We start from the raw sequence: 121,896 nt of genomic DNA on the forward strand, positions 1-121,896 counted from the left end.
GGGTATAGTTATCGACTCCCTTTTAGGGATAGGGAAACTGAGGCCCAGAAAGGAGAAGTCACTTGTCCTGGGACACACAGCTTGTGATGGCAGAGCCTGGATATGAACTCAGATTTGTCTGACTCAGAGCCTGAGCCGTCAGCCCCGCTCACTGCTGTCTGCCACACTGAGAGGGGTGACTTAGGGGACTAAGGGAAAGTGCTTGCTCCTCCCCTAGCTTGCTGAGGCCTGAATTCCACACATAATGCCTTATAGCAAGGGGCAGTCTCCCCATGATCATTAATTTTCTCTTCAACCCTATGAGGTCAGCAGGGTAGTTTTTCATGCCCATTTGACAGATGGAGAAAATGACTGGCAGAGGCAGAACTTGAACCCAGGTCTGTCTGACTTCCAGAGCCTGGCTTCTTTTTCCTACCCCATGACATTCAAATGACAAGGACCAAGGCTTGTACAGAGCCAAGCGCACGGCTGGGCCCAGCCGGCAAAGAACATCTCTGTGGCTAGGCCTACACCTGACCTTCCCCTCTTGCCATTTTCCAGGTGCCACTGCAGGAGTGAAGGATGCTGCTCTGGGTGTTCTTCCTCGTGATCCTCACCTTCAGCAGTGGCTCTCACTGCTCTCCACCCTCCCCGCCCCTCAGGTAAGCAGTCCTGCCCACAGGGCCTGGATTCCTGCTGCCCCAAAGCCGTCCCTGCCACCCAGGGGGGTAGTTTAGGAGTGCAGAATAGAGCCACAAGCTGGCCCGCAGCTATATCCTCAGGCAGCCCCCACTGACCACGTCTGGGATGGGGCAGCCCCTGAGCTCCAGAGAGGTCTCCCAGCCTGGGGTCCCTCTCTCTCTTGGGATGAGCAAGGCAAAGGGCAACAGAAGGACCTTACAGAGATATGGTAAGCGCAGCCCGCCCCAACCCTGGCTGTCCTCTCGCCTGGCCGCACCACCCCGCCCTCTGACCTCTGACTCCTTCCATATAGAATGCCTCGGTATGCAGATGCCATCTTCACCAACAGCTACCGGAAGGTGCTGAGCCAGCTGTCTGCCCGCAAGCTACTCCAGGACATCATGAGCAGACAGCAGGGGTAAGCAGAAGTTCTCGTGATTTCCTCCTGTCCTTCTATGCATCAGAGTTTGGAGGGACCAAACTTTGTCACTTCCCTCGCACAGCCTCTGTCATTTCTGGACTTGCCATAGCAGAAGGGCCCCCTTGTCAAACCTCAGCTTACCTCTAACCATGAAATGATCCTTGAAGACATGCTATGTGCTTCTCCCCATGTGAGGCTCCAACACTAACAATACCGACTGCAGTTACCATTCTATTGATTGTGACTGTGGTAGAAACAAAGGCTCTGCCCTGGGACATTTACACACACTCTGCCCAGTGCTGGGCACACGGTCAGCCCTTGGTAGTGTTAGCCGTTACCCTTAGTTTGTTATCTGCTCCTTGTAACAACCCTACAAAGTAGGGATTCTTACCCGCATCGCACAGAGCTGTTAATAGCTTCTAGACGACATACATCAAAGAGTGGCAGAGCCGGGATCCAAATAGCCTGACTCCACAGCCTGTACATTTGGTAGTTTTCATTTTGAAAAATTCCAAACTTATAGAAAAGTTGCAGCAGTAGTACAATGGACTTCCACACACCCTTCCCTATATTCAACAATTCCTAATATTTTATCATATTTGCTTACTCTATATCTATACCTAGATATGGATCTATACATGCACACACAAACATATGTAGGCATTTATTATTATTATTATTATTTTGCTGAATCATTTGAGAGTTAATCGCAGTCATCATGACCTTTACCCTTAGGTGTGACCTTTACCCTGTGTGTCTCCTAACATGCCACAGAAGGACATGCTCTTACATAATCACAGTATAATCGCTTAGAGTCCATATTCATATTTCACCAGTTGTCTCAAAATGTCCTTTAGAACAATTATTTATTTTCCTGATTCAGGATCCAGTCCAGGCTCACAGCGTGCATTGAGTTGTCGTGTCTCTTCAGTTTCCTGTAATATGCGACTATTCCTCAGTCTTTCATGACGCTGGCATTTTTGATTAGTAAAGGCCAACTATTTATAGAATGTCCCTCATATCAGGTTTACTTGGTGTTTCTTCAGGATTAGATTCAAATTCACATTCGCAGAAGTGACATTGTGTCCTTCTCAGTGCATTGTATCAGGAGGCACATGATGTCACTTTGTCCCAGTATTGGTGATGGTAACTTGGATACTTGGTTAACATGGTGTCTGCCAGGGTTCTCGTCTGTAAAGTTAATATTTTTCCCTTTGTAATGAATAAGTAATCTGTGGGGAGATATTTTGCAAATATGTATTTCACAGCCTATACTCTTCACTACTGTATAGACTGCCTTGCTAAAAGCAGCTCAATCTAATTTGGTTGGGTGGAAGTGTCCGCACCAGACATGGGAATAGGCACAGAGACACACCCTGCTCTGCTCACTTTGTCCTGGCCTTTCCCAGGCCTCCCCAAATCCTACCCAAATAGCAACCACAGCTGTTTCTCTTTCTCTAACCTAACAGAGAGAGAAACCAGGAGCAAGAAGCAAAGACACGGCTTGGCCGTCAGGTGGACAACATGTGGGCGGACCAAGAGCAGATGGCATTGGAGAGCATCCTGGTGGCCCTGCAGCAGAAGCCGGGGTAGGAATACATGTGTGTGCATGTGCACGCACATGTGTACGTGTAGGGACCAAAGAGGATTCCTTCCCTGTGTGTTGCCAAGAAAAGGAAAGAATCTCCTCCTTTCCAAAGACATGGGGCTCTGCCAAGCAAACTGGGAACAAGGTCCCACCTTACACACATCAAGAACTGGAGGAAGGGAAGAAAATGCCTGATAGAGACTGGATCTTAGCCACTGCTGTATTTTCCAGCGTGTTGCAAGAGGCCAGGCTCATCTGTGACCGAAAAAGTTACTTACTTGATAGTTCTGGGATAGGACCTGGAACCTGAATTTTAACAAGTGTCCCAGGGGTTTCTGATGCAGATGATCTGAGAGGCATGCCCTGGATCCCTTGCCACATTCACAAAATTATAAACCCAAAGGAAGACCAGCCCCTCCCAACACCCTCAGGGAGAGAGTGTGGGCAGCCCTCATGAGAGGGAGAGAGGGGCATGACAGTCATTCCCATCTCCCTGACCCTCACACTCCTACTGGGACAGGGAAGATCAGGAAGGAGTTTTCCCATTTTACAGAGGAGGAAACCTGAAGCAAAGAAGGGGCAGCAGCTGGCCCCAAGTCAGGGACTGGCAGGCCTGAGTCCCTCTTTGCTTCCCTGGAGCTCCTTCACACGGAGCTCCACTTCACAGACAAAGTTTCCCAGGAATGACACAACTGTTTGGAGAAACTGTGCTGTATTTTAGAGCTGGATTTTAAGCTGTGAGCACAAACATGTCCCAGCACGACTCTGCCAGGCACTTCTGGACCAACCTATTAAGCCAATCCGGTTCCCAACAGAGCTCTGCATGTGCTCTGTCCCCTTATCCCCAAACTAATCTGACACCAAGAGCCCAGAGATCTCACCAACTACATCCTGTGGAGATACAAGCAGCGGCAGGCCAACAGACAGACTGCAGGAGGGGTGAGAACCAGGCTGGGAGGCAGGGTGGGCTCCTGGGTCCCAGGCCTGGTTCTGCAGCCAACTCGCTGTACACAGCCAGTCAACTTCCTAGTTTCCTCCTCTGTGAAGGAAGGGGTTGGCTTCCATCACCCCTAAGGTCCCTAAGGCTAGAATTCTAGAAACAATGCCTCCCCTGTACCTCCCACGCTGGGATTAGGTAACCATTCACCTGCCTTATGGCTCCCCCATGCCCCAGTGCTGTGGAGTGGCCCCAAGGAGGGTCGAGTCCTAAGAATGCAGGCTTTGTTCCTGCAGGTTAAAAGCCAGAGGCTTCACGGAGCTCTGAGTCACAGAGCCCACAAGAAGTGCTGCTACACATTGTTCCCCTCCAGCCCAACTGCTGCAAACACCAGGACCTCACCGGTGGGCCTGAGGAAACACCATAAGAACGAGCTCTTATACCCTGACAGCACAGAGCAGAATGAGTGGGCAGGCGGCACGTTTTTGCACCCACCGCACCTCATGTCCAGCTAACCCCCCTGTAAGGAGTCTGAGATTCAGATTTATCCGTCCTCCCATCCTTGTAGAAGTCATCCAGTGACTACTATGTGCCAGGCTCTGGGCTGAGGGGACAGCAGTGAATAGGACAGCAGGGGTCCCGGCTCTCATGGAATTCGTAACACACTGAGGCAGATGGAAATTAAGCAAGTACTCGTATAGTGAATTGTTTAATTTGTGATAAATGGTAAGAGACGTACGGGGTGTGGTGAATGTGTGTGACGGAAGGAATAACCTAATCTAACCCTGTCTGGGGATTAGCAGGGGCTTCCTCAAGGGGAAGTGACAGGCCCGGGACCTCAGTGGCAGTGGGCAGAGCTGGGGCTACCACTGAGGTTCGCTTCACTAGCTCAAGTGAGACCCTTCCCTCCATCCCACACTGGAACCCAGACAGCCAGTCCTGACACTGGAGTACCCGTCACCCTAGTTCCAGCCATCCTGGCCTAACTCACCCTGCTGCAGTCCCCCCATTGAGCTTTCTCGTTCTTTCTGCAACAGGAATTCCCAAGGATGAAGATTCCGCCTGTTTTATGCTACCTGCAGCTGAAACGCAACTGCATCCAGTTAATCCTATTTAATTTCTGCCCTACTTTTGTCCCCTCATAAATACAATAAAATTCCCCCAGACTTGTCTGCATCTCAATGTTCTTTTATCTTCAGCTTAATTTTTTACGTGTTTTACATAGTTACTTTTCCCAGAGGGATATTACAAGGTATAATAAAAATAGCTAACATTTACCCAGCACTCAGAGTGCCAGCCGGGCAGCTTCACATGTGGAATCTCACACGCTCCTCACACAGCCTAATGGGAGGTATTGGCATCCTTCTCATTTCACGGACAAGGAACTGAGGCCCAGAAAGGTTAACTGAACTGCCGTGGTCACAGCTGACAAGTGAGAGAGCTGGGATTCAAACCCAGGCAGGCCAGCCCAGAACCAGGCTCTCAACCATATTCATCTACTCCGGGCCAAAGTCATCCTTCATCCACTGATGACTTGTTTATGAGCAATGCCATTTATTCACTCAGCAAATATTTGTAGAGCACTCACTGTGTGCCAGGCACTGTTCTAGGCACTAGGGATATAGTCATGAGCAAACAGACAACGCCGCTGACCTCATAGAGCTCATATTCTAATGGGAGGAAGAATAATAAAAACAAGTAAATATAGAATATGTCAGATGGTGGCAACTGCAAAAGAAAGAAATTTAAGGCCGGGTAATGCTGGAGGGCATTATTTTACCTATAATGTATATATGTGCTGTGTAGGGGTCAGGGAAGGCCTCACTGATGAGGTGACATTTGAGTACAGACCTGAAGGAAGAGAGGGGATTGGCCTTGTGAATATCTGGGTAAAGAACATTCCAGGCAGAGTGAAAACCCAACACAAAGGACCTGAGGCAAGAGCATGGAAGGAGGAAGAGCCAGGAGGTCAGTGCGGCCAGCTGGAGCAGGGCGAGGGTGTGAGTGGAAAGAAAGGAGGCCGAGAGGCAGCAGGAGGGCAGCTCATGGGGACGCTTGGGGGCCATGATAAGGACTTCGGTTCTCACGCTTGGAGAAATGGGAGCCATCGCAGAGTTTAAGCAGAAGAATGACATGGTCTGACTTGTATTTAAAGTCACTCTGAGAAAGGGTCAAATTCTGGCTACATTCTTACAGTAGAACTCATTTGCTGATGGGTAGGGTGTGGGGATTGGAGAGGAGGCGAGAATGACTCCAGTTTTCGGCCCGAGCAACTGGAGGGATGGAGTTGCCATTTAGGAGCTTTGAGGGTAGAAGCAGAGTTAGGAGTTTGGGTTTGGGCATGTTGAGTCTGAGATGCCTACTAAAGGCAAGTAGGATGTTGAGTAGGCACCTGCATATTTGAGTCTGGAGTCAGGAGAGAGGTCTGGGCCTCTGGTTTGGTTTGGAGCTGTCACCATTTAGATGGTCTTTTAAAGCCAGGAGCGTAGGTCGGATCACCAAGGAAAAGAACAGAAAGAGTAGAGAAGAGATCTAAGACTGACCCTGGGGCACCCTCACGTTTAAAGTTTGGAGGAAAGATGAGGAACCAGTAAGGGAGACTGAGAAGGAGCAGGCAGTGAGACAACAGGAAAACTACAAGAAGGAAATTCCAGGAGCCAACTAAAAAAGTGTTTTAAGAGGAAGGGAGTGATCCACTGTACCAAATGCTGCCGAGGGGTCAAGTCAGTTGGGAGCTGACCACGGAAGTGGCCGTGGAAGCCACAATGACCTTGGCGAGAACAAATTGGGTGGAGTGGTGAGGCAAAAGTCTGTCTCAAGTGGGTTCAAGAGCAACGGTAGGAGAGGACTCAGAGCTGGTGAGTATAGACCTGGCTGTACGCTACGGTGGCCACTGCCCACACGTGGCTACTGAACACGTGACATGTAGCCAGTACCAACTGAAATGTGCTTTAAGTGTAAAACAGACACTGGATTTCAAAGACAGTATGAAAAAATACAAAATATCTCAATAATATTTTTATACCGATTACATATTAAAATAATATTTTGGATATACTGGGTTAAGTAAAATTAATTTCACTTTTCACATGAAGAATGTCCTTTTTGCTTTTTTATTGTGGTTACTAGAAAATTTAAAATCACCTATGTGGCTTGCATTATATTTCTGTTGGACAGAGCTCGCAGAGACAATTCTTTCGAGAAGTCATGCTATAAAGGGAAGCAGGGAACTGAAACCACTGACCAGAGGTATCCACGACAGTTATTACTCAACTTTTTCTATTCATGAATCGTTTTACCTAGGCCAGATATTCGCGCATATCATCTACCATATGCATGCCTCTTATTAGAAGCTGTGAACTTTCTGGGGGGACCAAAGTGTTCCATATTTTGATTTGGGTAATGGTTACACAAGTGTAGTTAGATGTAAAAATTCACGGAGCTGTACACTTAAGATGTGTGAATTTTACTATAAGGAAATTAAACCTAAAAAAAACCCCACCAAACTCTGAAAAGTCTGGATTGATGTGATGTCTGTTTTGATTAAAAGCACAAGAATTGCTGCATTTTAGAGCCGATGGGGACTCAAGAGATGAGCAATCCCACCCCGGTGGTCTGCAGCCGGGGGCACAGTGCTCCCCCCAGTCCCATGGGCCCATCTCCCAGCACCAGAACTGTAAAGCCAACTCGGTTGTTCACAGAGTTTAGGCCACCTGCTGCCCCTGGGACCCCCAGTTTACCCTCCAAGAAAGAATGTGAAGTGTGGGAAAGGCTCTGCAGGGGCCCCTTAGCGGCTCTGCTGAGGAGACAATGGGAACAATGGGGAACAAAAGCCCCCTCCCAAGGAGAAGGCTGGCCATTGAGGGCGGGCAGTCCACTTCAACCACGAGAGGCCGAGAGGCCGGCTGGGCCAGGGAGAACCTGCGAGGAAGGAGGACAAAGGAGGGGACTGCTGAATGGTGGGCTTGCTGGGCCGCCTCTTCCTCCAGACCCACCTGCTCATCTCTTTCCTCCGCCTGGTCCCAACAAGAGCAAAAACCGAGGACTCTCTCAACTTCCAGTTTTTCAAGTGAAATAGTGACCACTGGGACCCGCTGCTCCTTGTGGTTTTTGAGGTGAATGCAATTAGAAGGCAAAAAACCACGATGGCACAATTCCAGCACTTTATCACCACTAACCACGACACTAATGGCCTCTTAAAAGACTTAGCCCCTCCCCACAGAGGTGCTGGGAGCTCCCCATTCCCGTGGGGGTCCTACTTAAGACCGAAGGCTGTTTTCTTTCCCTAAAGAAATGGTCTAATCAATGGGGGACTTGTCGCTTTTAACGATAATCCCTTATGTTTGTATTAACTTGAAGTCCACAAAGAGGCTTCCCATCCCTTACTTCATTTGCTCCCTGCCACAGCCCCAGGAGAGAGGCAGAGCAGGGTGGCTGGCTGCCCAGAGAGGTGAGAGGTCGGGTGACTCAGCCAGGTCCTCCCACTCGGAGGGAGCAAAGCTGGCAACTGATTCCTGATTCCAGGGCAGTGCTCTTATGTTGTTTCCAGACTCCAGCCCCCTTAGGAGAAGAGAGCTGGGGAGTCCAGTGAATTAAACAAACAAACAAACAAACGTGGACCTGGTACAAACTGCGTACTGGGCTCTTGCTAACAACACACAGGTATTAACAATAGTAACAGTATCCACACTAATCAGAGCGAACACTGAGTCAATGCTAAGTGCCAGGCACTGTGTACGTGTTTGGGGTATGTCCTCATTTAATCCTTATAAAGGCCTCAGAGGTATTATCCCCATTTTTACTGATGGAAAACTAAGGCCCAGAAGGGTAAAGAAAGGTACCTAAGGACACAGAGCTAATCCAGGAATTCAAAGCAGGTCAGCTGGACCCTAAACTGCTGTGCTTAGTATTTCCTAGAGAAGGCCAGTCCAGGCACTACTATGGTGTCAAAGAAAAAGCAGAGCTGCACAGTAGTTCAAGTGCTAAAAACAGATTTTACTCACGACTATTCCAAGAGGGAAAAAGAGACCTCAGGATAGAACTGGGCTCAATTCCCAATACGGCATGGCCAAGTGGGAACTTACAGCCAAGGAGCAGGGTGGGGACCAGTGGATGGAAACTTATTAACAGGAAACATCAGGGGTAAGGGGATTCTGGCTAAACCCACCTAACAGGATTCTTGTTGAAGACAGGCCAAGGTGATCAGACAGCACCTGGGGGATGTCGGAGGATTAGGGGCCTGATCAGATATCAAAGGTGGGGGGTTCTCGTTAAATTGACTTAGCAGGCTTTTTGCTAAAACTAGATTTTACAAAGAAGTGCACAGGGGGGCCTAGGAGAAGGTTCAGGAGCCTGACTAAAATTTGGTCAAGCAAAGAATCTTTGTCAGTGGTGAATACTTTGAGCAACAAATCCAGCGGATTTCCTAAGATATAGGAGTTAGGCCTGCTGTCAACTCCAGCCTTCCCAGAACCACCGGGATACAAGCAAGCAGATTCCCCCCTGCAGCCTTGCTCCAGAGCTGAGAGGTGAGAGCCCTTCAAGAGGCTTTGCCCACAGGATAGGGCCAGAAAGACAGCATGTGAGGTGAGTTTCTGCCTCTGCTATAACCCAGCATAAAGTTCAAGTTGCCTAAAATTTGCTGTTGGTCCTAAAATAAAATCTATCCCCTTGACCACAGCCCTTAAAAGCCGTTTGTTCTGGCTTCCAGTGATCCTCTCCTTGCTAACTACACCCTAGCTACACTGGCCTGCTTTCAGTGCAGGTTTGCCAAGCTCTGGCCTCAGAGCCTTTGCATATGTTCTCTGCCTAGAGTGCTTCCCCAGCTCTGCAAAGGCTCCTTCCTGTCCTTCGGGTGTCAGCTTAGCCTGTCCAACCCTCTAGATAAAAACTGCTTTCTTGGAAGCCCTTCTGAGATTTGTGACCACTCCGCTCCCTTTCCCCCGTCCCCTCCAGGTCGTAAGTGGACGAAGGGCAGGGAACGTGTGTCCTGCTCACTGCCGTAGCTCTGGGCGCAACACAGAGCCTGGCGCACAGCAAACGTCTGCTGTGCTTTATTCTCCAGCTCCTCTCCGGGTCTGCAGGCCGGCCCTGAGCCAGCCTTGGCGTCCCTTCACCTTGCCGGCCCCTCCTCCAGGAAGCTGTCTCCTGACCCTTCCTCCAGCCACCGTACTTCTATCATTAGGCTCCACGACCCCTTCTCTACACCATGTCCATCAGGCCTCATCTGGTCTGTCTGCCAGAAGTGTACAGGTCTGGTTACAGGTGTGAAATTCCCAGCTGGGTGGGCTCCCCATGCTCTCATCCCTTCCCCACCACTCTTGAGCTGCTGGTCTCAGCCTACCCAAGTAGGGACACTAGGAGCCACCCAACAGCAACAGGAGACCACATCACTCTTTCTCCTCAGGATGGGACAAGAAGCTAAAAATTAAAAGCAAGGCTCCCAAAGTCCTGTGTCTACAGGAGCCAGTCAGGTATCAGTGGAGTGAAGTTGGCCGGTGGAGCTGACACCTGTGAGGGGCGGGGCTCTGGCAAACTGGAGCATGCAGGCGCCGCCCAAGGGGAGGAGCTGCTGTTCAGCTCCAGCTGATTGTTGCCATGCAGGAATCAGGCCCAATGTTGCCAGCTCTGATTTTTTCAAGAGAATCCAAACCCCAAAACCTAGATTTTTTTTTTTTTTTGGTGAGGGAGATTAGCCCTGAGCTAACATCTATTGCCAATCCTCCTCTTTTTGCTGAAGAAGGTTGGCCCTGGGCTAACATCTGTGCCCATCTTCTTCTACTTTATATGGGATGCTGCCACAGCATGGCTTGACAAGCCGTGCGTCGGTCCGCACCCGGGATCCAAACCCGCAAACCCCAGGCCGCAGAAGCAGAGCATGCAAACTTAACCACTACACCACTGGGCCGGGCCCCCAAAACCTAGATTTTTTTTTGGGGGGGGGAGGTGAGGAAGATTGGCCCTGAGCCAACAACTGCCAATCCTCCTCGTTTTGCTGAGCAAGACTGGCCCTGGGCTAACATCCATGCCCATCTTCCTCTACTTTATATGGGACGCCGCCACAGCATGGCTTGACGAGCGGTGCGTTGGTGCGCACACAGGATCCGAACTGGTGAACCCCGGGCCACTGCAGCAGAGCGCGCGCACTTAACCGCTTGCACCACTGGGCCGGGCCCCAATTTGTAAATGTTGGCAACTAATTCAATTTTTAAAAAAAACACTATGGATCAAATAAAACATATCTATGGGCCACCAGCTTGCAACCTCTGGAAAAGGAGAGGCCTCCTTCCTGTCTTAGAGGCACCCCTGTAATTGCCCACATCACCCTCTCACCTGTAGAATCCCATTCAGAACTGGCCCAAAGTTTCAGAATCTCCTTTCCCCTTTGGCAAATCGAAATCCCAATTTCAGCTACATTGCAAAACAATCCGATTAAAATAATTTCTACCACCCAAATTCAATAAATACTGTTAGAATTACCTGCATTTCAAAAGTTACCTAAATGTATTTATTATGTTTCAATTAATAGAATTGGAGACAATGAGCCAAGGTACATAACTAGGGGCCACTCAGGAAAGATGCCAAGCACAGCCAAGCACTTCAGATGCATGGAATTTTCAGTCAGAGGAGGTAGGTCCTGTCATGATCTCTGTTACAGAAGGAAAAAAGGAGGCTTAGAGAAGTTAAGCCACTTGCCCAAAGTCCCTCACTCTAATAAGTGGTAACAGGAGTGGTTACCACTCTAATAAGTGGTAACTTCAGTGGTAACACTGAAGTCTATATACTTAACCATACTGTTCAACATTACTCTCTAAGTGATATTATATAACCTCCATGGAGTGGCAGTCCTAGGCATTTCAAAAGGGGCATTCTTGAGATGTGTCCCTCCAAGAGCCTAAGAGAACTCATGTGGTCAGCCTCCTTTTAAGACAATCCCTTCCCTTCCCCCACTGCATGCCGAGACGGCACTTTCAAGGTAAAAGCTGAGGGGCCTTCAGATACCAACAGGGCTCTATGCAGACAGTTGGTACCCACTGCTGGAGAAGAGAGGGCGCTGGCTTTTCCAGGCAATTCTCAGTTCCGTTAAGAAAGGGGTGAGAAGGACCAATGTAAAAGGGCTTGGAGAAACACACTGGCCATTGTGTCAATAGTACTTTCCAACTAAGTCCTCAGGAATGTACTCCAGCCCCATCAGTCCAAAAGTGCTAGAACAAACTCTCAATCAGCCCTTTGTTTCTGTTATTCTCTTTATTCCCAAACAGATTAATTACAGATTTCAACTTTTCAAATGCAACATCTGGGTAAGTTAGGAATATTCACAGCATCTTGCTAGGGCACCAAGCCAAAGAAACAGAATATCTGGGCTCACAGGTATCTGCTCTGTGTTGGGGAAACAGAAAAACAAGCAAAAGTATAACCACAATTTCAATTTTTTCCTTTTTAAGTTTTTTTTTCATTCCTCTTTTCAATCTGTAACTTGTTCTTGACTCTTTTTGATATTCATTTCAGCTTTCAGAATTTCCTTCCTTTTTCTGGAACTAATGTGCTGTTCTGAAAGAAAATGGAGATAAACACAAAATTACTGAAGGTTTCAATTCACTGTTACAGTTCCCAACTGGTGACAATGGTGACCTTGCAGAGACCAAGGTACTCTCCCACTATAAGATCCCATTTATACGGGAATCATGGTTTATTTATCAATTCTATTTATTTATGCCCCATCTCATTTCACAAAAGAATCTAAGATAGCTAGTTCCAAGTAAAGCTGACGACAAATAAAAGCAATGTAACAAACCTGATGATAACTAACTCAGAAAGGGATATGTGAAAATTTAAGATGAGGTAATTCCAGGCACACCTCTCACAATTCAAGGCCAAAAAGACAGTGTAAATTTCAACCAGATGACCAGAAAGAAAGATTTAAAGAATGTTCATCTTCAGTTTCCCAAACTCCAGGTCCACCACCAAACATGTGGCCCTCATATAGCTTGGAAGATGACGTTCTGACCATTCAGTACAGAAACCTGCATCATATTCCTGCCATGTGGTCGTGTTCTTGCTAATGGTCAGACTCAGTGCCTAAACCTAAGAAAGAATGATTCTCAAAAATGGGACTCAGTTCACAGAAAAATTTTAAGAGGGGATAAAAAAAAAAATCTCTTTATTCCTTCTTTCCCCACAGCTGCCTTTCCCTAGACTCCAAGAAGTGATGGGGAAACAGAAGAAGGAAAATGAAAATCTAGACAGACACTGTGCAACCAGGAGGGTGACAGCAGCAAGTAAGTAATTCAGGTGGCTCTGACAAGCAGGGGCAGGTACTGAGAAACGGGCCGTCCTTAGCAGGAAGCTATATCCAGTGGTGAGGGCTGCTGTGATGACGACGCAGTCTTGCAGAATGGCAGGCTCCAAACCAATTATCAACAGTTCCAAGGGGCATGCACAGGCACAGAACTAATCCTGAGGGTCGAAGTGAGTGCCCCTAATTCTTTGCAACATTCAGAGGTGCCCAGGTACATTAAAATGTGTGTGTTCTGAAATGTTCACGCAGAGAGGAGAACACAAGTGTGAAATAAGAACCACTGAAAGGGTCGTGGCCCACAAACCTCTGTCTTGGCTAAGAAGTTATGCCCTCCATTAAGCCTGATCAAATCAAATCTATCCTCAGATCAAAAGCCTTAGCTACCAGAGACTTTCCTTTAAAGTACTAGGTCCCAACCTCAGCAAGTCCCAAATGTCATATAATCAAGTGACTTTCCTCTCTCTCTCAAGCATCATGATTTGGGGGTAGTTGGGCAGGGGTGAACTATCTAAAAATCAAGAAAAAAATCAATCCAGAGTTATTTCCAAGAACTACAGAGCTGAATATTTAGCAGAAAGGACTAGTTCTGAAAGCAAATCTCAGACAGAGAAACTATAATTTAGGACAAAACCAAATGGATATGGCCAGGGAATGGGGGTGGAAAGAAGGGACTGGCTGCAAAGGTACATAGGGGGAACTTTTTGGAGTGGGGAAATAGTCTGTATCTTGATTGAGGTGGTATTTACATGACTGTATAAGGTTTGTCAAGATTCACAGAATGGTACACTAAAAAGGTTGAATTTTACTGTATATAAATTAAACCCGAAAAAACAAAACCAAAACAAATATAGTTTCGTTCTGTGTTGAGGACTAGATGTTCCAGCTTATGCTCAGCCATCAGAGGAAAAGCTCTACATTCTATGCTTTGTTGATTTCTCCTATTTCCAGAGGATTAAAAATTAGAAGGCTTTGTTGCTTTGGCAGGGAAGGACATTTCCATGGTAAGGGACAAGAGGGAACATGACTTGAAAATTCAAATACCTCCCTCCTCTTTGTTGGTCTAGTACAGGGGTCAGCAAACTATGCCCCACGGGCCAAATCCAGACCGCCACCTCTTATCGTAAATAAAATTTTATTGGAACATAGCCATGTTCATTTGTTTACATAGTCCATGGCTGCTTTCACATTACAGTGGCAGAGTAGAGCACTTATAAGAGAGACCATATGGGCTGCAAAGCCTCAAATACTATCTAGCTCTTTCTAGAAAATTTTTGCCTATCCCTGGTCTAGAGGAGCTGATCAATGAAGCATCAGACACTCTCTCTCCTCCCCTCCCTTCACCTTGCCTGCACTTCCATCCTCATCCTAGGACTCATACCTGAATAGAGAATAGGTGGTATTTCACTTGATATTTTAGTCACACAGGGAGCAGCCATGAATCACACCCTGAGCTCCAGGAACCTGAGTTCTGATGCTGGCTTTGAGCTGTGGCCATCAGTCCTTCATAATTTAGAGCCTCACCAAACCACACTGTTTGGCCCAACCAGAGAAGAAGGTTATAAAAAGGCCTAGAAACAGTGACGAGGTGTGCCAGGATTTGCCATGGGACCATCACTGAATGAATTTAGATGTTCTGAATGGGGTCCCCTTTTAAGAAGTCGCAAGTTGGATCTGTCTTATCCTCAACTCTGCTCTCCTATAAACAAAGAGAGGGGCTGTTGCCTATGAAGTACCCCACAGGACATAAGGGAGGATGGAGTCATACAGTCAAAGCCAGGTCAAAGTTGCTCTGCTGCAAAGTTATTCCATCCGCTGGGCTACCTCAGCGGGCTTTGGCTTTTGCCCCAGTCCAGTCACAACCTGGTTTAGGAAGTGGGAAAAGGGCCTCCGAATTCAGCTTTGGCTTAGGGAGGGTGGGAGGAATAAGTGGGCTAAAAATTAGATAAATAACTGACATGCATGAGGTGGGCAAGATGGGAGAGTGGCCCTGCTTCTGGGATGAGTCCGCCCTTCATCTTTACCGTAGTGTCCTATATTTTGCCAATCTACTGCTCTGCTCTGCAGCGATCCTGCCAAAGGAAAGAGGGTTTGAGAATCAAGAAAGGACAGTAAGAAGAGAAATAAGCTGAGGAAAGAAATGGCAAACACCCAACCAGAGCTTCCATTAAGGGCACTGATTTTCCCAGTGGCAGAGTTTGTTCTAGGACTGAAAATGACAGCAACAGAAGAGTGGGCTTTCACTGTCCTTACAGGATGGGGGAGGGGGGGACACGAGGACAGACAATTTTAGGATTCCAGATTAGGAACTCCTGCTGAGCAGGATCTAAATCAAATGGTGTCCACCCCTATCTCCCCTTCATTTTGTTCATCTTGTGTGGGCAACTTCCAGAAAAGACAGAACTCAGCAGAGCACAGCCTTTTGGCTCCCTGGGGCCCAGACTGGCTGCTGCAAGGGAACAGGGCTCGGCTTAGAAAAAATAGCTGAGTCTCTGGTTCTTTCTCAGATGCCACGCATAGCCGCCAAGCTAAGGCTGCTGGAGGGACAGAAAAACGAACCAGCTGCCACTGCTGGTGCCAAGGGAAGCTCTGGTGGAAGCTAGATTACGACAGAAAGTCAAGGAGTATGTCGGGGCCGGGTGTCCAGTGAGCCACTCAGAAAGCTCACGATGGAGACTTGGGCAGGGATGAGACTGTGGCTCTACCGCCCACTAATGGTCTCTGAGAAAGCCTCTCTCTGATCTGACCAACGTAATTGGCAGCCACGTGGGAGAGCACACTACTGAGTTACATTCTTCCAGCAAAAGTCCTGGAGGGGAGAAAGCAGGGCACGTCTGAAAATGTTAACTTCCAAAGATGAAAGCAATTCTGACCTTTTCTTACTGACCTTTACACGGCTGAAATCACCCAAGTTCTAATAAAGTCAAATCAATGAGAAACACCTCTGTGACATTTAAATTTGCCTCTATCTCAGGTTCGAAAGTCAAGCTGCCAGCAAGCTGCCATCGCGTTGAGATCTGACCATCTGTGTGAACCTAAAGTTGTCTGGTTCTCAGGGACGTGGTATGGGCTACTAAGCAGTGCTCACTGCTGGGGCCCTCTGTAAAACCTGAGGCAGCTTCTGTGGGGAAGAGCATGGACTTCACACTTAGGAGGAAAAGCTCCGGGAGCCTGTAGGGGTTATAGAGGAGTAACTCGCTGGGGCATGGGAGGAGGGCAGAACAGGATTCTCTGTGGCAGCAGAGAAGAAAATTTTTAAACACCCAGCACATTAACAACAATCTTCTGCCACATGTTCTAATCCATTTTAATCTTCATAAAGCAATTATTTTCTTCTCTTATTCTGGTGTGTTGGGGCATAAATTGTTGTGGTTTTAATACATTTAAAGCTGATCACCAAGGCTCTTTTCTGACTTAAAAGGCTTCTGTATCAGGCTGGATAAGGTGTTACACTTGCCCCTAAGGATATGAATCATTTGCCACATACTGTTGTTCAAAGAGCTGGGTGAGCAGAGCTGACAAAAATATTTCTAATCCCACTCTGGGTCCCTGGCCCACCCCCGGCATTACCTCTTGATTGCCTGCTGGGCCAGCATCCGATTGCCAGCCAGAAACGTCACACTGCCCAAGATGGCTAGATACTTCAGGGTCTGGAACATGTTGAGCTGAGTCCAGTAGACATACATGAGCCCCAGCATAGCTACAAGACAGGTGTCATGACAGCTGATTACATGAAAACACTGACAATGCCCTGGGGCAGAGGACAGTTAGGAACAGTAACTGCTGGATCCTGAAAAGGTCTGTATTTCTAGATCAGCTTGTTTTATTCCTTTTTCCAATGCCAGAAAATAGATAATTCAATATACTTGCCTCTCAGCCTTGGCTACCAAGAAATCTAGAGGTAAAAACTAGACCTCAGCTACTGTAACGATCTTGTTCCACCTTCTGGCTCACCTGTTTTCTTCAAGTAGGTTTTTTTTTTTTTTTTTTTAAAGTTACTGTCATGTATATTTGGGATTCCACTTTACTTTTCAAATTAGTCATGCATGACTAAATAAATGAATAATTTCCTTTTTATTGAAAAAATTTTTCAATAATAATTTGCCACTGTGACTAGGAAGGAAGCAAGCAGGACTGAGGAGGAAGATTTAGTGAAAAGGGCTCAGGCCTGGGCATTGAGAGCCTGGGTTCTGGTCCAGGCTCCGCCCTTCCCAGCCACTTAATTTCTCTGAGCCTAAATTCTCTCACCTGCCAAATGGGGATCATAATTCCTGCCCTGGTCACCCTCATCAGGGTTGATGAGAATCAAATGAGGGAATGTGCACAAAAAGCACTCTGGCAAGAAAAGTCATGGCTCTAAACAAATTTATATTCAGGTTTTGTTCTCAGCCTGACCCAGGAGGGCTATCACTCAAATCCAGTAACTGGGCTGGAGAGAAAGGTCATCCTGTCAATTCTGCCCGGAAGGATGACGGATGAAGTACAGCGAGGGTTCTTAACCACTTTTGAGATCATAGACCACTGTGAGAATCTGATCAAAGTTAGGGACTCTCTTTCCCCATAAAAATACTGACACACATTTGCCTAAAATTTCAAGGGATTCATCTGTGGACCCCTATAGAATCCACACACTATGGACACACAGAGGGTGATTTCTGACAGAGTCAAAGAAATGAGAAAAGAATATTGAAGTCTCAGCGAAACACAGGGCACCCCTGATCCAATAGTGTCAAAAGTCTCTGAAACGCTTCACCGATTTGTGAATTTACTGTTTTGTTACCTTTAGGTCCTAAGAACAATGCAGGACAACATGTCCGACTGTGGAAGGGACTGTTTTCTATTACTGCCCAGACACAGCTGCCAGTAAATGTGAAGATTGATATGGTGGGGAAAGATAACCTTTGGAAACTGCATTAATGCTCTTCATCCAGGAAGATGGCTCAATGTAAAGATACGATAAGTGAGTAATCTCTGGAAATGAACAGGGCTATTAAATGAGGGTAAATGGCCTGCCAACAGCAGCCTAGTACAATGAAACCCAATATAATGACAGCTGTTCTAAGCTGATGGACCAAACAGGTTTGTCATCCTATTAAGTGTCCTAAAAGGCCAGGAGGAAGAGGGAAATGTTATGCTATTAAGTCATTAGAGTTAATAGGTTGTGGGTCTACTTAACAGGGCTTTTGTGTGGGCAGACTAAATGTCAGAGGAGGTTAAATGGAATTAGCAGCCTAGGGCGCTTACCAGCATGTCCCAGGTGAAAGATAATCGTGCTAGGAGCAAAAGTGAAGTTGGAGACATTGGCACCAATCCTGATCCACTAAACGATGGGGAGAAATAAATTAAAAAGACATTAGAACTTGAAAGGAAGGCAACACATGCTATGTCAACGCTAATCCAATAAACAGCCCTAAGGGCTTAAAAGTGCATGCATACTTGAAGGACAGGGAATTTTTCCAAGTGACAACCACCCTACTGTAAGTCCTCAGGAAAAATTGTTCCTTTTTTTCTTTAGAAAGGCATTCCAACATCTGGTCTCAACTGGCCTTGGGTAACTCAAACCTGAACATCATTTTTTTGTGTGTGAGGAAGATCAGCCCTGAGCTAATATCCATGCTAATCCTCCTCTTTTTGCTGAGGAAGACTGGTCCTGAGCTAACATCTATTGCCAATCCTCCTCCTTTTTTTTTCCCCCCCCAAAGCCCCAGGAGATAGTTATGTCATAGTTGCACATCCTTCTAGTTGCTGTATGTGGGACGCAGCCTCAGCGTGGCCGGAGAAGCGGTGCATTGGTGCGCGCCCGGGATCCAAACCCGAGCCGCCAGTAGCGGAGCGCGCGCACTTAACTGCTAAGCCACGGGGCCGGGCCCGAACATCATTTTTAATGACAGCACAGTATTCTGTTTTAAAACAGGTGGAACCATGAAGCTAAAAGTTCAGAAACAGCATTTATGATGAAGTAACTGGCATCCCTGCTAACTTCTCCAAGTATTGGTAAGATAAACCCACTGGCAGCTGGTGGGATGCATGCTCCTCCTGCGGGCTCTGTGCTTTTTGAAACTCTGATCACTAAAAAACGAGAGCAGGTGCCCATACCCTAGGTCTGGTTTCTGAAAGCTTGTGGCATGCCTTCCAGATTTAGATTGACCAATAATTCTTTTATGAAAATCAATGAATGAATTAGGAACACAGGCAACTTTCCAAAAGTAAGATCTAATGAGTTTTTCATACAGTTCTCAAAATTCTCTGGCTTTCAAGGATACGCATCTATATTTATAATTTTTAGAAAGAAAAAAAAATTCGTAAAACAAAGGTAAAACTTCCCTTCATCTATCTCCCTAAAAGATTCTCTCTTTAGAGGTGACCAACACTAACAGGTAATGCCTTTTTAAGGTTTTTACACAGTGGATCCTACTAAATATACTATCCTACCCCTTGCCACCTTCACTCAATAAGACATCTTGACAATCCTGTCATATCAGCATATAAATCTATCCATTCTTTTAATAAGGTGTATATTATTCCACTGTATGGATGTACCATAATTTATTTAACACTGGCTTTTATGAGGACTTTAGGTTGTTTCCAGTTTTATGCTCCAAACAGTGCTGAAAGGCACAGCCTCTGTACTCTGGTTTTATATAGCCATCAGCACTGGGCTTTGGTTTTATCACATTTGACCTCATCTGAACACTCCTGTGGAGCATCACAGTCCATGCACTTTTATCATTTTTAATGCCTATTAGGTACTTTCTCATGTCCCTTGTTAGTGGAGCAGTTTATTCGGCTGCTCCCCCAAAGGGGGGAGTTTTAGTTATTCTAAAATTTTTTGACCACTGGTTCAGAGCACAGCTGCTAGACCCCTTTGGAGGTGTGCTGAGGCCAGAGCACAAAGCCTCCTTTGAAACAGCTACATCTGCTGAGTCTGGCGCCAGACACAGAGGGCCCACGCTAATTACAGCCACTCACCAGAGCAAAGAGCAGGAGCAAGGGTGACAGGATCAGGGCAGTGAATGTATTGGACACCACTGTGGGAGGCCTCTTCTCAGGCTCGCGGAACAGGTGCTGCCAAAAGAAGACACAGCGAGGATATTTAAGAATGTGCCCTTCCCAGCAGGGGCTGTCACGTATACCAGAGACCAAAACACCAATGACAATCAAGAAGACGAAATGCCTCCCGGAGGCTAAAACCTCCTGGCAATGAGTAGCCACTTGGCCCACTGCCTCTTCTCAATGCTGGCTTCTGATCCCAGAGGTCTTTGGAAGGAGACCAGTCCCAGCCCACTGCTTGGCCAACTGTCTACTTCCCAAAACTCACGGCCATTTAGAGGCTGAAGAATGCAACCCATCAAGCGCCGTTTGCCTAGTATCAAAGAGGGTGCCCAGTATATGGATGGCTTGGGCGACACATCCGAGGTAGGACTCTGGATTTCATAATGCTTCTGGGTTCCCAGGGTGGCACTATCAGATGTTGCTGCCCCACTTAAGTTGGCTAACTGGTGGTAACCTCGCTCTCTTTTGAAAAAATGAACAGAGCCTCACTATGGATGGTTCCAGCCACAACTTACCCTTCCTGCCTCTAGCCCATGGCTCTAAGGAAGCCCTAAATAAACTTTCTCCCTTACTTGCACTGCCTGATTTCTAGAACTGAACCAGAAAGCTGGGCAACATTCTCTGATACTTGTTTTTTCTGCTAAGAAATTCTACATGAAGATCTTTGGGAGGCTCATCTAGATAGTGACACCTAGCAGAGGCAGTGAGGGACCGGGAGTCCAGAGACCTCTATTTGGGCCCAAACTGATATATATTGGCCGTGACCAGGGTCAAGTTGCTTCACTCTTTGCCTCAGTTTCTAGTTGGAAAATTGGGGATGGGAGGACAATGACCATCCTACTAGGCTTGTAAGGATATTGTAAGGATCAAATGAAAGAGGGCATTTGATTATGCTTTGTAAGCTGTAACACATGCAAATTTAACTTTTTTTAGAGTTTCTTCTGGTGTATAAACTTGTGGCTGTCTTTCCTGCCTCCCGATGTCCAGCCAACCCAGCTCTATGATGAGGCAGCCCCACCTGAGACTCCTGTTCCCAAATTTTCACCTCAGCTCCTCTTTGCTGCCACTGCCATCAGGGGATTTCTAACACTATCCGTGGCAGCTGCTGCCACCTACCTCACTCTACAAATCAGTCAGCACCCTTCATCACCACGGTTACACCTTCTACTATTCACCTGCATTTTACGTTCTTAAACAATGCTGTGTATCCACATTAGGAGGATTTAAACAAAGACTCCGACTGCTCCACCCCTTGGACTGCGTGTCCCTTTTTAAACAGTGAAATGAGAGTAAGGAGTCTGCTTGGAACAATTCAACATTAGCTCACTCACAGGTTTCCACATTACTACAGTATGATCATTTCTCACGACTGCAAAATAGTCCAGAGTGGACCCACCTGTTTCCTTAACCAGTGCCCAACTGTTTAACAATTATTGTGTTTACTTTGTAAAACGCTTTAGAAACTTTTCAAAGCCTTTCTTTCCTTATCCGTTACCTATTTTGATGTTCCCAACAGTCCTGTGGGCTGGGCTAGGGAGGGATTGCTAATATTTGTGTGCGAGGAAGGTGAATCCCAGAAGAGAGGAGGGACTTGCCTAGAGGAGGAAAACCCTGTTCTCCCACCCCGAGTTTTCCCCCTGTAGGCGCCATCAGCCCTGATTTACGCTGGAGCAGAGAGGAAGACAGCCAACCCGTCTGTGCTGTAGCTGTCCAGCAGTGACCTGAGGGTGGAACCTCTTGGATGTTTAGGAAAAATAGACTCAGCTTCTGACTTTTTCTCCATCTATGTGCTTTCTGGGAGGTGGTCACTGGGCTCTTTGAACCTGTTTTTTCAGATCTAGGATGGGACTGATATTATCCCTGCCTAACTCACAGGGTGGCGAGGACCAAACTACAAAACATCACATAAATAGGTTAAAGAAGGGACCAGAGCCACAGTCCGGGGGTTGGCTGCCTTCTCTCATCGTGCTCATCGCACATTTCTCCTCCGTGTTCAGTGGAGAAGCCCTTTGGGATATACCTGTATTTCCTGTTTGGCAGTAAAAAGGTTCTTGGACAGGACAGTCGACGGAGCATCTTCTTCAGGGAACTTGATGACCACATCAGCCTAAACAGATAAGGGCAGTCTTTAAAGGCACAGGAATAGAGGAGAAGGTGAAGCTCATCAGCAGGATAGTATCCGCTAATGCATGTCCAGGACCAGAGCAGAGAAAAGCTCCAAGCAGTCCAATCACTCCTGATCCATTAGTCGACAAATTGAAGCAGTAAAAATTGCAAGAACAAAATAAGTATTTGTTGAAAATGTAAGAGTTCCAATTTTCTACTGGTCTGGTGAGCCCCACAGAGCTGCTTAATACAAAAATCTCAGCTGGTACTCAGGCTGTTAGAGACGCAATCAGAAACTAGTCGGTGTCCCTGGGAAGTGTGATTTAGTCACAAAAAAAATAAAATAAAAATGCGCTCTCGTACAAGTACAAAAGCAGCCCAAAGTCCAGGAGAAGAAAAGGAGCTTTGAATACAACACAAGAAAACGCAGCTGCCCCTTTGTCTTGCAAAGGGAGCCACCCACCATCCAAGGCCTGCAATCTGGCCTCAGCCACCTTCCAACCTCACCGCCTACGCTCTTGACCAGATTCAGGTGCTCCAGCAAAATGGACCCGCTCCCAGCTCACTGAAACCACCTCGAGCTTTTCTGCAGGCCATCCCCAGCGATCATCCCACAGCCCCAAGACACTAATCTGATAAACCCTTGCAATTCCTCGACTCCAAGCTCAAAGGCCATGTCTTTCAAGAAGTTTTCTCTCATCACACCAATCAAAAGTGAGACACGTAGGTGAAAAGCACTTTGTAAACTATAACACGCTATGCAAATGCTGGATATTAGTTTATTAGCGTTTTGCATATCCTACAACTCACTGTCCCACACCATCCTGAACTGTTATCGGAATTCAAATCTTACCCCACCCCCTCCTACCCTGGGAGGCGATACCATATCTCAAAGGCCAGGACCTTTATCTCTTACATCTATGTTTCCCCCACAGTGCTTTGCTGTAATACAAAAACCTCCTTCCAGTATAACTTTTATAGAAATTCACTAGAACCCATGAGGGCAAATTTATACTTCATTCATTCACTCGATCACTATTTATTAAGCACCCATATGTGCCAGGCCATGTGCACGCCCCTAGGACTACTAATGGAGACAGCACACAGCCCCTCACCTCACAACGCACATTTATCACCCCGTGGGTGGCACAAGAAGGGCCAGGCTAAAGAGCCCGTGCCCCTGAAAAGGAGCTGTCTGTGTCTGACAGTGGCACAGCCACTCTTGCCCAGGCCAAGGTACATTTAGGCACATACCACATTCCAAAGGATTGGATTCTTCAAAGTGGCATCTCCGATGATCAAGTAGAGGGTATAGGTGCCGGAAGCAGAGTCGAATTCGATCTTTCTCTCAGAGGTATCCAGCTCAAACTTGTACACATTCTTGCTGTCTGGCTCAGCAACAAACACCACTTCCTGGCCAGTCTTCTGGTTATGGAGTCGGACAAATGTCTGGATGGAACAATAAGACAACCTTTCATCTGATAATTTCAAAACTCCCTCTGGGCCCCATGTCAAATCAGTGAGGCAACAGACTGTGAGCTCCTTCGTCACAGTGGGAGCTCTGGGATCTGCCTGATCTGCTGGAGGGAGCGCAGAGGGAGTGGCCATCCCACCCTGGTTCCTAGCTCAGAGATAAGATATAACTTTTCGCTAGTAAAAGAAATATAACTTAGGAGTCCAGCCAATTCTTGAATGCCCAGTTTGTGGATGATTTAAGCCCTTTGCTGTTGCTACAATTTCTTCTTCCTGCCAGGCTTTCGGCCACTTTGCTGCCCAATTAACTTCTTCACCAGGGGGTGAAAAGAAGGGAAATGAGGTGGAACTGTAAGAGGCCTGTTTTCCATCTCCTAGTGCCTACAGCTGACGGTTTAGTGGAGGAGGCGTGGGGATTGACAGCAAGGCAGAGTTCTAATCGAGCAGAGAAGCCTAGTGTCAGAGAGATCCCAGGCTCTGAAGACAGAGAGATTTGCTTCCACTTCTTATTAGCTGAGCAGGTTACTTAACCTCCTTGGGCCTTGATTTCTTCATCTTTAAGACAGAAACATTAACTTTTACACGTGGTGTATCTGTGTGAAGATTCACAATAACGTACGCAAAGCATTTAGCACAGGACCTGGTATATACTAGCTAGCCAACAAACAGTAGTTGATATTATCAATATGATGGTACAAGTCTAATCATCCTATCCCCCCAATGGCATAAGAAACTAAGGTTTCCGCACATTAGAACTGCAGCAAAACTTAATATCCACTCACAGCTTTTCTTTCAAGTGTCTCAAAATAAAGAATTCAACAAGGCAGGTGGATTGGTTCTATTTTACAGATCATAAGGCACGAAGATTAAATGAGTTGACATTTAATCCTTAACACAGCTAGCGCTGGCTCCACAGAAAAAACATACATCTCATTTGTTACTTTACACCTGGGCAACAAAGAACAACTATCCAAGTTATTCAGGGAAAAGAGCCCAGGGATGTGAAGCATCCTGACCACAGCAGTCTTGGCCAAGAACGGGCTTTAGGAGCCCAGATGCCCAATCTTTCTCCTGTCACAGCCAAGTGCAGGCAGCAGCCAGACTCATCTGCAAAACGCCATCTCTACCTGGGAGGTCTCTAGGCCATGGTTTCCAAAACAGAATTTTGGATGAGACAACGTTTCAGTTAAAGTTACATTTCCTCACTAACTCTCCCTGCCCTAACCCCAATCCCACCAATGCAGTCTTGTAATTTCTTCTTTTCATATTCTGTCTTCCCTTGTGCTGACTGGTTGGCAAATGTCATTCTGAGAAGGAGCTGGGAAACGTTAAGAGTGTGAAGTGCTTAAAGATCAGTTAGCCATGGCTAAGTGCCCTGACCAAGCTCCCTGGAGCTTGCGGGAGGAGGGGAGAGAGGAGCAGAGAAGTGCCAGGACAGCAGTCCTGGGGGCGGTGGTCCTAGGGGCAGCGCTCTGGGGCCCGGGCACAAGTGCAGCAGTTGCAGCTACAAGACACAGAAAGCAAAAGGCTTCCCCATAAATCCACTCACCTCAGCGGTCTGCTCTGAAGCTGCCTCTTGGCACAGACACAAGTCTGCTAGCTCTTGCTCAAGTATCGCTACAAAGGACCTAACCAATGCCACTAGAGCCCACATTCTTTCCTATCTTTCAGCATTCCAAGTATTTATCTGAATTTCCCTTTACAATACAATGATGGCTGGGGCAGGGCTGTGAGCAGTTATTCTCAACCAAGGGGGATGACAGAGGAGGGGGAGGAGGTATCTGAGAGGACAAGGGGCCATATTAGCTTCTCTGGGGAAAGAGTATGGTTTGAAAATCTTTTAAATAATAATTATCATTATTTTATATACGGAAAACAAAAATGAAGCCCATTGCTTTCACAATACAAAGTAGGCACAAGTTAAAATGGGCTATTCTTCAGATTCCCACAAATAGAAAATCTACTTTGGCAAAAACAAAAACAGGCTTTGGGCCCACTGCCTAGGTTTTCCTTTTTTCAAAATTATTTCAATATATGTTTTTTTGGTCAGAAAGAAAAAAGCCTCAATTAAGTGCTAATCTGCCTTAAATATATCGTCTCAAAACCAGCTAATCTTTTAAAAAGAGTGTATGCCATGTTCAGGGTTACAAGCAGTACAAGGAGGGTAAAGTGCCATGTGGGAGAACCTCATGGCCTGTCAGGGTTCTGAGTGAAGATACGAAAGCAGGAGTTTGGAGCCTTCCTGTAGCCAGTGTTACACAGCGCACCAAGAACTCGAGTGTACATTAATGTCTCAGGCCAAGAGAACTGTCTGGGCTTTTTCCTGACCTGGTGAGGAGTGAGTTCAGCACCAGTGTTCACATCTACCAGCTGGAAGAACAAAGCAAAGTTCTGGTGGCTGTCAGCGATGAACGTGCCCTTGGCTTTGGCTGGGTAGGTCACCCTGAAAGAGACGTTTATACAGTAAGTCTCCAGAGAGGATCTGCATAATCTCGAGAACAGAGTAAAGAATACAAACTTCACTTCATTGCCCAATCCTCCCTCTCCCATTGTAACACTTTTCTGTTGTGGAAAGACAGAAGTGGAGAATTGTCTGCGGCCTGAGGGTGAACTGGACAGATAAAGCCAGGACTGAGAAAAGCACAGAATAAACTTGCATCAGGATCTGGGGAAAATGCTATGTGCAGATGCTCCAGGCTTTCACTTCAAGGACCTAAGGATGTCAACTCAACCGAGTCAGGCACCAGTGGGGCTCACATGTCCCCATGCAGGCACACAGGTGGACTGAAGAGCTGGGGTGGCAGAAGCGCAAGCAGAAATAATCACAGGACTGATGGCAGCAGCATATGTGAGCAAGGTCGAGAGACAAGGGGGTAGGAGATGCAAAGGAAAGAAAGGTACTTATAGCTTTTTCTTTTTTTAATGCTGTATTTTTTCCTAGGCACTGTTTCAATTTGTTTTTCTGCCTGAAATTGGGTTTTAAAAAGTCATTTTCTCAAAGGCAGCATTAATGAGAAAACTGTTCTTTTCACAGCTATCTCCTGGGATTTTTGATTAAGATGGCCAGGGGATAAAACAAGCCAAATGGTGACAGAGCTCAAACCTGGCCATATTTTATCCTATGGCTTTATATTTACTTACGAGTAATACCAACTCTTCATCTATATAGAGCATTAAATTTTGCCAAGCACTCTCACCGACATTATTTCAGTGGATCCTCAACAGTGCTCCCATCTCCAATGTCACTATGAAAATACCCAAGCAAGAGGCAGAAAGCCCAGCCCTTGCACACGACTTAAAAGGAGTGAATGCTTGGCTTCTCGGCTCTGGCTAACATCCTGTCTTCAAAATGGCCTTGAGGGTTCCTCCGCTTTCTCTGGCATCTATAGCCATCCCAGCTGAGTAAAGTTGGGGTCTGAACTATACCCAGAGATCCAGATGAGCCCCTCCAAAAATAAGGCCCTGGGAGAAGGCTGACAAATGAGCTTCATACAGTGTCCTGGCCCAACTCTGATCAATTGCTAATGGTTACCTAGAAGGCTGTGTAAAAAAAGATTCTATGTTCAGCAGGAACAAATACTGTGACTGATAGTGATGCCTTCCATGGACTTGAGAAAGGGGATCGTAACTCTAGTGCTAGGTATCTGCCATCTCAGTTCTAAGGGCCTATGAGGCTTCCAACTGATTTCAGACCCACTGTGAGCCAAAGAGAGTTGCCATGAGGCCACCAAAAGCAAATTCAGAACTGTGAAGATAAAGAGATTACACCAGAATATAAATTAACACACTGCTTCCTTCATTGAGCAAGTCTTGATTTTAAAAAAATTGTCACCTGAACTAGATAATGTGCTTGGTGACATGGGTGACTGACTCGGATTTATATTCTGAGGTAAGCTCCTCATCTCACTGTGGACTAGTAATAAACAGTCTGCTCAGGGACTGGCCACTGGTATAGACAACGCCCAAATCTGCATGGATGCCAAGCAGCACACCTGGCGCGGTGCCAGCGGAACTATACCTTCTTTAATTTGGAGTGTAAGCTAGATCACTGCTGACACGGAAATGACACCGAGAGGGCACAGTGTCTAGGCTGCTCCTCTCAGCTCAAGCCGGGGCTCCCCTGTGCCCAGGAGGCGGTCCCACCTACCGGGTGGTTTTGGGTGCAATGCTCTGGTCCTTATCCACAGTGGAGAGATCGACATTTGTGATGCCAACTTCAGTGGAGATCTTGACTCTGAGCTGGAGTGAAACATAGAAGAAAATCGCCAAGTCAACTGGGTACACCAGGAATTAACATGCATACCCAAATTTTTCTCTTAAAGGTGAGTAAAGGGATAAAAAATCCGAGGATGGGAGTCTTCAATGATTTTAGTAAAACTGACCCAGTCACGTAGTATTTCCACCTCTCCCATCCTGCGGCCTAAAAGTAACTCCTTGATTCTTATCCCTTCTTCCCTTCTTTGGCTTTGGTTAGATGGTATATATTAAAAAAGAAAAGAAAAGTAGAACTTTTTACATGTCCTTTAAAACAAATAAGGGGAAAAATCCTTAAGCAGTAACCTTCAAATAATTTAAATCAACAAGTACTCGATTCTAATGACAGCTAATGTTTATTGAGTGTTTATTATGTGAAAGACACTGACTTTATAAAGACTATCTTGTTTAATCCTCACTCTGTAAGGTAGTGCTATTTCAGATGAGGAAGTTAAAGATAAGAGAGATGAAGCTACTCGCTCAAGTTTAGAGAGCTGGTAAGTGACAGAGCCAGTATTGGAGCTCAGGCATTCTGAATCGGAGCCCGTGTCCTTACACACCCTGCTATCTAGCTTCCCAGTGACAGTTACTCTGTGCCAAGCAGTACTATAATCTGTCCATGAAGACCTAAGAAGCTATAGCATCATCTATACCGTTCACCAAGTACTTCTGGTTCTCTTTCCAAGCATGTGGTACAACTGTACTTCCCCGGCCCACCCCCAGAGTCACGTGTGGCCATGTGACTTGCTCTGGCCAACAAAATGTGAGCAGAAGTGAAGTGTGTCACTTCCAAGTGAAAGCTTTAAGAGCCACCGTGTGATTCTCTCTTCCTCCGACACAGACATAGACAACGTGCAGAGAGAGGCTTGCTCCCTCAGCCTGGGGCCTGGAGTAAGGAAAATATGAAGCAGAGCCTCCAGTCGACACACTAAAGATACCCAGCGTGGGCAAAAAAGACACTTTTGTTGTTTTAAGCCACTGAGATTTGGAGTTTGTTATAAGCACAAATCAGTCCATCTTGACTCTTACAGCGTTTGAATTCTATACGTTCCTTATAAATATTTCCACAAAGAAGAGCTAGCCAAAGCCAGTAAACAAGAAATTTTTTAAAATTAGATTAAAATAGGGGCCGGCCCCATGGCTTAGCAGTTAAATGCGCATGCTCCGTTGCTGGCGGCCGGGGTTCGGATCCCGGGCGCGCACCGACGCACTGCTGGTCCGGCCATGCTGAGGCCACGTCCCACATACAGCAACTAGAAGGCTGTGCAACTATGACATACAACTATCTACTGGGGCTTTGGGGGAAAAAAATAAATAAATAAAAATTTTAAAATTAGATTAAAATAAATGTAAAATTCGAGAAGAGACAGAAAATATGCTAAAAGTCTATTCATGGGCAAGTTGTGATTTAAAATCTAAGTTTGAATGTGCAAATCAAGGCACTTTCTATGTGCAAACATATCGATGAGACTTGCAAATATTTGATAAGCTTGAATGTAATGCTTAAGGAAATCCTTGCCAAATCCACTGGTATATAGTCTAAGTCAGGATCAAAGAATATAGAGGGCTGGGCAAATAATTGAAGGATAGCTGCAGCATTTTTCTAAAATGCATTACCAAGGTGTGATAGCCTCAAATCAAAGGCAAAGAAGAAAAATTAAAAAAGGATAAAGATAGCTATCAAGTAATTCTTCTTAGCGGCCTTCTCTCCTGCCTCCATAATAACTATTTTGTGACAACAGCCTCAATTATCAGGTTGAATAGGGGTGTTCTATTTTGCTTAAAAAAAAAAAAAAAACTCAATGGAAAAGATTTATTACCAGAGGCTGTAAGAATATCATTACCTCCTACTTTTGAATACACAGCCACCTATTGGCAGAATTATATTTAGCATCATTGCTTGTCACTGAGTCTAGGCAACTGGGTGAATTACGGCAGGGGGGTAGGGGAAGAGACGGGCTTCAAGTTGAGTAAACCCCCAGGAGAGAGCTGGGAGCCTCCACTTTGGTTCTTTGGGCTCTCTGCTAAGTAAACAGCTTCACAACTCACCTGGGGCTCGGAAACAGAGCAAGCTTTGCTATATAAAGCTCAACCCAGCGAAGCCCTGACGCCACTTCTATTTGAAGAAAAACTAGCCTTGAGGAAGGCTCAAGCAAAGAAGTAGCCAAAGAGCTCTGATTAAGGCTACTGACTTTTAGCAAAACACCCTACTGAGACCCCTTTCCCTACAACCCCCTAGAGCATCTGGAACACCTAGAGAGATACAGAAATGGCAAGATGCACCTCCTCTCCTCAAGGGAAGTATATACGCAAAGCTAAACTATAAGAGACCAGGCTACTGCTTTAATGGAGGGATGTACCAAGTGCTACAAAAGCACAGAAGGAACTGTGATCCAAGCCCGCCTGGGGGTAGCCCTCGGTTGGGGAGTGGGAAACGTATAGCAGGAGGGCTTAGGCAGCCCTCCAGTTTGGGGAGAGCTAAGAGTTTAGCAATACCCCATGCTTTAAAAAAATCTGTCTTCATATTTAACTACTCTGCAATCTTCATTAACATTAACCAGATAATTCCCTCTTCACTTTTTTGTGGGTGTGAGGAAGATTAGCCCTGGGCTAACATCTGTGCCCATCTTCCTCTATTTTATACGAGACGTCGCCACAGCATGGCTTGAGAAGAGGTGTGTGGGTGCACGCTCAGGATCCGAACCCACGAACCCCAGGCCACCAAAGTGGAGCGCGCGCACTTAACCGCTACGCCACCAGGCCAGCCCCCCTCTTCACTTCTGTGAACTCATTCTCTTAAGGACTCATTCATTTAATCTGTAAATGTGATCTTGAAATCATCATCCCACCTAAATGTCCATAAATAGGAGACTAGTTAAATAAATAATGGTATAGGTACACTACAAATTACTACGGAGCAATTAAAAAAGAAACAAGGCAGGTGTCTATAGACAGATATGGAGATATTACCTCCTTCTTTTGAATACACAGCTATCTATCGACAGAATTATATTTAACATCACTGCCTGTCATCGAGTCTAGGCAACTGGGTGAATTATGGCAGGGGAGTTGGGGGAAGGCCATCAAGCGGAATAGACCCCCGAGGGGAAAGCTGGGAGCCTCTACTTTGTGATAAAAGCAAAGAATACAACTGTTTATAGAACAATCCCTTTTGTGTAAATAAGAAAGGATATCCATTCACTCGTTTGCTCTATGCATCCTTCTTTTTCTTAAAGCGTACACAGTTAACAGTTAATAATAGCTCCTTCTGAGGAGGGACTGGATTGAAGGGATGAGAAAAGGCTCTTGTATTTCATTATATACCTTTTTGTACTTTGAATTTTTTTTAACTACATGCATATTTTACTCCTCGTTTTCAAAAAACAGGAATTATCTGAGCAATGAGATTGTGTGCCATATACTTTCTTCTTTATAAACATTTTTGTATTAAAAAGTACCACCCAATAATTATGACTTTAAAAAATAATCACTCTCCTTTTCAGCAGATGGATAAACATAAACAGATGTTTAAAGACTTCTGTAAGGCTCCTCAATGTATCCTAATTACAGTGATAAGGAGGCCATCAGCTTTTGGGCTTTTCCTTAGAATCCTGACTATAAACTTTCACCAATAACATGGTCACTAAGGCCTGCTAATCAAGATTCCACTGTGTGTTTGTTATAAAGCCATCATAAGCACTCCCAGACAATACAGACACATGGAATGACAAAGGACAAACTGCAGTGAACTCAGGCATTTCGGGTTTGCTCTCAGCCCTAATTTTAAAAGGCCCCCTAAGTTACAGCTTCTTTGTTGCACAGAAACACTGTAGGGCTGTTCTTGAATAGGGAACAATTTAAAACACGTTCTTCTGCTCCTAAAATCTTACTACAAATGAGTCTCTGGAAACATTTAAAAGAAAAGCGTTTTTATGCTACTCTTTTAAAGCAAACTGAGAAATAAAAATCATGGTAACTTTTTTCAAAGCCCTGTTATAGGAGTTCACAGTAGGATCCCTGCTGGTTAGCCGCTTCTTCCTTCAAACCAACACTGCAGGGTCAGTTTTTATAATAGGAAAGGGACTGGTTTAGCCACTTGAAATGCAGCTAAGCCTGCTCTACAGTGAACATGCTAGTCCTTTCTTTGCCTGAGCTGCATGCCACAAATATCTCAAAAAATGTTTTAACACCAGGAAATGCAATCTTTCTGCTGAGAGTAATAACTCTCCTGTTTAGCTCATTACTGTCAAAAATGATGGTGCATTAGGGGCAAGACAGCTTCTAAAACCCACGCTTCCCCTGACAGCACGTCCAGTGTCAATGAGTGCTATTACAGGCCTTCCACACCAAACCACCGTTAATGCACTCTGACCAATGTTGAGCATCTCTCAGGAGAGTAAACAGGACCTGCTGACCTGCTCTGAGGCTCTAAGTGTGACTATTACTGAAATTACTAAGTAACGTTGCATACGTGACAGAGGTCAGAGCAGGCACGCGCACCTACACAGACACGCACGCATATGCACGCATACAGCTCTAACGTAATGAAGAGGAAGAGAGATTTTCCATCACCGGCAAGGAAAAGGACAGCAATGGCCTCAACAGGGGCTTATTGTCGTTGCATGAGTAACAGCTATTAGCCATTTCTGCTATTTTGTACTTAGATGTACTTAGATAATTTTTCTAACAACCACAGAAACACTTGGACAAACACCAGATTTGATGTTACAAAAAGCCAAGCTGTTACAGTAATCAAGACAGCATAGTACTAGTATAAGGAAAAAATACACATTAATGATGCTCAACATCATTAGCCATCAGGGAAATGCAAATCCAAATCATAATGAGATATCACTCCACATGCACTTAGGATGGCCAGAACGAAAAAGACAGATAATAACAAGTGTTGATAAGGATGTAGAGAAATTGGAACCCTCATACATTGCTAGTGGGAATGTAAAATGGCACAGCTTCTTTGAAAAACAGTTTGTCAGTTCCTCAAAAAGTTAAACATAGAGTTATCATATGATCCAGCAATTCCATCCCTACATAAAAGAATTGAAAACAGGTGTTCAAACAAAAACTTGTACATGAATGTTCATAGCAGCATTATTTATAATAGCTAAAAAGTAGAAATGTCCATCAACTGATGACTGGACAAACAAAATGTGGTATATCCACACAATGGAATATTATTTAGCCATAAAAAGGAATAAAGTACTGGTACATGCTACAACACGAATGAACCTTAAAAATATGCTAAGTAAAAAAGGCCAGACACAAAAGGCTACATATTTATGATTCCATTTATATGAAATGTCCCAAATAAATAAACCATAAAGACAAAAAGTTCATCACTAATTGCCGGGACTGGGAGAATGCTATATTCCTATAGAATATGGGGTATCTACTAATAGACATGGTTGCTTTTTGGAGTGATAAAAATGTTCTGGAATTAAATAGTGGTGATGGTTGCACAGCTCTGTAAATATACTAAAAATGCTGAATTGTATACTTTTAATGGCTAAATTTTATGGCATGTGAATTATACTCTCAATACACCTGTTATTTAAAAAAAAAAAAGCCAAGCTACTTTGTATAGGGTAAAAGGCTCACTCCTGGAAGATGAATTACCATAGTTCTAAGGTCCTCAAAATGTGAGATAACATCTTTAGATCACTCCATCCTTTTCTTCTTCTAAGTGGTCTGAGATGGAAACTAAGCACTGAAACACTAAGATTTGGTGTCTGCCCACAGGGGGTTCCCAGCCCAATGAAAGAGCAACACATACATATAAGCAAATGATGGTAATATAGTGCAATAAGAACAATTATAGACACGGTGTAAAATTACCGTAGCAACAAAAATAAACTTTAAGTAGACTGAAGCCCTAAATAAAAAGAGAAAAAAAATCTTTAAAACCGTTAGAAGAAAATATTGGAGAATATCTTTTTGACGTTGGAGCAGCCTGGGATTTTAAAGAAGACACAAAAAGCACAATCTAGGAAAAAAGACTTTTAAATTAGGCTTCATTGAAATTAACTTCTGTGCATCAAAAGATGCCATAAAGCAACATAGGGAGAAGATATCTGGTGCTTATAACTAAGGATTAGTATCCAGAATATAATAAGCTTCTAAAACTCAATAATAAAAACACTAACAAACCAAAAGAAAAACAGACAAAAGATATACGACAATTCACAGAAAAGGAAATCTAAAAGGCCAATAAACAGAAGAAAAGATGCTCAGTCTCACTAGTAACCAAGGAAAAACATTAAAACAAAAAGATACCATTTCATATCCATCAGATTATCAAAAACTCATAGTACCAAATATTGGTAAGAATGTGAAGAAAAGAGCAATTTGGCAATACGTAATAAAGCTGGAAGATGAGCACACCCTATGATCCCACAACTTCACTCTAGATAAACAAACAAAATGTGCATAAGGAAACATGTACTAAGCAGCATTGTTTGTAATAGTGAAAATCTAAATGTCCAGCAACAGGAAAATGAATTGATAAGATCTGATCCATTCATAAAAGAAAGACAATTAATTTTATGACACTTAGCCATATTTATGCATGTAGAACTTGAGCTATGTGCATAAATATGGATAAGTGTCATAAAATTAATATTGAGTAAAAACAAGCAAAAGGATACATACAGTACAATGTGTAAAATTTGAGAAGATGCAAATCAATGCAATATATTGTTTAAAAATACAATATGTGTAGCAGAAATATAAAAACTGGCATTGGAACAATAAACCCCAAATCTAGGGAAAGAGGGAAGAACAAGTACTTGAGAAATACACAGGCAGCTTAAATTCAATCTATATGGTTTTATTTCTTACCTCCCCCCAAAAAGGAGCAAATATAGCAAAATATTAAGGTCTGAAGGAGATGAGTGGATACATGAGGATTCATTGTATTACTCTCTCTTCTTTTCTGTATATTGAAATAGTCCATACTAAAAAATAAAATAAAGTACTACGGGAGCACAGACGAAGGAGCAACATTTGAACTAGATCTTACAGGATGAGTATTTCAGCATATGAGCAAGGGAGGGGAAGAGCATTCCCCGTGGAAGAAACAAGAGTAGAAGTCCAAAGGCGTGTGCATGTAAAGTATATTTGAGGACCAGTGTGCATCAAGAGCAGCTGGAGCTGAAGGACGAGGATGCACCCGCACTGAAGCCTGTGCATGTGCCTGTGGACCTTCTAAGCCATGCTGAGGAGTCTATACCTCACTCACAGGCAACAGGGAAACAAAGAGATGTTTAACCAGAGGAACAATGCGATTTTATCATTCTAGTGGCACTTATGAATAATTAAACGGAAGGGGCAGAGATTAAAGACGATGAAACTAGTTAGAAACGACCTTATCAGTCTAGATCAAGAACACAGGGCTCTCACAGAGTAGGAACACTGGGGCTGAAGAACCAAGGGCTCGTGCAAAAGACATTCCAAAGTGGAATGAACAGGAATTCCTGACTGAACAGAAGTCAGAAGTGGAAAGAAAGGAAGAGGTTAAGAAGGACTGGGACGTATGGATGTGGCACTTAAACTGAATACGTTGTTATCAAGATTGGAAAGGCAGAAAGAAGAGGTTTCAGGCAAAAAAAAAAAAAGTTTGCCTTTTAATGTGTTCAGTTGCAAATAAATCCCCTTAATGAAGGAAACTAAAATTGAAAGCATCTAGATTTTAAAGGTTCAAGGTACATAGTTTCTGTCCAAATTTTGTGTTAGTGAATCAACTAGGATCAGATGTCTCATGCCCAAAAAGGTCAAACATGAGGTAGAGAAAATGCAGAGAGACTAGAGTTCCAGAAAATATCTTCCTTTCTGCCAAACTTTAAATATAAGTGTTTAATCTACCTATGTTAAGTAATGTCCCACTTTTGAAAAGGTCAAACTTTCTAGCCGTCTTGTCCTTTCATTAAAAGAGAGTGAGTGTCACAGGAGCCAATGTGAGGAGCTCTCCAAAGGCCAAATCTGGGACAATATGAGCAACAAAATAAATGATCATAACCTATAGAATAAAATAAATATCCATGAGTGCAAAGTGTTATATATAATTGAATAAATAAATAAATGGGAGGGGGAAGAAGGAAGGGACAGCTTTTTCTTACAGCAGAATTCCAACTAATAAACGTACAAGAAATGAAAGAAAGAGAAAATCACCTTTTGGCAAACACCACGTTAATAACTTTTGCAAGTAAAATCATCGGGATACTTGCAGAGTATCAAAGTATCATTCCACCACTTACTTACAAGCAGAAAAACAGCAACTTTACAGTGGAGAAACCTAACAGACACCACCTCAACCAAGTGATCAAGGTTAACATCACCAGCAATGAGACATATCCACATCATACTTCCTAAGAGGATGCACTAAGAAGGGCAGAGCATCACTTCTGGAATATTCTTGCAAAAAATGCATGACTTGAATTTAATTATGAGGAAACATCACACAAACCCAAAAAGAAGGGCATTCTACAAAGCAACTGGCCAGTACTCTTCAAAAGTGTCCAAGTCACGCAGGACAAACTATCCTAAATTGAGGAGGCTAAAGGGACATGACAACTATAGGGATATGTGATCCTAGGTTGAATCTTGGATCAGAAAAGGGACATTAATAGGATAACTGGTGGAATTTGAATTAAAGTCTATAGATTAATTAATAGTATTGTATCAGTTAATTTCCTTGTATTGATAATTATATTACAGTTATATAAAATGTTAACATTTGGGGAAGCTGGGTAAAGGGTATATAAGAATTCTTCATACTATTTTTGCAACTAAGATTGAAATTATTTCAAAATGGATAATTAAAAAAAGAAAAGTGAGTGGAAAATGACATTAGAATAGTGACGAAAATAGTTGTCACAAATAGCATATATTTATTCAAGGAAAGCACAGTACCACTTCAAGTTCCCCTGACCCAACAGAATACACAACAAGGTAGTCAAGTAGAGGCAGCAAAGACACAGTGGCAGAGAAGTGACGGCTGAAAGGAGAAAGTGATATCATAAAGGGCCAGCTGCTGGAGCTGCACATAGCTCCACGGCCTCCAGGCTGGCTCTACATTCACCAGGGCGCTAACTAAACTGGTCTTGTGCAGGGCATCCACCCAAGCACAGGCTGCATGACCTTGGACAAGTCACTCTACCCCTTTGAGCCTCATCTATGAAATGAAGATGACTCCACCCATCTCTTAGGGTTGTTGTAAGAATAAAATAATGTAAGAAAAAGCACACAGGACCGTGCTCTCACGTCACAGGCATTTAATACAGAGTTCACACTGATGATCCTAATTCAGAATAAGCAAAGGTTAAACCATATTCCATAGCTTAACAAAGTAGGAAAATGTGTATTTCATCTTAAATAAACCTCTATCCAAAAAGGTTAAAATGAAAGCCACAGTGCCTGAAGGGTAAACTTCAATTAGGTGGGAAAACCACCAACGTGAAATACCTCATTTCCACAAAGCATCAGAAAAATGAGGCATAGCTTTCCATCCTTAAAACCACTTGCGGGGGCCGGCCTGTGGCCTAGTGTTTAAGTTTGGCAAGCTCTGCTTCGGGAGCCTGGATTTGGTTCCTGGGCGTGGACCTACACCGCTCACTGGCAGCCATGCTGTGGCAGCGACCCACACACAACATAGAGAAAGACTAGCACAGATGTTAGCTCAGGGTGAACCTTCCTCAGTAAAAAAACCCCACTTGGATCTTCAACACAACTAGAGTCAGCTATGCATCTGAAACACAGTTCATTATGAAAGATTACTGGTTTTCTTTCATACTTTACCCAGATAGCCTCACTACAGTGCCACATGTCACTTGATGCTTTTCGTCACCTAATTAGCATCAAGCACTTTTCTAAATCTATCAAAGCTTATCCCACAAAACATTTTAAGAATATTTATGCCTCAGTGGAATTATGAGTGATTTTTATTTTTTCTATTTCCAAATTTTATGTAAGATAGTAATGCTAAATTATAATAGAAAATAAATAATTTACAAATAAAAGAGAACTTGCTATGATCAAGTTCTTGGCTAAGTCTGTCAAACAGCATAGTTGAAACCTATCCCTCTCTTAACATATTCATATTAACTCAATGGTAAAGTGAAGTCAATATACCAGACGATTAATGCCATGTGCTTATGTGATCATTTCCTTGGATATTAACACGGCAATGGGGATGACAAGAAAAGCACTTACCTCTACAGTATTTGCAATATAACGGTTGTCACCTTCAACTTTGACAGAGAAGTCATAATAACCACTGGCAAACTTGACATTCTTGAAGTTTAGTTCAAAAACATCCCTGTTAAGAACGACAGCAGAGTTAGCAAGAACTCACATAGGAAAGTCAGGAAGATAACAAGAGGGCTACAGAGTGAGGCACTCCCGGGACAGCCCAGGGCCACACCACTTCTCCACCTTCTGACTTCCCATCCCACCTGGGCAACCTCCTGCTCAGTCACAGACTATAACGTGGGGAAAACTTCAAAACCATCTCAAATGACCTCCTTTTTCAAGTCTCCAAAGTCTTCTTTTCCTTTGTTTCCCCCCCTCAGCTCCTAAAATCCCACCTCCCTCAGGTAACCTTCCACAATTAAATGGGAAACAGGTAAGTCGACAGTATGATCCCAGTTATGTAGGGGGAAAAAAAAAAAAAGTAGAAATGTTCAAAGAGGTTGGGGAGGGTAGTAGAACTGTAGGGAATTTTTGGTATTATTTCTACTTTTCTGTGTTTTGTGAATTTCCTAAAAAGGAAATATCTTACTTCTATAAAATATTAATAATTTTTATTTTAAAAGGGGAAAAAAGGTAGAGAATTCTTAACTCTAACTACATAGCAAAATCTCCACTATCTCTTACCATTCTACTGATTCCTAAAAATGATTTTGCTTTGTAATTTCATGTATTGCCTGTGTATCTTTATGACTAAAAAATGCATTTTCTCTCTAAAACTCAGTTCCTGATCTCATTAACTTTCTAATCTAACACTTAACAAACTTTCATATAAAAATTGACCCTTAATTTTTAAAAAATTTACATAACAATACACAGCCATTAAAAATAAGACTGTAGAAGAATATTTAATCCTATGGGGGAAATGTTCATGACACATTGTTATAGATAAAGCATAATCCTAATTTAATTTTAAAAATACATTCATATGCATAGAAAAAAGACAGACAACAAAAGATAGCAAAATGTTAACAGGAGGTATATCTGGGTGGTAGAATTATGGGTAATTTATATTTTCTTTTTCCTGCTTTTCTATATTTTCCCTACAATAAACACGTTATCACTCATACATCAGAAAAAAACAATAAATACTAAATTTAAAACTGGCTACTTATACAATGGCAAGACAGAGACAACTGGAAATAGGGCAGGAAAGAATAAAACTAAAACAAAATTCTTTTAGTTTTAAAAATCCTTTTCTTACATAACTATAGGATTTTGATAGGATGGTTAGGATTTTACCTAACCAAAGTTTAGATAAATTTGGCTTTATGATTTTGGTAATATCCACCTTAATCTGAGTTATACTGGCTGTAGGTTAATTTTCCAAAACAAGTTGGCACCCTGCAAAAGTATGCTCACGACTTACCCTACAGGGGTGAAAGACGTCTTCTGGAGAACAGTGGCTCTGGAGGCAACAGATTTAGCATGTTCTAGTTTAACAGTGGCCTGAGTCAGAGGCTGGGACAGGACATTGGTGACCTGCAACTGGAAATAAATTTAAAAGTTATCTATAGGAACAAAGGCTGAGGGAGTCCAGAATTTTTTTCTGGGGTGCTTTATCCATAAGGAGCTAGCTCTGCAGGGGAAGAAACACCTCAGTTCAGGAAATCTTCACTGACCTTTGGCCTACTGTCTATCAGAGATCAAACAGAGGAAAACACAATCAGATTGGGAATGGGATAGATTACAGAATGCTAGAGGTGGGAGGATCTTAAAGATGATCTTGCCCAGTGATCTCATTTTTCAGATAAGGAAACTAGAGCCCAGGGAAAGAAAATGACTGGCCCCAGATCACACAAGCTGTTATGTTTCCTTCTTTCTGATCCTCTGTTTTATCCACTTTACTAAAGTATCTTTAAAAAAAATTATTAGCGGGCCGGCCCCGTGGCTTAGTGGTTAAGTGAGTGCGCTCCGCTGCTGGCGACCCGGGTTCGGATCCCGGGCTCGCACCGACGCGCTGCTTCTCTGGCCATGCTGAGGCCGCATCCCACATGCAGCAACTAGAAGGATGTGCAGCTGTGACACACAACTATCTACTGGGGCTTTGGGGGGAAAAAATAAATAAATAAAATCTTTAAAAAAAAAAAATTATTAGCAAGAATAATACTTTAGGAAGGTATGGGCAATGGGAAAACTGAAGAAATATGGATAACATTAATAATTATCATTTGCCAAAAGTCAACTATTTGCCAGATACTAGGCTAGGCCCTTTACATATATCTTCCCATCAACTGTCTGAGATAGACAGCATAATCTCTACTTTACAGATGAAGAAACTGAGGCCACAAGAGGTTAAGAGACTGTCAAAGACCACGTGGCCAGTTAAGTGGTTTGTCTAGGACACAAACCCCAGCTTATCTAGCTTCAAAGCCAATATTTGTTCTCCTTTGCTCTCTTAGCCTCCCCTGCCTCATGGTGAACTATGTTAATCGGGTTATTTCTGACCCCACTCTTGGCAGAGGGGATATGAGTTGTAAGTAGGGAGAAGAGAGGCAAGTCTGAAGTACAGGGCACTTCCTTAGGAGAGTATCTGCAGGGCCTCCAAAGCAAAAGAACTGGTGGGACCCCAACGTTTAGACATAAATGATTATTTTCTTATGAAGACGTTCGCTTATCACCCGTTTCCAAACAATAACAAATGCCTCATTTGAGATGAGAACTCTACATATTCGAGATTTGTGCATTTGCTCTGTTCAACGAGTTAACACAAAAGAGAAGTCTAGGCTTACCGCTGAGTGAGAGGAAGGACTATGCTATGAAGAGGCACAAAGATACACTGCCAGCACCAGGGAGGAAGAGATCTGATAGTTATTTTAACAACTATAAGCACCAGAACGACTTGGGAATTTAAAAACCTATCTTAAAAAATGTATTTGGAAAGTTTTGGTACTGGAAAATGCATTATAGAAGCAAGACTTCTCTATACATCTCGAGTTACGAACTCAGAAATGCACGTTTCTTACCCTTAATTTATTGAAAGCCTTACTATTTAAAATCCTCTAGCTTTTATTTATTTATTTATTTAATTTTTTGGTGAGGAAGATTAGCCCTGAGCCAATATCTGTTGCCAATCTTCCTCTTTTTCCTGAGGAAGACTGGCCCTGGGCTAACATCCGTGCCCATCTTCCTCTACTTTATATGAGACACCATCACAGCATGGCTTGACAAGCGGTACATCTGTCCGCACCTGGGATCTGAACCTGTAAAGCCCTGGCCGCCAAAGCAGAGCGTGCGAACTTAACCACTACACCACCAGGCCAGCCCTCCTCTAGCTTTTTTCCATAGATTTGAAGGGTTCTGTAACTAGTTTGCAGTGGTCATGTCCCCATTTCCAGGCTAAGGAAAATGAGCCTTGCTCCACATTTGATGGATATGTCCTCATGGGGATTACAATTGGCTGTGTACCAGTCTTTAGGTTTCTGAAAGCCTCACACTGGAAATGGCAGAGTGGCACATTTTGGGCATGGAAGTCATACCCGCAGGATAGCCTGTTCGTGAGTGTCAGAAAGAGTGCCCTCGGGCACAACCACAACCGGCACGTGGTAGCGGTTCTGGGAGAGTGCAGCGGCAGCAGAGGCCACACTGAAGGCTTCTGAGAGAGATTCAAAGTTCTTCTTGCTGAAGATCGCATTCATTAGCTGGATGACCTGATCCTGAAAGAAAAGGGAAATACGGCTCAAGATCTCCCTCTGGCAGGAAGGTGGGAGAGCCACTCCTCCGCCCCCAACTGGTTCAAGTCATTCCTTATCTGTTTACGAGGTGTTCACATGGAAGCTCTTTTAGCCATTAATACAAATAGGTGGGGGGGGCGGGGTGCAAATATTCTGCATTTAAGCTTAAAACATGGAATTAGTTGTTTTTTTCCGTCTTCTAGTACAAACTGAAATTCATGCATTTATTTGTCAACCATTTATTGAATGCTTACTATACAAATGCAAGGTCCTTCTAGATAACTACTGAGATATGAAAGTATGTTATAAAATACATGTAACAGCAACCATCTGTTCAATACCTCTACGTGCCAAGCCCTGTGACAGGTGCTTTACATGCATTAACTCAAATCTTGACAAAAACCCTAAAAAGTCTGATATTATCAATGTTTTCCAAAAGAGGAAACTGAAGCTAAAGAAGGTTAACTTCTCAAGTTATAACAGAAAAAAAAAAAGGCAAGATCAAAATTCACATGTAGGTCTGGTTTGTCTCCAAAGTCCCTCCACGATAAAATATGTTCTTGCCTGATTCCCCTCACCCTCCCAGCTAAGCTACCTTCCCTCCCAACCCACCTCAAAGCAGTACATTAGGGCTAAGTTTGTGTTTACAAGACCAAACTTTATAGCCAAAATGTACATTAGAAAGAAACTATAATAACTCTCCATTAAGAATTAATGGGCTGCTTAGAGGAGAAAACTGAAAGCAATTTTTTTAAAAAGTGGAACCTAAAAGGCATTATTAAAATCCTGGAGGTTGTTTGCTTAAGAGGAAACATTTTCCACTTCAATCAGTTTTGTTTTTTAAAACCGACCATCTAACAAAAGAGCTCCCTTGTTCCCGACAGTGTTATTCACAGTTGACATGAAATAATTTTCTTTAATTGTACCAATTACATTTTGCCATCACTAGGCTGTTGACATGTTAAAATGGGTGGCTGTTCACCAAAATGGTTATGTCAAAAGCAGTGACAGCAAAATTACTCTCAAAATACTCAAAAATACTCAAATACTCAAAATACAAAAGTACTCAAAATACTCAAAAATACCTGGTTAGTAGCAGCTTGGGAATAAAGCAAGAAAAAGTTTAAGTTGTGTAAGTAGAATATTGTCAATTCATCTACCGTACTGTGTATAGGAGACTTCCTAAATGATTTGTACCATAAGACCCATATCCCTGCACTTTCACCCATGAAAGAACTAAAAGAATGTGGTATCTCTAGACCACCTACACTTAGGATGAAGGGAAAGACAACGTAAGAATGCCAATAAAGGAATACACTATTAGATCGTATCCTCTGGAGAAACTATGAAATTAATTCACATTATCCAAGACAGATAATTATTTACTGTTTATTTGAAGGAACTCAGTACAGAACTCATAATGCATAAAAGAAATGAAATTTCTAACTTGGAACCCAAATCTCTCCTCCTAAAATTTAAACAACAGCAGCTTGTATTTTAAGTCCTTTAGATCAAGGGTTGGTAACCTTCTCACAGACAAGGGGTACAAAGAGGGTCCTACTCAAAAAGACTTCCCACACACATTCCAACTAAAGGTTCTTTCAGGTTAATGAGCTCCTCTTGACATAAAAGAAGAAAAAAAGAATTAACTCTTGGCGGATGTCGGCAGACACACACCTCTCAGTGAACTATGTCAATCAGCAAAGATTAGCTAAGATTTAGCCACTGCAGAGGACGAGGGGGAAGGGAGAACGGGCAGGGCCCTTCGCAGTACAGGGCCCTTCGCAGGAGAAAGGGGATTTGCATGGGCCACCAATGTGGAAAGCAACGAGACAGCAAGCAGTAAGAAGTATCAGGAAGAAAAGGGAGGGAAAGAAGAATAACACACTTGGCCTTGCCACCACCTCATGACGTGTCCACACTCCATTTAAAGCAAGTGTAACAACTGATTTACATGTCTATCCCACTGACAACCAGTTTCTCGAGGACAGGCCTTACATTCTTCTATTTCTCATTCTCAGCGCCTAACCCAAGACACCGAGTGACTACACCCCAAGGCTAACTGAACAGCCCTCTCTGAAAAGAGCTATTCTTAGCAGATAAAGTCAACAACCACTGTGGGTTTCCTGCCTGAGAACTGTTAGACAAGCACCTCCTTAATGGATGGCTCAGTCCCCACATGGTCCATGAGCTTGTAGGTGGCAGCTACAAATAACGCTGTTGTTTCCAGTCCTTCTTCAAACTGGAGATACACACCTCCCAGTTCATCCAGGCGAGCAACAAGGTCCTGTCGTAATAAAACAGAAGCACGTTGGAAGTCAAGTGTTAAGAGAAATGAGATGCAAAACCACTGTCACCCTAGCGCAGACACAGTTTTGAGAAATCGCACTCTAAACCTGGAGACCGCTTCAGTCACTTAGTACTTTCTCAAAAGAGGTGCTTAGGCTACCATACAGGCATTTGAAGAAAACAGTATCTTCTGCAGCTCTGGGAGTGCTCCTGCCCTGATCCCTTGTACTCAAGCGCAAGCGCAGGGGTCCAGGCTGCAGTGCACCCAGGAAGCATCGTTACACAGATGGATTCCATGGCCATCCATCTGGATACAACCTATGGAGCACAGCATTTCCGCTTCCTATTCAATGCTCTAAAGGATGAAGAGAGACATACTGCTCTCTTGGGTAACCTGAGGCAGCTAGTGTGCCTGTGGGGCATCCAGTGATGACACTGTCAGGACTGCCTGTCATCACTGCCACGCAGTCCATGAGAGTAATCTCTGAGCAGCAGGAGGTCCTGGGCAAAGGAAAGGACAGAGTAATGATAAAAACCACAGTGCTATTTGATGAAACCTATTATGTACTAGGTACTTTAGAACCTCACTTGTTCCTACAACCACCATATAAGGAAATTGAGGCTCAGAGATTAAATAATTTGCCCGAGATCACAAAGTAGCAAGTGGCAGAAAAAAATATTTGAATTTCAGGTTTGTTAGGCTATAAAATCTGTGGACTATGAGACTATACCTACAAAAGGCTGGAAAAGTAGTTTGTTGCCTAATTGATGGTGTAACTATACTAGCCTAACAAATATTCCCTAGGACATATTGCTCTGATACGAAGAACATAAGTATGCCAAGGACATGAAAAGAAATGTGACTGGCCCAAACAAATTATGTATGTCTATCTGCAAGACTCTTCTATAGGGTTTCAAAGACTGGAGCTGGGCATTTGGCAAAATAAATTCACACCTCAATCTCTTCCACGATGCTCCTCAGGTCAGCCTGCTGGGACAGGTGGGACGCCGTCTGCAGAGCCTGGATCGTTCTGGAAGGTAAAGAGTAGAGCCCCAATGAACGGCAAGTCTCCTTTCATCTACTTACCCTTTCCAGCATCAGGACACCTACACAAGTATCCCACTCTTGTTCCTTAGAAGTATAAGGTAGTCTCAGTCTTTAAGGAGCTTATTTAACATCTAGTTGGGAAAGACGTAACAAATCCCACGACATTATAAAGATCATGACAGCTAGAGAAAAGGCAATCCGGGCAACAGAACTTACGGTAAGGACTATGGGCACAGAGAAGAGAGGGAGCACCGGTTCACCCCCCTCTGAAAATCGGCTTTGCTCCTACGGTTTCACACAGAGAACCCTGAGACTGAGACTTAACTGGGTGTATAACAGCTACACTCATAGGGAGAACAGGATTCAGTTCAACCAAAGTGCATTTGGCACTGCCTATGCTGTATGAGGCACTGTGCTAGGCAGAAGTTGGTACTCCAAGGTTACAGAAATATTGTGGGATCTACATTTGTAGATTATTGGTTATAATGTGGAGCAACTTTTCTGCAACCAGATTAACGCAATAGGAACAGGAGGCATTTGGTAAACACGTGTTGAATGGCTGATGTTCGTGCCATCACCATTCTGCTAGGAGACCTGAAAACCATTCATCCTTCAGGCATAAAATAAGATGAAAGGAATAAAAGATTCGGTTCCAAAACTAAAGTCTATTCTCTTTTCCTTTTCCTACCATTTATTTCTGATAATAAAGTACATATTTGTCAAAAATTCAATACATTACTAAAGAAGTTAAAATTCCAGTAACGCTCATCCCTAAAACATAACTGTTTTCCAATTTATTTTTAACTTAATATATTGATACATGTTTCCATATGAGTACATAAAAATGCACTTCATCACCATCATTTACTCAATCTCCAATTGATAAACATTTGTTTTACTAGGTCATACAGTGCTGTAACTGATAACCCTTACTCCTATATATATATACACACATATATACACACACACGTATTTTTAATTTATTGAAATGAAATTCACATAACAAAACTAACCATTTCAAAGTGAACAATTCAGTGGCATTTAGTATATTTCTCAATGTTGTGCAGTCATCACCTCTATCTAGTTCCAAAACATTTCCATAAGTCCAAAATGAAACCCCATACCCATTAAGCAGTTTCTTCCCACTTCCCCCTCCCAGCAGCCCCTGGCAACCACCAATCTGCATTCTCTGTCTATGGATTTACCGATTCTGGATATTTCATATAAATGGAATCATATAATTCGCAACCTTTTGTGTCTGCTTTCTTTCACTTAGCATAATGTTTTTAAGGCTCAACCATATTGTAGAATGTATTCAGTACTTCATTTTTTTTTATGGCTTATTCATATATTTTTACCCATTTATGAGTGTATTTCTGTGAAATAAACTTTTTAAGGTGGAATGTGCTAGGTATGTGCATATACAAGTTTTTATTAGATTCTATTCTTTTAATGCAGATAACTTGGAAAATATAAATGTGTTTTTCTGGGTCAAATGGAGAAAGCTGAGGCCCCCTGGTGGTAAAATAGACTACCGCTCAACCCCAGAATGGTTTCCTAGTTCCCCAGAGACGACTGGACCCTTGTGTAAAACCACCATTCATCAGTTCAATGTGTCGTGGCATGTAGAGCAAGAACTTGTCTGCTTTCATTGAGATCATAACAATTTAGATTCCCTCCATGGAAAACTAATTCCATTAGGATGACAAACTGGAAAACAGAGGAGTCACAATTCACGGAGAAGACCCAGAGTCTTAGACGACTCCTATGGGATGCCTTTTGTTATAATGCACTTGAGAAAATGAAACCTGAATTTCTAAACAAGATACAAATCCCACATCTGCCCATGATAAAGCTGAGCCCAGAGAAGCCTGCTCAGATAGCCTAGGAAGAACTTTTCAATTAAGATATCACTTTTCTCTTCTTTGGAACGAGTGAGAGTCATGCTGGTAACAACTTCAGAAGTTTTTAGAATGAAATTAATCCACTTAGCTTTTGAAAAGTTTTCTCACTAGCTTTAGTTATGTATTCCCCAGTCAGCAATTTCTTTCCCTTTGGAGTACTATATTCAAACACTAAGAAAGCAGATCCTGTCTTGCTAATACACAGCAGATGATTCAAAGAAATTGGGTTATGAGAGACCACAATTACATCTTTTCAAATGGTTCATCAAACCTACAAATATTTCTTTTCTATTCTAGACAAGTTTATGAACATACTTCCTAGAATAAGTCAACTTAAACGTAGAAGGCCCATTTAGAAGAGTCCTAATTTATAATCACATTTCCTTAAATAGGGCAAATTAGTAGTAACATGACATAAGGCATCCTGCCAGTTTGATCTTCACAATAACCCTATGAGACAGATATCACTCTCCCTGTTTTACATATGAAAACGCTGAGGTTTAGGGTAGTTAAACAGCATGCTCATGGTCACAGAGGTATTAAAGTAGAAGAGTCTGGATTTGAACACAGTTCTATCTGATCCCAAGCATGTGCTCTGTGTACTTACCTGTAAGCTTTCTACAAGAGAAAAGAAACACAAAAGTCTAGTTTCAGCCTTTATTAACTCTTTGTGGGGTACCTACCATGTGCCAGGCTCTACGAGCACTGCAAATAAAGAAGCTTACAATCTAATACAGAAATAACTACAATACAACCAAGGAAGCAACCAGCTCCCCGAGAAGGGGACCTCAGAAGGAAGTGCTCTAGAGGAGAAGGAACTCCACTTGTTGCATGCCCACTAAGAACCAGGCATTACACTGGGCTCTTCACATGTATCATCTCATTTAATCCTGACATTTGTTCTATAATGTAAGGATGACTGGTCTCATTTTACAGATGAGGCTCAGAGACGTTAGGAACTTGCCCAAAGTTACACAGCAAGGAAGGAACAGAGCTGGTGTTCAAACCCAAGTCTAACTGACTCCAAAACGGATGTACCTTCCTTGTACTTTTTCCTGTTCTGGGGTTTTGAGGAGGGAGCTTTTCCTTTTTGCTCGGAAGGAAATAGACAGACTTCTGTGGAAGGTGGCATCAGAGTGAGGCATTGACAGTGACATCATGCCACGAGATGGTGGAGATTGGGGAGGCATTCCACAAGGGATGATGAAAAGAGATCACAATAGTGTGAACTGAAACCAGAGGACCACGGGGCCAAGCACTGGGCACGGTGTGTACAAACATCAGCCCTGGGAAAAGCATCAGCCCCAAAGTCACTGGTTACTGACCCTGTGAATATGAGCAGGTATGAAAGGGACAGAGAGAGAGAACGTCAACTGACTGTGAGCCCTGCCCGTAACAAAGCTTCAAGTTTAGAAACATTTTGGTTCTTAGCAAAAAAAAAAAAAAAACACCACCTGGGAAACAACTGAACTGTTCTGCAATATGGAATTGGTGTCACCAACCTCTTGCTAAACAATTAACAGGAGTCCACGTGCTCCATTCTTTCAGGGTTGCAATTAAATGGGCGACATAGAAAACAAAAAAACTCGTATACTGTTCTAACGAGGAGTTTCAGTGTTAAAGAATAAAACTACATATACTATCACTCTGAAGTTTAGTGAACATCCTTAAGTCAGTTACAACATTTAAATTTATAATAAACAGGGAAGTTGCTCAGAGTTCCTTTCCTGTAAGGTACTTCTCCTTCACCTGAGCCTCTTGCAGAGTAGTAGAATCTGATTCCTAGAATACTCCCTGCTCTGAGCACCCTCTTCTCCCACCAGGTGGTCTCTCTCACACTTCAAGGGATCCCATAAGCCCTCCTGCAGTGCAGAGCCTCCACTGCCACATCTCACCGTGCCCTGGCCAAGCCTCAACAAGAGACAAGCACACGGCTCACTGGCCTAACCCCTGCTCAGTTATCTCCTACCTTTGCTCCGCCTCTAACCTCAAAAGGCAATTCTGTGTCTATGCGACAGTGTGTTTATGCTCTGACTCAGTATTTGCCTTCTGCCTGAGCAGCCTGGGGAAGTCTGGGTGAGCCCCATGAGGACAGGGACCTTACCCGCCTTAGTTCAATAGTATGTCTGCAGCGCCTAGCACAGCACCTGGCAAATACTAGGTGTCCAGAAAATATTTGCTGAACCGAGAATGAACCCTCTCAGGATAATATCTGACAAAAATCAAGCCTGAGAGGTGCTTGATATGATGACTTACGCCAGCACAGTCTCTTCCTTGCCGAGGCGAGCAGTAAGGGCACCAAGTGCTTCTTGGGAAGCCAAGGGAAGGCCAAAGCCACTCAGGGCTGCAACTGCGTGGTAGATCTGGGTAACAGAGGAGTCTTCGCTGACAGCTGCCAGAAGCAGATCTTTGGTCTCATTTGAAATAGAGATCTAAGAAAGGATTGGCAGACACAGAGTTTTAGAACAGGTGCTGGCAATGTGTAAGCAGGCATACCAAAGATGGCACGCAGGGCAACTGCCAAAGTGACACCACCTGTCTAGCACATGATCACGCCCCCTCAATTCCCCAGACACCAGAATTAAATCTTTGTAAAACCTTAGCACAACACTTTAGGAGAGATTCCAGCAAGTCACTTGTCCACTTACATGGTTCTCCTATGTTCAATAAAATGGATTTCTAGAATCTGGTTTGGGGACATTCCTACTTTACTGTGAACGTGTTTAAATGTTAAAAAGAAATGGAAAGAAGAATCAAGGCTTCCCAGAAGAGAGGCAACTGCAGGAAAAAGTTATTTAAAATCCATGAAAAGTGAAAACTCAGGGGAAAAATAAATAAACTTCACTTCCTTAAGGGAAAAAAAACCCACAAGAATGGAATTCCCACCCACACTAATGGATTCTCAATGATAAAAAATAATAATCTGACATGACCCTCCCTCTTGAAAAATACACTTTGCAGTTTAAAGTAAATATAGAAGCAGGAAGCTGGACTCACCTCACACCCTGAGAGGGCCTGGCTGGACTGGGCGGCGTAGAAAAGGGAATCCACGTTGCTGGGATCAAGGTTTGATTTAATGAAGGCGCACGCTTTCTAAATAGGGGGAAAAGTCAATGATAAGTGGTGATACGTGCAGTGATTGGGAAAAGCATATGTGTTTTTTAGATGACAAAATTCTAAGCAATCTATGATGGCTTGAAGTATGAGCTACACAAGATTTCATTTTTTATGCAGTTAGTTTCCATAAGACACTATATTTCCCAAAATTGCTGACTTCACAGAAGGAGCAACAAACCTGAAGGCACTCTAGTCCTTCTGAACCGTAGAAAGGAAGGAAAGAAACCACTGTCACTCATCACCTGCTCTGGCCATAACCTGTGCTGGGTGTTTATGATGCTCTTCCTTTTATGAACATAAGGACCCCTGTGGTAGCTATTACCAATCCCATTTAACAGAAAAAGAAACTGAGGCTTGGAATTGGTAAGTAACCTGATGAAGGTGACAAAGCTAGTAAGTGGCAGTGTCTTCTCTGATTCTAACTGTACTGGGTCTCCACTTAGATGTCTCCAAAGCTAAGTCAGGTTCAACACACCTAAAATGAGCTTGAAACCTTCTATTTCTTCATCTGGACTTTCCAGCTCATGTACGGCATCACCATGTACCCAACTACCTAGAGCAGAAACCTGGGAATCATTCTCAACTTTTCCCTTACCCTCCAAGCCAACAGAGTCTATCTCCTTTTCGTTTCTCAAACCCAATCCCCGCCCTCTGGCTTCCCTCATTGCCTGATTTCAGGTCCTTGCCATTTCTCACCCAGATTGTTACAATCATCTGCTAAGTGGTCTCAAGCCATGCAATCCATTCTGTATAATGCTTCAAGAGTGATCTTTACAAAATACAAATGTAACCATCTTACTCTGCTAATAAAACCCTTGGGTGGCTCCTTATTATTCTCAGAATAAGATCCAAAGTTTTGGGGCCGGCCCCGTGGCTTAGCAGTTAAGTGTGCACACTCTAATACCGGCGGCCTGGGTTCGGATCCTGGGTGCGCACCGACGCACCACTTCTCCGGCCATGCTGAGGCCACGTCCCACATACAGCAACTAGAAGGATGTGCAACTATGACACACAACTATCTACTGGGGCTTTGGGGAAAAAATGAGGAGGACTGGCAATAGATGTTAGCTCAGAGCTGGTCTTCCTCAGCAAAAAAAAAAAAAAAAAAAAGAGGAGGATTAGCACAGATGTTAGCTCAGGGCTGATCTTTCTCACAAAAAAAAAAAAAAAAAGATCCAAAGTTTCCGATACAGCATAAAATGTCCTCACGAATCATGCTCACTCTCTGTGCCCGCTTCATCACCACACCCCCAACTCCAAAACCTTACCCTCCGGCCCGCCGCAGCTCCCCAGACACAATGCTCTCGCCATTTAGGTTTTTGACCTTGTAACTCCCCCCGCCAGGAGCACCTTTCTCTTGTCCTTCTTGTCTGCCAAACCAGGTCCTCTCATCATCTCTGCTCAAATGTCACCTCCTCCAGAAAGCCTTAACTGACATTCATCCTAAGATAAGCCAGGTGCCCTCTCTCCTGAGTGCTCCCCCAAAGCACTTCCCACACTGTAACTACCTCCCGCAGTGACTAGTTACCTGAGAGCAGAGACTTTGACGAATGCCCATCTCGGTGCCTGCACAGAGTAAGCCCATAATAAAACCCATGCTATTTCTACTATATCAAACTACAAGAAATATTATTTAATAGTTATATCACTAAATATTTTGGTTGAGGTAACATAAAATTCAAAATTAAATGGTAACAAAAACAGTTAAAAGTGAGCGCTTCTGGGGAGTAGGACAGGGAGTAGGACAAGGTAAGCCATGAGATGGACTGTTGCTTTTCACTATTCTGTATCATCTGATATTTTATTGTGTGTGTGTGCTACTTCAACCAAAACGCTTTTTAAAAAAATTTTATGAATAAAATTTAAATAAGAGTCTAAAACAAATGAGTTTCAACCAGAAGTTTGAAAGAGAGAAAGGAAAGAAACAAAATACTTCACCTGCACTTATGACAAACTGGCTACAAATTTGGGTGTTCCTGCTATGACTTCAGGTTTGATAATTTACTAGAACAATTCAAATAACTCAGTAAGTGCTATACTTAAGTTCATAGTTTTAATATAAATGATACAAGTCAGAATCAACCCAAGAAGAAACCCATCAAGTGATGTCTGGGAGTTTCCAAATGTGATGCTTTTGTGTCCTCAGGATGCATTACCCCCCGGCACTTCAATATGTATCACCTGCCGGGAATCTCAACTAAGCCCCAGTGTCCAGAGTGTTTACTGGGGGTTTTTTATGTAGGCATGATTGGCAGAATCATTGATTACATAATAGAATTCAATCTCCAGTCTTACTCTCCTCCCATGAAGTTGGGCTGATATCAAGTGTCTCACAAATTAGGGATCTGAAGACTGAAAACAATCTCTTCAAGCAGTCCTTTCAGTAGAACGTAAGCTTAAAACAGGTGCTTTGTCGCCATCTGGTGCTTTAACAATGGAATGACAGCACCCAAGGCACCAAACAATGATTACAGTCATTGCTACGACTTTTTGAGCACTTAAAATGTGTCAAGCACTGTTCTAAGTGCTTTATGTGAATTTCTCATTTAATAAGAGGACCTAATGTATAGGACCTATCATTAGGTCCTCCTATTATCTTAAGTTTACAGACAAGAAAACGGAGGCATTAGAGAGGCAAAGTAACTGGTCCGAGGTCACTCAGCTCTTAATAGAGGAGCTGGAATCAAACCCAGGCAGCCTGCTCCAGGGTCTGAGCTATACAATCTCCCGCTCTCAAGGGACCACTGAAAATGATCTGTTCTAGAGTAAAGCCAGCAGCATGTCTACTCTAATTCTTTGCAGAAAGCAAGGTAAACGGTACCAGCGGTCAGTGGTTTCAAAGCTCACCACGTTGACAGCACAGCTTTAAGAGCAGCAGAAGAGGGCAGAGACCTCTTAAAACATGCTCTGGACTCCCACTAAGCCCACCCAGTGATGAAGCTCCAGTCGGCCACTTTTGGGGGATTTGTAACTCCCCCATTCCAGCTGCCCTCCCACGTTCCAGGCTCATCTTCCCAATTGAAGGCTGAAAATCACCCCCTCAAAGTCCATTCCCTATCTGCTCCCTTCCAACTTTCTGTGTGCCCTGTGTTAATACTCCAGTTATCTAAACATCCTCCAGAGTAGAGAATATCAGTGCTTTCCTCTACCCATTCTTCCCTACAACTTGCTGAACCAAATCAGGAACCAAGAAAAGACAGTAAATCTCTCTCAGCTGCCCTTTCCTCTCCCTTATTTCCTCCATCAACTGCTCCCAACTACTCCTGTCTCCTCTCAGACTACACTGTAATCTTGCCAGACTCTGTTACTGTAACATGCTATCAGGGCACACTCTGGCGAGAGCCCCACACCAGGTCCTTTGTAACCAGACCCACTTTTTTCATGTGCATGTCTCACCACACTTCCCCACACCTCTGCTCCAGCCACCCTGGACAACCGACTCACTGCTCCCCAAAATAAACAAGCACTTTTAAGCCTCCAGGCTTCACATGGGTTTTTTTCTCCATCTGAAAGCCCATTCCTCTTGTCAACTCAACATCTCCCTCTCAACAACTGGTAAATCCTAATGTATTAACAAAACTCTAGACTTATTTTATTTTTATTTTTTTCCCCCAAAGCCCCAGTAGATAGTTGTATGTCATAGCTGCACATCCTTCTAGTTGCTATATGTGGGACGCGGCCTCAGCATGGCCAGAGAAGTGGTGCATCGGTGCACGCCCGGGATCCGAACCCAGGCCACCAGCAGCAGAGCGCACGCACTTAACCACTAAGCCACGGGGCTGGCCCTAGACTTATTTTAAAATAAAACTTTTCTTGATCCTTCTCTCCCCTCCAGTTGCTACCTTCTCTCTCTTCCCACCAGCAACCTCCAAATTGTTAAACCCAAAGGACATTTTCCAGTGCTCATTCCCTCAACAATGGACAGAACTGATCACTTCCTCATTCTGAAACATCTGCTTCCCTTCATTTCCAGGATTCCCCTGCACTCTCCTGGATCTCTTCCTACTTCTTGGCTGCTCCTCAATCTCATCCTCTTCTGCCTGACCATTCAACACTGGAGTTTTTCAACTCCTAGACCCACTTCTCATCCATCCTCTCTCTCTCCCTAGGCTATCTCAGTCATGCCCATGGCTTCATCCAGAATCTTTATGCACGTAACTCTCAGATTTGTACCCCCAGCTGAGTTCTCTCAATGGACATTTACATGACTCAAAGACATTTCAAGCTCAACATGTTTAAGACCAAAGTCATGATCTTTCCTGCACAAATCTAATTCTCTTCCTGTGTTCCTATCTTATGAAATAACCCAACCATCCATCCATGCAGCCAAAGTCGGAAGTCCGGGTGTCATCCTTTCCCCCTTCTGCATTCAATCTCGGCCCGTATCCCCTTGCCAACGTCTGTCCTCCACAAAGCAGGAGAGAACTCTTTCCAAAACGAAAATTGGATCCTGATACTTGCTGCATAAAATCAACTGCTCTTTAGAGAAGGAGCGAAATCTTTTCTGTGGGCGCCAAGGCACAGAGGCTTGGCCCCCCTTCCTCTCTCTCCCATTCTCTGTTTGACACACTGCCTCCTTTCAGTCTCTCAAATGTAACCAGCTCCCTACCTGCACGGGTCCTTTGCACACGCTATTCCCTCTGCATGAATTCCCTTCCTTCCCCATCTCCCAGTTACTTTCCCTTTAGAATTCAGATCAGTCATACCTTCCTTCATTTAATAAACAGCTATTGAGTGCCTACCACATGCCCCCTGCTATTCTAGGTACTGGAGATACACAGAATAGAATGAACAAAGTTCCTGCCCTCAAGGAACTATAATTTAGGGGGACAGAGTGAGATTTAAGTTTAGAAATTTCCTTGGGAAAGCCTTCCCTGACCAAGTCAAAGGCCCCTATTTTACACCTGCCGAAGTCCTCTACTTATAACACCACATATCTAACCCTCATAAAACTTACCATTGTTACAAATATACATGTATATATTTGATTACATGTTAATGCCTATCTGCATTATTAGAGTATACATTCCAAGGGGGCAGAGGCTCTCTTTTCTGTTCAACTCAACACTAAATCCTCAGTGCTAGCACATGGCAGAAACTCACTAAATATCTGTTGAATGATGGAACGATTCATGCAGCAGCCAGCACAGACGGCAACTCCCCCTGTACCAGTTTGGGGCTTATATAAGTTTTCTCGGCAGACAGGGTGAGTGACCTGCTCCCTCTGCTGGACTTCCATGGTACTTTCCACACACTGCATGTGTCTCTATACTCAGCACCTGGTCTCACTACTATGGTACCTGTCTCTCAGATAGGTAAGGGGCTCTGCTGTCTTCTCTGCACTTAGCACAATGCCTGGCACATACCAATGTTCCATAAATGATTACTGCCTGAAGGAATATCTGATTCTCTGCTATCCCCAACAACTAGCTGAGTGGCTGACACTCAGTACTTGTTGAATGGAAACAGATATACCTTTATATGCACTCACCATGGGCCAGAATACACTTATTATTTCATTTAATCCTCCCAACAACCCTATAAGGTAGGTATTATTATCCCCAGTTTACAGATAGGGAAAATGCTGGATTGACTGACAACCTGTGAACACTGTCTAATGTTTCCTGATTTCAGTCATTTCAATACTACCATCACAATTTTTGCCACAGTATGGATCCCATTTACTTAATATTTCATTAAAATGAACACAAAACAACCCCCATTGTTCTTAAGTCTCATAAAAAGCTAAGCAATAATATCTATAAAATTGCCATTCTCATGTGCTTATGGTTTTAAATATATATATACAGTACCTGACTATCAAAATCAAAGACGTTTACTCTTCATACCACCTAAAATCAACTCTCATTCCCCACTCTGTTGCTCCCAGAGCTGCTTTCTATTCTCATATTCTCATTAAACCCCATTTCTCCCAGTTTTACTGCTAAAATCCCTTGTTACAAAATAACTAAAATCTCCCCCAACAATCTATCTGTGACAGCAACCAATTTAGGGCACCCAGCAGGGCTGAGGGAGTACCTTCTGCTCAGCTGAAAGCCAACACAGCTGAGCAGGACACGTACCACTACACGGGAGCGGCAGTAATGGAGACTTTCTCTCAATGGGTTTATTTAGTGTGCACCTCTAATAAGAAAATCCAACCGCTCTGAAACATCCCTACAATTCCCTTCCTTCCATTACTTATAACGCACACGCCACAAATCACCACAGCATATATCATAAGTGATTAGAAGAATGAAGTATGTGATTAACCCATTTATTTTCTGATTAATAAGCACATGTAGAGAGCTTCCATTTCTATTAAGCTGAAGTTTACAATTCACTCATTCAACAAATATTTGTTGAATACCCTCTGTTCGTTAGGCATTAAGCAATGGGAACGACAGTTTGAGAAAAAATAAAATGTTAACCAATGTACATTAACCACTACTCTATATTAACAGTACTACTACTGAGACCTAATACTTATTATATACTCATCACACGCCATCACCATGCTAACTATCCTATGTATATCACCTGTGAGCTAAGTACTACTATCATCTCCATCTTACAGAGGAGAAAACAAAGATTCTGAGGTGTTCAACAAGCTGCACAGCTCACTCAGCTGTGAAGTCAAGATCTGGCAGCCAAGCAGCGTGACTTTAGAATCTGTATTATAAACAGAAAGCCACAGCTGGCCTAATCATGCAATTACCCCAAATCGCACTGCACTGCTGCTGTCTGGATGGCTTCAGTCTACATCTTCAGCCCTCACCAACATCTCCTCAAACTCAGGACATCAGCAGAGAACACCTTTAGGAGTATGTGTTCAACCCAAATCCACGTGGAACCCCAAATCATGAGACAGATAAAAAGGCGCTGCTCTGGTTAAAGTGAGAGTGCCTCACTCCTCCATGATCCACCCCCCTAGACTGAATCCTGGGGTTCCACACAGGCTTGAAAAAGACCAGTAGAAACCTCTCATCCTGCACTCAAATCCGCCAAAATTTAACATTAACCTAATATTCCAATTTTACCTCCTACACCTTACAATACAAAACCTCTCCTAGTCAAGACTGCTCTCCTCTATGTCTCCCAATTTGTTCTCTCTCTTCCCCAGGCCCTCTACAGACACCACAGGCCTTCTGGACAGCACAGTACCTACACCAGGCACTGTCTGAACTTGCCTGAATAAATTATAAATAGAAGAAAAACTTTTTAAATATTAATAATAATAAGAGCTACAACTCGAAGGGCCTTTTGTGGGCCCATCACTCACTATGCATAATACGATTTCACTTTATCTTTATAATGATCCAGTGAGGAAGGCATCGTAACTCCCATTTTACAGAGCCATGAAGCCAGAAGTAAAAAGTCGGGCTGACTCTGATGCCTATACTCTTTCTTTTGAGCAAAACTAATTTTGTTAGGAGGTGTATTCACCTAGAGGGTTTATAACAGTGTGATCACGAGGAAAAGTCTTCCCTTAATACAGTCACGCACAGGAAGGAATCGCCGGGCAGGAACAAGAGATAGCTGTCAGGAAGAAATCTGAATAAGCGTGAATCTTATATAGCAGGGATTAGCAAACTTTCTGTCAAGGGCCAAAGAGTAAATATTTTAGGTTTTTTGAGCCAGACAGTCTCTTAAGTAACTACTCAATTCTACTATTAAAGTGCAAAAGCAGACATGGACAATATTAAACGAATGAGTGTGGCTATGTTTCAGCAGAACTTTATTTCCAAAATAGCTTCAAGCTGGATTTGACCCTGGGGGTCACAGTTTGTCAACCCCTCTGCCAAATGGTATTCAGACGATGGTTGGCAGACACTGGGCAATTTTCTTAACCTCTCCAAGCTTCCATTTCCTCTATTGCAGGGTAATATTTCTGACCATAGACAATTAACTCAAGATAACATATCCAGTGTACCTGGCACATATGAGGCATTCAATAAATAATAGCAATTACTGATTCTAGTCTGGGGCAGGAAATATAAAAGATAAGCCTTGGACATCAGAAATTCTCAAAGACTACTGGATCATATAAAAATAAACAGGGGTCACCCCAGTGGCCTGGTGGTTAAGTTCAGCATGCTCTGCTTTGGTGGCCCAGGTTCAGTCCCCAGGCACGGTCCTATATCACTCATCAGCGGTCACGCCGTGGCAGCAACCCACATACAAAATAGAGGAAGACTGGCAAAGATGTTAGGTCAGGGCAGATCTTCCTCAAGGAAAAAGAGGAAGATTGGCAACAGAGGTTAGCTCAGGGAGAATCTTCCTCAGCAAAAACAAATAAACAAACAAACAAAACACACACACACACAGACATATTGGCCCACTGGCAAAAATGGGACATTTTGAGCATTAAAAATAATAACAACTGCAATGGATTCAAGACATCAACTGGGACTAACAGTTCTGGCCATGCCAGAATTAAAGGTATTGAACTTATCCTCTTGCCATAAATAACTATAAAACTAAACGAAAAAGATGAAGTTGAGACACTGGAAAACAGCACAAAACTGAGACCCTTGAAAGAAAGTAAAAATTATGACAAGACACAAATGATGGGAGTTTAAATAGAAATATATTGTTATAAGGTCTTTTCATTATTGGTGACAAAAATAATTCAAAGTATACTGTGATAAGTTACAATGCATATTACAATCTCTAGAGGAACCACTAAAAAAAATGAGAGCTAAAAAGCCAATAGAAGAGATAAAATGGAACATTAAAAAAATATTCAATCTAAAACAGGTAAGGAGGAGGGAAAAATGGATAAACAAATAACAAGATGGTAGACTTAAACCCACAGTATAGTTACATTGAATATAAATGGACTAAATTCCCCAATTAAAAGATAAAGATTGTCAGACTAGATAAAAAACTAGTCTCTACTATATCCAGTGTACCTGGCACATATGAGGCATCTCTTTACAAGAGATAGATTAGTCTGACAACACCTGAATCCACTGATACAACTTTATCATAACTAAAAATGAAAAAACCGGTAAGTGCGCGCGCTTCACTACTGGCGGCCCGGGTTCGGATCCTGGGTGCACACCGACGCATCGCTTCTCCGGCCATGCTGAGGCCGCATCCCACATACAGCAACTAGAAGGATGTGCAGCTATGACATACAACTATCTACTGGGGCTGTGGGGGTAAAAAAAGGAGGAGGATTGGCAATAGATGTTAGCTCAGAGCTCGTCTTCCTCAGCAAAAAGAGGAGGATTAGCACAGATGTTAGCTCAGGGCTGATCTTCCTCACAAAAAAAAAAAAAAATGAAAAAACCGGTTTGTTTTTTTTTTTTAATAATTTTATTTATTTATTTATTCCCCTGCTTAAAGCCCCAGTAGATAGTTGCATGCCATAGCTGCACATCCTTCTAGTTTCTGTATATGGGACACGGCCTCAGCATGGCCGGAGAAGCGGCGCGTTGGTGCACGCCCGGGATCCGAACCTGGGCCGCCAGCAGCGGAGCGCGTGCACCCAACCGCTAAGCCACGGGGCCGGCCCTGAAAAAACCGGTTTTTATACATCCATTGATAGGAAGTACACAGCACCACCACCTACAAAATGTTTCTGCCAAGAAAGCTGATCCTGAATATAATTAAGCCTCAAGAGCTAACTGTCAGTTTACAAGAATACAAGAGATAGGGAAATATGTTCAAAAACAGCATGAGTATGCAATCAATCAAAGGCAGAATGTAGAAAATTCTCCAGGTCAAGCAACCTGGCTTGTTCCATAAGTAAAAGGTATGGGGGATGGGAACTGTCATAGACGAAAAGACTCTTGAGAGATATCAACAAATGCAATGTGTGGACCCTGTTTAGACCCTGATTCAAACCAAGTAATCAACTAACTAACAAAACATTTTTTGCAATAACTTGAGATAACTGAACATAGACTGGGAATTAAATGACATTAAGAAATTATTGTTGGGGCCAGCCCCATGGCTTAGTGGTTAAGTGCGCGCTCCGCTACTGCCGGCCCGGGTTCGGATCCCGGGCGCGCACCGACGCACCTCTTCTCCGGCCATGCTGAGGCGGCGTCCCCCATACAGCAAGTAGAAGGATGTGCAACTATGACATACAACTATTTACTGGGGCTTGGGGAAAAAAAGGAGGAGGATTGGCAATAGATGTTAGCTCAGAGCCAGTCTTCCTCAGCAAAAAAAAAGAGGAGGATTAGCATGGATGTTAGCTCAGGGCTGATCTTCCTCACAAAAAAAAAAAAGAAAGAAAGAAAGAAATTATTGTTAACCTTGCTAGGTGAAATAAAAGGATTGTCACTATGTTAAAAGAGTTCCCATTAGAGATACAAGTAAAATGATATGTCTGCTATTCGCTTTAAAACACTCTAGCAAAAAAATTAAATAAATAGCCAGAGGGAAAGTAAACGTAATAAAAATGTCAAAATGTGAATAACTGTTCAAGCTAGCAAATGGTACAAGGAGACTCATAATATGCTCTCACCACTTTTGTGAACGTTTGAAAACTTCCACAAGGAAAGTTGAAACAAAAGAGTTGCTATTCTTTTAACTTCCACTAGACTGCAAGCTCTCTGAAGGCAGTGATTATGACTGGTTCACCACTGTATACCAGGGCCTAGCACAGTTGCATAGAAAACAACCACTCGAGAACAAGGAGTTCATTAGTTCAGTGAGCTAAACTGTCAATCCAGTGGGTCAGGGTGCACACCACTCTAATCAGAAAACGAACTTTTAGCCTTGAAAGAAGCAAAGAGCAGGAGCTCTGAGACCAGAGCCAGGGAGGATCACAGGACAGCCCTGAGGCAAAGGGACTCAGGTGGCTAGTTGCAGGAGTTACCATTCACTAAAATACATTGTACTTCTCTGAAGGGGGATAACACTTCCCTAATCTGTTGAATCCAGGTAAGGCCAAGTGACTTGCTTCAGGCAATGAAATGAGAAAGATAAAAAGAAGTGACACTTATCTCTTCTGAGCACAAGTTTTAAGAGCCATGCTTTCATTTGCACACACTCCAGAAAGAGACTGCTCCATCAGGCAAAATGGACTTCTGGACTGAAGAAACATGGAGCAAAGCCCCAACTGACCCATGGCCATATAATATAAGCAAAAAATAAACTTTGGTCATAAACCACTCAGATTTGGGGTCATTTCTATGCTAACACAAGAAAGAGTGGGCAGGATTCTAAAGGTGCCGTCTTTAGATTTCCATCCACTGATTATTTATCCATCCACTAATCTAGGAACCACTGTGAAGGGATCTTGCAGGTTTAATTAAAGCCCCAAGTCAGCTGACCTCAAAATTTAGAGATTATCCAGGTGAGCCTGACCTAAACAAGTAAGCCCTTTAACAGTAGAAAGTTTTCTCCAACTGGTAGCAGAGGAGGTCAGAGAGATTTGAAGAGTAAGAAGGACTCAATACGCCATTACTGATTTAAAAAGGGGGGGGGGGCAGCCCCGTGGCGCAAGTGGTTAAGTGTGCGCACTCCACTGCAGCGGCCCTGGGTTCACCAGTTCAGATCCCGGGCACGCACTGACGCACTCCTTGGCAAGCCATGCTGTGGCGGCATCCCATATAAAGTGGAGGAAGATGGGCACGGATGTTAGCCCAGGGCCAGTCTTCCTCAGCAAAAAAAGAGGAGGATTGGCCGATGTTAGCACAGGGCTGATCTTCCTCATGAAAAAATAAAATAAAAGGGGAGGGGGCCAACACAAGAAGAAATGCAGGTGGCCTTGAGGAGCAGAGACTAGCCCTTGGCTGACAACCAGCAAGAAAATGGGGACCTCAGACCTACAACCACAAGGAACTGGATTCTGCCAACAACCTGAAGGAGCTTGAAGTGGATTCTTCCCCAGAGCCTCCAGATAAGAGCCCAGCCTGGCCAACACCTTCATTTTGACCTTAAGAGACACTAAGCAGAGAGCCCAGCCAGGCTTGCCTGGACTTCTGACCTAGAGAACAATCAGCTAATAAATGAGTGTTGTTTTAAATCGCTGAGTTTACAGTAATTTGTTACACAGCCATTGAAAACTAATACACAAGACTTATAGGAGAAATCTGGCCCTAATTTCTTACCCTTGCTATCCATGCTGCTATAATGAATAAAATGTAAATTCACTTAAGACTTAAATCCAGGAAAGGTTTTAGTTGTGATGCATTTTCCTCATCGAAGGTCCAAAAAGTATACGAAACCTGCCTGATGCTGTGACTGTCACTGTTTAACAAATTTGAATGCTCCTCATCTTCAATTCCTTTATTATTTATTAGCCACACACATAGGGCACTTAACAAGTACATGTGGTATTGTAGTCTCACTCAGAACTATAGTAAAAGTTTCTAGAGGATCTATGATTTGCTCTTCTTTATATTCAACTAAAACATCTGGCATAGTCCTAAACATACATTAGGCATTTAAAAGAAAAGACCTGTCGGATTGATATAAATATTTATTATATTGTATTAGCCTTGGTTATCCTCAAATGAGCATGAGTTAGTTTTGAAGAACACAAAAGGAACACAATGAAGGGATGAGGCCACCAACACAAAAGTAGCCTTACCTTTACATCTGGCACCTGGGCGTCAAGACTGCTGAGTCCCACAATGGAGTAGAAAGCAGATTCCAAACTCGTGAAAGGGCGGTCTAGCGAGACTTTCAGTCTCTCCACGTCATGCTTGGTGAGGTAGTGAATGGGCGTCAGAGCCTGGGCGCTGGCTATGATTGTCAGGGCCAACAGGAAGACAGTGCTTGAACCTTGGGGGGAAATGACTATTAAATACACTCCGCACTATTCCAAAGTTCTATACATAGTTCCAGTGACGATGCGCACCAAGGTCTGGGAACCAAACCATGTGAGGAAGGCTGGGGGAACTGGGAGGTTTAACTTGGAGAGAAACCTTGGGGAAGGGGTGGGCACTGTCTTCAATTATCCGAAGGACAGTCCTCCCAACAGCCTCCGTGTATCTAAAGCACAGGACTCATCATGCTATTCCCATTTCAAGCACATTCATGACTCCTATGCCTCTCAGGCCAGACCCAATCCTGAACCCTCACCACGGCCTTGCCTCTCTCAGCTAGATCTCTTCCCTCCATGTGTGGCTCTCCGGCCTCCTCTCCGTTCCTCTAAAGAGTCATGGTCTTTCCTACCCAGCACTTCTTCATGCTTTCCCCTATTTCAACTTTTACTTCCAGATTTCAGTTCAAGTTTCTCTTCCTTAAGAAGCCCCCAACAGCCCTCCCTTGGCTTAGGTCCCCAGTACTATAAAGAAGGAAAGAATGTGGCCACTGGGGCCAGGTTTATATCCTAGCTCTGCCATTTATTAGCAATGTGGCCATGGCAGTTACAATGTGGCCAGCCTGTGCCTCAGTTTCCTCAAGTGTAAAGTCGGATAATAACAGTACCTACCTCAGGGTTGTTAAGAACATTACATGAGCTATTCTATAAAGAGCTTAGAATAGTGACTGGCATTTAACAAATGTTAGCTAAATGTTAGCTACTACTTCTGTTACCATTGTTATTGTTGCTATATCCACTCATAGCAACCTGTACTTCTACTCAGTATTTTTCATAACTCTAAGTAACAGTGTAATGTCTGATTCCTCTGCTAAAGTGGAAGTTCCATGAGGATAGAGACTGTTTCTCTTGTTCATCCCAGTATTTCCAAGTCTTGCACACTGCCTGCCACAAAGTAGTACTGAATTAATATTTGCTGAATAAATGGAAAAAAACTAGTCCTCATCTATTATGCCCCAGGGGACAGGAGGAAGTTATAGGAGTGGTATATTTCTACTTTTCATTAAAAAAAAAAAAACACTTTGACTGGACTGCTACATAAATTGTCTGCCATCCAAGTAACAGTTATCACAAGGCTAACATCAACGGTCCTAAATCCTTTTGTCTATGGTGTCAAATTTAGTTTGAACTAGAACTCCTTAAGAAGAGCATTGTTGGGGCCAGCCCTGTGGCTTAGCAGTTAAGTGCGCGCACTCCGCTGCTGGCTGCCCGGGTTCGGATCCTGGGCGCACACCGACACACCTCTTCTCCAGCCATGCTGAGGCCACGTCCCACATACAGCAACTAGAAGGACATGCAACTATGACATACAACTATCTACTGGGGCTTTGGGGAAAAAAAGGAGGAGGATTGGCAACAGATGTTAGCTCAGAGCTGGTCTTCCTCAGCAAAAAAAAGAGGAGGATTAGCATGGATGTTAGCTCAGGGCTGACCTTCCTCACAAAAAAAAAAAAGAAGAAGAAGAGCATTGTTATATCCATTTTTACAAACAAGAAAACTTAGGCGAGAGTAGTTTGCACATAGCCAATCATGGACTCAAACCCAGGTCTAACTGTAGAGTTCAGGCTCCACCGTATCTTGGAGAATGTTGTAGAAGGGATGCCTACGTTAGGGGCATGAATGTTCGTTTCTATTTAAGTCCCAGTATGTGTTAAACAATCTAAAGAATGTGAAAGCTTTTTTTAAAAAAAAACTAGAAAGAGATCTGTAAGGTGGAGTATTCGTCAAATATTTATTGAATGCCTACTCTATACCAAGGACTATCTTTGGTGTTAAAGATACAGCAGGAAACAGAACAAAAACCCCCAACCTCACGGAGCTTTCATTCTAGTGGGAAAAGACAGATATCACATGGAATAATTAAGAAATATTATATATCATGTTAGAAGGTGAAAAGTGCAATGGAGAAAAATAAAGCACAGAAGAGATATCTGGGAAGAGCCACAATTTTAAATAAGGTAGTCTGTGAAGGCCTAAGAAATAGATACTGTGTATAGACCTGAAGGAAAAGGAGGAAGTCATGAAGATACTTCAGGCGAAACTATCCCAAGAAGAGCCAGTGCAAAGACTCTGAATCAGGAGTGTAGATGGTGGTTTTTTTTTTTCATTAGCAAGGAGGAAAGTATGGCTAGAACGGAGTAAGCAAAGGGTGAGAAGCAGGGACCAGGTGACAGAAGCAGCAGAGGCCAAATCCAGAGGGACTTGTAAGTCATTACAGGCACTCTGGCTTTTACTGAGCAAGATGGGCGCCACTGGAAAGCGTTGAGCAGAGGAATGATTTAACTTACAGCGTAACAGGATCACTGTGTTGAGAATAAACAATACTGTGCTGAGATTATGCAGGAGCAAGGACTAAGAGGGACGTCAGTTAGGAGACTATTGCCATAATTCAAGTAAAAAGAGGATAGTGGTCTGAGCCAGGGTGACAGCAGTGGAGGTGGCGAGCACTGATCAGAGTCTGGCTAGAATCAAAGTTAAAGCCAGGATTGCTAATGGATAGAAAGATGTAAGACAAAGAGGAATCAAGACCCTAACGCCGAATCCCCAGTGCTTTGTGTACATGCATGTATTCAATACATTAAGATCTAGTGAATGACTATGACGAGTATTTTCCCAACTAAACTGTAAATTCCCCTAACACAGCATTTGTGTCAGAATCCTAATCTTCCCACCTCACATTAATGATAACAATAACTTTTTTGGCAAAAATTTGAGCACTTAACATGTGTTGGATATGCCCATACTACGCTGAGTACCTTGCATGCATTCACTCATTAAATCCTCACAACATCCAAATGAGTACAGTTTACTAAGTAATTGAGGCTCAGAAGTAGTTACCTGCCCTAAGACACATAACCAGCCGACAATCAAAATGCAGGCAGTTTGAATCCAAAGTTTGCTTTTTTCTTCTTCTTCTTTTTTTTTGTGAAGAAGATTGGCCCTGAGCTACCATCTCTGCCAATCTTCCTCTATCTTTTGTATGTGGGACGCACCACAGCATGGCTTGATGAGCGGTGTGTAGGTCCCCGCCCAGAATCAGAACCTGCGAACAGCGGCCGCCAAAGTGGCACGCTGGAACTTAGCCACTGTGCCACCCACCAGGCTCCCAAAGTTTGTTTTAACCACTCTATTATCCTCATCTTCTCAAATAATAGAGCAGTGAGCCACTGACTTATTCACTGTTCCCTTGGGCAAGTTACTTCCTTTCTCTGGGATTCCATTTTCTCCTCTGTCAAACGGAATAAAAATAGTACGCATTTCCCAAGTGGTGGTGAGACTACCTGAGATTCCGTCCTGCACAGTGCCTACTTGATAACTAGCAATGCAGTTACCTTTATTGAGTGCTTACTTAGTGCCACGCACTGTCCTAAGTGAGATCATCTCTATGCGTAGCTTAACACTCACAGCAACTTCTGAGGCCGATAATGCGACTAACCTATTTCATAGATGAGAAACTGAGGTGCAGAAAGGTTAAGTTAACTTGCGCTGGGTCACATAACCAATACGTGGCGGACTGCAAGATTGCACCCGGAGAATCTACCTTCAGAAATTACGCTGTAAGCTCCCAGACAGAGGTGAGTGATTTTCTTGCCCCTTTTTCCTAAACAGGAAACTATGGCCCAAGGAAGGATCATTTGGTCAAAGGCTCACTCTTAGGCCGCCCGGCCCGGGAGCCCGCGAGAGTCAAATGAATGAGTGAAGCCAGACCTCGCGTTACCGCGGTCGCGGTCCCCCGGCTGGGCCTCGAGGGTACCCGTAGCTCCGCGCCGCACTCAGCCCCAGCCCCACCCCCTCCTCTGGTTGCCAGCTGTCCCACCCGCTCACCAGACCCCCGTCAGACCCTCGACCCCAAGAGAGGCCGAGCCCATGCCCCTGCCCCTGCCTCTGCCCCGCAGAGGAAGGGGAGCCCGCCCGGGCGGCTCCCGAGTGGCGAGCACTAGCCTCCCGCGGGCGACGGCCCACTCGCCAAGGCGTGCCGGCCGCGGGGCCCCGTCGTCTAGCCATGCGCAACGCCTCACCCGGCGGCGCCATTCCTCCGAGCAGGTCCCACCAGCGCCCGAGCCGCAGGCTGACTTCCGCTCGGGAAAGTGGCTCCAAGACCGCTCCGGAGGGGACGCCAGGGACCCGCGGCAGGCTCCGCGGACTGGGATGGGCTCCAGGCACAGGTCAGTCCCCGTCGTCCCGCTGGGCCGGGCCACTCCCAGCAGTCGCGGCCGGAATTCCAGTCCTCGCGCGCAAAGGGCCCCGTGGTACTCGCCTACAGGCCCGCTTCCCCCACCCCGCGCCCTGGCCCACTTGGAACCAACCGCCTCGCAACCGTCGTATTCCGGCGCTCCCAGGACGCGGTTGGGCGAGGCTTCGGGGGGGGGGGAGGGGTGGGCCCCAGACGGGGCCTCCTCTGATTGGCCGATTGCTCTGTCTCTCAGTCGTCTCTCCTCAACCCGGCCAATTTTAAAGGAGTCGGCAGGGTCCGGTGGAGAAGGGCGAGCAATATTGGAGGGTTATTATTTTTTTCCTTCAGAAAATTATGGCAATTTCTTCCGAAGATTTTCAGTTGTTCATAAGTTATCTATGAGTGACGTGTTATCAGATTTGCAAAGCATTTGTGTGGACTCAGTGACTCCTCACAGTTAGTCTGTGTGAGGTGCGTGTTAGCCCATTTTACAGACGGAGAAGTAACAGGCTCAAAAATGGAAGTGACCGGGGCGGCCCGGTGGCGGGGTAGTGGTTAAGTTCGCGCTGCGCTTCGGTGGCCCGGGCTTCGCCTGTTCCGATCTCGGCGCGGACCTACACACCGCTCATCAAACCACGGTGTGGCTGCGTCCCATATACAAAATAGAGGAAATAGAGGAAGATTGGCACTGATGTTAGCCCAGGGACAATCTTCCAAACCAAAAAAAAAAAAAAAAAGTAAGTGACTCATCTAAGAACTGAGTAACAACTAACTCCACTTATTAAGCCTTTACAGCATAGCCGACAGTATACTAAGTGCTCTACGTACACTATTTACTCCATATCACCATTCTGTGAGGTGTGTACTGTTATTATTCCCATTTTATAGAGAAGGAAACTAAACGATTTGAACCCAGGCAGTCTGACTCTATAATCTGTGCCTTTAACTATAATGAACATATAAACTATGCACAATATGGTGACTCTTATTATCGTTATTAGTGTCCCAGATATTGTTATCCCAAATAAGGGGGAGTCTGTTCTTTCTATGTCTGGTACTGTGCTGTTCAATATGATAGATACTAGCTGTATGTGGATATTTAAATTTGAATTTAAACTAGTTGAAATTAAAAATTCAGCTCCTCAGTTGTACTAGTCACATTTCAAGTGCTCAAGAGCCACATGTGGCTAGTGGGTATCATATTGGACAGCGCAGAATTATAGAACATTTCCAATATCACAGAAAGTTCTGTTGTACAGTGCTGATCTAGAATATATAAAGAACTCTTCCACTCAATAATAAGCAATGGCGTGCTAGAGCTGTCTCACACTGGCTTGCAAGAGTCAGTTGTTAAATTTATCAGGAATTTTGCAAATTGGTTGTTACATACATCTATTTAGAAAAATTAAATTATACAAAATTGCAATCAAATACAGTATATTGAAAACTAAACTCATCATTGCTTAATTATTTTAATACTGTTTACCATTGTCTATGCTTTTTGTGGTTTCTTATATCTATTGTATCTATATGGTGGACATATTTTATGATGGTGTGCTACTGCACATCTCTTCCCAAAGTAACATTGGTAGCTTGATTTGGGCCACCATGAGAATATTTGCACCATAGAGTCAGCAAATGCTACAAACCAGGGCTTGATTTATGGCTTTTTTATCGTCTAAACTTAATGATTGAGAAAATGTTAATACAGATTAAACTGAACAGTGTATCATATCCAGAAGAGGCTCCTACCACATGCACAATGGGCCTGTCAAGTTCCTGGTCACAGCCACAGCTGCCCTCAAGACAGACAACGACAAGGCCAGGATGAAGACCAGAAGGACGCACTCCCCAACGAGGGGGCAGGGCCCAGCCTGAGTCAGAGTAACCCCAACTCCATTTGGCTGGGGGGTTTGCTGGGCTCCATGACTCACAGAAATGATTTCTCTTCCGGGTTCCTGACGCTATCCTGGGGCTCCAGCTCCCTGGAGCCCAGATCCAAAAAGCATCATCTGTGACCTGCGGCAGCCCAACATCTCACCAAGTAGAGGACAGCCGGCCAGGAAAGCGAGAGCTAGCTCCATGCTGGTGGCATGTGGAGGCCAGGGCCACCTGTGGGTGAGCAGGAAGGCCAGGCAGCAGCGCCCGGGGAGCTGGCCTCCTCCGTCATGATCTGGCAGATTCCCCTGCTAAATGTGTGAGCCAAGCACCCGCTTCCCAGTGTCAGGATCCACAATGAAGTGTGCCTTTTCAGCTAAGTCAGGTGACCTGAGTGATTTAGGCCATGTCTGCCCTGTTTGGGGATAAATTAAAAACCGTCTTTGGGGAAGAAATGTGCCCTATCATAATGGTGGCATTTTCCTGCCAATTCATTCCTTCTCTTGCAATGGCAGAACTGAATACAAACACTTCTAAAGAAGGCAGAAGATCAACACTATATTTGAGTAGTTTCAAGTTCTGGGAAAACGCCACATTCTGTTTGATTTCTGTAGTCCATATATAAATACGAAATGCTCCAGACCTATTCATTACTTAGAGTATTTGCAAACTAAGAATTTACGGGAAAATGCTGCATATTCAGTAGTGTAGGAATTTATTAACAATTCTTAAAATAATTTTACTTGATTCAGATTCACTACTTTTATTTTTATTATGTATCTTTTAATTCCAGAATACAATTTGTAACAATGAAGAAAGCCACATAACATATACCGGTACAGATGGTATTATTTGCTTTCTGAAGTAAGCTGGGTTTTCCAAAGTAGTATAATGTGTGTGTTGTATATTTGAATAAAGTAGTATTTTTATATTGCATTTTTCCATTAAAAAATTAAATTTAAAAAAAGTGTGTCATGTCTGCAGACTTTACATTGTGAATAGCACCAAAACTTGAGGAAATATTCTTGTAGTGTTTGAAAACTATTACCCAATTCAAAAAAGAAGTCACGGGGCTGGCCTGGTGGTGTAGTGGTTAAGTGTGCGCGCTCAGCTTTGGCGGCCCAGGGTTCGTAGTTAGCCCAGGGCCAATCTTCCTCAGCAAAAAAAAAAAAGAGGAAGATTGGCATTGGATTTTAGCTCAGGGCTGATCTTCCTCACAAAGAGAAAAAAAAAAGAAAAGTCACTTCTGAAGTTTCAATTACATGTTACTTGTTAATGTAAATGACAATATCGACCGGCTTTCACTTAAGAACTGCACTTAGAGAGTCTGTTTTAAACATTTACCAGCATAGCATTGCAAGCAACCCAATAAAAAACATGGGCAAAAGATTTGAATAGGCACTTCCTCAAAGATATACAAAGAGCAAATAAACAAATGAAAAGATGATCAACATCATTGCAAATTAAACCACAGTAAGATACTGCTGCACATCCACTGGAATGGTTAATATGGAAAAGACCAACAATACCAAATGTTGGCAAGGATGTGGAGCAACTGGAACTCTCATACACTGCTGGTGGAGATGTAAAGTACAACCATTTTGGAAAACTGATAGCTTCTTAAAAAGCCAATTATACAACCTACCATATGACCCAGCCATTCTACTCCTAGAGGGTTTGTTAGTTTTTAATTAACTAGCTTTTTAAAAAATTATTAAAGAAATATATGCACACAGGAAAAAGTTCAACCTTTATTGGTTTGGGGCTTTTCCCCAAAATTGTTGTATATACTACGGACTAAATGAAAAAGTAATATTTGTAAAACAAACATAAGGAAAAAAGAATAGTGATAGAGTGAAACTGTGTACTTGCCATCTTGTTAAAAAAAGAACATAACTGTAACTTTTAAGTCCTCTTTCTAGTCCTGCCCATTCTATCCCTTTCTCTCCCCCCTCAGAGATCCCCATCCTGCAGGTTATATTGTTTCCTTGCTTTTCTTTATAATTTTCCCATGTATGTTTATAACTCCAAATAGTATTTGCTTACTTTTGCATATTTCTTAACTTTATATAAATGGAATTTACTACATATTTTTTCTGTGACTTTCTTTTTTCTCTTAAATATTGTAAGATTTGTCTGTGTTGTTGTGCATGGCTAGAACTCATTCATTTTCACTGCTGTATTGTACTTCATTGAATGAATATAGCACAGTTTATTCTACTGTTGATAGGCTGTTGGATGTTTCTAGTTTTTGGCTATGATGACTACTACTATGAAGATTCTTATATTTATTCCTCGTGCACATCTGTAAAAGTTTGACTGTAATACATTCCTAGTAGTAGAATAGTGAGTCGTGGCATATACACATTTTCAACTTTACTAGAGAATGCCAGATTATTTCCAAAGTGATTGTACCAATTTATACTGCCAGCTGTGATTTATAAGAATTCTCTTTGCTCCACATCTTTGTCAATATTTCATATTCATACCAATATAAAAAAATTCAAGCAATATAGAAGTTTAAAAACTAAATTTTTCTCTCAACAGTTCTACTCCATAGATGTTTGGTTTGAATTCCATAAGTTTTTCTACATGTATCCCAATGTGTGTGTGTGTCTGTGTGTGTACATACACACACAGACACAGACACACACACGCTTATCGCCTTTGTGAAAGTATTGTTTCGTTTTAATAAAAATGGAATCGTATTGTACCCCATTTGGCAACTTGCTTTTTCATTCATTAATATATACTAAACATTCAGCAAATAGAGATCTATTAAGTCATTCACTCACTCAGTATTTATTGAGCATTCCCATGTGCCAGGCACTATTCTAAGCTCTTGGAATACATGCATGAACAAAGCAGCCAAAAATCCTTGCCCTCATGGAGCTTACATTTAGCAGGAGGAAATAGATGATAAACAATATCTTAAATAAGTGAATGATATGTTAGAAGGTATTGTGTGCTATAGAAAAAAGAAAAAGTAGGGCCGGCCCGGTGGCTTAGCGGTTAAGTGCACACACTCCGCTACTGGCAGCCCGGGTTCAGATCTCGGGCGCGCACCGACGCCTCGCTTCTCCGGTCATGCTGAGGCCAGGTCCCACATACAGCAACTAGAAGGATGTGCAGCTATGACATACAACTATCTACTGGGGCTTTGGGGAGAAAAAGGAGGAGGGTTGGCAATAGATGTTAGCTCAGAGCTGGTCTTCCTCAGCAAAAAAAAGAGGAGGATTGGCATGGATGTTAGCTCAGGGCTGATCTTCCTCACAAAAAAAAAAAGAAAAAGTGGGAAAGGGTAAGGGGATTGACGGAGGTGGGGGATGTTCTACCTCAGTCTCTTTTTAACAGGAGCATAGTATTTCTTACCTGTCCGTTCACTCCCAATGAGGCTGACAATGTGCTAGGTGCTGGGAATACAACTGTGATCATGTAGACAAGGTTTCTCCCCTCGTAGAGCTTGTAGTCTGATGGCTAACAGTCAATAAACACAAATGAACTTGATAATTGTAGGTAATGCTTAAACACTATGAACAAGATAAGAAAATATCTGTGGGACTGGGGTGGGGAGAGGCTGCTTAACCTAGATTGGAGGTCAATAAATGCCTCTCTGAGAAGGTGACATGTAAGTTTTCACTTGAATGATGAGATGGAAGCAGTCTTGAAAAACTGTGATTTTTCTAATCCCCTCTTCATTCCTAGGATCTGTAGTCGGGAAGAAGTAGTGGTCCCTTATGCTTCTGACAGTGATTCAGGAAGTGTGGATTTGCAGCTGAGCAACTTAGAGGATGTTAAAAAAGGCCCAAGTAGCCTTGAACTTACAGGTGAAAAGGGGAAAGGTTAAAAAAAGGGGAGGGGGCAGGGGCAGAGAAAAGGGAATCTCTTTTCAAGTCAAGTTGCAGGGTTACCAGACCCTGACTCGATTTTGACAATGAATTTGGTCCCTGACTTTAAGACCCTGGAATAGGGTTGGCAAAATGAGATAAGATATATTATTCTAGACATACAGGAAACTAAACTGAAACAGATAATCCTACAGATTTGTGCAGAGTCTAAGTGCTAGAAGGACTCTGAGAAGGGAAAGGTAGGTGCGAGTGGAACCTGGATTGGGCTACAGAATAACTGTCTTTCACTGATTCTACGAACATGTATTGAGTACCAGTTGCTGGGCATACAACAGTGAACAAGACTGACCTGGTCCTTCCCCTCACAGAATATACATTATAGTGCTGAAAAGACCAAAAAAAAAAAGTAAATAAAGTAATTAGAAGTTGTAGTAAACATTATGAAAGAGTGAAACAAGGGGTTGAGACCCAGAGGGGAGATGGGAACCTACTTTAAAGCATGGTTGTCAGAGAACACCTGCTGAGATGGTGCTGTTTAAACCTAAAGAAGGCCTCAAGGACATGAGAAAGCAACCCATGTGAGAAGTAGAGGGAAAAGCATTCCACATGGGTGGAACAGCATGTACATGAGACAGGAAAGACTATGGTGTGTTTAAGGAACTACATTCATTCATTTGTACATTCAACAAATACCGGTTTCCCCCACTATCCAAAACTGGAGCATTCCTATGAAAACTTTCATAAGCTGAAATGGTGTAAAGCAAAGTAGCGGTTACCATTAATTTATATGGGAAAAATGTCTGAGCGTTCCCAGACTCCAAAAATAATCTACCAAAATAAATCAAGATAAAACATAGCTGCTCACAGACGCAGTTCAAAGCTATGGCAAGTTGATGCTGAGATGCTGAGTGTAGTTCCTGGGGAAGGAGCTTGGTGGCGCCACTTCTGCTGCTCAGGGAACCACTGCCTCCATAAAGGCTCCCTGCAAAACAAACGCTGAACACTATAATTTCGCTTTTTGTAAAAGTGCAAATCCTCTTCAGGTTTCTTTGGGTTAGCAAAAACAGTACTAATGTAAGGTCTTCCATAAAAGGAAAGTAGCGTAAAGCGAACTTTTGGATAGTGGAGGGAACCTGTATTTATTGAAGCCCTACTGTGCTCTAAACACTGATCTAGCCGCTGGAGACAGAACAGTGAACAGAACAGACAGTGTACTTATAAACAAATGGTTGGAATTCAGTATAATATCTGTGAGGGGGGTGGGGGTGGGTGTAGGGAGCAGACACAGAGAAGTTTATTAGCGACTAGGAGGATACTTAGCCAAGAGGGGGTCCAGGAAAGGCATCCTGGAGCTGAGCCCTGAAGGATGAGTAGGAGTGAGCTAGGCAAAGAGAGGTAGGGGAAGGTGGGGGAGAAGAAGGAAAAACATGCAAGCAGCAGGAAAGCCTGTGTGAAGATCAGAGGTGAGCGAGAACATGGCTTCTAGGGAATGACAAAAAGGTGGCAGGAAGTGGGAGGAAATTGCAGAAGAGGCCAAAAAGAGTACAAAAGTAGAGTGGTAGAAACCCTCAGATGATAGGTGTGTTAAGGGGGAAACAGTAAGACTATTTGCCCAATAGGAATAAAGGATTTGGTATTGGAAAATAGAAGAGGTAAGGACGTAAAGCTACATGAAGAGGAAAATGATGCCACCATAATCATTGTCACTCAGTGAGCAAAGGAGTAATACTTGCCAACCCTTCCTTGGTGCTAGCTCCATATCAGCCAAATGAAGTGGGTTCTATTATCATCCCCATTTTGGAAATGAAGAAATAGCCCAGAGAAAGTAAGGTTGCACAAGGTCAGAATGCTAGAAAGAGGCAAAGCAAGGATCTGAGCCTAGGCCAACCAACTCTGGAGTAACTCTGGAGCCTGTGCTCTTAATCAGAGTATATCCCAGGTTGGGAAGGAGATACCTCAAGCACTTACTGCAGTCTGGTCCAGTGGGAAAAGATCAGCAAGGGGCTGCTACTGTATTTTAAGCTCTTGTCACCACAGAGTCATAGACTTTTGAATCTGAATAATAATATCTACCATTTAAGTACTTACTATGGGCCACATACTGGGATAAATGTTTTGTATGTATTACCTCACTTAATCCTCACAATAACCCTATGTTACAGGTGAGGAAACAAAGGTTCCAAGAGGCAAACTAACTGGATAAAGGTGATACAACCAATAAGTAGAGCCGGGATTCACACTAGTCTCAAACTGCGATGTAAAGTCCATGCTCTTAACTACTCTGCTACATCTCAGTCTTAAAGGTTTTAGTAGTTCAGAAGGCCCTTAGAGAACGTGGAATTTGTCATTGAGAAAACTGAGACTCGGAGAGGGGAAGGGACTTGGTCAAGGTCGCAGAGCAAATAGTAGAGGTGAGAAGAGGGCCTGTCTGTCCTAATGTCCAGTGGTTCTCCCCACTAAACCATGGAACTTTACGTAGTACGGAGGCCTCATCCGATGTCTGTCTTTCCGTATTAGACTCGGACGTCTCTGACATCCCTGAACTCCCTCAGGAATCCCTCGCAGATAGCTTCAGACACCCGACCCACCAGGGCCCCCTCGGCAAGCCCATTGTTGAGAGGCTGATCCAATCCGTCCGGGAGTTTTTTGATGGTGAGCTAAAGGTATGTACAAGCAATCTTTAGGGGTTATCCAACTTAGTCCTCCATTTTAACAAATATTTTAAACATTTATTATTTCCTTATTATATAAATAATTTATATTGTGGGCCATAAAATGTATTTATATTTATACTTTAATGTTTATTTTTATATTTATAATAAATATATTTATATATATTTATAAACTTTATATTTATACTTATAAAAATTATAAAATCCCTATAAAAACAAAGAAAACCATAGTAAAAATTAAAAGTTAATCTTCCAGGGCCGACCCCGTGGCTTAGCGGTTAAGTGCGCACGCTCCGCTGCTGGCGGCCCAGGTTCAGATCCCCGGGCGAGCACCGACGCACCGCTTCTCCGGCCACGCTGAGGCCGCGTCCCACATACAGCAACTAGAAGGATGTGCAACTGTGACATACAACTATCTAGTGGGGCTTTGGGGGAAAATAAATAAATAAAATTCAAAAAAAACTAAAAGTTAATCTTCCCTAATCCCACTCTCCTGAGATAACTACTGTTAACATTTTGGTATATATATTTTCAGACTTTTTCTATGCATACAAATGCATGTAATTGTAGAAAAATAAACATCAGAGATGGTGGGAGAAAAAATTTTTTTAGGTCCATAACTATAAATCCATATTATGCTGCTTAATACAGTATTCCATTGTTTAGGTGAAACATTCATTCATTTTTTCATTCTATGAGAGCATATAACAGAAGAATTTGTCTTAACCTGGGGGTAAGGGAAGGCATCTATGAGGAAGCAACCCTTAAGCTCGGATCTGAGGAATGAATACGAGAAACTAGAAGTTAGAGTTGGAGGGAGTGTTCCAGAAATAGGGAATGGTACGTTTAACAACCTTGTGGTGGAATGGAGCAGAGCATGTTTGGTGAACTCAAAGAAGCCTAGTATGTTTAAATCATAGTGTTGAAGGTATCTGTCATTTGTCAACAGACACTTAGGTTGTTTCCATGTTTTGGCTATTGTGAATAATGCTGCAATGAACGTGGGAGTGTAGATATCTCTTTGAAATCCAGATTTCATTTCCTTTGGATATATACATGAATGTTTTTGGTTTATGAAAATTCATCAAGCTTTACATTTTATCTACGTATAATGCCAATAAAAATTTTTTTTTTTTTTTGGCAAGGAAGATTAGCCCTGAACTAACCTCCCTTGCCAATCCTCCTCTTTCTGCTGAGGAAGATAGGCACAGATATTAGAAGAAGATTGGCCCTGAGTTAATATCTGTGCCCATCTTCCTCTATTTTATATGTGGGAAGCCTGCCACAGCATGGTTTGATAAGCGGTGCGTAGGTCCACGCCTGGGATCCGAACCTGTGAACCCCAGGCCGCCAAACCAGGGTACACAAACTTAACCACTACGCCACTGGGCTGGCCCTGCCAATAAAACAATTTTTAAGAACACTTAAAGCCAGAACGTTGGTCTTCACTTTTGACTTGACCATTCTTTATTCTTCATGTCAGCAGGGCTTTATAAAGAATTTCTTTGTAATTAATGAAGGGCTTGGGTTGCTGCAGTGAATTGAAAAAAGTCCATTCCCTGCCTTCACCTGAATCCACAGCCAGTCAGGGAAATAGATAAATAAGATGGTAATTCTGTCAGAGTATGACAAATGCCACGATAGCAATATATACATTTGGTTTATGGATACACTTAGGAAGGACACCCTGCTTCAGGAGAAAATGCATGATCCACGTCTTAAAGGACATATAGATTTTAGTCAGTAAACAAAAAGAAGTATAGAGAATTCAGAAGATGCAAAGGCCCAGAAGCAAGACAGGGCAGCATAAAAGTTAGTTTGGCTAAAGCTCAAAATGCTGGGGGCCAAGGCAAGAGATGAATTTGAAAAGGTTAGCTAGGGTCACATTGGGAAGGGCCTTGGCCTCCATGGGTGCCGTTGAAAGATTTCAATAGGGAGTGACCTTATCAAATTTGCGTTTTATAAAGATGGATCTGGTGATGGCTGGGGGATTATATTGGAGGGGGCAAAACTGGAGCAGGGAAACCCAGTGTTGGATCGTTACACTAATTCAGGTGAGAGAGAGTCAGGCCATGAGGTCAACTTCTTGCTAGATATTGCTCCTTGCTGTCCAGAGAGCTTATACCAGTTTATACCGTCTATATGCGGGGCGGGGGTGGGGGAGGATACTAGAAGAAGTTTTCTCAAATTTGTGGAATTATTGGTCTCTTTTCTTCTTATGTGTTATTTTTTCAAAGTTCCTGTGATATAAAACTTGCTTGCTTTTATCATCAGAAAAGGAGAATAATACAAAAGAGATTTGATTCTTCAAATCAGAACTTGCATTTTAATAGGAAATCTTAAAGACTCAAAATAATGAATCTTTAATGACATCAAGAGAGCTAGAAGTAGCAACATCAGAGGTCACCTTTAGGAAGCTTAATCAGGGTATAGCAGTATACAGGGTGGGTGGTGCGGAAGCACAGACTAAAGGTGGGGAGAGCCGTTATGGAGCACTTAGTAATCTAGCTGAGTGGGAAAATGAGGTCCCAGACCCAGGCAGGGCCAGTAGACAAGGAATTTCATTCCTCTGTAATTTATTCATTCCTTATAAGGAATGATAATATAAAAGACTGATATTGGATTGAATGAGATATCAGATGTTTAAAACATTCCAAATAACTTTTCAAAAGCCCTCTACAATTATCAAATGAGATTATAATGTATAATTGTTTTTATTGTTTTTTCCACAAATTCAGAGTGAACTTGAGAAGCTGACATTCCTAAGATCTTTGTCTTCTCTCAGCCAAACTTTACCCTATGATGAAACCACGGGATCATTCATTCACAGCCACATAGCAGACATTGTGCATATCCTAAATGTAAGTATTGTGACCTTATCACAAATTATCAGGACCATGCAAATTCAGTGACTTGGCTAACAAATTTTTGGTGGCTTCACCTACTTTATCAATTCCCTTAACCTCTTCTCATATCAGTATCTCTGTATAGAGGAGAAATACTCAGGGGTACTCCACAATATAATCACTCTTGAAAACCAATTAAAAGAGGGGTAGAAAGGAGAGGAGTAACATTTAAATTTCTTGGTAAGGACAGTGCTGCATGGCATTAATCAAGCGGTGGTTCTGAGGCAGAGTCTATAATCATGCCCCAGTTCAAGTGCCAGCTCTGCCTTTTTCTAGCTGTGTGACTTTGGGAAACTACTTAACTTCTCAGTGCCTCAGTTTCCTCATCTATAAAATAACAGCTGTATCTACTTCACAGAGCTATTAAGAGCATTAAATAAGAAATAAATCTAAGCCACGTAGCATGATACCTAACACGTATTTTGCATATGAGAAACATGATTGTATCCTTTTTAGTATTGTATTTTATCCTATTGGTACTTAAGTCCAGCCATACTCTGCCACTAACTCATTCATTCATTGCCTTGTTAAGTGCCTGACAGTTCCAGACAATGTCCTGGGACACTACAAAGACAAGGAAGACATATCCCTGTTCCTGCAGACAAGCAAAGTGTAGTCAAGTGTCATAGAGACTGTGACAAAAATTTAAATAGGTCTAGTGAGGGCACAAAGGAGTGAGTGAGTGGTCAATTCTGTGTCAAGTGATCCAGAAGGGCTTTACAAAGGAGTTGATGCACTCAAGCAAATACTTAACTGATCGATGCTTTAGTTTTCTCATCTGTGAAATGTCCCCTTCTGTTTCTCTAAAGCTCTAAAGTTCTGAATCTGAGATTTCTTACGGACTCCAGGAAAATGAGCACTTCTTTTTTAATCCACAGATCTGTAAGGCTGATTAGATTGATGATTAGTTGTCAGAATTGAAAGCTAACCAGCTAACAGGTTTAATAATAATTAATAATAATCCAGACGTTATCAAGGATCTTCTAGATCTTCTAGATCTAGATAGAAGATATACCTTCTATCAAGGTGTATCTAGAACACCATGGTGCTTTGATAAAGGATACAGATTTCCTGGAGGTATTAATCCTTGCCCTCCAAGGGTTTACAATCCATTTGGAAGTGACCACACCTCATAAATAGATTGAGAACTATTCCAAATAATACATCAAGTGGAACAAAATGATATAATGCAGATTTAAGAATGAATGCAGCTTTCTCCTTGACTACACTCCACGGAAAGAGAGTTAGCAGCAGCCATGGGACTCAGCCAAAATGGCATGATTCTCAAGTCCCTCTTCCACAAGAATTGGCAGCATTGAGTTGCTACATAAGGTTCAACCAGCCAGCTCAGAAGATCCACAAATGCAAGTCTCAGACAGCAAAAGCACACTGAATTTCCCCATGCTCTGCGTCTGGATCTGTCTAGCCAGTAGTAAAATACCCACTGTCAGGTATCAACCGAAGTTTGGCCTGGCAAGGGGTTCAGCTTAGAAGAGTTAAGGGTAGTTGGTGTCCATGAGAGAATTACATCATTGTACAAGTCTATGAAGTCCTTGTAAGCCCTTGTGCAGGAGCTAAAAGAGTGTGGCTCCCAACAACCAGGAGAAGAGGTGACCCAGAGGAGAGGCACTTCTGCTGAGGAACCCACAAGGAGGAGAAAGCCAGGGTCCTTATAAAGAAAGAATTTTAAGGCATTTGCCAGTCTTCTTATGACCCATGCTAATGCGTGGTTCTTCAGTATCCAAATAAAAAGAGCCAAGAAAGCTAAGAACAGAATATGGAAAGGAAGGGGAAAAAAGGCTGTTACAATACTTCACCAAAGAAGATTTATAAATAAGCACATGAAAAGATGCTCCATCATTGTGATTAGGGAAGGGAAATTAAAACCACAGTGAGATTCAACTGTACAACCACTAGAATGGCTGAAATAAAAAAGAAAGATAATACCAATGTTGGATATGGTGCAACTAAAACTTTCATACACTGCTGGTGGGAATGTAAAATGCACAACCACTTTGGAAAACAGTTTGTCAGTCTCTTAAACATACACTTAACATATGACCCAGCAATTCCACTCCTAGGTAAAATGAAGCATATGTCTACATAAAGATATGTACATAAACGTTCATAGCAGCTCTATTTATAATAGCTGGATACTGGAAACAACCCAAATGTCCATCAGCAGATGAATGGATAAACAAATTGTGGTGTATCCACACAACGGAATACTACCCAGCAATAAAAAGGAATGAACTGTTGATACACGCTACAACTTGGATGAATCTCAAAATAATTATGCTGAATGAAAGAAACCAGACAAAAAAGGGACTATACTATGTGATTCCATTTATATAAAATTATAGAAAATGCAAACTTATGTACAGTGACATCAGATCAGTGGTTGCCTGAAGATGGAGTAGAGTAGAGTAGGAAGAGCAGGAGGGAGAAATGACAAAGTAGCCCAAAAAAACTTTTGGGAGTAATCCATATGTTCATTATCTTGATTGTGGTGATGGTTTCATGGATGTATACATATGTCAAAAATCATCAAACTATACACTTTAAATATGTAGTTTTTTGTGTATCTGTTAACTCAAAATCAAAAAAGCTGCAAAAAAATCTGTTGAGAACTTTAATAGAAAAGAAAAAAATGCAATGGCAACTGGGATATAGCGTTAAGTAATGACAAGATTGGGGTGAAATTAATCCAGCTAGATCTCCTGATCTAAGACTCGAAGGAGGTGGTGGAGAGGGTTGACAGAAGAGAGAAGGGACCTGCGGGTAGGGGTTTTGAATGGTAAATTACTACCTGGCTATGCCAAGGCCAGGGTTCTGCATCCTGCAATATGGCAGAGTGGCCAGGGGTGCCCGACAGCAGACACGGGCACCAAGACCTGCTGTAATAGAATTTTAATGTAGCCAGATTTGTCCTTAGCGCCTCTTGATTCTCCTCTGCCAGCTTGAGACTCCACCCTAATTCTGTATCTGGGGTCCTCCACAAAACCCTACTACTATGTTGTTGTTTGGTGAATAGTTAAAGGGTACACTCAGCATTGAGGAGGCACTGTATTATTTGGGCAGCAAGGCAGGAAATAGGTGATAATGAGGTTTCAGGAAGACTCTTCAGTGATATGGATAATAAATGCTGAAGGAGTTCAGAGGATAGACAGTTCATGGTGGACTGAACTAATATGAAAAGACTCTGTCCATTTGTCCTAGTGAGAGTCTGAGCTCCCTGAAGCAGAAAGGTGGAGAGGAAAGGGAGCTGTTGTAGGAATCAGAAGACACAATTTCTAGTTCCATTCTGTCAAGCACAACCTGTGTGGTCTTAGACAAATCACTTAGTTTCTCTGAACCTCTAGCTCCACCCGGAAAATGGAGATAGTTATATCTGTCTGCCTTTCATTAAGACCTATAGAAAAATGTCTCATTTTGTTAAGATTGGTTAAGATTCTTCTTGGGGCAAGCAACAAAAATCAACTCTGGCTCGCTTAGGTTAAAAACAAACAAAAAGGATGCTGGGATACAGTTTGCTCAAAAGGATGCTAAGGAAGAAGTTTAACAATCAAGCCTCCAGAAGAGCATGTTCCAGGACAGCTCCAGGGGTTTCACAGACAGGGGCTGCTCTGCCATCACTGTGACTCAAACCTTCAGCATCTCCCAGTCTGTCACTCTAAAATTCCAAATTCTGGGAGACAGAATCTGATTAGCCCAGACTGGGTCTATTCTCTACTCTTGCATCAATCAATATATCTAAGGCAGCATCATATAGTAATGAAATGACTTCTGGGTGTCCCTCCCTGTGTATTGGAGGCAGTTCCCAAAGAAGGGGTGATTGCTGTGATCTGAGTAGTTACCCCGAGAGGTTCCTACTACACCAATACTTTACAAACAAAAATAGCCTCTCACTTCTGAGTTCCCCATAGTGGTTAGCATAATTGTGAACAAATAATAAGCCTTCATACTTGATTAAACTGATTTGAAAAAGTTTATTCTGGCAGAAGTGGTCAAGTAGATTGAAGCCAGAGGGATTGCAGGCCTGGTGATTTAGCTAAGAGGCCCTGCCTTCATCCACATGTGAGGTGTATGGCTGCAGGAATGGACAATCAGGAACTGTGCAGAGCAAGGAGTAGCTATTGCCGTGATTGATTGGATGTGGGAAGTGAATAAAGGAGAAAAAAAGTCATAAACCATCTTTTTAATGAGCCCTGGGAAAGGGCACCATTGACAGCAATTGAAGGCTGGGAAGGTATGTTCTTTGGAGGGGAAGATGAACTCACCACTTTTTTACACCAAACTGCTGGGTATAGCTATGATCTTAGTGGTGATCCCCTTGAGATAACTAGATTTGGGCAAGTAAAGCCCCAGGAGGCTGAAGGCAGAGTCTTATGCTTTGTCCCTTCCAGACTATAAAGCCATAAAAATAAGTGAGCTCCTAGAGGAAGTAAGGAAGAAGAGCAGCAAGCCACCAGCAAGAGCTGACCAGAGTTGGAAAATGAGAAGAGAAAGAGAAAACTCAGGAAGGGGCAAGAAAGAGAACCCGGGAGTATTTATTGAGCACTGCCTCCTGGGCACTATCCTAAGTTTCTAGTGAGGTCTTTTTGATGGCAGGTAAGAGAAATCCACTAGAGGCAGCTGAAACACAAAGGGGAGATTTGTTCTTAGGATAACTGAATGTTTCCCAGAATTCTATGACAGGAAGAGCGGCCTGTTCCAGGAAGGGAATGAAACCAGAAAAAAAAATTTCACAAACTCAGTGAGAACTTTCTCTCCCTCTCTTATCTTTGCTTCTTTGTATGCATTTCCATTTCTCCCTCTCTCTTCCCAAAATTGGCTCTCTGTTACCTTGTCATTAGGGCCCAGTGCTCCCAAATTGTAACTTTCCTTTTAGTAGATCCGCCAGACTGATACTGAAGCTGTTTGTCTCAATACCAAATTCCTGAGAGACAGAATCTGATTGACCTTTGTGTCTACTCCTGGACAGATGAGCTGTGACTAGCAGGACAGAACGACTTAGCAGAAACATGGCTGTGAGGTGCCCATTCCTGTGGGCCGGGGGCAGTTTCCAGAGAGGCTGGGTGGACAATCCAGTAAGGCTTCCACTGTAACCATTTACATTTGCTCATCAACTCCCTGAGATATATCTCATTTCCTCCATACTCATAAGGAAACTCAGGCACAAGGAAGTTAAATAATGCATTCAGGGTCACACAGTGAATGAGTGGCAGAGCCAGTGCTCAAACCCAGGTGCTGTCTAGCTCCAAAGCCTCTGTTTTTTTCTATCACTCTGCAGATTTTTCCAGCAGAACAAGGCAGCTTTCCCTCTGCCAATTTGAAATTTGGAAAGCTATTCCTTTTCTAGGACAAGTAACATAATGATATTAGGCACTATAGTAGAGATGCTGGTTTAGTAGAAAGAGGAATTAGGTTGCCTAAACTAGAAATAATCATTAGTAATAAAAATAATGAATAACAGACACTATCTAAGAGTTATTGAGGGCTCTTAGGTGTTATTAATTAGCTCATTTAGTACTCACAACCACTCCATGAAGGTAAGTAGTACCATTATCTTGTGTTACAGATGGGGAAACTGAGGTACTGGGAGGTTAAATAACTTGTGTCAGCTCAAACAGCTGTTAAGAGGCAGAGCCAGGCCTCGGGATCTGGCTCCAGAGAATAAACTAGCCTGGCCACTGTCCTGTTGCCAGTCCTGTGGAACCAAGGAGCAGGGCCCACTGAAGGGCTTGCTCTTGTTCTTGCAGGCCTCCCACATCTCTGATCACCTGGCCTCATGACTTGGCAAATTCTCGACTCTCTAAAGTTCTTTCCCTCTCATTGCAGAGGCTGGTGGAAGAGGAACCCCTGCATTCTCTCTTCAGCCCTGTGCGCCAGGAGGTCTTTGTCACCATCACTGACCTCAGGTGATGCCAACATGCCCCACATATGCATCCTGGTTCCTCATTCAGAGCCAATACCAGAGCCAACATGTTCCATATTTTGAACTTCTGAAAACTATTTAGATAGGAAAGGGGAAGCCAAATCCATGTTTTTCTGTAAGAACTTTGACTTCATATATGCTGCCATCTATATCTGAAAGACCTTATTGGAACCTCTTTGGAGTTCAGTTTTGTCGAAAGTATATTCAGTGGAAAGTTACTCCCATATATGCTTCATGACATTAGAATTCCATGGTCCAAGAAGTTTGGAAGGGCTGCCTGCAATTTACCTCCCTTGGAGGTTTGTACCACACATTAACTGATTAAAGGTCCCAAGAAGTCCTGTAGCTAAGAAGTTTTTTTAACTTAGTTTAACCCACTATTCCCCAAACTAACAAACATTCAGCAGAACACACTTTGGAAAATCGTGGTTTACTATGTTAGATTGTAGCAGGCTTCCCTCTGTGGTTGAACTGGAGGAAGCCTGGAAGGATGTCACTCCAGTGACCTCTTGGGGAGGTAAGGAGGGAAAGGGAAGAAGGATGGAGGCTCTGAGCCTGAAACTCTTTCTCTAACCTTTTGTGAGATTTATCTAAACAGACTGACAAGCATGCCATTTATCTTTTCCGTCACAAGGATATACCAATCAGTCTACCCTTTTCTTTTGGGTTGCTTTGATCCCTACTTATCAATGTCAAATCAAATTCTTCCCAAACTGTCTTTTCTTTTTTTCTTTTTTGTTGCTGATGAAGATTGGCCCTGAACTAACATCCATGCCCATCCTCCTCTATTTTTTGTATGTGGGATGCCACCACAGCATGGCTTGATGAGCGGGGCGTAGGGCTGCGCCTGGGATTCGAACCTGTGAACCCTGGGCTGCCAAAGCGGAGCGTGTGCACTTAACCACTATGCCACCGGGCCGGCCTCTCAAACTGTCTTTTCTTAGTTACCAAGATGTCCATTTGCTGTTTGGCTCTGAAGATAGAACTGACTTGTTCAGTCTTATCATGAAAAGTATAATCACTCTGCCATCTGTAAAGACTCTTACCCAGCTACAGGACATCATGCCAAGTGGGCCCTACAACTCAGAGGTAACTCCTGCTTTGGTTTGATGACTTGTCATCCACAGGGTCAGCTGATCTTGGCCTTTTGAGAATGCATTTAATTTTTTGGAACTAGCCAAAAAACATTTAAGCCAAGTCTAGTGAATAAAATAGATAGTTAAATTAAATAGCTTTTTTTCCTGTTTATTTTGTCTTCTTTCTTTTTTCTTTCTTCCCTCCTTCCTTGCTTTTGGCTCTAAAATAAAGTGGGAGTTGTTGGGGCACAGGGCAAGGCCACCCGAAAATATCCCACGATGGCATATTGATTACTTTAAATTAAAGTTACTTGTTTTGGCCCTCTCTCTGCTCCCCCTAGAAGCAGGAAGTAAATCTCTCACATGAAGGGTATTCTCTCCGTACCAGGAGATATAGACATCCTTGTCACCAGAGCTAGGAAACTCAGGGCTGAGAAGCCTGTATAAACAAACCTTGTTATTTTCACTAATTTACTACCTCAAGCCTAAACTCTGCTTAAATTCCTTACTAATTACATACCCCAAACCTAAGTTTCTTTGTGCTGTCAATTACTCACAAATGTATTATTTCTTTGTGTAAAAAAGATATATAAACTGCCTGCTTTGTTCACTCTCTGAGCATCATTTTTATGATGATCTCCCATATATGCATATTAAATTGTTTTTTTTCTTTGTTAATCTGGTCTGGTGTCAATTTGATTATAATAATAGCCCTAAGAAATCAAGTGGGGTAAGAGGGGGAATTTCTTCCTCCCCGACAGAGTATTCATATACTTAGAAGATATTTAGGGTTACCATGTGCTAAGCATCATGATAGGCAACAGAAATACAACAGTACACACTCATCCGGGGAGCTTACATCCTTGTGCAGAGATACAAACTGCTGATAAATATAATATCAGGTGGTAATAAGAGCTGTGAAAAAAATAAGACAGGGAAAGAGGAGGATGAAGAGTACTGTGGTTGGGAGGCACAGGGGCTTTTTCACATAGGTGGTCAGAGAAAGCCTTCCTGATGAGATGACAGTGGAAGAGAGGGGGTGTGGATATCTCTGGAGGAGAAGCTTTCAGGCAGAGAGAAGGGGAAGTGTAAAGTCCTTGATTTTCTTCTGCAGCTAGTAAAGCAGTTGGTAAAGCAGTTGCCAAAGGGAACTTGGTTCTCCTTTGTTTCAAGATATCGATATCAGAAAGAGTCACAAGTCAAACTTGTATCTTGATGACCCTAAATAATTCCCCAAATGTAGTGAGAATCAGTTAACTGTGTTCCCAGTAATGCTGAGGTGTCCATTTAATGTGAATATATGTTGTTTCACCTCAGGTCACGAACTGCCTACCAGTACTTTTACACTTCGTTCTGCACCTTGAGTAAAGTCTCCAGATAATGAGCCTTAAAAGTGTACAGTGCTTGGGGAACTTCCTGTAGGGGGCGTCGCTGATCCTGTGCCTTTTCAGTGTCTCTACAGGCAGACGTTTCAGGCATTCTCGGAGATGCTCCAGAGTTTGGTGGTAAAAGACCCACATTTGGAAAATCTTGACACCATTTTTAAGGTAAACACAATATCAGGAGAGAATGGGAAACTATTCTTATTAACTGGTGAAAATGGAAGAAGAAAATGTGGAAGGATTAAGTTTTAAGAGAGAGCATAAGAGTTAAGAGGATCAGCTATCAATTTTGAGTCAGACTTGGTTTCAAATTCTGACTCTGCCATTCATTGGTTATAAATTCAGCAAGGAATGTAATCTCTCAGTCTTATTTCTTCACCTTTAAGTTGAGATAATAATTACTGTGAGTATTGAATAAATGGCCTTCAATAGAGGGTTTAAATGGTTGCTATGATTATTCTTTAAATTATTTTTGCTTTCTACCATAGAAGGGTTTCAGTCAGTGACCAGAGAACAGAGTCAGCCTCATGAATGAGTAAATAGGCAGCTGCCTACCAGGCAAGATTCAAAGGTCTTTAATAACCACCTGCTCCCACTTATACCAGTTCCAGTATATGCTCTTCCATCATTAGGGATTTATTCACTGAGTGCATTTACTGCAGTTCAAGCAGCTTGCTCTCTTGCCCCTTTTAAGATGCAGATATCCCAGAAAGGATAACCCCTGAGACTATTATTAATCATTTGTGTGTAAGTAAAGATGGACATTTATCTTTGCCACAACGAACCTTAACATTATTTCTCATTCCTCTTCTATTTGTACATCAACACTCCAGCCAGATTGGGTTTCTCTCCTTTATCTCGTTGTGCCCTGTACTTTCCTGCCTTGGCAGCTTAATTAAACTGTTTCTTGTCCCTGAAAAGCCACCTTCTTTATGAAGCTGCTACTCATGGATATTATCTTCTCCGTGAATCTTTCCCTGACTGTTCCAGGCAGATGCATTTTCTCCATCTTCAGAGTTCTTTAATAGCACGTAATTAATTTTCTTCCTTTCAGATTTCAGAAGGCTAAAAACATAGAGAAGAATAGAATAAATAATTCAAGGAAGTGGAATGAAGGGAAAACACGTCTAGAAAAGAAGCCCCTGTAGAAGCCAGACCACTGACCCTCTAGGTCTTTGTGCCGTTTGTCATCCCACCACTTTCATTTCAACCAAAACTGGTTTATCATTTAGGAAAATATTTTCAGACACAGTAGTGACATGTGGAACTTCTCTCTCCATATTTTCTTCCAAACAGAATAAAGGTGTTATCCCAGATCTTCCTGATAAACCATTTAGGCTCCCTTTATGTTTCACAGCACATGGACCCCTGGTTACAGTCAATCAAAGACCATGAGCGGGAACGGGCCACAGCCAGCATGGCTCAGGTTCTGAAGTGCTTATCCATACATCTCAGCTTAAAGGTAAGCAGCCCTTCAGTTGCAGAGGAAGAAGGATCCGAAGCCATCCTATCGCTGCCTGTTTCCCCTCCTATTTGTGACTGCCCAAAATGGTGACTCCTTGGTGCTCAGGTAACATCGTAGCACTTAGCATTATTCACATATCTGCCGGTCTCCTAAAATTTGAGCAGCTTGAGGCCAGGTACTGTGTTTGTTAATGTTGCACACCTACTGCTTAGCGCAAGAGCTAGAACATAACAATACAGTAAATGTTTTTGAATGAGTGAGTAAGTAAATGTCGCCTGAAAATATCTGAGGGCCCACAGTGGCCTAGTCTCTGTGCAGTGTTGTATTTGAAGTAACAAAGTCCAGCAGGCAAATGTAAGTACATCAGTTTAAATATCTCCCAGCATCTCAAACAGTTCTATGGTGCCCCTTTTTAAATCCCTTCATTTCTCTCTTTCACTCTCTCACTTCTCAGTTGTTCTGAATCCTCTCCCATAACTCCTAAAAAGAACTCCCCAAAACTAAGATCCTCCTTCCCGCATCTATTCTTTTTTTCCTCTGTGAATCTCTTTCCTCTTTCCCAAGTAGATCTACTAGGCACTGGAGCTTCTCCTGTTCTCCATCTGTCATTTTTCTAGTCTGCATAATAAGGCCCAGGAATTGGAAGAGGAACTGGAGGTTGGGAATGCTAGATCCTATGCCAGAATTTTCCTTAGAGAATTTGTCCTTGATAAAAATATTCTAACAGTCATGCTTAAAGGGATGGCATTCTACTAACTTCCCTATTTCTCACAATGAAAATATATCCAAACTTTCCACCTCCGTACTGAAGTAAGTTCAGTCCCTCAAACTATGCTGCTTCCTTTTTTCTCTCTTTAGTCCATCAAAGCAAGTCACTTCTGGCCATTACTGACAGCCTATTATTCTGTCTTCACTGACTACCCTATTGTTGGTATTCTAATAATAACAATGAATTGTTCTTCCTTCTGCATTCCTCAACCTCTAATTTTGGCTGCAGACTAAAGAAGAAAAGAGTTTCAAATGACTCTCTCCTATATAAAATCTCTCTCTAGGCCCTGGAGATCTTCCTTAGCGTTTTCTTCCTAGAGAGAATTGCTAATGTAGGGCTGCTTAACCTAGGTGCCTTTAGGGTCTGTGAACATCCAGACAGTTGTATGCAGAATTTTGTGTGGTACAGCCTTCTGAATTTTTCTGAGGAAGATCCATAGCTTTTCTTAAATCAACTTTATTGAGTTGTAATTTATATACAATGAAATCCACCCAATTTAAGTGTATAATTTTGACAAATGTATATTCCCTGGGTCCCTAACTTTTTGCATATTCTCAAGTAAACCTAAAAAGATAAAGAATTGAAAAAGAGATCGTTAAAGAACCACTTAGTCATCAGACTAGGAACATAATTCTTCAGTGGCCTTTTGTGTCTGAATAAAGTTTGGGATTTTTTTTTATATTTTGAATTTAAATATGCTCATTATATAAAAATTTTAAAATATTTTTAAAAAGTAGAAGGAAGAAAAATTGTCTTGTTGTCATCCAGAGATAGCCACTGTTTAATTTTTATTTATTTCTTCTGAGTACTTTTTTGTGCATGAGTGTATTGGGATAGGGGCTTCCACTTCAGTTCCTTCCAATTTGTTGTCTATATGTAGCTAGTTATCTTCTTAAAACCCATGTCACTCTTTCTTTCTTTTTTTTTTTTTTTTTGTGAGGAAGATCAGCCCTGAGCTAACATCCACGCCAATCCTCCTCTTTTTGCCGAGGAAGACTGGCCCTGAGCTAACATCTATTGCCAATCCTCCTTTTTTTCCCTTTTTCTCCCCAAAGCCCCAGTAGGTAGTTGTATGTTGTAGTTGCACATCCTTCTAGTTGCTGTATGTGGGACGCGGCCTCAGCATGGCCGGACAAGCAGTGCATCGGTGCGCACCCAGGATCCAAACCCGGGCCACCAGTAGCAGAGCATGCACACTTAACCGCTAAGCCACGGGGCCGGCCCCCCCATGTCACTCTTTTGATCCAATGATTTCCAACTGTTCTTGAATACAAGGTCTTGTATGATCTAGCTTCTGCCTGCCTCTCTACACCCCCAAACTTAACTCCAGTCACACTGGCCTCTTTTACCATATAAAGCTCTTCCTGCCTCATGGCCTTTGCACTTACTGCTTCCTCTGCTTGGAATGACCTTCCCCAACTCTTCTGTAGCTAACCTCTCCTCATTCTTTAGTGCTCAGTTCAAATGTTTCCACCTCAAAAAGGCCTTTGCTTACAAATAGATCTACTCTTGTTCTCTATCTCATCACTCTCTTTCCTTACTAGGGCTTCTTAGGATCAGAGGTTAGCTTGTTTGATTTTTTTATTGACTTATTGCCTGTTTCCCTCTAATAGAATGTGAATTTCATCAGTGATGATGTTTGTCTTGTTCACTGCAGCATCCCCAGTGCCTGGCACAGAATATGCCACATAGTAGATGCTCAGTTCAATATTCATTGAATAAATGTAAGTCAGCTCATGTCCCTTCTCTGCTCAAAACCCTCCAGTGGCTAACTCTCCAATGCCTTCCCATCTCACACAGAATAAAATCCAGAATTCTTACAATATTCTGTAAGTTGCTGTGCCGTCTGGCCCCATCCTCATCTATCTCCTATTTCTTTTGCTCTTGTTTACTTTGCTCCAGCCGACCTATCCTTCTTGTTCCTCAGAAACACCACACACACTCCCTTCTCTTTGCACTTGCTATTCTCTCTGCCTGGAATGCTTTTCTCCCAGTTATCTACATGGCTCAATTTCTCATTTCAACATTAGTGATGTCTTCCTTGACCATTCTAAAATAGCACTTCCTGTCCTTTTCTCCTGCATTTTTCTTCATCATAGCATGTATCACCATTTGATACATAATAAGTTTTACTTCTATGTTTGTTATTTTACATTCCTCCAACTAGAATATCACCTCCATGAGGAAGGAAGTTATCTTTTGTTCACTGCTTATATCCCCAGTGCCAGTCATAGTGCCTTACCCATAAGTATCATAGTCATAACCAGTTCCTGGCTCATAATCGACACTCAGTGTTTGTTGACTGAATGAATGAATGAAGGTTATATCAGCAAATGAAAGATGTTATACAGCTTTGTGTATGTATTGCTGTGTTTACTGTAAATAGGTTGTAGAAGCTGTTATTCGCGTATCTCAGTGTATTTTTATGAAGAGCCATAGAAGAAATTTCTTTCTGCCTCAGTCCTAGGAACAGTTGTCCTTCTTCTGCATGGCTATTTGCTTCTTATCTTATGGGCCATGTGAATCATATTATACGGGGCATTGTGTGTACCTCTGCATTAGCCCTGAGAAAGTTCAGAGCCCGGCTCCATGGCCTACTTCAAGCAAATGATGGTTATGCATTCTGCATGCTAACCAAATTCTTAACTTCATTTATCTTTTCTACCTTCATTTTCTAATTTGTCCCACTTTCTTCACTATTTATTTTAAATTATATTTCTTTTTCTGGTATGGTTTTTGCCAGCTACCTTACTTTTTTTTCCTTAATAAGGTAAGATATCAAAAAATAAAAATTTTAAATAGTATTAAATGGTATACCTCAGCTTTGCATCCAACTTTTTCACTTAGCAGACTAGCACATTTTCCTACCTTATAAATTCCTAGGATACTTGATCCCTAAAGGTTATATTCATAGAGTGGCTGTACCATAGTTCTCTTTACTATTGGGAAATTATTTCCTATATGTGGTCTTTAAAAAGCTAGAATGAACATCTTTATATACAAAGCTTTTTCTTTTATCAGCTTGCTTACTTAGGTTAGAATTTGCCCTATTTAATACCATCTGCTGGATATATTGTATCTACATGTGTTAAATGTTAATCTTAAAGAGATCCAAGGGCTGAATGTGACCCTTGCGCTTCTCGTGAGTAGGAGGTGGAAGTGGAATTACTTCTCAAGAACCTAAATCTCAGGCACTAAATGCACCTGTATTCTAATGGCATTTTCTTTTTCTTCCTAACTAGCTTCCACTGCAATTCCAGAGACTTGGACACCTAGTGGCTCTGATGGCGCTACTGTGTGGGGACCCCCTGAAGGAGGTGGCCAAGGAGGCTGCAGAGGGCATGCACTACCTGCTGCATATCACCCTGAGGCTGAAGTGTAAGGCACTGATGAATGCAGCAAGGCCCTGAATAAATCCTCTAGCACAATGCAAGCACCAGTCCTCGTTGTGCCCTCACTGCCCACGTTCTAAAAAGACTTTTGACAGGAGTTCATAAATAGAAGGGTACATAGTCCATAGGCAGAGATGAAGCTACACTGACTTAATAATTAGAATCGTAACAGTGGATCAGACCCATCAGTATCAGCCATCTGCATGGCCATAGGATTGGCGTAGCTAAACACGTGGACAAACTGGAGTGATTACTTTGGTGAGAAGTGGAAGAAGTTCTTGCCGTCATTTGGGCCTTGATTTATGTATTTATCCCATAAATGTTTACTGAGTACTTACTCAGGATCTAACAGTAATCAGCATATAGTCTAATGGAGGAGTCAGACAATCAAAGAATCAACAAATAACTCTGTTATAAACTAAGATAACTGCTATGAAGGGGAATTACAGAGGCCATGAGTAAGAATCAGATCTAGTTGTGGGGTTCAGAAAAGGCCTCTCTTAAGATAACCTGAAAAATAAAGAACATTAGTCAGGTGAAGAGGTAAGAAACACATATTAGGCAGAGGAAACAGCATGAGCAAGGACCTTCAGGAGGTGTGAGCTTGAGGAGTCTGAAAAATAGAATGGGGGCCCTTTGGTCGAGGAATGAATCATTGATCCCCCCAGTCAGAAGAGACTTCAGAAGATATCTAACTCAGCATGCCCCCAATGTTTGAGACTCAGTCTACTCTATCCCCACCAAGTAGTTGCCCTGCCTGGGCTTGCTCATCGCAAGGATGAGGAAGCTGTATGCTTTCCAAAGCAGCAGTCTCATCTCTAGGCAGCTGTGAGTATGAGCAATGTCCACCAAGACATATAGCCAAGGAAATACAACTGATTATTTATTCAACAAATGTTTATGAAGCACTCATTATTCTAGGGATGCACTGGTGAACAAGACATACAAAGTCCTTTCCCCAAAGAGCTTATTTTCTAGTTGGAGAGATAGTATCCTCAACCAAGGGCTCAAAGACTTCCCATAGATAAATTTCCAGCCGCCATGAGTCACAATAAAACGTGAGAAAACTAAGGCACTGTGAGGGAGTGTTGGCAGATTCGATCAGCAGCAAAACTAGACACACAAAGAGTTCTGATATCAGAATTATCAGACACGGTGCAGAATTGTGCAGTTTTTTTGGGGGACCGGTGCTTTGTAGGAAGATCCCTCAAAAGTCCTCACCAATGAGGGAACGGTTTAGCTTGCCTTGGTTGTACTCCCAAATCACTCAAAAGCTCTGCTCTTAGAAAAAGCTCTTTTCTTTTTCTTTCAGCCCTTTTTATATATTGCTCAACAAAAGAGGGGAAACAAATCAGCCTTCAGATTAACACACACTCCTTCCCCAGTCATTTTTATTCAAGTTTGAAAAAGACAAGAAGAGTGAGATCTTCAACCTGAAGATCAACCAGACTTGCAAAATCAAGAAGAAAGAAATAAGCTAGGGGCTGGCCCCGTGGCTTAGCGGTTAAGTGCGCACGCTGCACTGCTGGCGGCCTGGGTTCAGATCCCGGGCAAGCAGCGATGCACCGCTTGTCTGGCCATGCTGAGGCGGCGTCCCACGTACAGCACTAGAAGGATGTGCAACTGTGACATACAACTATCTACTGGGGCTTTGGGGAGAAAAAGGGAAAAAAAAAAAAAGGAGGAGGATTGGCAATAGATGTCAGCTCAGGGCCGGTCTTCCTCAGCAAAAAGAGGAAGATTGGCATGGATGTTAGCTCAGGGCTGATATTCCTCCTAAAAAAATAAAAAAGAAATAAGCTAGAAAGTATTAATATTTCACATTTTTTTCTTAGATATCACTCATGACAAGAAAAATCACCAAAGCTTGAAAAGAGCAATGAAAAAATGTCGAGAACTCCTAGAACTCTACAGTATTAAACAGTTCTACAGTTGTCCCTTCAAAATTGCTCAGGTAATGAGAATGGCTAACATTATAAAGACAGACAATATTAAATGTTGAAGAGGATGGGAAGCAACCGGAAATCTCATACATTTGTTCATGGGAATGTAAAATGGTAAAACCACTTTGGGAAAAGTTCTGGTAATTTCATGTAAAACTAAACATACAAAATTGCCCAGAGAATTTGCTTTCCAAACATTCCATAATTTGGAGATGAGGCACCATGGTCATGACTCATATACCTTGCCCTATTAGTTTAGTTGTTTAGATCAAACTATCAATGGGGCCAATGTCACTGTTTGGATATCTCTTCAGACAAACTCTGCTTCCATTGATGGCTCTCCAAACCCTAGCCAGCCTCTTGCAAATGTAAACACTTGTCACAAAAAGGAGCTGCAAAAAACTGTAGTTGGTCCAATAAGCCATACACTTTTTAATTAGTATATTTATTCATTATTCAACAAATATTTAAGCATCTGCTGGGCACCAGGCACTATGTTAGGAGATATGGAAAAAAAGAAAACCTACACATCTTACTCATGTAGAGTCAAAGGTATCAGGTAATTTAAAATTCTCTGTGCATCAGTTTCCTCATCCATATAATGGGGATCTGTAAAAATTGGGATAACTCAATTGTTGTAAGGGTTAAATGAGATATTGTATGGAAAATGCCTTGCTTAGTGCCTGTCACATAGTAAGTGCCCAGTAGATTATACCTATTATAATCTTGTGAAGGACTTGATACACTGCCAAGTGCAACGAGAAGCAGAATGACACATTCTTTTTTGTGTGTGTGAGGAAGATCGGCCCTGAGCTAACATCTGCCAATCCTCCTCTTTTTGCTGAGGAAGACTGGCCCTGGGCTAACATCCGTGCCCATCTTCCTCCACTTTATATGGGACGCCGCCACAGCATGGCTTGACAAGTAGTGCATCGGTGCACGCCTGGGATCCAAACCGGCGAACCCTGGGCTGCCGCAGCGGAGCACGCACACTTAACCGCTTGCGCCACCGGGCCGGCCCCAACACATTCTTTTAATATATTGTCTCCAGACAAGATATTTTAGCTATTCCTGGGACCCTGTCAGCTCTATAGCATTAGAACCTTTCCTTTAGTCCTAATCCTATGAAAGTGTGACTCTTTCTGAGGATCTCAGTAATAAAGCTTCTTTCTAAAAGTCAGAGCTATAAAAAGCCATGCACAGACTCTATCAGTGGACGATTGGGTTGCTCCAGTTTTTCACTCTTGTAAACAAGACTGAAGTGAACAGCCTTGTACATCTTTGTACACTTCTCTGATTGTTAACATAGAATCTATTTCAGGGCTTTTTCTATTATACCATATATCTTGGAAGTTCATTTTCCCTAAATCATTTCAGGTCTTTGAAGTTTTTCTCAATTCAGATGAGCTCTGCCAGTTTGTAATGACTACATTGGATGGCCTGAAAAATCCGTACACCCAGCAATCAGCAGGAGAATTGCTGATAACATTGGTGGAAAATGCAGAGTCCAGATTTGAGAAGGTAAAAAGCTCAGTGGCCATTTCCCAGGTTTGAAATAATGGCAAGACCTCTCCTCTCCTGCAGCTGCTGAGGTCTCCTCTGCTGCTCCTATTCAGCTGAGAACAACTACCAATGGGGACCAGCCAGGATCAAAGCCTTAGTCCATTAGTCAATGTCGAACATTCATCCAGTTAACAAGCGTATAATAACCACCGTGTATGCAACTAGGGAGGGAGATTTTTAAAAATCTAAGTTGTGCCCATATTTTCCAGAAGAGTATAGTTTTTCTGGGAAGATATAATTAACACATATAAGAACGGTAACTTCAATTTAGACTCTCATCTAGCTTAATTAAAGGCGTCAAATTTTAAAAAGTCAAGCTATCAGTGATCCTATAAGGAAGCTGACTTAGTAAGCTTAAAATCAAGAGAATTTGTTTAAGTTTATCTAAAATTGATACATCAAGAAAACACAATATGATTAGATCATCTAGAGATATGGAAGGACATACTGGAAGAGATAAAAGGGATGAAAGCAATAGTCTCTGGAGAGCAGACCTAGGGAATAGGCAGGAGAGAGCCTTGAAATACCGTTACCGGATACATACCCAGGTTCTTGACCTGCCACACAAGAGGGGCCAAATAAAACTAGAATGCCAGGCTTATGGCAAGGAAAGAGTTTTTATTTCGGGTGACATCAGCCAGGAGACAAGAGCTCTCACATTTGTCCCGTCTCTCGGAAAGATGGGAGGCAAGGGGTTTTAAAGGTTGTGAGGAATGTGGCTGCTGGTAGGGAGGGGGAGCCTGTGGTCTTGCTGATCAGCACTTTCCACCAGCCTGTGTTTGGCCTTGTGAGGCTGCTGACAGGGAGGAGGATGGCGAGATAAGGGAATCACAGGTGGGTGTCCTTCAACCGTCTCCCCCGTCTCTGTGGTGGATGGTGGATTCTGGCGCCAAGAAGCCGAGGAGTTGAGGTCTGAGAAGCTTTAGCTTCTTGATATCAGTTTCCCTGTAACAAACCTTAAGAACTGGTAATTAGCCAAAACATCAGCGTGAGCCCAGCTTGAGGCCATCTGGGCTTTTAACAATTTGTAAAACAACCAATATGTCGCTTAGAGAAACAGGGGAAGAGGATGAGTGCTTTTGGTTTTAACCCCATGTATGCTGGGTTTAGTATAGGGGAACTGATAGGGCCAGCATAAATACCACTGGACTTTTTAAATTGTGTGCATGTGGCACTTTGATAAAAATAAAAAGTAATTTTAAAATGATGAACACCCAGGAGCCGGCCCCGTGGCTTAGCGGTTAAGTGCACGCTCCGCTACTGGCGGCTGGGGTTTGGATCCCCGGCGCGCACCGACGCACCACTTCTCCGGCCATGCTGAGGCTGCGTCCCACATACAGCAGCTAGAAGGATGTGCAACTGCGACATACAACTGTCTACTGGGGCTTTGGGGAAAAAAAGGAGGAGGATTGGCAATAGATGTTGGCTCAGAGCAAGTCTTCCTCAGTAAAAAGAGGAGGATTAGCATGGATGTTAGCTCAGGGCTGATCTTCCTCAGAAAAAATAAAAAATAAATTAAAAAAAAGATGAACACCCATTTTTTTAACCTATTAAAATAGCAAAGATGCAAAAAGAGCAGTATGATGAGAGCATGATGAGATTGGCACTTGTACCGGTTGGGTGCTTTCAGCTGTGAGAAGCTTAAACAAAGGGTTTACTATTTCATATAGTAAGAAGCCTAGAAGTAGAGTAGATCTTCTGGATTGGTTCACGGACTAAACACTGTTGTCAAAGAGCCAGAGGCTTTTCCAGCGTTCCGCTTTGCCTGTTCATATAGGCATAAGATAGTCGGTGCAGTTTCAGACTTTATGAGCAGGTAAGACGAGACTACCCAGCAAAGAAGAGAGATGTTGCCTTCCTTTTGTCCCTTTAATCAGAGAGGAAGATCTTTCCCAAAAGCCTCCAGTAGATTTTCCCTCATGTGTCACTGGCCAGAATCGCATCACTTGCCCATCCTTAAACCAATTTCTGGAATTGGTGATAATGACAGCCATTTAATGTAAGGTTGTTGAGGACTGCCTCTCTGAGAAGCTGCCGTTTCCGCAGAGACCTGAAGCCGTGAATTTATGAGCAGGAAGAGCAGTCCAAGCAGAGAAATGGACCAAAGCCCCACGGCTCCTGTTTCCTTTACCTGAGCGTGATAGACACCACTGGGAGGAAGGCAGGTGACTCCTCTGCCATTCTCATAGTCAGAGTGGAAGAGACCCCAGCTTCCTTGTAACACTTTTATTAGTTTGTCCTATTATAAAATCAATACATAATCATTAAAGAAAAATTAGAAAAAATATATAAGCAAAAAAATAAATATCCCATCACTCAAAAACACATTAACATCTTTGTATATACATTCTTCCAAATCTTTTTATATGCATATGCATACATACAGATATGTTTTAAGTCATTTTGATAATAAACCTTTTTTTTTTTTTTTTTTGGTGAGGAAGATTAGCCCTGAGCTAACATCTGTTGCCAATCCTCCTCTTTTTGCTGAGGAAGACTGGCCCTGGGCTAACATCCATGCCCATCTTCCTCTACTTTATATGCGGGACACCTGCCACAGCATGGCTCGATAAGTCGTGTGTGGGTCTGCACCCAGGATGCGAACCTGTGAACCCCGGGCCACTGAAGCGGAGCCTGTGAACTTAACCACTATGCCACTGGGTAGTAGTTTTAAATAATAAACTTTTTAAAAATTATAAACATTCTGGGCCCCATGGCTTAGCGGTTAAGTGCGCGCACTCCGCTACTGGCAGCCGGGGTTCGGATCCCGGGCACGCCCCGATGCACCACTTTTCCAGCCATGCTGAGGCCGCATCCCACATACAGCAACTAGAAGGATGTGCAACTATGACATACAACTATCTACTGGGGCTTCAGGGAGAAAAGAAAGGAGGAGGATTGACAATAGATACTAGCTCAGAGCCGGTCTTCCTCAGCAAAAAAAGAGGAGGATTAGCATGGATATTAGCTCAGGGCTGATCTTCCTCACAAAAAAATTAAAAAAAAAAAATTATAAACATTCTGTTTTAAAAGTCACCCCCATGAGCCAGTCCTGAGGCCCAGCAGTTAAAGTTCAGCGCACTCTGCTTTGGCAGCCTGGGTTCAGTTCCTGGGCGCAGAACCACACCACTCATCTGTCAGTAGCCATGCTGTGGCGGTAGCTCACACAGAAGAACCAGAGGAACTTACAATTATACACAACTATGTACTGCGGCTTTGGGGCAGGGCGGGGGGTGGTGGGGAGAAGAAAAAACGGAGGAAGATTGGCAACAGATGTTAGCTTAGGGCGAGTCTTCCCCTAAAAAAAAGTCACCCACAGGACCTCTCAGAAATAGCCACAGTATCCTCAATAACTATCAGTGTCGCACAGGATTAAGGTCTTAGTGATGTCCTTTCCCTCTTCAGGTGCCAGAAATTATGGGTGTTATCTGTGCCAGGCTATCCATTATCAGCCAGCCTAGAGTCCGCCAACAAATCATAAATACCGTGAGTTTGTTTATCTCCAGGCCCAAGTACACAGATACAGTGATCAACCACCTTCTGTGTCATCCAGTGCCGTATGACAGGTAACAGAATCTGGTACAGCCTCTGGATTAAATTGGGGTGTGTGGCACAGTTCTGAGTGTTGTGGAACATGGCTGCCCTCAGAAAACTAATGATATTCTTGTAGAGGAGATAAGATATAGACAGATGCCTCCAATATAAATCAGAATATAATGCACAAACATAAGGAAACAATTCAACAAATCCAGAATGAAGAACATTTTACAAAATAGTTGGACTGAACTCTTCAAAAAGGTTAATGTCATTAAAGAAAAAATAGTGCTGGGGGCACTGTTCTAGATAAAAAGACACTAAAGAGGCATAGCCAAATGCAAAATGTGGCTCTGATTGGATCCTGGATGAAAAACAAAAGCTATAAAAGAAAATTTTAAGAAAATTTAAGTATAGACTCTATACTAGATTATTAAATTAATGTAGTTTTCTTAGGTGTGAAATGATAATACGGTTATACAGAGGAATGTCCTTATTTTTAGGAGATAAATACTAAAGTTATTTAGGGATGAATGTCACGATGTCTGCAATGCACTTGAGAAAGATTTAGCCAAAAAATAAGTAAATATGTACATAAAAAATAAAGTTTAGGGGCCTGCCCGGTGGCGTAGTGGTTAAGTTCGCACACTCTGCTTCATTCAGCAGCCCTGGGTTCTCAGGTTTGGATCCTGAGCGTGGACCTACACACTGCTCATCAAGCCATGCTGTGGCAGTGTCCCACATACAAAACATAGAGGAAGATTGGCACAGATGTTAGCTCAGGAACAGTCTTCCTCACCAAAAAATAAACAAATAAAAAATAAAGTATAAATATATACATAAATGAGAATAGAACCATCGAGAGGAACAAATAAGAAGCTTTTTTTAGCTAGTGGTTTTCAGAATTGGAGGCACCTTGGAAGTTCCAGGAGATGCCTTATGGGGAAGACAGTGAGTCATGAGGAGAGAGTTCCAGGCCCTCACCCCACTTTAACCAGAGCAGTGCCTCTTTTTACCTGCTTTATATGTTGTGATTCTGGGTAATTACTGTATTTGAAGAAAAGATTTCTTAGCTTTAAACTGTTTGAAAACCACTTTCAAAGAATGGTTCTCACTAATGACTTAGTGTAATGCTGATGTTTTTTATAAGCTGAACTTAGTCTACCACTAAATCAAATAAAGGAGGACTTCTACCCACCCAGAGAAAAATATGAGTTAATTTCAATTTTTTAAAAAATATTCTTGCTTTTGTATATTTCTCTAATACATTGTTTTTAAATCTTTACTACTTGCTTCAACTTATCTACACTAAATTCTTATACAACATACATGATTTAGTACAAAATATTAAATATATCTAGTTATTTTAAGAGTAATTTCAGCATTATTTTATTGTTTGTATTTGTTCTAGCTCTTGGAAGACTTTGAGAACTACTGCTTTAGATCAGATGGGAACTGTGGAATCTATTAGAAATGGAAATGACTTAGTCAGGAAACTTCATTCTGGTTATATTTTTGGTCATTTGCCTGAAATCCGTTAGTTGGTTTACATACAGACTGGGGTGATTGTTCTTAGGAATCTGTTCGAGGCATCTACTATGTGCAAGATGCTGTTAGGCACTGGGGAAATGACGGACAGGACGTGGACCCTGCACTCAAGCAGCACACAGTCTGGTAGCAGACATAGACGATACCAGAGGATTCCAAAGCAAAATAGGAGAGTTCTGTGGAAGCCCATAGGAGGAGGCTTAACTTAATTAGATGAAAGATTGGGGAGGAATTTCCGAAAGAAGGGCTGCCCCAAGCTGAGTTTTTAGTGTCAATTAGCCAAGTAGATGGTGGGATGGTGGGGTGGAAAAGGCATTCTAGAGAGAAGGAACAGCAAAAATAAATGCAAGGAAAGTATGAAACAGCTTGATGAATGTTCATTCCCAAAGGGATGATGAGCAAACAAAAACCATGTCACATCTACAGAATCAGTATCACTGGAAATGAAACCTGTTCCATATTTTAACAAACTCTCCAGATGATTTTTTCACACTAAAATTTGTGAACCATTGGCTAAATAGGCCAATGTGTGTATTTTCCTAATTCAGATGAATTCCCAGCGCACTTACAAATGTATGGCAGACCAAAGCCATTTTTGAAACACTTCTTACACAATAAATAACTTCTCAAAGTACTTCATTTACTCCCTCAGAAATTCAGAGAAAAAAACCAACGTTAGATAAATATAGGGATTTCTTAGTTTCATCCCAGGAATGAATGTTCCTGTTCTACAGTCTATTTCCCCAGCGATGAGTCTTTTCAGCATCCCGCGTTGCCTTTCTGGCCTTCTCTTTAGGAATCCTTTAGGATCTTTTTGCTTGTTTTATTTACAGATTAGAGTCATCAGAAGAGGGAATGTAATGTTGGAATAGTTTTAAGCCTCTCAGTTTTTAGAGTGATTCTGATGCAGATAGTTGGCAGACCACAGTTTAAAAACACTGACTCTAGCACACGAGTATACCTAGGTAGATTTAAAAATAAGAGAATGGATTAAATGCATGAGCAACTCACAGTCTTCCTCCTGTAATGCTCCTCGACAATACTTGTATAACTCTCAGGCCCTACCTTTTGAGTCAGTGGTAGAAGAGAAGTTATTACATACTGTCTTTCTTTAAGAAGAGATCTCTTCTGAGGAGGATCAAAGCTTTGTTTCAGGGCTTGACCTTAGCCAAAATTTGAGGACCATAGATTGGATTGAATAAATATGTCTTTGAATGCCTTCTGTGAGCCTGGCATTGTGCTAGGTCCTGAGAGTTCATAAAAGAAAAGCCAGACATAATCCCTGCCTTCAGAGGGAACAGATAGACACACATACAGAGAACTGACAATAGTACATATAAGATTGAGACAACCTCTATAAAGAAGACATTTTTAAAGTGTTATGGGAACTCTCACAAGTGACATGGTGAAGGAGCAGCAAAGGCTTCACAGAAGAGATGACATTGGAGCTGGATTTTGAAGGATTTTGATGGGTAGAGAGGAGTTTTGGAAAGGGCCTTCCAATTTAAGGAAATGACATAAGCAAAGGTATAGGGTTTTCAAAGTCCATTGTTTGGTAAAAGTGAATAGTCTGGGGTAGCTAGAGCACAGAGTATGTGGTAGGGAAGTTGTGAGGCTGAAAAGGTTGGGTTAGGACCAGTTTGTGAATGGTCTTGTAGTCCATGCTGAGGCAATGGGAACTTGAGTCTATAAAACTTTGGGAATTACTGTTATGAAATCAGATGTAAGTCTTTTGATACTCTGAAGAACTGAGCAGATAGGAAAACCTCTTATAGACTGGATTCTAAACAGACTCTAGGAAGGTTGTGGTCATGGTAGGCCTGTGATAAGCCATTCTCTTGAACCCTCTTCCTCTGGGATTTCTAGGCATCTGGCTGAGTTGTGGAGAACTCTGGAGGTGGAGCTGCCCAGCACAACCTGGATTCTGTGGAGGCTCCTGAGGAAGCTGCAGAAGTGCCATAATGTGCCCACCCAGGAGAAGATGGCCTATGTGGCTGTTGCTGTAAGCCACTGAGCCCCTCCAACTTCAGCCCGCCATCCTCCCCTCCTAGGATGACTGACCCAACGCCCCCTCTGGAGAGTGGTCCTTTAGGTTCCTCTCGAAGTTTGCTTCTGTCATCCATTTATAAATCAATAGCGTGTCTACCAAGGAATTGACGTGGGGGAGCTGGAGAGAGGGAAGGAATCAGTGTGGTTTCGTATGTTTTAACATTCCTTCCCTCATCCTTTAAAAATGTGTATCATCATAGTTAAGAGTAATACAACCTCATGAAACAAAATGTCAAATAATATAGAAAAGTGTAAAATAGAAAGCAAAGGTCCTCCTTGAGCAGAGGTCAGCAAACTTTTTCTGTAAATGATGAGATGGTAAGTATTTTAGGTTTTGCAGGCCACATGTAGTTTTCATCAAATATTCTTTGGATTTTTTCTTATGCAATCCTTTAAAAATCTAAAAGCCATTCTTAGTTCATGGCTGTACTATCTCTCTGAAAATGAACTTTCTAGAAGTGCTTATACATATATAAAGTTTTTATATATGTATTTGGTATATTTTTTCCCCACTTTTTTCCTTTTAAATAGACTTTATTTTTTAGAGCAGTTTTAGGTTCACAGCAAAATTGAGCAGAAAGTAGGGCCGGCCCCGTGGCTTAGCGGTTGGGTGCGCGCGCTCCGCTGCTGGCGGCCCGGGTTCGGATCCCGGGCGAGCACCGACGCACCGCTTCTCTGGCCATGCTGAGGCCGCGTCCCACATACAGCAACCGGAATGGATGTGCAACTACGACATACAACTGTCTACCGGGGCTTTGGGGGAAAAATAAATAAATAAAATCTTTAAAAAAAAAAAAAAATTGAGCAGAAAGTACAGAGAGTTCCTATATACTCCCTGCCCACTATGTGCACGCACAGCATGCCCCCCACTATCAACATATACTTTTTTCCTTTATTTTCTTCCTTACCAGTTTATGGTTCAGCTTCCCCTAGCCTAAGTTATTATCATACTTTTTTTTTTAGCTTCCAAAATCATTTTGGCATTTCTAATCTGCTATTGTCTCCTCTTCTATTCTCTCTGTTCTTGTGGGTTTATGCCTTTTTAAAAATCCCTATAATGTCATTTTAGTTCAGTTTTAGGAATTAGGGCAGATAAAGGTATCTATTTAGTCATGTTAGTCTATAAATTGTATATATATATTAATAGGATCATACTATATATATTGTTTGATGACCTGCTTTTTTTCTTTTGACAATATATGAACTACTTTCCATATCAATATACAGGGTTCTCTGTTATCTTTTTCATGGCTGTATAGTAATTTATTTATTTTTAATTACCTTTTTAAAAATGGGTAATACTTACATGGTACAGAACCATTTATTTTGCTATCAAGTTTCCTATTAGTGAACATTTTGACAATTTTCAAATTTGTTTTGCCATTAAAACAGTGCTGTAGCAAACTTAATCATGCATACCTAAATTTTGTTATACATACCCAGTTATTCTCTTAGGATAAAGTCTGTTGAAGGAGAATTTCTAGGTCAAGAGGTAGACTTATTTAAACTTTTTATAATGTTCCCAGATGGTCCTCTAGAATGTTGCCCTTCTACCAGTTGTGTGTGAGATGCCCGTTTACCCACACCTTCACCCCACTGAGCATTACCAGTGTTCTCATTCTTGCCTAGCTGATAGGTGAAAAAGCAACATGTTTTAATTATAATTTCGTTATTGGTGAGGTTGAACATTTGTATATTTTTTGTTTCTTTGTTTTTTTTAATTATTTTATTGAGGTCATATTGGCTTATAACGTTGTGTAAATTTCAGGTATACATTATTATATTTCAGTTTCTGTATAGACTGCATTGTGTTCACCACCAATAGTCTGGTTTTTATCTGTCACCATACATATGTCTCCCTTTACCCCTTTTGCCCTCCCTGTATATGTTTTTTTGTTTGTTTGTTTGTTTTGTGAGGACGATCAGCCCTGAGCTAACATCCGTGCTAATCCTCCTCTTTTTGCTGAGGAAGACCGGCTCTGAGCTAACATCTATTGCCAATCCTCCTCCTTTTTTTCCCCAGAGCCCCCGTAGATAGTTGTATGTCATAGTTGCACATCCTTCTAGTTGCTGTATGTGGGACGCCGCCCCAGCATGGCCGGACAAGTGGTGCGTCGGTGTGCGCCCGGGATTCGAACCCGGGCCACCAGCAGCAGAGCGCACGCACTTAACCGCTAAGCCACGGGGCCGGCCCCCCTGTATATGTTTTTTAATTGGCCGTTTATATTTCTTCTTTTGTGACTTGTCTGTTCATGTCTTATACACCAGTGTTTCTTAATTTTAATGTGCACACAAACCACAATCATCTGTGGATCTAATTGAAATACAGATTCTGATGCAGAAGGTCTGGGGTAGGGGCTTACGATTCTCCATTTCTAACCAGCTTCCAGGTGATACCAACGCTGCTGGTGTGTGGCCCACACATTGAGTAGCAAGCCTTTACGTTTTTTCTTTACTGATAAGTAAAAGCATTTTATGTATCAAGAATATCACATGGATGTGAATACTTTTCCCGGTTATTTGTCATCTAAATTTGTTTATGATAAATTTTATCCTGGCTTTATATTTGTATGTGGTCAAATATGTTGATAGTTTCCTTTATAGTTTCCTTCTGGATTTCAGGACTCCCCTCACTCTTTGGTAGCTTTTAATGACCACTTCACTCCTATTCCTTTTCCCCTCACTCTCATGTCCCGGCACTGACTACCACTTCTGTTCTGCCTATGGGATAGTAGAACCAGAAAGCATGTTCTGGCACAAGCAGAAGTAAAGCAAAAGTAAGGATGAGGGCTAGCAGGTGTTCAGTTCTGCTGTGTGTCTTTTCTACCACAGGCAACAGATGCCCTTTATGAGGTGTTTATGGGAAACAGACTCCGAGCAGCTGCATTCCGACTCTTTCCTCAGCTTCTCATGACACTGCTCATCCAGATTCACCACAGCATCGGCCTCTCCATGTCTGATGTCGCCATCCCAAGTGGCCTATACACAGAACAGGAAACGTCTTCAGAGGTCACCCCTTTGTGGTATTGCCCCTTGTGATTTCATTGACCTTTTCTAAGCACTGGGCACTGTGGTGGACACAAGAATAGCCAAGATGTGGTCCCAACTGTGGGAGAGTTTACAGTCTGCTACTCTCATGAGACATCAAAATGAAATGCCCATGAATCATTCTGGGCTTTCATTGGTTGTCTTTGTTTTTATTGGTGCGAAGGTAAATATGGCTGTCTGGGTGCAGATGCCCTGCAAAATAATGTGTGATTTCATGCCAGCCCCTTCTTGATAAATCAAGTAGAGACAGAGACAAGCAAAGCAGCCTTAAACCCACCTCCAAAATTGTTCTGATCCACAGTTGAACAATTCCTCATTTCTGCTTTATTGCATGCAGAGGTATTTTTAGTTCCCTATTGGGGTCTCAGTAGAAATTTCTTTTTTTTTTTTTTTAAAGATTTTATTTATTTATTTTTCCCCCCAAAGCCCCAGTAGACAGTTGTATGTCATAGCTGCACATCCTTCTAGTTGCTGTATGTGGGACGCGGCCTCAGCATGGCCAGAGAAGCGGTGGGTCGGTGCACGCCCAGGATCCGAACCCGGGCCGCCAGCAGCGGAGCGCACACACTTAACCGCTAAGCCACGGGGACGGCCCACAGTAGAAATTTCTTAGTGTCGCTGTGGCACATGGATTTCTTTCAGAGGAAGTTCTGTAATGTGGAATATTTAAGAACACCTAAGAGTCAGGAGAAGTGAGTTCTGTTCTCATTCAGTTGATTAGCTGTGTACCCCGGGCAAATCTTTCTGTTGCTCTATGCCTTAGTTTTCTTATCTGTAAATGAGATTGGGCCAGGTGCTCTCCAAGGACCCTTCCAGCTTTAAGATTCTCTAATGTTATGTCCAGGATACTATTCAGTAACTAGTTTTAAAAAACAATGGGGGTAAACTTTATGAGGTGTAAATTGTATCTAAATAAACCTTAAAAAAAAGCAGTGGGTATCTGTTTAGCATCTCATATCATTTGTTTTATCATAGATTTCTTTCCAATCTCCCAGGGAAACAAAATCTAGTTATTAGAGCATTAAGAGTCTTTTGGGAAATCTATAAAGAAGAGAATTACAGTCCAGCAGCTATCAATGCATGGCCTTCCTCAATGAGAGCAGGGCAATTGTGTGCTGTATGTTGGAGAGTCCTGTTCTATTCACTTGTACTGTTTTTGTTTGATTTAGCTTCGCCATACAGGCTACAAAGACTCTCCTTCTCAGAACATTGTGCTGGCAGGAATTCAACATCATGGAAAAAAATAAAGGATGGACCCTCCTGGAAGGAAAAGATTGCCATCTTCAGGGAGTATCTCTCCTTGCCAAGTAAGGCTTCCTTGCCATGCATATCTGCTCTAAATCAGCATTGTTTCAAGGTATATTTTTCCCTTTTAGTTGTCACTGCAACCAAAGTTGGATGACCTTCTCATCACAGGGTGGGCAAAGACTCATATGCCAGGCAGATTTTTCAGAGGTCCTGGCCCTGCCATACTCTCCTGTGCACCTGAAGCTGGGCAAAAACTTCAGAGGGCCCCCAGCCCTGGGAACAATTCCCTCTGGATAGGAGCATTTCTAAGAGTTCTTCTGTCGGTGTTCTGTGTTGCAGCGCATTGCTGGAAAGAAGTCACCTCCTTGCACATAAAGTCATGTACTTGTTAGTCCCTTTTCTTAACCGAGGGAACGATAAGCATCAACTCACGTCTGCAGGCTTTTTTGTGGAGGTAAGACTCATTCTGTAGAAGCTGGATTATTCAGGAAGCCTATAAAGCAGTACCACCTGCCTTCCTAGACCCTTTCAGACTTAGTGGCAGGCTGGGATCCATTTCAGATGCGGGATGGACACGGTTTCAGATTCAAGCCTATTGAAATTCTTCTTTCCACGCATTCATTAGTCAGTGTTCCTTATGTACCTACAGTGTAAGTGTCATCCTGTAATGTATATGCTGTATAGTAGAGGTTTCAAAGGAAATATGTATTTTGGAGTTGGTGGGAAGGTGGCTCCTCTCATGAAGAAGGGCCTAAAGGTAACTTCTTTGGCTGACTTTTGGGTTCTTTCAGCTTCTCCAGAGTCCAGTGGCTAGGAGACTGCCCAGCATATACTCTGTTGCCCGCTTGAGAGACTGGCTACATCATGAAAATAATCTCTTTAAAATTCTTGGCCTGAAGGGACTGAACTATCTTCTCGGACACCAGGAGATGGTAGGAGGGGCCCCCAGACCACTGATTCTTAAGTCATAAATAAAACATACCCCAGAAGGATACCTAAGAAACTGGTAACAGCTGAGGAGGAAAATTGGGTAGCCTGGGAACAGGAGTGGGTAGGAGTACATCCCTTTGTACCTTTTGAATTTTATTCCTAGGAAATTTGCAAGTACTGACTATTAAACATTTAATGAAATTAAAAGAAATAAAAAGTCCAAGTCAATTATATTCATAATATTTGAATCTTGCAGTTTGTGTGGGAGATACCCTCATTATCATCACAGCCTGGGCAACATTCGAGTGTCCTTTCATGCCTTGTACCATCTTGCTGTATGGCTAAATTGCATAGGCCTTTGTATCTGCTTCCAAGATGCTTATCATGTAAGACAAAGATCACTGACATTCAAATTGGAAGCTCGTTTTCCACAGGCCTACCTAGAAACTAAGCCTAGGTCAGAAGAGAAGATTAACCCCTGAGGCTTCCATTTTATCACTTGAGTTCTATTTCTTTTATGTAAAAAATATATATACATATCTGTGAAACAAAAATGACAAATGTTAACATGTTAATCCTGGTTGATTGGATACAGGAATATTTGTTGCCTTATTCTATTTACTTTTTACGTGGATGTTTTAAACTTTAAAACCCTGAGACTGCTTCCTTTTGGGGGTTTCAGAAGAGCAGAATCCCAGTTCAGAATGAGAAGGACCCTAAGGGGCCCTCAGTCAATTTCTGCTTGAATTCCTGCAAGGAATCTTTTAGCCTTTGGAGACCTTCCATGTTGGAGAGCTCACTGTGACCTGAGCTAGCCATTCCACTTTCTCTCATTGTTAGGAGAGCAGTTCCTTACATTAAGTCCAAGTCCATGTTACTGGACCATCCCCACCTAGTCCCACTTCTGCCCTGTGAGGCAACTCACAACAGTTTGCTCCCTTCTCTACATATCAGCCCTGCTGATACTGAGAAAGGGCAATCATGCCCTCTTTACTTCTTCTCTGTTCTTGACTAGCCAGCACCGCCAAAAATTCCACACGCACCAGGTACCCAGTAAAGGTAGGGAGCCTCACTTTGGTACCAGATGAAGTGCTATCAGGGGAGGTGGTAATGCGCTCCCTTTGGGCACACAGAGGGAAGACATCAAGAGCCTGTTGCCGAGCATCTTAGACCTCTTACGTGAAACCGATGAGAAGATTGTTTTGTTGGCCGTTCAGATACTCCTGCAACTTGTCGGGACAATGGAATTCACCACCCTGACTGCCATGATGAGGACCCTGTTCTCCTTATTTGGTGATGTAAGACAATGAGAGAGGAGAGACTTTCCTAGGGGGAGGGTAATTGGCATAATAGCAAATAGAAGTTGGGCTTGTCATAAATACACTATTTTATATAGTACTTTTTATGTTCAAATCTCCTCTCTTAAGATCCTTCCAGATAACCTGTGATGTTGGTAGGGCTGGTCTTGATGTTTTTCAGATAAAACTGAGACATAGAGACTTGGCAGGGTACTCTCCTGCTTCGTGGGATGGGAAAGGAGTTTGTATAAGAAAAAACTTTGTCTTTCCTTTCAAGGAACAATGAGGACTGAGTCAAGATGGCGGACTATACGTATGCCCCCATCTCAAATCCCAAAGATTGTTTAAAGAGAAAAACATGGAGCACAGAGAACTACATCCATGGAAGAGTCAAATATGCCAATGCTGGGATTTTCAATTTCAGCAAAACAGCTTATGTGAATGGTTAATACCAGTATCAGGCACAAGCCACTATAGGTGGGACTGTGCCCATTTCTTACCTGTAGAGTGAGAGAACAACAAGTAGTGCAAAGCAGCAGGTCTTGCTGTTTCCACATACATTTGGTTTCTTGCCCTCAGCTACCTACAGCTAAATAGCCTCATGTTAGGACTAGCGTTTCAACTGACCTAGAGCTCTTATAAGCTAAGCACAAAAACTTTCAGTGAGTTGCTTCCCTTTGGATACTCCCTTCATAGGTGAGACCTGATGTTCATCGTTTCTCCATGACCCTCTTTGGAGCCTCCATAAAGTCTGTGAAATACACAGATAAGAAGGGTGTAGAGAACCAAGTCCTGGACAGCTTGGTCCCACTACTTCTGTATTCTCAGGATGAAAACGATGCAGTAGCTGAGGTAATGCCTACTGTCAACGTCTTTCGGCTTGAATAACTTCAAATCCAGAGCCAAATCTCCAAATAAGTGTTCATATCTTTGAGGGCAGGGACTTCGTGGTACCATCTTTATTTCCCATTTCCTCTGGCACAGGCTACCTTTCAATTATTTTTCCCAAGTGAATTGTGGAAAAAATCTTACGCCTCATTTTCGTATAGCAAATTATGGCCCTTCGTGGGTAAGAATGATGTGTTATACCTTTTTGTAGCCGCAGCCCAATATTCAGCCCAACAGAGAGTCCTAAATACAGCGCCCATTCAACAAACTCTTTTGTTGATGACAATGATGATATTCTATTATCTTTCTTCTTTCACTCAAGAACTGCCTCATGGTCTTCAGGCAAATAGACTTATGTTGAGGCTAAGTCAGAAATAGTAGCTTCTCTGACTATCTGGAGAAGCCTTTACCTCTCCTTAATCTTCCAGGGGTTTCTGCCATAAGAGTTGTGGGTGGGATGTCATCATCTTTAGTACTGTCCCTCAGACTGTCCTTTAGACTGTCCCTCACACCTCAGAAGCCTGTCCATTTCAAGGTGCTAACTATGACCACCAGTTACAGCAAACCAGAGAGGTAGGTTTAGGCCGCAAGGATTCTGGAAAAATGCTGGAGCTGTCACCTATCTATGCTCCCTCTTACAGAAATGAAAGCAGGTTCAGAAACAGGATTTAAGATTATGGTGGGCCTTGGCACCTTGTTATGGGGGAAGTTTTATGGCCTTGTAGCCATAAATATGAAATATTTCCGATCCCAATAAAGTATAGAGCAGAGCTTCCCAACAAAGTGATGGGAAAGTATGCCCTGTAGGGGTCACAGATATGTGGAGGTATTGATACCCACCCACCTCCTGCTCCCGCCAGCCTTTGGCAATCATGCAAGGCATAGAGCAGCTCAGGCTCTGGGCTTATTTTCCTTCAAACCTTGAACAACCTCTAGCTACCTCTTCAAGGCTCCTCAGAGGGTAGCCTAAGCAGAGAGGAGGGATCTAACATTAAACAGGTTAGGAATCACTGACAGAGAACACCCATATATCTACCACCCACTCTAAGAACTAAAACAGGAGTAAATCATGCACCTGTTCCCAATTGAATTCCCCCAAGAACTACCATCCTGAATTTTGTGTTTATCATGTCTGTGGTAATATTTTTCATGTTTTAAAACTTTATATGTTGTATCATTTATAAATCTTTCAGCAATTTGCTTTTTTGTTGTTGTTGTTTAACATTATATTTGTAAGATTTATCCATGATGTATAGCTCTAGTTCATTTGTTTTCACTGCTATAGAGAATTCCATCATGTGAATATCCTACAATTTATTCCATTTTCCTATTCCTGGACATTTGGATTATTTTCAATTTTTCATTATTACAATGCTGCAATGAGTATTGTACATATTTTTTGTGTGTGTACATGTGTGAGAGTTTCTTGAGGGCATAAACCCAGAAGTGGAATATCTGGGTATCTTTAACTTTACTAGATACTTACAAATTGTTAAACAAAGTAGCTTAACTAATTTGTGTTCCCATAAATTCTCAAAGGAATTTTAATGGCCCAAATATCTAGTGGATCTGGGACAAAACACTTGCTTGAAGACTCATCAGAAGTGTTGTATGGTGTATGGAAGGCATTCTGAGAACAGTGAAATGAATACTGAAGAGGCCCACTTGCTAAATTTTGCTCAAGTATCTGGATCAGGAAAGGATCAATACTCTCCAGAGTTCCCTCCAAGCCAGAGATTCTACAAGGACTGTGAGAAGAGGAGCTACACTTCCCTGTGTGGAGTGACAGAAAATTGACATAGGAGCAGCAAGTGGGCATAGGAGCCCTGTCTCTCGGGCATGGGGTAGTGGGAACTCCTGCCCACATGTCTGGGCTGGGTACTACACCTGGTAGCTCTCACTTTTGCCCTAGACTGGTGGTTCTCCATCCTCCCCAGAACCCCACAGGTTTTATGAGTTCCCTTTAGAGATGGTTTGGGGAAGTTGAAGGAGGGCAGGATTCTGGTTCCTTTCCACTCCTCCCCTCACTTCACCCAGGGTAATTCTGAGTTCATCAGCTTTTCGTATTGGACTTTAGTATCACTTTCATTTGAAGTAAGGTTATTTCAGCTAAAAAATGTTATAAAATGCTGATTTCTGATAATCCTTTTCACAGGAAAGCAGGCGAGTCCTAACTATATGTGCCCAGTTCCTGAAGTGGAAGCTGCCCCAAGAAGTGTACTGCAAAGATCCCTGGTACATCAGCCCTAGTGAAGTTGGAACAGTCTGCAAATTCTTTGTATGTGAGCAATAATGGCTTTTTTAACTCCTTAATATGCTGACATATTTATTTTGTTCAGACATAGTTTTTAATGGAGGAACATGACATGAAACATTTCCCATCCCTTTTTACAACAGCAGTTAATATCTATGAACTGTCTTGTACTGTGAATCTATTTTTCTAGTTTCTTCTCAACTGGGTCACAAATTCACTTCATGTTACCACCGTTCCTCAAAAAAAAGACTGGTGAACTCTTGGGAGCCCCACTAACCCGGGTCAGAGGGTACAGGGTCAGGCTGATAGTACATGCTCAAAAAACGACTTGTGGAGTGAGTTGAAATGGAGTTATGTATTGCCTTTACAATGATCTCTAATCCTTTCCTTGGATTTAGTGGATTGTTTTACCCTCCATCAGAGCATGTTCAGGGAGCCCCACACAACGGCTGCCATGCTGTTATAGGCCATGCAGCATGACGGCAGCATACCACTGGCTCTGCCTGGACCCAGATGGCATCCTTTCTCTTCAAAAACTTGACAAAGGCTACTGTGGCTGATATTAGGGCAGGCTTGAGCCAGGGAAGCCTCAGGATGCCCATCCATGGTTTTCTAGACAACTAAGTCTAGAACCACTGGGATCCTACTATGAACACCCTAGGTCTGACTATTCCCAGGGATCTTCCACATGTGTAGTCTCTTTGGGACTCATTATGGGCTCCTCCAATCAGATTTACAGGGCTAAGAAGCCCCACAGTGCCCTTGCATCAGGCTTTCCACTGGGGATTATCTCTCTGACCTATAGCCAAACCTATATCTGATGCACTGATGACAGTATTTACAGCAGGAAATTCAGTGCTCTCAACAGATAAGACTACAGATTGTCCATGTTAAATCATAAGTTCTGTGAGAACAAATTCCTACTCTCCTCCTATCTCTAAGGTGCCTATCATTGTAGGAAATCCATTGAGAGGTGAATTCATTCATCCAATAAGCATAACACATCCAGTGTGCAATAGGCCATGGAGAAACCAGAAACGTGCCAAAGATTAAAACTTCCTAAGGGGAGTTTTGTGCAAGCTAGTAAGGGAGATAAAAGATAAAACCTCTGAGGAACATTAAATAGAAACTCAAGGTGGAAAATTATATGTGCCAAGAGAGGAGCACCTGTAAAACACTCAGAACAGGGTTAGATCAGGAAGGCAAGAGCTGTCAGGGAAGAGCTCACAGGGAGGCAGAGCTCAAGATGGGTACAGAGAACAGAGAAGACTTAGATACAGAGAAGTGAAGACGGATTGAGAGGTGTTACTGGCACAATATGCAGCATGAGTTGGTGTGAACAAGGTGTATTCAGAGGATTTAACTTTGTCTAGGGGCTTGTTATTGTGAATATATAATATTAATTGAGCAACTGTAGTTATTTCAAGCACTGTATATGTATATCTGACATAGTCACTGACTCTGGAACTATAGTGAGGCTGATAAAAATAGTGCTGCTACTTCACTCCTTTATACTCTTACTTTTTTCCCCACTTAGGGAAAAAAATGCAAGGGGAAAGTTAACATCCTAGCCCAAACATTGATGTTCTCCAAGAATGCAAAACTTCCTATCAGAAGAACAGCAGTCTTGTTTGTAGGTACAAAGAAAATCCTTTCATTTCTACGTTCACTTTTATCCTGTACTTTCCTAAATTGTGTTGTTGAGTATCACTGTTCTTTATGAAGATGACGTTGAAAATACTTCTTTGGAGAAAGGGGCTGTGTTATCTATAGGTAACTATCGGGCACTTGGAAGTCCAATTTTTAGAATCTGTCTAATTATCAAAAGGCCAGTTCTGCCAACTGCTTACAGCCGAAGCCGGATCACAGACTTACTGACTTTCTCCTGCATTTAGGGCTCTTATCAAAGTACATGGATCACAGTGAGCTCAGGACGAAGGGTACTGGCTGGATAGAAGATGGTAAGTGATAACACACTTGGGTTGGGGTGCCCCATGTTTTGGAAGGTATCTGAGGCAGTGACTGTGGGCAGGTTTTGGGGCAGAGCTGAGACTCTGGGAACCAGAAAACCTGACCTTTGTGATAATAAAGCTCTTAGAGACTTTAGCTGAATGACGGTCTTATCCCAGTCCAATTCCCTCTTTAGGAAAGGACATGATCCTGTTTGTCTGGAAATCAGCTTTTTATTTATTTATTTATTTTTTTGTGAGGAAGATCAGCCCTGAGCTAACATCCATGCTAATCCTCCTCTTTTTGCTGAGGAAGACCAGCTCTGAGATAACATCTATTGCCAATCCTCCTCCTTTTTTTTCCCCAAAGCCCCAGTAGATAGTTGTATGTCATAGTTGCACATCCTTCCAGTTGCTGTACATGGGACGCGGCCTCCGCATGGCTGGAGAAGTGGTGCACTTAACCACTAAGCCACGGGGCTGGCCCTGGAAATCAGCTTTGATGAGTGTCTCAGAGACAATTCCTGAACTTTGTCTGTCAGGAAATAAGACATTAGCTAGAAATAGTATCTTAGTAAATTATGATGACACCTCTCAAGTACCCCACAGATGACTGCAGCACTATTTTCTATAAGCAGTTGTCGTGTAAGCTGGTAGGACTTGATAATAGAGATGTTTTACAGTCGTGTAAGGCAACCATCATGCAATTGATTTTCTGAATTGTCAGTGAGTGAAAATTTTCTATAATTGTACAACTTTGAGGATTTAGTACTCAATTATTTACTCCCACTTAAGAAGTAGTCCTACAATTAGAAAATGCCATGAAATGCTAAATCTCACAATCCGAAAGCATGTACTTTGAGAACCAAATTAAAATCGTGAATAATTCACTGCTTTTAAATTAAAAATACATAACTGGTTAAATAGCCAGAAGCTAAAGCTTATTTAAGAAAGATCATGCCACTTTTCTCTAAGGTCTCCTACTTCTCCACAGATATCAGAAGCAAGAAAAATAGGAAAAGTCATGTAGATTATTTTATTCTATGAGGTAGGATTCTACATGGTTGATTCTATTCAATTAAAAGGAAATTATTATATAATCTAAAACACTGGGGAACCAAAGTTCCTTTTCTATTCTGAAGTTATCTATATAGAAGATCTAGAATATGTGTATAAATTATATACATATATATATAAATTATATGGTCTGCACCATATGAAATTGCCATTTTGTAGGGCAAAAACAGTCAAATATCAGCAATCTCATGTACTTCAATCTAATGGAATAATCCCACCCTCTTCCTTCCCTAACAGTGGCTTATCTGTCTTAGAAATAGGGTAGTAGAACACCCTAGCACTCTTTTCTGAACAAGTTTATGTCATTTGCCACAGCTAATTTTAAGCTAAATTTAAACAGAAATAACAAAATTTTAAGTATCAATTTAAATCAATTTCATGACAAAATAAGTTTCAGTTCCTTCCAAAATTGATGTCTGCTCCCTCATGTATTCTGTGGAACAAGTAGATCTTAATGCAAGAACTGAAAGAAACTAAAAACTAGTCAAGTATTCCATTTTGGAAATAAACATGATGAATATAAAGGCTAAAATACTACTTAAATAATAAAAAGCCCCACACTATGAAGAGGTCCTGAGCATTTTGTGACCTTGGAGAATTAGAAATTAAAAAGAGAGCCTTTTTTGGGGCCGGCCCCGTGGCGTAGTGGTTAAGTTCGCACGCTCTGCTTCAGCGGCCCGGGGTTTGCTGGTTCAGATCCTGGGTGCGGACCTACACACTGCTCATTAAGCCACGCTGAGGCGGCATCCCACTTAGAGCAACTAGAAGGATGTACAACTATGCCATACAACTATCTACTGGGGCTTTGGGGAGGAAAAAGGAAAAACGGAGAAAAATGGGCAACAGATGTTAGCTTAGGGCCAAAAAAAAAAAAGAAAAAAGAGAGAGCCTTTTCTAATAGGATACAAACACAGATCCATAAAGTAAAAGAATGATAGATTTGTCTACATAAAAATTTTAAACCTGGGGCCAGCCTGGTGGTGTAGTGGTTAAGTTCAGCGTGCTCAGCTTTGGCAGTCTGTGTTCACGGGTTCAGATCCCAGGCAAAGACCTACACCACTCATCAAGCCATGCTGTGGCAGTGACTCACATAAAAAAAATAATAGAGGAGGATGGGCACAGATGTTAGCTCAGGGCCACTCTTCCTCGAGCAAAAAGAGGAAGATTGGCAAAAAGCTGTTAGCTCAGGGCCAATCTTCCTCACCAAAAAAAAAAAAAAGTTTAAAAACCAACTTTGAAAGAAAAGAGAAAGTGACAAAACTGAAAAATAATCATATGGAGGGGATTATTTGCAGTATGATAAAGGGTTAATATCCTTAAATCAGTACTTTCTCAAAAGAAAAGTGGCAAATAATATGAATAAGCAGTTCATAGAAGACAAATGGGCAATAAATACATGAAAAATATTCAATATTACTAGTAATCAAAAGTTTATGAAACAAAAAACTGATGAGATACCAGTATGTGTTTTTTTGTCAAAATGGCAAAGATTACTAATTAATACTCAACATTGATGTGTTAAGGGAAAACTGATATTACCATCCACTGGGCTGGGAAAAGCATAAATTATACGACTTTTTTATAGGAAAGTTTGGCAATATGTATCAAAACCCTTTAAATAAACATATACTTTGACCTATCAATCCCGCTTCTAGGAATTTAACCTATGAAAATAAGCAGAAATAGTTACAGGAATGTTCATTTCAGCAAATAGCAAAAATGGGAAACATCCAAGATGAGAAACAATAGAAAGTTAGTGAAATAAATTATAGCATATCCATATTGTAGAATCATATGTAGCCATGAAAGATATTGTAGAAAAATGTTTAAATGAGTTGGATAAATGATGATGTAATATTATTAAATAAAAAAGGCAATAATTAGATAATATGTATAATATAGTTCCATTTGGAAAAAAATAAAAGCATACGTGTGTAAATAAATGAATAGAAAGAAGACCAGAAAAATAACAGTGCTTTTCTCTGGTGATAGGATGATGGGTGATTTTGATTTTCTTCTAGTGCTTACATATATTGTCTAAATTTTCTACACAATGAACACATATTTCTTTTGCAATAAGAAAACATAAAAACTAAAAATTTAAGAGAAAAATTAAAAAGAAATAATGATTTAAGAGTAACCTCTAGGACCAAGAGAGGAACTTAGAAATTAACGATATTAGACATAGCTTGGCAGGTCAGATCATTGGACTTTAAATAGACTACTTGGCAGTGTGATTATTGTAAAGGAGTGAAATATTTGGCAACAAGTAAGTTTTGTAGGTCAAAGTTGGAATTGATCTGCGAAAGTACAAACTTTCAGACAGAGGCTTGGAAAAAAAGTTAGCCCTTCATCCCAGCTTCTATAGGCATGTTGGCTGTCTGATGTCTGGACTAGTGATCATTTCCACAGATCTTCACCTCCAACCTGGGGTTTCTTGCCACTTAGATCTAAGAGATCTGCTACGTGACCCTGAGCCCTCTCTGCGCATCATCACCTCCCAGGCTCTGTTCCGAGTCCAGAAGGTGGGGGCTGAATCAGATCCCACACAGACAGTTTTCGGGTTGAGGAAGCTCATGGGTTGTCTTCCTACCTAGAGATGCAAGGCAAACAACATCAGGTAAAAACTCATCCTTTCAGGGGCTGGCCTGGTGGTATAGTGGTTAAGTTCATGTGCTCCACTTTGGCGGCCCAGGGTTCACGGGCCTGGAACCCTGGGACACGGACCTACACACTGTGCATCAAGCCATATTGAGGTGGCATCCCATATACAAAATGGGGGAAGATTGGCACAGATGTTAGCTCAGGGACAATCTTCCTCACCAAAAAAACAACAACAACAACAACAAAAAAACCCTAATCCTTTCAGAAACCACAGAAACAACTAATACTCCATTTTTTTTCAGACTTAAAGCAATGCCAGCATGAAGATACCTCCACTCATTTAATTACCTCAGAACATCTTTTTTGTTGTCAAAAGCTTTAAGGAATTATAATGTATAAGGGAGAGAAGCTCTTGGTTTAAATTAGCAGAAATATTGAAAATCTACTGAGTTTTTGAGGCATGCCAGACCATCCATGAAGTTCCAGTCTTGATAAAGCTGTCTAGGACAGCTTCAGAAGAGATTCTAAATAAATGTTAATGTTGCAATGTTTGTGTTGTTGGTTCTTTTGTCAAGGCCCAGGTCTACTTGTCAACAATCTTAAGAATAAAGGTACAACAAGTTCTTATAGTTTGATATTAATGATTTTTTTTAATAAAATCTCTTATGGCCTTTCTCTTTCCTTTCCCTTTCCCTTAAAAACTTGCAAGCAAGAAAAAATTTCTGAAGTGATGTAATGCTAATTCTATCCTAATATATTTGAAGTTTCCCCTCCTTACTTCCACTTTTTCATTTTCCTGATTCTCTCTCCTACAGCTACTGTCAGATCCTCAAATGGCTCTAGGATGGGAACTATTATTTATGAGTTCCACTGTTTCTTTAAACATAGATGGAGAAAATTTTCTTACAAGCAGAAATTTTCTGAGAAAGAGGTTAATTTGTATTAGGCGAATACTTTGATAAGCTGCAAGAGGCGTGCTAGATTAATTAGAAATGGTCACTATCAGTCTAGTTCCTAGGCTCTTGTTTGGTTGAGGAACATAAGTGGAGAGCCAGAATATGAACTATTAGGGCAATGAAGAAGCCTCTTGGAGTTGGTGTGGGAAAAGAGAAAGAAATGAGGCAACCAGCAATGAAGAATAGACATATCCAGTGGTGGATTGCATTAAGTTTTTGCTGTCAAATGAGCAATGTGAATCCTTACCACCCTATTCCCTCACCTTTCACCCCCATCTCTCTGCCAAGACATCTTTAGGAAGAAATTTCTCCATGATTCATGGTAAGTTGGATATGTTTTAGGGGATGCAACAACGTGCCAAGTGTGGCCTCAAGAGGATCCCTGCCCAAGAGAGGTGTTCATATTTAGGACTAGCAGTCAGGAGTTTTGAGCTAAAATGCAGGCCCCAGCTGCCTGATGGACTAAATCTTCACCCTTGGGCAGAGCCAAGAGTACACCTTGAGGGTGGCCACTGGATGCTAAACTTCAGTGCAGCGAGCACATTTGAGTTACGTGTGTCCCTCACTGCTCTCTCCTTGCTCTCAGTGCATACAACCAACTCCACTCTCCACTTCTGAACTATCCATTTTGTGGATCATCCAGTAAAAATGACTAACACTTATTGAGTGCCTACAATGAGCCAGATTCTAAGTACATTATGCAATTAACTCTTTTAATCCTCATAATCACTCCGTGTATTATTATCTCCATTTTGCAGATGGGGAAGCTGATGAACAAAACCTGAAAGTGACTTGCCCAAGGTCACACAACTAGTAAAGGCCAACTCGAGTAGCCTGCCTCCAAAGCCCGTATCCTTGGCTGGTCTGCTCTGCTCCTCTCCAGTCTGCTCATTCCCTCCACTGTGAATAAATGCAGATTTACTCTACAGTTAATCTCAGTTGCTGAACTCATGCCCCAAACTCATGTACGCAAACAAATGTTGTAAAGTGTTATTGAGCCTCAAATAATTACAAAGTTGGAACACATCTTACCTAAAAGTTAATGTACCTTTTTTTATTTTTTAATAGGATAGAATGCACATCCTACACTGTAGAGAGTGGAGTTAGAGCAAAAAGTGGTGGTTATTCTTGAGGAATATTTTTTGAGTCCTTGGTTTGATCTCATGAACTATCCCTGTCTCATAGCAGAAAATAGACCTATAGGTTTACAATGCAGTTTAAATATCCAGTGACATATAAGAGGATGAATGAATCCTCTCTCTTTACTCATATTTACACTACAGTCCCTTTCCCTCCAGGCATATTTTTATTATCTGAATAATACCACTAACGGAGTAGCAATGAAACAATGCTTATTTTATTTATGCCTTATTGTGTTAAAATTCACAGAAAGAAGCATCCTTTACGAGACAGAGGACTGCTCTTTACTGAACTACCTCAGCAGTTTGGGAAGGATTGAAGAAGTACTTAATATTGATTATATTACCAAGTCTATTTATTCCAGATATCTCCATTATTTTTTTACAAGGCTCTCCTCAGAGATAAATTTATGTTTTTATGGAATTTTTTAAATACACAAAACAAAAATTTCTGGACATTTAATTTTGTTATAATATGTTGAAATAAAAGTGCAATATAATGGAATATCATTTTGGCTTTATTTTCATTAAAATGTATTGTTGATTATTTATATTACTGGCCCAACTATGTCTTTATTATTTTAGGTTCTCTCTTTTTTTACTTTGAGTATTGCTTTTCCCCCTTATACTGAGATACCTATTTCATAAGAAATGTTTTTTTTTCTCTTATTGAAAGATTAAACTATCATATAAATACAAGATGGGATTGGGGAAGGGGAGAATCTCGCAGGCTTCAGCCTGGCAAGTAAAACTGCACTCAGTAAAATTGTAAAATGAGTCAAATTACTCTGCCCCTTCCAGCTTCCCACTCTTTCCTTCTCCCATGTTCTTGGCTCCATGCTCCTTTGTCTCTCTCTCTCTCTCTCTCTCTCTCTCAGGAAAGGACCTGATGTTAATGTAGTGATTAATGCAAGACTTGGTGAGGTTAACTCTTTCAGAGATTTTTGCTTTTTAACAAAGAAGACTTCTTAAGCCAAAGGCATGAACCTCTAATAGAGAAATTTTAGATGTTACTGAGCAGGATGGAGAGAGGAGGTATTTGGAGATGGAGTTGGAGGTGATGGTGAAGGATAGATATTTTCTTGTCATCCCCGAAACTGTATCTATCATATGAGCAGCTGCTTTCCCTACATCTTCCCAAACCCTCCTCAGAATCAGAACACAGCAGAGGAAAAGGATTAGAAAGGATAATTAACAACTGCCTTCTGTTATGCAAAACACAAAGGAAAGTGATGGATTCTATCTTTCCTGAAAAATGATGATGACTTCCAGCACATAGCACCACTTCCCTTACTTCAACACCAAGTGCCAACTCCTGAATGATTCAGTTACGTCTTTGACACTTTCTCTCACCCTGTAGAGTTTATCATCTGATGTCCAAGGAAGACAGCACTGGTTTAAAATGGTTCCTATGGATACTGATAAAGTTACTTCGTATATTGGGACCCACAACATGGAGGCTGTCCCAGTGGCCTGGCCCATGTCACAAATCTAAACCT

The 121,896-nt window shown here is 42.4% G+C and overlaps 3 protein-coding genes across 11 annotated transcripts; 2 read left to right on the top strand and 1 right to left on the bottom strand.

Annotated features, from left to right (window-relative positions):
- The first annotated feature begins 561 nt into the window (after positions 1 to 561).
- Positions 562 to 2,674, top strand: GHRH (growth hormone releasing hormone). The gene is made up of 3 exons (XM_058562174.1): positions 562 to 641; positions 974 to 1,078; positions 2,551 to 2,674. Exons 1-3 carry the CDS (start codon positions 562 to 564, stop codon positions 2,672 to 2,674), a joined length of 309 nt encoding a protein of 102 aa, XP_058418157.1.
- A 9,137-nt stretch (positions 2,675 to 11,811) lies between these two features.
- Positions 11,812 to 66,962, bottom strand: RPN2 (ribophorin II). The gene is made up of 17 exons (XM_058562740.1): positions 66,889 to 66,962; positions 62,636 to 62,829; positions 49,960 to 50,055; positions 49,219 to 49,394; positions 44,966 to 45,041; positions 43,874 to 44,008; positions 41,527 to 41,703; positions 39,417 to 39,535; positions 38,012 to 38,117; positions 27,681 to 27,772; positions 25,862 to 25,976; positions 23,315 to 23,509; positions 21,975 to 22,061; positions 19,871 to 19,966; positions 18,146 to 18,221; positions 16,472 to 16,601; positions 11,812 to 12,156 (listed from the first exon to the last, which is right to left on the bottom strand). Exons 1-17 carry the CDS (start codon positions 66,899 to 66,901, stop codon positions 12,144 to 12,146), a joined length of 1,896 nt encoding a protein of 631 aa, XP_058418723.1. The 5' UTR covers positions 66,902 to 66,962; the 3' UTR covers positions 11,812 to 12,143.
- Positions 66,694 to 120,896, top strand: MROH8 (maestro heat like repeat family member 8). 9 transcript variants are annotated; one of them, XM_058562733.1, is made up of 24 exons: positions 66,694 to 67,035; positions 72,627 to 72,748; positions 75,287 to 75,432; positions 78,180 to 78,302; positions 84,189 to 84,268; positions 85,230 to 85,374; positions 86,813 to 86,908; positions 88,101 to 88,205; positions 92,220 to 92,355; positions 94,205 to 94,323; positions 95,690 to 95,833; positions 99,281 to 99,441; positions 102,824 to 102,959; positions 105,839 to 106,029; positions 107,224 to 107,361; positions 107,642 to 107,756; positions 108,094 to 108,234; positions 109,366 to 109,530; positions 110,227 to 110,382; positions 112,574 to 112,696; positions 114,210 to 114,309; positions 114,568 to 114,633; positions 118,147 to 118,318; positions 120,648 to 120,896. In XM_058562733.1, exons 1-23 carry the CDS (start codon positions 66,737 to 66,739, stop codon positions 118,293 to 118,295), a joined length of 3,156 nt encoding a protein of 1,051 aa, XP_058418716.1. In that variant the 5' UTR covers positions 66,694 to 66,736; the 3' UTR covers positions 118,296 to 118,318; positions 120,648 to 120,896. The 9 variants fall into 9 exon arrangements, with proteins under 9 accessions (XP_058418716.1, XP_058418714.1, XP_058418715.1 ...); XM_058562731.1 differs by lacking the exon at positions 120,648 to 120,896 and adding an exon at positions 118,605 to 120,223; XM_058562732.1 differs by lacking the exon at positions 120,648 to 120,896 and adding an exon at positions 120,017 to 120,223.
- Positions 120,897 to 121,896: the final 1,000 nt, after the last annotated feature.

Source organism: Diceros bicornis, chromosome 19, assembly GCF_020826845.1.
Source record: "Diceros bicornis minor isolate mBicDic1 chromosome 19, mDicBic1.mat.cur, whole genome shotgun sequence".
Classification (NCBI taxonomy): Eukaryota; Metazoa; Chordata; class Mammalia; order Perissodactyla; family Rhinocerotidae; genus Diceros; species Diceros bicornis.

What these genes read in the sequence shown, in the direction of transcription:
- GHRH (XM_058562174.1), top strand. Translation starts at nt 562, where the DNA reads ATGCTGCTCTGGGTGTTCTTCCTCGTGATCCTCACCTTCAGCAGTGGC. An exon ending in CCACCCTCCCCGCCCCTCAG is followed by an intron (nt 642 to 973) that starts GTAAGCAGTCCT and finishes CCTTCCATATAG; the next exon opens with AATGCCTCGGTATGCAGATG. An exon ending in ATCATGAGCAGACAGCAGGG is followed by an intron (nt 1,079 to 2,550) that starts GTAAGCAGAAGT and finishes CTAACCTAACAG; the next exon opens with AGAGAGAAACCAGGAGCAAG.
- MROH8 (XM_058562733.1), top strand. Translation starts at nt 66,737, where the DNA reads ATGCCCCTGCCCCTGCCTCTGCCCCGCAGAGGAAGGGGAGCCCGCCCG. An exon ending in AAGTAGCCTTGAACTTACAG is followed by an intron (nt 72,749 to 75,286) that starts GTGAAAAGGGGA and finishes TTTCCGTATTAG; the next exon opens with ACTCGGACGTCTCTGACATC. An exon ending in ATCTTGACACCATTTTTAAG is followed by an intron (nt 86,909 to 88,100) that starts GTAAACACAATA and finishes TATGTTTCACAG; the next exon opens with CACATGGACCCCTGGTTACA.
- RPN2 (XM_058562740.1), bottom strand. An exon ending in ATTGCACCCAAAACCACCCG is followed by an intron (nt 25,977 to 27,680) that starts GTAGGTGGGACC and finishes CGTCTCTTTCAG; the next exon opens with GGTGACCTACCCAGCCAAAG. An exon ending in TGCTCCTGCTCTTTGCTCTG is followed by an intron (nt 18,222 to 19,870) that starts GTGAGTGGCTGT and finishes CCCATCGTTTAG; the next exon opens with TGGATCAGGATTGGTGCCAA.